This window comes from Natator depressus, chromosome 1 (genome assembly GCF_965152275.1).
Source record: "Natator depressus isolate rNatDep1 chromosome 1, rNatDep2.hap1, whole genome shotgun sequence".
In the NCBI taxonomy this organism is placed as follows: domain Eukaryota; kingdom Metazoa; phylum Chordata; order Testudines; family Cheloniidae; genus Natator; species Natator depressus.
In genome coordinates this window covers 10,991,993-11,136,171 of record NC_134234.1, presented here as the reverse complement: position 1 = coordinate 11,136,171, position 144,179 = coordinate 10,991,993, and the positions used below count along the sequence as shown (strand labels likewise).

The 144,179-nt window shown below is 45.0% G+C and overlaps 1 protein-coding gene across 1 annotated transcript; it reads right to left on the bottom strand.

The window, feature by feature from the left end:
* Nucleotides 1-41,416: 41,416 nt before the first annotated feature.
* SLCO2B1 (solute carrier organic anion transporter family member 2B1) lies at nucleotides 41,417-143,539 on the bottom strand. Its single transcript, XM_074942887.1, has 15 exons — nucleotides 143,467-143,539; nucleotides 123,855-123,958; nucleotides 103,363-103,500; nucleotides 103,068-103,230; nucleotides 100,564-100,785; nucleotides 96,251-96,349; nucleotides 87,951-88,081; nucleotides 81,695-81,803; nucleotides 70,532-70,696; nucleotides 67,188-67,380; nucleotides 66,203-66,362; nucleotides 50,039-50,208; nucleotides 47,466-47,530; nucleotides 43,739-43,859; nucleotides 41,417-41,929 (listed from the first exon to the last, which is right to left on the bottom strand). The coding sequence occupies exons 2-15, from the start codon at nucleotides 123,933-123,935 to the stop codon at nucleotides 41,755-41,757; spliced, it is 1,992 nt and encodes a 663-aa protein (XP_074798988.1). The 5' UTR covers nucleotides 123,936-123,958; nucleotides 143,467-143,539; the 3' UTR covers nucleotides 41,417-41,754.
* Between the last annotated feature and the right edge of the window lie 640 nt (nucleotides 143,540-144,179).

Sequence of the window (144,179 nt, the reverse complement as noted above, 5' to 3'; positions counted from 1 at the left end):
AAGAAAGGCAAGCGCTGGGGAGCTGAGAGCCAAGAGGGGGAACCGTTGCTGAACCACTGAGGGGAAATACAGGTGCAATTGCCCTGAACTGTGACTCTGCTGATGCTGCCAAGAAAGAAAACCCCACTCTGCTTATGAGAAGAGGGGTGAGGAGAGTGGGGAGACGGTAATAAAAATGTCATCCCCAGTATAGCGAGTGGGGAAATATGGAGTGTTAAGTTTAGTGGTAAAACCCACCTCAGGATAACGCTCCCCTCATTTACCAGCAGGTCAAGGCATTGAGGTGTTACTGTGTGTAGGTCTTCTTCACTATTTGTATTGGTTCTGTTGTTGTAGGCGCTGGACACATGCACAATAAGAAACAGCCCCCACCATGAAGATGGTGTCAAAATGGACAAAGGCTGGGATGGGAGACAACGACACAGGCAGATGAAACGTCCCTGTTAGCCCACATGTTATACCTTCAATCACAAGACAGGGTCCGAAGGATAACTGTTCATTCTGACCTTTCTTGGTTGCTTCCTGCAGGCTGAGCCCTCCCCAGCCCCACCCATTGCTGACCACCCGACACAGGAACACACACTGCTTGGGGGGCCCATGTTTTATCCCCCACTCTTTTTTTAAAAGGTCAGTTCCCATTTCTGTCATAACATAATTTATATATATAATAACAAATACAACCAATAAAATAAACAAAAATCTAATGTATTACTACAGATAAATGATACTGTTACCCCTTTTGACTCAAGTGGGTAGCCAATACTTGCAGGGTGTTTCCCTGAGGAGGAGAAATTAATGATGTTGTCAGGTATTTCTTTGGTGCAATCCTATTTACAAAGAACGTACAAAGTTTTGTTTCCCTGAACACAATAGGAATCAAACAAGAGATAGTTTCCTTGCTCAATATTCCAAGCCTCCTTTTCCCAGCCAGCACTCTGCCCAAAAAGCTCTGTCTGTTAGCTTCCTCTGAGGGTCACACTACAAGGGCTTCTCTGGCTGGCCTTGGTTTTCTGCTGCTGTCTCCATGTCCTTCTGTGGTGTTTCTGGCTGCTTCTTTCTCTCTTTCTCTCTCACTCACACACATATGTCCACCAAAACATTAACCAGCCCTCTATGTTTACATTCAGCCCCCAGTGAGAACCTTCCACTCACATAGCTTTTTGTGACCTGCCCTGCATGTGGTCTGTGTTTTCGGTGGTGGTTCCTATTGTTTCAGCTCTCTTTTCCATAAAGGAGCTTGATTGCTTCCCACATTTACACTGAACCCATTTCTAAATGGGTGCATGGTCCTCATATATGCTAAGTGTTTTGTTTTCCAATTCATAGTGGCAACACACTCACATTAATATTTTTCATCCTATGCACACTAAAAAATTGTAATAGTTGCTGGTATCTTATATTAGGAACCTTAGAGATATGTCAGGATGAGTGTAGTGAGGTTGCTAATGCCATTTTACATTGGTTCTTTGGAGATTGTGAGCAAAAAGCATTGTGCCTAGTTAGCAGTGAAAAAAATCCCTGGCATTTTTTTCTCTACCCACTCTTGGGTTATTGACCTTAATGATGCCAACAGAAATGGGGAACACACTGTTCAGCCGTTACAGCGTTATATAATGCAGTGAGCACATCCTGACCAGTATGTAGTCAAACTATTCGCATCACTAGTGCATCACAATACTGCATGTGCACCACAGCCCTCTACTGAATTAGAACTGCTCACCTGTGTGTCATAGGCTCTATACTGCCAACAGCGATTCTCCTTTAGCTCGGGTAATTGGGGCCTGTGCTTTTAGGGCAAGATGAACCAACTTCTGCTGCCATGAAGTTGCACATGATGAGCTGCATAGTGATAGCCATGAAGGTGGATTTCTCGCACCCGTACACATTAGGTACTGCTTTTAGCAAAAGCAGGTAAACCTCAGTGGCACAAGGGGTTCATGCTTACACACCAACAACACAGCTCCATCGACTGCAGTGCAGCTACACTGACTTCACATCTGCTGAGAACGTGGCTCTCAGAGTGTTGTTCTGGGGGGTATAAACCCAGACAGTATGAAACTGAAAGTCTAAGTGTGGGATTCAATGTGCCGGAGTCTCCCCTGTGTAGTTATTCACACCCACTTTGCCCAGGTAGAAATGAGGACAGAAGCTGCCAGGCTGAGGCAGATCACGCCCACGGCACCTAGAATACTACAGACAGTTCTGTGCAGCCCTGGGATTATGGGGTTCCCCTAACAGTGAGAACATTACACTGTGGAACAGTCAAGGGAAGTGGTGGCAGCCGAGCTATCGGGGCTATTTGGACTTAGACTGAACGGAGTGCTCAAGGGGACATACTCTAGCGACACTCCTGCTTCAGCGGGATGGATAAATGGGCCTATTCCATCTCTGACCCACCCCCCCACCCTCACCTCCCAGTTTGTCAGTAAATTACAGCCATAGGGGGCACGATCAGTGCCTGGAACTCTATACCAAGCAATAAACAATTGCAAAAGTGACTTTGAAAGTGATGAAAAAATTTAAAAAGGGTTTAATAAATCTTCCTTCTAACAACATCCTTCTCATTGCCCTTAGCACAAGCCTGACCGACAGCGTGCCAGGGACACTCCCACTGCGCAAGTCTGGGCCCCGGCTTCCTTTCTGTGAAAAGCGGGAAGAAGGCATTTCTTGGAAACAAGGGAATAATTCAAAATACAGTATATGCACGAGTGCTCTGCTGTTGCATCTTAGGCCTGACCTGCACTCCCTGCTATTCCTGTGCAAATAGCAACCTAGGACCTCTGCTTCTTAAGCTAGATCCTCAGCATGGCTCCATGGAGGTCAATGCAGCTCCATCAATGTAAACCAGCTGAGGATCTGGTCCGCTCCGCTAAACTTTGTTCATTTTACTGTTAGCGTCTACTCAGAACCCCTCCTCACATGCCCTTGTCATCCTATGAGATACCAAAGTTGAAATTTCCAGAGCAGTCTAGGGGATTTAGAAACATCTTCCATTAAAATTAACTCCCTTAGCCCATTTAGGAAAGCCATTCCTAGATTTTAAACTAGTTGAGGCAGGGAACACATCTTTGGTTGTACAGTACTAACCAAGCACAATGGACACCGATCCTCAATAAGGTCTTTACGTGATACAATATTAGACATTGTAATTAATAGGATCTCTCCCTGTCCCACACCCCAGACCGCCCCCCACACCTACACAGCTCTGCCAATGCACCTCAATCCTGACCTGAAATTGATGAAGCTGTCCCAGTCCTGCCAATGCCTGCCATTCCTAACCTTCTGTCATAAATATAAAGGGAAGGGTAAACACCTTTAAAATCCCTCCTGGTCAGAGGAAAAACCCTTTCACCTGTAAAGGGTTAAGAAGCGAGGATAACCTCGCTGGCACCTGACCAAAATGACCAATGAGGAGACAAGATACTTTCAAAAGCTGGGGGGAGGGAGAAACAAAGCCTCTCTTTCTGTCTGTGTGATGCTTTTGCCGCGGACAGAACAGGAATGGAGTCTTAGAACTTAGTAAGTAATCTAGCTAGATATGCGTTAGATTCTGTTTGTTTAAATGGCTAATAAAATAAGCTGTGCTGAATGGAATGTAGATTCCTGTTTTTGTGTCTTTTTGTAATTTAAGGTTTTGCCTAGAGGGATTCTCTATGTTTTGAATCTGATTACCCTGTAAGGTATTTACCATTCTGATTTTACAGAGGTGATTCTTTTACTTTTTCTTCAATTAAAATTCTTCTTTTAAGAACCTGATTGCTTTTTCATTGTTCTTAAGATCCAAGGGTTTGGGTCTGTGTTCACCTATGCAAATTGGTGAGGATTTTTATCAAGCCTTCCCCAGGAAAGGGGGTGTAGGGTTTGGGGAGGATTTTGGGGGGAAAGACATTTCCAACTGGGCTCTTTCCCAGTTATATATCTGTTAGACGCTTGGTGGTGGAAGCAATAAAGTCCAAGGGAAAAAGGAAAATAGTTTGTACCTTGGGGAAGTTTTAACCTAAGCTGGTAAAAATAAGTTTAGGAGGTTTTCATGCAGGTCCCCACATCTGTACCCTAGAGTTCAGAGTGGGGAAGGAACCTTGACACCTGCCATGTCCACCTGCTCTTCTAGCCCCTTGAAACCAGTGTAGAATGTGTCTTTGACGCTTGCCCTGTGGAAAATTCCCCACACGTGCCAGAGGTCAGTGTCCTTTCATGTAATTAAATCTTACCTCTTTTCCTTGTACCTCCTGACGCAGCCACGCACTGCAGTGGCTCTGTTAATATCGATTAATTACCGCAGGGCCTGAAAATGTGTCACTGTGCGAAATGGAGCGTTAAGGCGGGTGGTTAACGGGCTGCGGAGAGTGATTTATTGGGGGATGTTTGAAAGTGTTATTGTAAAGTGTGGGTGAGTGATGATAAAGGCAGATGTGATCATGACCTATGGGTATTTGAAGGGTATAAATACCACCAAGGTGTCAGGCTTGTTAAGGCAGGGGGCACAGCCCAGGGAATTGGGCCCAGAACTCTGAGTCAGGAGCCCTGTGTTCTGGTTCTGCTGTTTGGCCTTGGCAAGTCCCTTCCCCTCTCTAAGAGTACCTTGTTTTAAGTAGCACCCAAAGGCTCCAGGTGAGATCAGGGACCTGCTGGGCACGTTCCTCGAGGGACCATGATTTGGTTACAGCATGAGTCTTGCTGGGGTGCAGAGTGGAGGAGGAATAGCCGAGTGGTGGTTCCCGCTTTATTCTTTGAAGAGTAGAGTGAAGACCGAGTGCTCCTTCCTGTCTACTCAGAGCCATCGTACAAGAGCAGATGGGACAGTGACGGTCAATGACATTCTTGGTAGGTGCATTCAGAACAAGCAAAGGGGATCACTCTTTGACATGGTGCCGAGTCACCCCTGTACAAGGCCAGGGGGCTGTGTTTTAAGATCAACTGTAACTGTATAGCCCAAATAGTTAGGCTAAGTAAAAATAAGAGTGATTGACTCGTATGCTTTAGGGGGCATGAGGTGATCACTGAAGAGGGTCAGGAAGGCACACCTCACTTCCCCCCAGACAACACTGCATAGCTGGGGCTCAATCCAGAAAGGTGCTCAGTGCTGTCAACATCTGCATTTGACAGGTAGAGTTGTCAAATTCTTATGGCAAGATTCTGCTCTCAGTAACACTGTTTAAAACTGGAATAAGCCCATGTGCTTCAAAGGAGTAACCCTGGAATTCCACCCTGTAACCAGGAGCAGAATATGGCTGTAATTTAGATGCATCACAGGTGCTGACTTCTGCTCCCGCCTGTGGGTGCTTGACCCCCCTCTGCCACTGGCCCTGCCCCAACGCCACCCCTTCCATGAGGCCCTGCCCCTGACCCGCCCCCATTCCAACCCCCTTCCCCAAATCCCCGCCCCAGCCCCACCTCTTCCCTGCCTCCTCCTTTGAGCGTGCCATGTTCCCACTCCTCCACACCCACCCCCCACCCCGGAGCGGCCAAACAGATGTTTGGCAGCAGCCAGGCGGGAAGTGCTGGGAGGTAGGTGGAGGAACGGGGTCGCGGCACTCTCAGGGGAGGCGGCGGAGGCGGAGGAGGAGGTGGGGCGGGGGGAGGGGGTCTAAATTAGCTGTTGCCACTCAAGAAAGAGATCTTGGACTTATCTTGAGTAATTCTCTGAAAATATCTGCTCAGTGTGCAGCAGCAGTCAAAAATGCAAGCAGAAAGGAACCATTAGGAAAGGGATCAATAATAAGACAAAAAATATCATAATACCACTCTAGAAATCCATCGTGCATTCACACCTTGAATACCGCATGTAGTTCTGGTCGCCTCATCTCATAAAAGTTATATTAGAATTGGAAAAGGTGCAGAGAAGGGCAACAAAAATGAATAGGGGTAGGGAACAGCGTCCGTATGAGGAGAGATTGAAAAGACTGGGACGGGACTGTCCAGCTTGGAAAAGAGATGACTAAAAGGGGATATGATCGGGGTCTGTAAAATCATGACTGGTGTGGAGAAAGTGAATAGGAAAGTGTTATTTCCCCCTTCACATAACAGGGTCACCCAATGAAATTAATAGGTAGCAGGTTAAAAAAACCAAAAGGAAGTACTTCTTCACACAACACACAGTCAGCCTGTGGAACTCCTTGCCAGGGGATGCTGTGAAGGCCAAAAGTATAACTGGGTTCAAAAAGAACTAGATAAGTTCCTGGAGGATAGGTCCATTGATGGCTATTAGCCAAGATAGTCAAGGATGCAACATATTCTGGATGTCGCGAAGCTTCTGACTGCCAGAATCTGGGACTGGATGACAAGGGATGGATCACTCGATAATTGCCCTGTTCTGTTCATTGCCTCTGAAGCTCCTGGCACCAGCCACTGTCAGAAGACAGGATAATGGGCTAGATGGATTGTTGGTCTGACCTAGTGTGGCCATTCTTATATTCTGAAATCCTATGGTTCCCATGGGTGATTGTATGTAGTGGTTATATTATGGCTACTATACCATGGTAATGGGCCTGTTAGAAATTTCCAGGTTATACAGACAGGAGAATGCATTTTGCATAGGCCCTTTGAGTTAACAGACATGATCCATCCAAAGAAACTTTGGTTTGGGTGGTTTCTTTTTTTTTTTTTTTTTTTTGTATTTACTGGAAGTGCTCTCTGCTATTTACTGTCTTCCTCAGCTGTGTTCATGCCATTATGTTTAGAACATTGTTGAATTTTTATGCACTGCCCAGGTCACAGTTCACTTGTAGCCCAAGTAACGAGTTTCTTGGTGTCGACTGATCAAATTGAAGGGTCACTGCTGGAGCATTCTGCAATCCATACAATTAAACATAATGGCAATTTAATCCTTTGCTCTTCTCCCCTATTTGTCTGACCTGGCTCTTGGATTGAACTCCTGCATTATCCAAAGCTTTCTGAAGAGAAAGAAAAAGGTGTTTTGGTTAGTTCAGATTATAATAGTTTTTCTTCAAAAAGTTTGGAAACTTTGCTAATTATCCTAGTCATATGGACAACTTGTTATCAACAGAGCCCATCGGAACTCCACATACCAAGGTCATAGGTATAAATGGGCCCTGATCCACAAGAACCAGTTTCATTCTGGGAGCCACCTTGACAGTTCTGAAATTACTGGGGACATTACTGGCATGAAAAGGAAGACTGGGAATGTATGACAATGGGAAGACAATTAAGACACTCTTAAGCTTTCCAAAAATGTGACAGCTAATTCATCAGTGCCAACCGCCCTCTCGTTTATCAAAGCCTAAAGAGAATCAGATATAATGGACGGGAAAGAGAAAACCAGCAGCGTGGGAGCAATTGATGGACGTACAGAAGGAACAAGTCACCTGAGGCTCTCTGCTCACAAAAAGAAGCATTTAAAAGCCATCAAAGGAGAGAGGTGTGAGTTTAGCAGGTAATGATGCAGGGAGCTTATAAGACTGGGGATCTTAGGAGAAATGGGTCAAGGTGCTGGACCAAAGTGATGCAACGTATTATTAGTGATGATCATTCTATCATTTGTATAGAATCACAGGGTTAGAAGGGACCACAAGGGTCAACTAGTCTAACCCCTTGCCAAGATGCAGGATTTGTGGTTGGAATGCAAAAAGCGATATTCAAAGTACAGGCCAAATTCTGAAGTCTTAACTCAGTTCTTACTCCTGTGGAAGTCAATAGTAGTTCTGCCTGAGGAAGGACTGAGCTGAGCCTAATGACCTTTTGGAGCTGATTTGCTGTATATCCCATCACCACCTTCGATCTGCAGCCTGCTCCGAGTGGAGGGGGGCTGTAGAGAGCTGTGTAACTTCTCACTCTATGCACCTTTACATTTTTTAAGCCTCTCTCTGTAGGGCAGCTGCCATTTTGTTAGACAGTTGGTGCAGCAGGGTACAGAGGAGACATGCACAACCCACTGGTGAATGCCTGTTATGGGTCCTGCTCTGTGCTGATCCACAAAAGATATGACATTCTTACAGCCCTAGGTAGAGAGCTTTAGCTCAAATGGTAGCAGGTTGTGTTTTTAGCTGTGAAGATCCCAAGTAGGCAGCTCTCTTACACACCCCCACTCACTGTGCTCTCTCTCATGGAAATTTTCCTTAGTGCCTTCTTTTGTGTTGTTTCCCTTAATGTAAAATACAAATATCTGGTTTGAAAGTATAGACTTACTCTGTGTCTATTGCAGACACGATGGAGGACAGCAGCCAGGAAGACACTGGAGGAAGGAGAAATTTTGACCAATGATGCAAGGGGAAAATCTTTATCCTTAAAAAAGCATCGTTGGACCTTTAACACTTACGCAGAAAAGACTAGATGGTTTTTAAGATAAGAACCTACAGAAGTAACTTAGGTCATCCACCCTCAGCAGGATGGAGTCAGCCATGTCAGGTTGTGACCTTGTGGATTCAGAGACACTTATCCCACTAAGGCATCCCCTCCAGCCCAGAGAGCATGTTTAGACAACAACGCTTTAGATAACATTGCCAGCCATGGACCAATTCCTCTTATGTTTTCCCTCCCAAAAGGAGGAAACCTGTGTTGCTAGTCAGAATGATTTATTTTAAAGTAAGGAAAACAACAAGGAAGCACACAAGTAAAGTCTCCATGAGAGAGCTCAGTGTATCTATATCCCCTGTAATAATCTGCGGCAATTCCGAGATCAAAATGGCAGCTGCTTCTGCATCCAGCAAGAGGCCTTACTCATTTAAAGGTGTAGTACACACAAAACAAGACTGAGTTTCATAGCTACTGTACATACACCACAATGCCTCTCTATAGGAGATCACAGTATATATATATAGAGAGAGAGATAGGTATTTCTATTCCTCTTACCACCAATGAAACAAACTCCCCTAGGCAAGGGGATTTCCTGCACATAACTGATTGGCCAGTATAGTCACCTGATAAATTACATCTCCCAGAACAATGAGCTACATACGTGAAGACCTTCTTTCCAGCGGTAGCCGAGCAGCCTGTTTTTTCAGATCCATACACAGCTTGTGCCGGGTACCAGATTACAAACCTTTGAAGTAGAAAGGCCTTGTTTACCCACAGGACAGGTTCAGCACAGGAAGTGGCGGTGTAAGCTTCTCCCCGCCCCCCCCGCTAGTGGTCGCTGCCAGCGTGCCTCACCAGGTCATGGAGGCACAATTCCATGGTATGAGAGGGCAGTTCAGTCTCCAAGCCTGTGCAGTCCTCGGCCTCTCCTTTGAGGCTGCCAGTGGTGGTGGTTCTTAGTGAAGTGGTCAGCTGTTCACAATGAAATTAGCTAAGATCACCGTTCATTTTGCACAGGCCTTGGGTAGTAATGTCCTACGCACTACCAGAGCTCACAACTAAGCCAGGTCAACATTTGGTAAATGATCCCCAAGAGAAACCAAAGACGCTCTACCGAGGCATGCTGATAACATGTAAGAAGGCGGGTTTCCCTCTGAGTCAGTAATGACCGTGCTCGCAAGCAATGTGCTCAGGAAGGTGCCATCTTTTGCATGAGACACAAAACTAAAGTTCTGACCACTTGTACACATCAAGGAGTCCATGGCATTTCCAACCCTGGGAATTCAGATGCTGCCTACTGAAATTCTTTTGGTAGTTTCTATTAGGTATGGTATATTTCTTCACTTCCTGTCTTCATCTGTGGTGCAGGGTTGCTTCACACTGATGTTATGTTCACAGCAAACACACAGAAACATCAGCTAAAAACATTGCTGGAAGGTTGCAGCGTAACACTACTTTATTTTGAAGAATTCAGAACAATAAACACATAAGAACCCCAAAACAGAGGAAGACAAAGCAGGCTGCTCCCAATTCCCCTCACTTTACTGTAGGCTGGGGGGCCTGTAAACTGACTGCTGCTAGGCCCAGCTCATACACTTTCCTACAGAGCCTCCTAATTTGCAAGAAGGACCAGGAAAAAAACCCTTGAAATTTTATGACAACCTACAATTGTAACGCAGTTTTAATATGCCACAGATGAAAGTCTCTGTACACCAGTCTGTGAAGGGCATGACATAGACATGAGTTAGTGTAATTTATTCTTCTGTTCCTGTTTTATCTTCTTAACTCTTTCTCCTCCTCCTCCTTCGATCTCTTCTTTTTGTTCCTCTTGGTCTTTTTTCATCCCTGTGTTCCTGCAGCTACTACATTCTATGTGCAAAACCAGCGGTGCTCTTTCATCAAACAAAACAATTTAAAAACACTTCATTGTAAGGATTTCCAGTTTCGTGCCTCATTTCTGATTTCAGGTTCTACAGTCACTTATTGTTTCAGGGCAGGATCAAGTCTAGGAAAAGCTGTGGGGGGCACAGAGCTTAAGCGAAGGGATCTCACCAACCTGCGTGTCTGGGCAACAAAGTGGCAGATGAAATTCCATGTTGATAAATGGAAAGTAATGCACATTGGAAAACAGAATCCCCACTCTACATACGAAATGCTGGGGTCTAAATTAGCTGTTACCATTCCAGAAAGAGATCTTGGAGTCACTGAGGAAAGTTCTCTGAAAACATCCACTCAATGCGCAGCGGCCGTCAAAAAAGCGAACAGAATGTTGGGAATCATTAAGAAAGGGATCGATAATAAGACACAAAATATCATGTTGCCTCTATATAAATCCATGGTATGCCCACATCTTGAATACTGTGTGCAAATGTGGTCACCCCATCTCAAAAAAGATATATCAGAATTGGAAAAGGTTCAGAAAAGGGCAACCAAAATGATTGGGGTATGGAACGGCTTCCATATGAGGAGAGATTAATAAGACTGGGAGTTTTCAGTTTGGAAAAGAGATGACTAAGGGGTGACATGATAGAGGTGTATAAAATCATGACTGGTGTGGAGAAAGTAGATAAGGAAGTGTTATTTACTCCTTCTCATAACACAAAAACTAGGGGTCACCAAATGAAATGAATAGGCAGCAGGTTTAAAACAAACAAAAGGAAGTATTTTTCCACTCAACGCTTCGTCCGTCTCTGGAACTCCTTGCCAGAGGATGTTGTGAAGGCCAAGACTATAACAGGGTTCAAAAAAGAACTAGATAAATTCATGGAGGATAGGTCCATCAATGGCTATTAGCCAGGATGGGCAGGGATGGTGTCCCGAGCCTCTGTTTGCCAGAAGCTGGGAATGGGCGACAGGGGATGGATCACTTGATGATTCCCCGTTCTGTTCATTCCCTCTGGGGCACCTGGCACTGGCCACTGTCAGAAGACAGGATACTGGGCTAGATGGACTTTCGGTCTGACCCAGTCTGGCCGTTCTTAAGTTGGGAGTCTGAGGGTACGTCTACACTGCCAAAATAGACCCGTGGCAGCTAGTCTCAGAGTCTGGGTCAACTGACTTGGGCTTGTGGGGCTCACATTATGGGGCTAAAATAGCAGTGTAGGCATTCAAGCTCAGGTTGGAACCTGGGCTCTGAAACCCAGCAAGTGCAGCGAGTCTCCAGCCTGAGCAAGAACATCTCCACTGTAATTGTAGCCCTGCAGCGCGAGCCCCACAAGCCCAAGTCAGTTGATCCAGGCTCTGAGACTTGCTGCCGCAGCTCTCTTTTTGCAGTGTTGATGTACCCTAAGTGACTTACCCAGATTCCCCAAAAGAAAAAGGACCAAGGGGCCAGATCCCCAGCCAATGTAAATCAATGCAACTTCAGTGAAGCTATTCCCAGTGACACAAGCTGAAGATGCTGCCCAGATATTTGAGACATCTGGTTTGGGTTAAACACCAGCCAGCTGTCAAGTGCTCTCCATCCCACACCCAGAAAATGAAACAAAGCTGCTTTAATCAGAGAGCAGGAGGACTTTCTGGGGGTTTCCGCACCACTTTTATTACCTGGGAGCACAATGATTATAGGCGTCATAAAAAGAACAGCTTGCTTAGAACAGCTTGCTTAATCTTAGGGCTGGAAACCATCTCACCCCATCATGCCAAGAGGAGCTGCCAAATCCCAAACTGCTGCCTTGGCAGAAAGATTCTCTCTCTCTCTGACGTTCTCCATGCACTCTGTGCCCCTCCTTGTACTCTTCGTCTCACCAGCCTGCAATTATGAGATATAAATATATGCATCGAGCCCTTTCTTGTCTGGCTTCTTGCACAGATGAGAGGTGCTGTGCCAGAACACCACGCGGCTGGACAGGGAGTCAGCACGCACTCCCCGCAAACCAGCTCCTTGAGGACAACATACCTTACGCACCCTACCGTGGAGATCCTATGGTTCCGCAGCTCCTTTAAAGGGGCTGCCCACGAATCCGTGTGCAGCTGCTGATTTCATTTTGACCAACAGACCAAACTTCAGTTGATGTGGCTCTGGGTGTGGCTCTCAGTTATTTTGGGTCCAGCAGATCCCTGGGAAAGCTGCTGCTGCTCCATTCTAAAAGACAGATATATTGCTCTCAGTCCACAAGCTGCTGGGCAGGCATTAACTAATCAGTATTCAGAACACCACAGTGAAATGGATCGCAATCACCCCCCCATCACAGAGATGGGGAAACTGAGGCACAGAGAGGTTATGTGGCTTGCCCGATTGCAAAGAGATAGTCAGTGTCAGCTCCTGGATTCCAGTCCTGTGTTCACACATCATCATGTTCAGAGTAGAGTTGGGACTAACGTGTCCACCCCAACACAAGGAAAACTGCAGGTAGTTAACAGTAACGTAACAGCTTGTGTCACTGACGCCCCAAGCTGCTGGAAGAGACCCTGCCTCCTTAACAGGCGGGACAGCACATATGTGACCGAAAGCACTTGCTGTGGTGCTGGGAGCTGTATTACACCCTGTGGCAGCTAGATAATAAGCAGTGTCCCTGGAGAGGAACAATGGCCATGTAGTTGAGGCCCAGGGCTGGGATGTACATGGGTTAGGTTACATTTCCGGCACCGCCTTAGACTTGCAGTGTGACCTTGGTCAAGTCACTTTATCTCTCTGGGCCTCGATTCCCGATCTGTGAAATGTGGTGAATGCTCCTTCCTTTGTTTCTTGTCCGTTGTGACTGTAAGCTCCTTGTGGCAGGGACTGTCCCTTACTGTGTGTTTGTACAGCACCTAGCACCGTGGGGGTCTGATCTCCACTAAAGCCTCCAGGGGCCACTGCAATACAACTAAGAGTGGAAAGGGGAAGTGTAGGAAGCATCACAAAGCAGCTGGGACATTTGCTAATGGCTGAGAATGCCTTCTTTTACTGAGGGAATAAAGCAAAACATATTCTGTGGATATTGATTCAGTTCTAAGTCTGCATTTACCTTGGCCCTGTTCACCGCCTTTTTCTATTTGCTTCCAACACCAATGTAGCAGAGTTTTCCTAGCCCGAATGCTCAGATACTCATTATGCAAAACAAATCCTGGATTCGCTCGGCAAACATTTGTGCCAGAAACCCGCTCCTAAGAGCTACGCTCAGCCAGACGGGGAGGGCAGCACCACATAACCAATCACAGCTCCGCAGCTTGGCTGACAATTCAGATAGTGGCCAGTCTCACTGAATAATGGAGGCTCCTCTGTGCACCACGCCCCTCCCTGCACAGGGGAGCCGGGCTGGTCCTGCTGCGACAGGACCTCTGATCTGAGCCAGAGGATTTGACCCTTAATCAGGAGGTGGGGTGTCTCCCCGGTGCCCATCTTTAACACGGACATTTCTTGTCTCTAGCACTCTGACGCCTTCCCCCTTTCCTGGCTTTTCCATATTTAGAGCAGTCAGGTGGGCGTGGTGAACATGGCTCGCCTGGTCTGCGTTTGAACTCTGCCAAGTTTCTGAGGCACACACAGAGCCTGAGTGGTATGTGAGACACCAGACCCAGGGGTCCCCAGCTGTGCTAGGTGGTGTACATATGCATACTGAGAGGCAGGCCTCCTGCTATAACTCAAGGGCTGTGTTGAAATCATGATTGGTAAGAACAGAAGATGCAGAACCGGAAATTAATGAACCAAAATTGGTGTGTCTGATATTAGGCCTAATTGGTGGACAGGGAAGGAGGGGATGGGCTATTTCACCCATTATTCCCCGTTTGGGTACTTAAAAGAAAGAGCCTTTGGGGAAAAAGAAGAAAAACAAATAAAGGCCACTCGAGTGAGCTTCACCCTCATGGCTGTGTCTCCCAACATCTCCTGGGAACCTGGGCTGCCTTCGTCCTGATCCTGAGTGATGTCCTGGCCAGACTGGGCCAGAGAGAGGATCCAGATGACATTGCCACCGCTACCAGCTCCAGCTAAATCCCAGTACCACCCGAGATGAAACAGAGTCAGACTTTAGCAATAGCAGCAGCAATGACAGCTCCCACCCACCTCAGCTAACTTCTTCTCTTTCACCCAAGAGGATAGTTATTACCATCTTTGATAGCATCTGAGGGACTGCCAAACAAGGGGGTTTTTCCTTCTAAATACTCTCTCCAGATAAAGGGAAAGGGAACAAGGGATGTTGTTAAAATGAAAAGCTCACTTAAAGCATTTGAAATATAAAGTATTAACTGATTTTCCTTCTTTTTTATCTTTAATAAAAGGTTAAAAGGGTTTTTAATGGTGTGTTTGCCATGATACGAAACAGGCTGAGGTCTCTCAATACCAAACCACGGCCCTTGTTCAGCACTGTTTAATGTGAGACAGTGATGGAGTTATGTTGACACTGTTAGCCCATTTAGTCCATCTAAATTAATACAACACGACCTACCCAAACTGACCACTTCTGCCCTGGAGCTGGCCATGGCCAGAGAGAGATGTCTGCAGATGTCCCCAGTACATTCACTGTGTTAGGTGTAGCTGTATTGCATGGTGGAGAAGCTGGGATCAGGATATGAGTAGATGTGGGGAGCAGTTTAAGGAGCGTCACTGAGCTGTGAATGTGATGTGAGGAGCTCTGGATCTGAGTACCTCCTATGTGGTACTAAGGAAAGGAAAGAGCGCACGTGGCCCTTGAGGGTTCAGTCTGCAGCATCTCAGTACAGAATTGGGTAGGCTGTGCCAGGAGCAGGGCACTGGGGTCTTCTTGCCATGGGTACTGTCAGTAGTGAGGAGGGATGTGAGAGCAGTCTGTGGATGTAATGATTGGCAGGGGAAAGTATAAGTTTAGATAGTATCCTGTGCTCAAGTGTGAATGGCTTTAAAAGGGTAGGCAGTGGCTACTAAATTGCGTTGGAGGAGCAGGCTCAGTATTTGAGCGCAGGGCAAATGTAGGTAGCAACTGCCCATGACAGTGAAAAGGCCGAGTGGGGATGTCCGTGTTATGAGGATCTTGGGGTATTTATAAAGAAGGGCAGAGTTAAGGTTGTGTGAGCATTTGCCTTAACTCTGTATTTTCTGGTGTTCAGACGTTTGAGTTTTGCTGAGTTGGCAAAGGAAAGGCACGAGCCATTACCAGGCAACCTTAACTCTGCATTAGCAAAGTTTTTTGCCACTCAATTTCCTAGTTTTTTTAAACAGAGGAATGTTTGTTGGTAGGAGTTAGTGGTCATTTAGGAAGTTGTAGGTCACACCTATGTTTTCAGTTGATATGTTACTGTGGCTAGATAATAATCAAAAGACCTAGCTTGTGTACAGTGCTTTTTATCAGTAGATCATAAAGATCTTTAATCATTGTCCCCATTTTACAGCTGTGAAACTGAGGCATAGAGGTGAAATGACTTGTCCAAATTCACCCAGCAGGCCAGAGGCAGAACTAGGAATAATCCCAGCCTCCAGGGGGTTTTCCACTAGGCCACATGGCTGCCATGTGATTCCTTAGTGCTCCTGCCCCCTGAACAATTTGTTGTAGTGGATTAGGGATAATGATCGTGCTTTGCAATGTCTGCAATGTGTAGCTGCTAGCAGGGCTGGTGAGAGAAATCTCATTCATGGTCTGTGTCCGAAAAACTTGACAACTTTATTATATGTTTTTTACAGTAACTTTAGGTGTGTGACAGATGACTGGTGTCTCTCTCTCCTTCTCCACTCCCTAATTCCCTTCAGCATGTACCCCCTCCACACACCATTGCCAGCTCCCCCTCCCCTTCCCATTAAGCCGTTAGTAGACACTGTAAAAGCCACTAATGTGTACGCCCTTGCTCCTCGCTGTGTCCTGCTCTCTGCTCCACACACACATCACCTACTGCAGCTTACCAGAAAGCTGCACGCTGCCTTTGTTCTGTAGCTCTAGCTTCGACCCAGCAGGTCCCCCCCATCACTGTCCCACCCGCTCTTTTCAGGTCTGTTTCTGGGCCAGTTCACCTTCCTTCTTAGCCTACCAGCAGCCTGGAGTTTTATAGACGCCAGGCATCTATCTCTATCAGACCCTGTGGGAAGACAGCTAATTAGTGACAGGTGAACTGGACCCATTCGATCTTAAACGGGCCGATCACCCTGTGCGTTACCCATTATGTTTAATGGGAGGAAAGACCGTGCGAATTGGAGGAAAATAGACTGCAATTGTCCTTGTTCCCTTCTCCCCCTGCCCCATCATTAATGAATATTTAAAATAAATACATCTTGCTTACTATGGATGCAAACACTTCTCCATTGAAGTTATTGGGGAAGTTTAAATTAGGCAGACTGAAGGTGCTCAGATTTGGTGGTTGGTGTGACCACTAGCTGTGGGGCAAGGGGGCAGAACATCTGGGCCTGTGCACCTGCTCTTGTGGAAAAGGCCATCAGATCTTGTAGGGTCTGATTTGCACACACTTGGCACCCACAACTGGGTCTAGCTTTTCAAAAGTGCCCGGCACCCAGCATGCTAAACTCTTCCAAAAATTGGACTGTTAACAGCCATAGTTGCTCAGGAACTTGGGTCTCCAGCCTTTCTGAAAACGTATTCCCTTTAGCACCATACTAAAGCAATAGCACTGTCTCAGAAGGAAGGTGTCTGAGCAGTTACCTTCTCAGGGGGTGGTGGGGGCATAGTTTTACTTCTGGGCTAATGCCATGCCAGCCGCCTGCAGCAGCCAAATCAAATAATGAAGACTCATCACTAGGGATTAGGGACTGCAACCCATGATGCTGGAATGTGGTATCCTAAATAAAGGTTGCCCCCATGGAGACACACATGGGTGAATCTAGCCCAGAAAGTTATCGCCATGTGAGGGCCGTGTGGTAACAGAGGAGTAATGAGCTGGTGATCTCAGTTTGGTTTCCGGCAGGGAAATATCCCCATCACACAAACTTCCACCCACGATTAGCATGAGCTGGCATGCCTGCTAGCAGTCTCAGCAAAGAGGTCACAGCCCAGGGGGGTGGAATGGAACTGAGGTACATTGGTGGAGCCAAGTTGGAAAGCTCGTCCAACTGCTACCCAGTGTGAATTTCGTGTGAGAACACCAGACTTTTGGTCTCCAAAACTGTCAGTCGAGACCTTTCACCATTATTTCACAACAATGTGCATATTTAACATGCTTGAAAGTGTGTACCACATCCCCCCCTAGTGGCTGGCTAGTGTAGAGGACAACAGCCTATTACTTTTGCCTCTTAATGGGGTTATTCCTTTAGCACCGGTTGTAGAAAGCTGAGCTGTAGTGCTGAAAGTTCCACGTTCGAGCACTGCAGATGAACGCTGGCGAGGGTCAGCACGTGCACATCCCTTAGCTCAGCTACCTCCTCACCCACCATCTGTGACTCCCTCTTCAAATTGCATCCCCTCTCTGCGGTCTAAATTACTTTAGGAGGATAGCAACCTTTGATGCTGTCTTGGGACGATATGAGTTTACATTTTCCTGTGTTCTGGTTCTCAATAAATTGTTTGCTTTCGCGACCTCCAGGCACCTCTGCGTTTCATTTATCTCCCCTGCCCTGAAAAAAGTAGCTCTTTGGCACATGGCATCTGTATTGTTTTCCTTATCTAATCTTTTCTTATTTACTTCTGGGATTTCCCAGATGGCTCCTATTTCTCCTTGGTTTGATTTGTATGGCTGCATTAGATAAATGGTGTCTGTCCCCTCTATCCTTGTTATGACAGCTCTATAGTATGTACAAGTGCATTCATTCTTCACCCCAGTGACCTTGCCAGGCTTTGCCAGAGAGTGTTCAAGTTAAAATCAAACAGGGAGAACTTCAATTTTATCTCTAAGGTGGCCATTGAATGACCAAGCGGGTGGGTTTATGAGTGTAATTAACAAACTCGCACTGTTGATTTGTAAATAAATCTATCTCCGGTATATTTGACAAGGGTATACTCACAACAGCTGCTTCAAACCCTACATGTCTATGAGTCTACAAACACCTTTCTTAAGGGACTGTAAAAGGATCAGGCCTATTTTATAGCACCCTCCTCCTACAGCCCCAGCTTTGTTCCTGCTGGGTCAGCTCACTCCCTGGGGTTAATTCCATGTGGGCTTTCTCAAGGAATCCAGAGAATCTGTGTCAGCAGAGGGTAGCTGCTTTATTTAAGTCTTGTAGAGTCTTCTCTCAAAGCCTGGGCAAGCAGGGTAGTCCCTTCCCCATGTCTGTCTCTCGCACTGATAACAAGATGTCCTGGCTCTTACCCCTGAGCCTCAGCAATAAAGGCCTGCAAACAGTCTCCCCTCCCATCTGTTTGGTTTTTCTAGAGCAGGAACACTCTGCAGTAGTGCCAGTAGCTGTTCATTGGGAGCAGGGCCCCCAGCTCCTAAGCTTTCTGGTTTCCATTTCCTGCTGCCCTCTGTTATAAGGGCCAGCTAACTAAGTTCCAGCTCTTTCTCAGGTGCAGCAGGCAGGGCTAATCAGCCAGCCAGATCCAGATCTTTGATCCCAATTCCTTAATGCCACCCTCCATATTCATCGATTGGAGTTTTGTCTGCAGTAGGTTCTGTTTTGGAATCATGGGAAGCGAGCGGGACATACTTGTCTATGAGAGTTTGTTTATCCCGCTTTGAATCTAGCATCTGTGTATCAGTGGCGACTGTTTCCTGGCACATAATTTATTTAATAATTATGACATCATGTGTAGAGATTCCTCCCCCGCTCTCACCAAAATTTTATTTACAAAATTACAGAACTTGACACAGAATTGACCCTCACTCACTCCAAATGCAGCGTCATGTATTTTCATGGCCCTCCTCCCCCACTTAATGTGACTTTGAGGTTACGCTACAAAAACATTCTGTAGTTACACAATAAATGTTGGATTTTGAAAGCATAGAATCATAGGACTGGAATGGACCTCAAGTTTTATTATGTTAAAGTTACATATTAAAAATATCCTTTTTCTAGGAGCGGCAAAGTAGTTCAGGGTACTGGACTTGGTGGCAGGACACCTGGTTTTTAATCCCAGTCCTGCACCAATCCGCAGTATGACTGTGAGAAAGTTATTTCCCTCTGTGTCCCCTCCCATCCAATCAAGGCCTTTAGTAGAATACTACTAACAATAATGAAGATTCAAACTCTCCATAAAGAACAGACATGCTCTCTGATCCCAGGATAAAAGCAGTCTGCAGGTGTGTTAGGACAGTGGACCAGAAGACAAGGCAGGACCCTTCAAACCCTTGCTCCCATCCCACACATTGCCCTGACTCAGGGGAGTAGTCCCCCTGGAATGACTCACATGAGGGTTTGCAGAATCTGACCCTCTCATAAATATAAAAGGAAGGGTAGCCACCTTTCTATATACAATGCTATAAAATCTCTCCTGGCCTTTTACCTGTAAAGGGTTAAGAAGCTCAGGTAACCTGGCTGGCACCTGACCCAAAATGACCAATGAGGGAACAAGATACTTTCAAATCTGGAGTGGGGGAAAAAGCTTTTGTCTGTCTGTGTGATACCTTTGCCGGGAACAGATCAAGGATGCAAGCCCTCCAACTCCTGTAAAGTTAATAAGTAATCTAGCTAGAAAATGCATTAGGTTTTCTTTGTTTTGGCTTGTGAAATTCGCTGTGCTGGAGGAAATGTATATTCCTGTTTTTGTGTCTTTTTGTAACTTAAGGTTTCGCCTAGAGAGATTCTCCATGTTTTGAATCTGACTGCCTGTAAGATTATCTTCCATTCTGATCTTACAGAGTTGTTCTCTTATCTTTTTTTGTTCTTCCAATAAAGTTCTGTTTTTTAAAGAATCTGATTGGGTTTTTTGGGTCTTAAAAATCCAGGGCTGGTTTGTGCTCATCTTGTTTATTCTCAAGCCTCCCCAGGAAAGGGGGTGTAAGGGCTTGGGGGGATATTTTGGGGAAATGGGAACTCCAAGTGATCCTTTCCCTGTTCTTTGTCTAAATCACTTGGGTGGTGGCAGCATACTGTTCAAGGACAAGGCAAAATTTGTGCCTTGGGAAAGTTTTTAACCTAAGCTGGTAAAAATAAGCGTAGGGGGTCTTTCATGCAGTTACCCACATCTGTACCCTAGAATTCAGAGTGGGGAAGGAACCCTGACAGACCCCAAATCAGGACTGTGGCATTTGTGTCTGAGCCAAAGCAGTGGTCATGAGCCACCATTTGAAATAAAGAAGAATGTGTCCAAACCCTTTTCCTCTGGAGCTGCCGTCCTGGGTTCCTCCCCTTCACTGACTTTCTGTCTCATTTCTGATCCCATCTGTTTTTATCTCTCCAGCCCTTGCTGCTTGTTAATTTTTCTTTTCCTCCCTATCTATTATTAACATGTAGAGACGTAGCATTTAAGGCCAGAAGGGAATACCAGAGCATCTAGTCTGACCTCCTGTGTATCACAGGCCAGCAACCCCACCCAGCACCTGCACACTAAGCCCAGCAACCAGAATGAGACCAAAATATTCCAACCCACAGGAAACCAGACTGTTCTGTGCCACAGACCAAGAATAGGAGGGACCAATGTAGGCACCAGTGCCCGAGGCCCCTGCAATGGCAGGGAATTGATTAAGTGAGATATACCCAGATAATCCTGGCAAGTGACCAACACTCCATGCTGCAGTGGAAGGTGAAAAAAACCAGGTTCATTGCCAATCTGACTTGGGGGAAAATTCCTTCCTGACCCCTCATATGGTGATCAGTTAGACCCTGAACATGTGAGCAAGAACTGTCAGCTAAGCAGCTGAGGGAGAAAGGGTTCAGTGCCAAGTGAGCTCTGGCCTGCCCCGTCCAGTATCCCATCTCCAGCCTTGGCCATCTTTGATGCTTGGGAGGAAGGAGATAAAAAGAAACAAACAAAATACAGAATACATTGGGGGGAGTGGTTGGATCCCTTCCTGACCCCCACAAATGACCAGCAGAAGCCCAGAAGCATGAGCTTTAGGAACATAAGACATAAACCAGAAGGAACTTCCCAGGGCTGCAGAGCCCTGCTCCCCACCATCACAAGTAACCCCAGCATATAATCCCACTTGTAAACATGGCCAGCTCTCTCTTGCCCCCACAAATCCTTTTGGGAGGCTGATCACTCCTCTGATGGTAGAAGCTGTCTTTTAATTTCCAGCCTGAATTTGTTCATGGCCAGTTCACGGCCATTTGTTCTTGTGCCAGTGTAACCCACACACCTCCTGGGTGTGGTGTTCTGTCCCATCTAGTGGCACCGAGACCCCCTAGAGAGAGAGAAAATGAGTCTGCTCTACAGCCTTAGCTAAGAGCCGATTGGCTTTTAGCTCATGCAATAGAGGCTCATGCACGAAGCTCCAGAGACCCCAGGTTCGATCCCGCCCACTGACGACCGGGGTCTGTCAGTGTTACACCAGCACTGTCTGTTACCTTAAAGAGCTCTCTCCCTCCCTGATATTTGCCCTCTGATGTATTTATAGAGAGCAAACAGATCCCCTCTCAGCCTTCATTTTGCTAGGCTAAAGAAGCCACACTCTTCCAGACTGCTCTCATAAAGTAGGCCCTCCATTCCTCTGATCATAGAATCATAGAATATCAGGGTTGGAAGGGACCTCAGGAGGTCATCTAGTCCAACCCCCTGCTCAAAGCAGGACTAATCCCCAATTTTTTTTTTTTTGCCCCAGAACCCTAAATGGCCCCCTCAAGGATTGAACTCACAACTCTGGGTTTAGCAGGCCAATGCTCAAACCACTGAGCTATCCCTCCCCCCAAAATGATTAGAGGTTTGGAACGGGTCCCAGATGAGGAGAGATTTAATATGGAGCTATACCTATCTCATAGAGCTGGAAGTGACCTTCAGAGGTCATCAAGTCCAGTTCCCTGCCTTCATAGCAGGGCCAAGTACCATCCCTTATTTTTGCCCCAGATCCCTAAATGGCCCTCTCAAGAATCAAACTCACAACCCTGGGTCTAGCAAGCCAATGCTTAAACCACTGAGCTATCCCTGATCATCCTGGGAGCTCTTCTCTGCACCTGTTCCAGTTTGAATTCATCCTTCTTGAACATAGGTGAGGTATGTTTGCTGTTTAATGTCTCTCTTCCTAGTTTTTTTTTTTCACTCAAGCTGTGTTTATCAAGTGATGGAAGCCACCTGGGGATCATGTGGAGGAAAGATGCTGGAAAAGGAAAGTTGCATTTGGTTCCCCTTTGCGCAGGATATACACGAGATTAGGGCCGGATCTAAGGACTGTCCTTGCCTTCCAGGGCTTTGGATCAGGCCCTTGGTGCGGTTATCTGCAGCCAGATTTTTCAAATGTTCTCAGCATGCTGGGAGCGGAGCTTTGTTGAAAATCTACCCAGGGGCTTCCCAGTGGGAGTTGCTGGCTGCTGCATATTTCTGAATATCTGGCCCCTGTGCCAAGTATTGCTGTTCCATTTGGGAGGTTTTTGCACAAGCTGGAGGGCTGGGATTCTTTTTTAAATGGAAGCTTAAAGCAGTGGAAATACCCCAGATCTACAGGTTTCAGACTAACAGCCGTGTTAGTCTGTATTTGCAAAAAGAAAAGGAGTACTTGTGGCACCTTAGAGACTAACCAATTTATTTGAGCATAAGCTTTTGTGAGCTCCGATCCGGTGAAGTGAGCTGTAGCTCACAAAAGCTTATGCTCAAATAAATTGGTTAGTCTCTAAGGTGCCACAAGTCCTCCTTTTCTTTTTCCCAAATCTACAGAAGGTCCCTCAATCCATGCTACAGTGCAGGCCAGCTCAGATGCACATTTCCAACCTTGCTTGCCAGAACGCTGTTTGCTATAAGAAAATACCATCTGATGTAAGGTTTGCGTGCTGGGGAAAGGGATTGTACAGCTGTCATGATGGCTGGCTTCTGATTGCATAGAGGCATAAGACATACTCAGACCTTTAAGGGTAAGTTTTCTGGTTCCCCTTCCCGCCCTCCCATCTGCGGGATCAGAAAGATATCAGGAAGCAGCCTCTGACACAGCATTTCCACTTTTCCTTCCAGACAAAACCAGCAACCACCCGAGGATGTGGAGCGATTTCTCTTTAAATGGCTGAAGGTCTCTTCCCCAGAACTTCAACACAAGTTTAACCCTTTTCTTTCCTGACTTAAAATATCAGGGCCTGAACTACACATCCCCCCTGGCCCTTGCTTTTGGGCTGGAGCTGCCAGCGTGGGGAGTTCGCTTCTGGGCTGGTAGGCAGCTGAGATGGAGCTGCAGTGATGCAGCAGCTCGAGGCTCTGCCTGGCTGCTGCTGGTAATGTGTGTGTGTGTGTGTGTGTTGCCTTCAAAGGAGCCCACACTGCCCTGCCCTTCTCCACCTGTGTTGAAGGGAGGCCCAGGCCCAGGCTGGAGATGCACTGGCGAGGCAGCTCCTGGCCATGGCTGCTGTTCCATAATGTAAGGAGAGCACTCTTAAATAGGCTGCAGCTGCCACAGAGCTGATGCAGCTTCCAGGCGGTACAGGGGGAGCGGGGTGGCTGTGCCAGAGGAACCCCTATGCAATGGGCACCCCAGGCAGCTAATGCCAAATGCCAGCCTCATAACATAATAGCAACTCAGAGGAATCAGTGCTAGCCAGGGGGGTGTTGGTGATGTGTGCCCTGCAGGGGGAGATTTCATAGCTGGGAGGAGAACAGAACGGAGTGGTGGGCAGGCAGGGGAGTGCTGAGTGCCGGGAGCAATCGGTTCAGTCAGGAACAGGGAACCACAGCTTTGCGGTTTTTACGGCTTGGCCAATGAAAGTCAGAGGAGTTTCATTTCACTTCCGTTGATAGTCACTTCCACTTCCCAGGTCCCAAAGGCTGGGCCACAAACATTGCTCGGGGACTCAGGAGTTGCGGGGTTCATTCTTAGTTCTGCCCCAGGAGACTGGGAGTGAGTCCCTCAGGGTGTATCGATGTTGCATCGTGTACCTGGGCTCTGAGGCGTTTGAATCCCACCCTGTCCACACACAAAGCCCTCTCACATGTGCCTGCAGCCCCTCAGGGCACAATCTCTCTGTGCTTCAGTTTCCCATCTGAACAATGGGGATAATAACGTCCCTACCACATGGGGGACTGTGAGGATACATTCATTAGTGTGTGTGAAATGCTCAGTTACCATAGAGGTGGGGACTAGAGAAGTAGTTAGCCATTTATGGGGGTGGTTATTGCTTTGCTTAAATTATCCATTTTAGACCGTCTTTCACATTCTACTGTGTACAGTTTATACTCATATTGTCTTAGCTTAAATGTCACAAACACGGTTTCACTCCTGCTCGGGCATGCAGGAGTGAAATCAGGAAGGCCAAATCACACCTGGAGTTGCAGCTAGCAAGAGATGTTAAGATTAACAAGAAGGTTTCTACAGGTATATTAGCAACAAGAAGAAGGTCAGGGAAAGTGTGGGCCCCTTACTGAATGGGGGAGGCAACCTAGTGACAGAGGATGTGGAAAAAGCTAATGTACTCAATGCTTTTTTTGCCTCTGTCTTCACGAACAAGGTCAGCTCCCAGACTACTGCACTGGGTAGCATAGCATGGGGAGGAGGTGACCAGCCCTCTGTGGAGAAAGAAGTGGTTCAGGACTATTTAGAAAAGCTGGACGAGCACAAGTCCACGGGGCCAGATGTGCTGCATCCGAGAGTGCTAAAGGAGTTGGCGGACGTGATTGCAGAGCCATTGGCCATTATCTTTGAAAACTCATGGCAATCGGGGGAGGTCCTGAACGACTGGAAAAAGGCTAATGTAGTGCCCATTTTTAAAAAAGGGAAGAAGGAGGATCCAGGGAACTACAGGCCAGTCAGCCTCACCTCAGTCCCTGGAAAAATCATGGAGCAGGTCCTCAAGGAATCCATTTTGAAGCACTTAGAGGAGAGGAAAGTGATCAGGAACAGTCAGCATGGATTCATCAAGGGCAAGCCATGTTTGACTAACCTAATTGCCTTCTATGACAAGATAACTGGCTCTGTGGATGAGGGGAAAGCAGTGGACATTTTATTCCTTGACTTTAGCAAAGCTTTTGACACGGTCTCCCACAGTATTCTTGCTAGCAAGTTAAAGAAGTATGGGCTGGATGAATGGACTATAAGGTGGATAGAAAGCTGGCTAGATTGTCTGGCTCAACGGGTAGTGATCAATGGCTCCATGTCTAGCTGGCAGCCGGTATCAAGTGGAGTGCCGCAAGGGTCGGTTCTGGGGCCGGTTTTGTTCAATATCTTCATCAATGATCTGGAGGATGGTGTGGATTGCACCATCAGCAAGTTTGCAGATGACACTAAACTGGGAGGAGAGGTAGATATGCTGGAGGGTAGGGATAGGATACAGAGGGACCTAGACAAATTAGAGGATTAGGCCAAAAGAAATCTGATGAGGTTCAAGAAGGACAAGTGCAGAGTCCTGCACTTAGGATGGAAGAATCCCATGCACCACTACAGACTAGGGACCAAATGGCTCGGCAGCCGTTCTGCAGAAAAGGACCTAGGGGTTACAGGGGACAAGAAGCTAGATATGAGTCAACAGTGTGCCTTTGTTGCCAAGAAGGCCAATGGCATATTGGGATGTATAAGTAGGGGCATTGCCAGCAGATCGAGGGACATGATCGTCCCCCTCTATTCGACATTGGTGAGGCCTCATCTGGAGTACTGTGTCCAGTTTTGGGCCTCACACTACAAGGATGTGGAAAAATTGGAAAGAGTCCAGCAGAGGGCAACAAAAATGATTAGGGAGCTGGAACACATGACTTCTGAGGAGAGGCTGAGGGAACTGGGATTGTTTAGTCTGCGGAAGAGAAGAATGAGGGGGGATTTGATAGCTGCTTTCAACTACCTGAAAGGGGGTTCCAAAGAGGATGGATCTAGACTGTTTTCAGTGGTAGCAGATGACAGAACAAGGAGTAATGGTCTGAAGTTGCAGTGGGGGAGGTTTAGGTTGGATATTAGGAAAAACTTTTTCACTAGGAGGGTGGTGAAACACTGGAAATCGTTACCTAGGGAGGTGGTGGAATCTCCTTCCTTAGAAGTTTTTAAGGTCAGGCTTGACAAAGCCCTGGCTGGGATGGTTTGATTGGGGATTGGTCCTGCTTTGAGCAGGGGGTTGGACTAGATGACCTCCTGAGGTCCCTTCCAACCCTGATGTTCTATGATTCCATGATTAAACTGTGCTATCAAACACACCCAAGATTGCTACAGCCGCTGAAGGCAGTTTGCTGGTGAGCAATATCTTCGCTGGAATTAACAAGCAAACCCAAAATTGAATCTTATTGTTGTTACATTGTTTTTTGGAAACAGCTGACTGGGGAGGATTTATGATTACTAAACCCGCTTGTCAGCTTCATTAGCTGGAATCTGGTCTGGAAAGCCCACGTTCTCTAGAACTCCCAAACAGGAAAGAAAGAATTTTGTTTTCTGAGAAACTGATTATTGTATTGTGAAAAGTGAGGAAGCAGAGGCGTAACACAGCATGTCACAAAAATGTCAGTATTGAAGTTCTTCTGTTTGTCGGTGACTTTATATGGATGAGCCTGAATCAAAAATCCAGTTCCAAACTGGGGGAACATTTGGCTCCTGATGAGGACTTTGCTGTCTTGTGGGGCAGCTGAGCCAGAGAACTGCACGAGGAAGGGAGATACAGAGACAGCAGGAACAGCTGAAAGGTGCAGGGAAGGGCCACTGCTTTCTGGTCATTGGGGGTGGGTGGGCATGACTTGAGCTGTGCCGGGGTTGTGCCCCCGGCTACCTCTTTCTCTATTGCATCAAACGTAAGCTGCTTGTCTTCACATTTAAGGCCTTCACAATTATTATTTGTATTATTATAGCTTCTAGGAGCCGCAGCCATGGACCAGAACCCCATTGTGTTAGGTGCTTGTTGTTGGGTAGGTATACCCCATCCCCCTTTGGGGAGAGAGAAAGGGCATTATAGCTCTGTGGCTGAATCCAAATAACCACCTCAAGGCAGTATGGCCTAATGGCCAGAGTCAATAAGATGGCTCTTCCATTCAGGGCGGTGTGGCCTAGTGGCCAGAGTCAATATTGCTGCCCCCCTGTTCAGGGATGCATGGCCTAATGGCTGGAATCAATATGGTTGCCCTCCTATTCAGGGCTTCATGACTTAGTGACCAGAGTCTATATGGCTGCCCTCCTATTCAGGGCTGCAAGGCCCCATGGCCAGAATCAATAGGGCTACGCTCCTATGCAGGGCTGTGGGACCTAGTGGACAGGGGGGAAGTGGTCCTCCACCCAGGGGTGGGTGACGGCCAGGGTAGGGGGACCCGGGCCCTCCCTACTCCACCAGGTCTCAGCCCAGGACCCTGTCAACGACAACTGTATTCAACACTAGCTCGGCGGGGATCCGTCTGAAACATGCTGACTTCACCCCAATTCTACAACTGGAACAATGGCTAGTTCCCCTTGGCTACTTCCTACCCTGTTTTCCCATGGTGTTCTCCACTGGTCCTCTAGGTCTCTGGTGTCATCAGCTGGCAAAGCTCCCAATTACTTCGTCCCCTTGTGGGCTTCTGGGTAACTCCCTGGGTCTTGGCATGCCTGGCCTCCGTGGTCTGGGGCTCCATCAGCTCCTGGGAGGGAGCCTGCAATATGTGTCCTCTCTCCTTAGCGATCAGCCCAGACTAAACTGGGCTGCTCCCTTTTATACTGAGGGTCCAGTTGCGGCATGCCCAGCAGTGGCGAGGGTGTGTAGCTTCCTCAGCCCATAGCATGGGGTTAACTCCTTCTTGTCCAGTGCGGGGCAGGTATGCCCCATCACAGTGCTGTACAGACTCAGAACAAAAAGACAGTCCATGCCCCAAAGACCTTACAACCTAAGCATAAGACAAAAGACAACAGATGGATACAAACAGATGGGTAAGTGCAAGGAAACTGTGATACTGGCAAACCAGGTGCCAGCTGATGCCAAGGTCCCCGTGTTTCAACTGAACCCTGACAGATATATAGCTGGAATCTGTCTGGCTCACTTGGGGGTTAATATTGTTAGAACAGGTATTAGAATGATAAGAAAGCGTTTAGTGGTTGGACTCTATTGAATGCTTGTGAGTTGCTGCCTGCATGTGTCTTACTTGTAATATCTCTGTTCCATACTGTAAGGTAATATTTGAGTGTGATCCTCTCACTGTACCAATCACCCTGCAGGAGAGGGACATTAATTAGTGCAAAGAGCTGCTCTTCTACAGAAATCGTGATGCTCTTCCCCAAAAAGGAAACCCACTGATACCAGACAGGCTATGGCTGGAGCTCACAACTGGAAACTCCAGACATCCGGATTGAGGAATCATCAACAAAAGAACTAAAGACTCTTATAGTTGTTCTGCTCTCCTCCCTGTGGAGATGAGTCATGAAAGTAGACTCCTCCCATCTGCTGTGTCAGCGGCTGAGCGCACATGGAAGGAGGGGGATTAAAAACCCCAAACCAAAGGGAACTAAGGATTTCTATGTTGCTGGGACTCTGGGGAGTGGGTGGGGGAGTTTTCTAGGCATAAGCTTAGAGTGGGTTAGCCCTAAAGGATAAATAGAGCTTGCTAATTATGGCAGTCTAAACTACCTTTTAACACCTAAGATGGTAACTCAATCATGTGTCTATCTTCACTTGCTTTAACTTTGTAAATAATTCTCTAGTTTCCTTTTCCTATTTAATAAATCTTCATGTAGTTTATTATAGGACTGGCTACAAGCATTGTCCTTGGGGTGAGATCTAAAACCCAGTTGACCTGGGATAAGTGACCGGGACTTTGGGACTGGGAGTAACCTGTATATTGCTGTGATTCTTTGTGTAAGGTACCATCTATCAGAAAGGTCGGCACAACTAGGTGGTCAGACAAAAAAACCCAAGGGAAATGTCTGTGACTGTGTTCATGTATCTGCGGAGTTTGCCTTTGGTGCAGCTGGCTGGTGAAATCTAAATTTAGAACTCACGACCAGTCTAGGAACAGTCTGCCCTGAGGGTGGTACTTACACTTTTGGGCCACCGTTGGGAGTGTCCCATGAGACGATCTTGGTCAGTGTGCTAGATTGTGGGCTCCACACAGCAGCAGCCTAACCATTGTCAAGTTGCATGTAGGCATCACAGTAGGGAAGAGTTTTAAGGATGATTTTGAAGGAGGTCAGTGAGTTCGTTTTGTGGATGTTCCCTGGGAGCTGCTGCCAAGCATGGGGGGGCAGGATGGGAGAAAGCCCAAAGGTGCGTGTTTGAAAATATAACCAATGGGCGATGGAGACTGGCGTCATGGATCAGCTGACAGAGGGAGCTGACCTTTCGTTACTGAATGAGAGATAATCGGCATGGTGCGGATCAGCTGTGAAGGACATTGAATGTGAAGAAAAATAGCTTATCTGCTACTGTAGAGAAGAGGGAGCCAGTAAAGGGATGCAAAATGCTTTAATAGTCTGAGAGGGTTATTATACTAGAAACAGCTGAGCCCAGAAGTTTGGTTGTGCCTCTGAATTCCGAGCATGAAGGTGTCTGGATACATCCTATTTCTGATAGATTTCAGAGTAGCAGCTGTCTTAGTCTGTATCTGCAAAAAGAAAAGGAGGACTTGTGGCACCATGGAGACTAACAGATTTATTTGAGCATAAGCTTTCGTGAGCTACAGCTCACTTCATCGGATGCATTCAGTGTTTGGGATCATTGCATTGCAGGGGACTGTTAACCTATTTCTGATGTGTAATTAGGTCACCCAAACGGAATCGTAACTTCAGCACAAGAAGCGGCAGAAGGGAAATCTGGGCTGAGAAAAGCAGAGACAACAAAAGGATTTCTGCAAAAAGAGGCCAGCCAAGGAAATTGCCTGCCATAGGAATGTGCTGTTCTCTGAAGCTGACTCTGAATTGTATGTTCCCACTTTAAGGGTTATAATAACTGTGCACAACTTGGAACCATCTAAGGGACCAGACTCCTTAGCAAAAGTCATTTGAACTAGAAAAGCCAGGAGATAGGGATTAATATGTTACAACAGTCTTTATCAGCAGTGTTCGAAAGCACTTTCTGTCCTTCAGTGCCCAGAATGCAACAGATTAGGATGAAACAGGGAATGCTAACTAAGATACAATCACCTCTTTTCAGATCCTGAAGATAAAGGATCCTGTTCCTTCACCACTGTAATTGCAGGACCTTCAAAACAAGCTCCTCTCCCAAACTCATTATAAGTACATTAAGCCTGCGAGATGAATTTCATATTTGATGAGTGATCATTACTCAACTTCTCTCTAAACACAAGAAAGTGAGCCTGATTTATGCCGCTCTGCTTGTGTTGGTCCTTCAAGAAGGCACGGCTTGGAAAAAAAGAAATTAATAGGTGAATTGTATAAATCATCAGTAGACAAAGATATATTCCCAAACATGAGGGATTTGTGTGCACATGGTCTTGTGTTCTTCAGCTAAAATATCAAGTGAATTTTGTTAAATGTTAGTTTAATTTAAAGGGATGCGGAGAACATAAAACTCTGATATTATAAAGACCCAGCAGCTTGGCCAAATTCCAGTCTGCGAAATACAGTACATTCTGTCTGCCTAATTTCTCCTTTGTATTTCAGTAGACTATATTTTTCACTTCCTGTCATAAACTGACGCTTAGAGTTTCTGTGTGTGGTGTTAAACATCTTCTGTGTTTCACTCCAGAGGTGGCTGCATTTCATTGCTGGGGGCAGTCATTGGGCCGGTCCTGGGGCCGGTTTTGTTCAATATCTTCATAAATGATCTGGAGGATGGTGTGGATTGCACTCTCAGCAAATTTGCAGATGATACTAAACTGGGAGGAGTGGTAGATACGCTGGAGGGGAGGGATAGGATACAGAAGGACCTAGACAAATTGGAGGATTGGGCCAAAAGAAATCTGATGAGGTTCAATAAGGATAAGTGCAGGGTCCTGCACTTAGGATGGAAGAATCCAATGCACCGCTACAGACTAGGGACCGAATGGCTAGGCAGCAGTTCTGCGGAAAAGGACCTAGGGGTGACAGTGGATGAGAAGCTGGATATGAGTCAACAGTGTGCCCTTGTTGCCAAGAAGGCCAATGGCATTTTGGGATGTATAAGTAGGGGCATAGCGAGCAGATCGAGGGATGTGATCGTTCCCCTCTATTCGACACTGGTGAGGCCTCATCTGGAGTACTGTGTCCAGTTTTGGGCCCCACACTACAAGAAGGATGTGGATAAATTGGAGAGAGTCCAGCGAAGGGCAACAAAAATGATTAGGGGTCTAGAGCACATGACTTATGAAGAGAGGCTGAGGGAGCTGGGATTGTTTAGTCTGCAGAAGAGAAGAATGAGGGGGGATTTGATAGCTGCTTTCAACTACCTGAAAGGGGGTTCCAAAGAGGATGGCTCTAGACTGTTCTCAATGGTAGCAGATGACAGAACGAGGAGTAATGGTCTCAAGTTGCAATGGGGGAGGTTTCGATTGGATTTTAGGAAAAACTTTTTCACTAAGAGGGTGGTGAAACACTGGAATGCGTTACCTAGGGAGGTGGTAGAATCTCCTTCCTTAGAGGTTTTTAAGGTCAGGCTTGACAAAGCCCTGGCTGGGATGATTTAACTGGGAATTGGTCCTGCTTCGAGCAGGGGGTTGGACTAGATGACCTTCTGGGGTCCCTTCCAACCCTGATATTCTATGATTCTATGATTCTATGATTCATTCTTATATGCACCATATAGTTTTTTTCATGTGTGTTTTGATGAAAGACAGTATGTTAATGTAAGATTATCAGCTCTGTTTGGGATCATTGCATTGCAGGGGACTGTTAGCCCAGGTATATTCCGCAGAAATACAAGTACTTCTTTGAAAGGGCAGTGAAACACCACACAGTACTTCAGTGAAGAAAATGAAGAATATTATTGGGAGTCACGGGCTGGTGATATTACAGATCGTCTTACAAGTTCTGTTTAACTGAACGAATAGGCAGTTAGAGCTGGGGAAAATGCTTGTTGTTGCTTGTGGTGCAGTCTTCTTTGAAGCTGAAAATATCAGCAGAAAGTTGGTTCTCTCTGTCCTGATCTATCAGAGCAGAGTCATTTCTTATGGGCAAAGTTACTTTCTACAGGTTATACATGGCACCTGAAATATTACACGGTAGAAACTGCAGAATGATTTGGAATGTAATTACAGGAAATGAAATTTGTCCAGGACACTAAGATTAACACCATGTCCCTTGTAACAAGTGTGATGAGATTTTAAGCGATGCAGAATGTTTAGGACTTTGTTTTCCTTTCATGTTATCTGAAAAACAGCCACATAAAAGCAGAGTGAGCGTGTGTATACCCCCTCACCCCAGCATCATGGCAGAGCACTGCTGAGACAGAAGAATGAATGCCAACTACTAAACCACAAACACCAGTGCCTGTGGGCACTTCTTGGTTGGTTCCATGTATTATTACTGGCCTAACCCTGCTTAGCTTGTGAGCTCCCACAAGATCACAGACTACAACGCAATGGCTGCAGGCCATAAAGTATGAAGTCTAACATTGTTTGAGAGGGCTTTACACCTAAGCGACTACATAGAAGGTAAATGTTTTGGGGGAATCTCCATTATAAAGGCCTTGACACATTATAGCTTTTTGATTGGCTGGTGTAATGTACCACATCTGCCACTCAACCTTTTCCACACTGGATGAATGGACTGATCTTCCCCTAGTGCTAGGGTGGTCCTGAGGAGTTCCCAATCAATACTTCTTTAACTTGCTGGCAAGAATACTGTGGGAGACCGTATCAAAAGTTTTGCTGAAGTCAAGATATATCACAAGATATATCACAGAGCCAGTTATCTCATCATAGAAGGCAAGCAGGTTGGTCAGGAATGACTTGCCCTTGGTGAATCCATGTTGACTGTTCATGATCACCTCCCTTTCCTCCAAGTGCTTCAAAATGGATTCCTTGAGGACCTGCTCCATGATTTTTCCTGGGACTTAAGTTAAGCTCACTGGTCTGTAGTTCCCCTGGTTCTCTTTCTTCCCTCTTTAAAATATGGGCACTATATTTGCCTTTTTCCAAATGTCCAATACCTCCCCAGATCACCATGAATTTGCAAAGATAATGGCCAATGGCTCTGCAATCACATCAGCCAACTCCCTCAGCATCCTTGGGTGCATTAGATCTGGACCCATGGACTTGTGCATGTCCAGCTTTTCTAAATAGTCCTTAACCTGTTATTTCACCACTGAGGGCTACTCACCTCCTCCCCATACTGTGTTGCCCAGTCCAGCAGTCTGGGAGCTGACCATGTCTGTGAAGACCGAGGCAAAAAAAGCATTGAGTACTTCAGCTTTTGCCACATCATAGAATCATAGAATATCAGGGTTGGAAGGGACCTCAGGAGGTCATCTAGTCCAATCCCCTGCTCAAAGCAGGACCAATCCCCAATCAAACCATCCCAGCCAGGGCTATGTCAAGCCTGACCTTAAAAACCTCTAAGGAAGGAGATTCCACCACCGCCCTAGGTAACCCATTCCAGTGCTTCACCACTCTCCTAGTAAAAAAGTTTTCCCTAATATCCAACCTAAGCCACCCCCACTGCAACTTGAGACCATTATTCCTTGTTCTGTCATCAGCTACCACTGAGAACAGTCTAGATCCGTCCTCTTTGGAACCCCCTTTCAGGTAGTTGAAAGCAACTATCAAATCCCCCCTCATTCTTCTCTTCTGCAGATAGTTCCCTCAGTTCTCCTCATAAATAATGTGCTCCAGACCCCTAATAATTTTTGTTGCCCTCTGCTGGACTCTTTCCAGTTTTTCTACATCCTTCTTGAAGTGTGGGGCCCAAAACTGAACACAGTACTCCAGATGAGGCCTCACCAATGCCGAATAGAGGGGAATGATCACATCCCTCGATCTGCTGGCAATGCTCCTACTTATATAGCCCAAAATGCTGTTAGCCTTCTTGGCAACAAGGGCACACTGTTGACTCATATCCAGCTTCTTGTCCACTGTAACCCCTAGGCCCTTTTCTGCAGAACTGCTGCCTAGCCACTCAGTCCCCAATCCGTAGTATGGGAGTCTTCCTTTGTAAGTGCAGGACTCTGCACTTGTCCTTGTTGAACCTCATCAGATTTCTTTTGGCCCAATCTTCTAATTTGTCTAGGTTCCTCCGTATCCTATCCCTACCCTCCAATGTAATCACTGCTCCTCCCAGTTTAGTGTTATCTGTAAACTTGTTGAGGGTGCAATCCACACCATTCTCCAGATCATTAATGAAGATATTGAACAAAACCGGCCCCAGAACCGACCCTTGGATACCTTGATATCCACTTGATACCGGCTGCCAACTAGACATGGAGCCACTGATCACTACCCGTTGAGCCCAACGATCTAGCCAGCTTTCTATCCACCTTATAGTCCATTCATCCAGCCCATACTTCTTTAACTTGCTGGCAAGAATACTGTGGGAGACCGTATCAAAAGCTTTGCTAAAGTCAAGGAATAACACATCCACTGCTTTCCCTTAATCCACAGAGCCAGTTATCTCATCGTAGAAGGCAATTAGGTTAGTCAGGCATGATTTGCTCTTGATGAATCCATGTTGACTGTTCCTGATCACTTTCCTCTCCTCGAACTGCTTCAGAATGGATTCCTTGAGGACCTGTTCCATGATTTTTCCGGGGACTGAGGTGAGGCTGACTGGCCTGTAGTTCCCTGGATCCTCCTCCTTCCCTTTTTAAAAAATTGGCACTACATTAGCCTTTTTCCAGTCATCTGGGACCTCCCCCGATTGCCATGAGTTTTCAAAGATAACGGCCAATGGCTCTGCAATCACATCCGCCAACTCCTTTAGCCCCCTCAGATGCAACGCATCCAGCCCCATGGAATTATGCTCATCCAGCTTTTCTAAATAGTCCTGAACCACTTCTTTCTCCACAGAGGGCTGGTTACCTCCTCCCCATGCTGTGCTGCCCAGTGCAGTAGTCTGGGAGCTGACCTTGTTTGTGAAGACAGAGGCAAAAAAAGCATTGAGTACATTAGCTTTTTCCACATCCTCTGTCACTAGGTTGCCTCCCCCATTCAGTAAGGGGCCCACACTTTCCCTGACCTTCTTCTTGTTGCTAATATACCTGTAGAAACCCTTCTTGTTACTCCTAACATCTCTTGCTAGCTGCAACTCCAATTGTGATTTGGCCTTCCTGATTTCACTCCTGAATCCCTGACCAACATTTTTATACTCCTCCCTGGTCATTTGTCCAAGCTTCCACTTCTTGTAAGCTTCTTTTTTGTGTTTAAGATCAGCAAGGATTTCACTGTTAAACCAAGCAGGTTGCCTGCCATATTTGCTGTTCTTTCTGCACATCGGGATGATTTAGTCCTGCGCCCTCAATACGGCTTCTTTAAAATACAGCCAGCTCTCCTGGACTCCTTTCCCCCTCATATTAGCCTCCCAAGGGATCCTGCCCATCAGTTCCCTAAGGGAGTCTAAGTCTGCTTTTCTGAAGTCCAGGTTCCGTATTTTGCTACTCTACTTTCTTCCTTTTGTCAGGATCCTGACCTCAACCATCTCATGGTCACTGTTGCCTAGGTTGCCACCCACTTCTACTTCCCCTACCAATTCTTCCCTGTTTGTGAGCAGCGGGTCAAGAGGAGCATGTTCCCTAGTTGGTTCCTCCAGTACTTCCATTTCCTTCCCTTTTAACCAGGAAGTAGTTTCCCTTCCTGTTGTGTTTCTCCTTTCTCATCTCTGAGGAGCTGGCACATCCTCACAGGCCCCATCACCACAGGCTGTCTTTGCAAGCAGCCAGCAGGGCTCCTGCAGAGTGCTGCACAGAAAACACAGTCTGCAGGAAGCGCTATGCCAAGCACATTTTCGCTACATTATCCCTACTCTCATTGTTCTCCTTTAGCCTGCCTAGAATACAAAGAGGGCCAGGCTTATGGAAGTCAGTGGAGTTACCCCAGCAATGGGCTTGGTTCATATCATCTCTCCCTTTGCAATTCACGATTGTTGCCTACACGGTGTTCTCAAATGGTTTCTAAAAGCTATTTTTAAATAACTCTGGGGATGGAGCTTCTGCAGCCATAGCCTTCAGCACTAGGAAGTTTTCCTTGCTGTTATATTTTCCTTTGTTTCCTTTCATCCCATTCCTCCCATGTGCATCCCCCTGTACCACATTAAACAAACCCTCTCTTCCCTTGACAGGGCCATCCTTAGGGGGGGTGTGGGGCCCAGGACAAATCAGCATAGGCACGAGAACTACGGGTGCAGGGGGTACTGCGGCACCCCCAGGGTCCCGGCTGCCGGTTTTGCTGCTGGCCTCCAGCTGGGGGTGTGTGTGGACAGGGAAAATGGGGCTGGCTTTCACTATTAAAAATGTTCCAGCACCACCGTAAATCAGCTGCTGCTGGCTTGGGGGCCCCACTCTGCATCGGCAGCTGGGCCGGCAGGACAGATCCGGCCTGGTGCTGGGCAGCCTGCTGCTGCTGGCAGCTGCCGGCGCCTACCGCGGGGTTATTGTTGGCCATAGCGCCATGGCAGCTCAGGGCTCTGGCCAGGGCAGGGGACTCGTTGCACCAGGTCTCCAGGACCGACCATGCCAGCCAATCGCACCAGCCCGCAGAACCCCCCAAAACGTGGGACCGGGAGTGGTCGCCCCGATTCGCCCTACCCAAGGAACGTCTCTGTCCCTTGGTGTCTACACCCTTCACATATCTGCATCTTGTTATCTGTCTCCTCCCTGTTAGCTAGTTGGTGATGCTACCAGTTCCATACTTAATTTTCTTAATCTCTCCTCACAAGTCAATCCCCCTGTAGTTTTCTTTTGGAGTGTGGGGGGAGAGGATGGTTTTATTTATGTTTATAGCAACTGCAGTTCCAGACCTTGGATATTACCACAGCAAAAATATGATAATGGCTGTTTACATTGACCACAGAGCTGAGCCCAGCTGTTGGCAATTGTCGCTGACTCCTTACCAGCAGGAAGCTTTCATCTAATGCAGAGGTAATGAGGGAGGGAAAAGCTCATGCTGCACCAGTTTGTGCCATGGCTGGGGAAAAAATCTCTGTATGATCCAACAAGAGCTTTCAAAGTGGGAAAATAGCTACACATCCCTTGAGCCAGCAGTGGGAAGAAGCCAAGGCTTGAATGTTATAAAAGAGTCAGACCATGCCTGTGGTTTGCATTCAGCGCATTCACAAGCCCAGCAAGATTTGCCATTGTTCCCGCTGAATGGCGGGGGGGTTGTTCAATCCATTCGTTGTCAGAAATAGAACAGCAGATTCTAGGGAGTGCAAATGGGCTCACTCTTTATTAGTGCATGTGCAATTTGTAATGAACATCACAAGATAAATGGCTGTGTGCGTTGTGGTTCCCCCCCCACCCCACAAACAGCGCAACGGGCTCATTTTCAGCAACTGTTTGGTAATCAGAAGGATTAAAGAACAGCTGCCTCAATCAGGAGAACTTTCAGAAATAAATACTTTGCATTTAAGCCGCCAAGGACCTCACAGTGTTTTATAATGGAGGAGACGTTTGGAAGTGCCCTACTGCCTCTGAGTTCTAGCCCGGCTGTCATTGTGAAGGTTTGCATGTCTATTGTGCGCAGTGTAATGATGCAGCTATATGTGGCTCTGGTTGGTTTTTTCATATTGTCCTAAGCCCCATTTTCAAAAAGGAGAAACTGAAGCACAGAGATGTCAAGTGATTTGCTAAAGGGCCCTGAGGAAGTCAGTGTCAGAATTGGGAGCAGATCTTCTGACTCCTGCTCTACCTCACTGACATCCATCCCTCATGGAACTGTCATGTATGTTTCTGGAGTGCCTTGCACTTTCCCTGCTGTGTATCCAGTTATTTCATAGAATCAGAGAAGATTAGGGTTGGAAGAGACCTCAGGAGGTCATCTAGTCCAACCCCCTGTTCAAAGCAGGACCAATCCACAACTAAATCATCCCAGCCAGGGCTTTGTCAAGCCTGACCTAAAAAACCTCTAAGGATGGAGATTCTACCACCTCCCTAGGTAACCCATTCCAGTGCTTCACCACCCTCCTAGTGAAATAGCTTTTCCTAATATTCAACCCAGACCCCCCCCCCCCACTGCAACTTGAGACCATTGCTCCTCGTTCTGTCATCTGCCACCATTGAGAACAGCCGAGCTCCATCCTGTTTGGAAACCCACTTCAGGGAGTTGAAGGCTGCTGTTAAATCTCCCCTCACTCTTCTCGTCTGCTGACTAAGTAAACCCAGTTCCCTCAAAAAGAAAAGGAGGACTTGTGGCACCTTAGAGAATAACCAATTTATTTGAGCATAAGCTTTTGTGAGCTACAGCTCACTTCATCGGATGCATTCCTCATAAGTCATGTGCCCCAGCCTCCTACTCATTTTTGTTGCCCTCCGCTGGACTCTCTCCAATTTGTCCACATCCTTTCTGTAGTGGGGGTCCCAAAACTGGAGGCAATACTCCAGATGTGACCTGACCAGTGACGAATGGAGGGGAATAATCACTTCCCTTGAGATGCTTGCAATGCTTCTACTAATGCAGCCCAGTATGCCGTTAGCCTTCTTGGCAACAAGGGCACACTATTGACTTATATCCAGCTATTTGTTTAAAAACACAATCTTTCTTATTTCTACTTGGTTTCCTTATTTTTCTCAACCTGTAGGATTTCTTCAGTGATGGCAAAATCATCATCGCTGTGGTGATTTATTATTTTTTGAGCACTGGCCAGGTGCAGAATATAGAGTCAACAAGGTCTCTGCCCAGAGTCCTAGTGTGACGTCCAAATTCATCATCATAAAGTAACTGTGAGAATGTATGTTTAAGCAACATTTTTGGTAACCTCTTAAGTGGAGGCAGGCCAGCAGTTAGAAGAGCAGCTGGGGCACCAAGACCCTTGAGGTTAGTTCTTGACTCTGATACTGACTCATTTGTGTTACTTGGAACTGTCTGTTAATCTCCCAGGGCTTCAATTATTCCATGTTTAAATAAGGCAGAAATACTTCCTGGGAGAGGTGTTGCAAGCCATATTTAATTAACTTCCAAAAAGCGCCTTGAGATCCTCTTGTAAAGAGTCTCATAGGAGTGGAAATATCAGTATTAATAAATATTATTAATAGATATCATTTATTATTATTACTATTTATTAATAAGAAGCTTGATATTGCAAACCTTGGCTCACATGAGCAGTCCTGATTCATTCCTTCCTGCATTTGAAGCCATTCAGACTACTGAGGTATGGAAGAGTTTGCAGGAGCAGGCCTTCCATCTTTAATCTCTGAACCAGTACCTCACTAATCTCATTCGGGATTCCAAGCATAGTGATATTCCAGGCAGTTCATCTCTCTACAGTCCATGATTATAAAGTGTTTCCTGCAAGTAAGAACAATTTGAGTTCTTATTAGTCTGCTAAGGTTTTTATCGTGCTGCTGAATGTTTTCAGGCAAAACTGTGCTGATTGGAAGGCAAGGAATTGCTTGTACAGCGGAGAACCCTTCATAGCACTCATCAAGGAGCGTGACCTTCTTCTTCTCAAAAGGAGGTGGTGAGGGTGCAACCAAACTTAATTAAGTCATAGATTTTAAGACCAGACAGGCCCACTATGTTCATTTAGTCTGACCTCCTGCATAACACAGGTTGGAGAATCTCAATCAATAATTTCTGCATCAAGCCCATAACTTTTGTTTGAGCTATAGCACCTCTTGACAGGAAGACTGCAAATAATGGAGAATCCACTACAACTCTTGACAAGTTGTTCCAAAGGTTAATTACCCTCAGTTTAATAAAATCCATGCCTTAACTGTAGAATGAATTTGTCTAGCTTTTGCTTCCTGCCATTGGTTTTTGTTATGCCTCTTTATGGTAGGTTAAAGAACTGTCAGAAATCTCTTCTCCATGTAGGTACTTGCAGACCATGATCAAGTCAGGTCTTAACCTTCTCTTCAGTAAACCAAATAGATTGAGCTTTTTTAGTCTCTCACCATAAGATGTTTTCCAGACTTCTCATAATGGCTAAGCAGACAATTTGGAGGCCCGTCCAAGTCTGCAGCACCATGCCCCAGCACTGTGGGCCTTAGCTGTACATTCCAGGGAAATACTGAATGGCATGCTGCACTATGGTCTAGGGGCCCACCTGGAGGGTGTGGAGGGGACGAGATGGAAGGCACAATTGGCTGTTTCCCAGTAGTTGCTCCAGAAATACCCATGTGCCAATGATGGGCAGAGGGTCTGCTGAGGTGGAAAGAATGCAGACTGCTGTGGAGATGTGAATTAAAATAAAACAGATTTGACCCTTACCCAAAATTACAGCTAAATCTGATCCTTTAATCTCTCTACCCCACTGAAGAGGCACAACAGGGACAGCTTGGCACTGTGGCCTAGTGGGTTAGCTTCAGGCTACATCTAGAACTTGATAGAGCTGGGTTCTACTCCTGTTTAGGGCACTGGCTGGCTTTGTGAGCTTGGGCATATTCCTCGACTCCACTCTGCCTCAGCTGTAAAATGGGGACAGTAATACTCATGTGCCTCTGTTAAGTGCTTTGATGGCTAACGATGTAACAGTGCAAATCATTATTGCAGACGGATGCAACACTCCCAGCATGCTGCAGCCCATCTACTCAGAGCCTGTTTGCCTGGGACAGTTCTGCAGTTCCTTTGAGGGTCCATGTAGCAGAGTTGCCATTTGCCTCAGTGTCCCAAACGCAAGATTCATCACAGTAACCCCATAGTTCATGCTCCTCTCCTCGACAGAGACCTTATTCTGCTCAACGGAAGCCCAGCCTTCTGGCTCAGTCTCCCTTGCTCTGTCCATGCGCACCCTATTCTGAGAGGGAAGGACGCTTATATACTAGTCTGCCCTTGCCTGTACTACAGGGCTCTTGATCCTGTGCCCTTAATGACAGCATTCTGGGATCTTCCCACCCCACCTCTAACTCCCCGGGACTACTTCCTCTTGTCTGGCTTCAGCATGTTTCTGAGCCTGTGCTCACAACCACCTCCCCAGAATGCAGCCTTCTGGACCCCTTAGGCTTAAAGGGCCAGTACATCCCATTACAGTCCAACCTTGCTATCCTCTCACTCCCAGTACCACTTCTTCTCCCTCCCAACCGGCTGGTGTTACCCCATGCACATGTAGCCTCTCTTTCAACCAACACAAGAGCTTCAGTATGTCAGCCAGCCTTACAACCATACATCTAGCACAGCATAACTCCTAACTCCTCAGTGCGAATAGGACCAGGCTTTCAGAGGTCCTGAGGCCATCTAATAATGTAACAAGAAGAGAAGGTACCCTAGTGCTGTGATAATTGGTGTTTATGGGCAAGTACAGAATACTGTACAAGGATACATAGAGACATTTGTGTACTGTACAAAAACCTTTATAAAAACAATTCAGCTGTACGTATTAGTGCTTAGAGTGCTGAGTGCTGGCATCATCCAGACTGCCAGCCGAATGAATGCTTAGGAAGATATAACTCTATAAGGCTGCAATGTCCAAAGGGATTAACCCAATCAAACAAGTGCATGAGGCACCACTCAAGCATGGGTAGATGTAAACTAGCAGATAAAAAAAGAAGAAAGAACAGAAGCTGTAGCTGCCAAAGATAAAGACAGGAAATAAATAAGCTTATCTCCTGTTCAGTCTAATCCCAAGCATCCATTCTTCACAGTAACAGTAAAAGGCAATCTGTGTGCTTCCCTGGGTAGCAGATATGGAATGTGATTCACGTTCTCTGAGTCAGACTTTGGAGCCTAGGTTTTTGCTTGACTTTTCTGCCAGCTTCTCCTTCTCTGGGATTGTCTTTGGCTCTGTGGCATTCGTGGTTTCCCTCTCTTGTCGTCTGAGAATGATGAACACAGCCACGAAACACAGAAAAGCTCCCACTTCAAAGAAAAACTGGAGCCCAAGGAACCTAAGGTACAGAAACACAAAAGGACAAGGTAATAAGGTAAGGTGCAAAGTTTCAGGGAACAGCATCTATCAACCACCAAGCCTCAGGACATGCATCAAATGAGCGTGTAGTTTATGTCAAGAGCTTTTTCAGTCAGTCAATTAACAGGGAAAGTGGGTATCACCCATCAATGGGTAGGAAATCTGCACGTGTCAGGGCCAAAAGAAAATGTTGGCTGAATATTGATCTCAGTAATAGCTTTACTGGTGCAAAGGTTTGGAAAATAAAATGGAACGTGCCGCCGCACCCAGGCTGAATAACACTTGCTCATGCCAATAGCAAATCCTACTCAATGTAAGCAACCAGGTAGAAGTGCCTTCCAACCTCCTCATGATTCTCCTCAACCGAGCAGTGCCACTGCAGTCACTGGTCGAGAGGTCCGGGATGATTTCCCTGCATCTGGTGGAGTCATTCCATATCTGGATGCTGTTATATTATCCCTGACAGAGAGGAGGGATCTCCAGGGGCTCATACACATTCTACTGAGGAACTTGTTTTTTACCAGAGGATTGCACCATGTGTGAGGTAATTTCAATAAACTGTCCTGTGGAGAATACCCCTGAACCCCATGAAAACCCTTTGCTCCACTTCAAGCTGAGCATGGTGCTCCACACTTACAGCGTTTTTCAGGTAGTAAGTACAAAGCTTTGCAGCAAGCACAGCTGACTAGAAATCTATCTGCTGGACAGTGCTACCTCCTGGCATTTGGAGAAAGTGTCTTTATTTAAATGGGGAAACAAATTACCAATGTCCTAGCCCTTTACCCCATATCTCTGCCGGTACATGTGCCTCACTGAACACAGCGTTATGGCAGGAAAAGTGGGGATGTTTCTATGAGAGCTCTTTAATAAGATATTAACTGCACATCACTGTAACAGAGTAGGAAGTCTGCCTAGCAAATCTCATGATGCCACTTTCCAGTCTATCCATCCATCCATCCCATGTTCATCACCTTGTTTTCCAAGCAGATTCCTCCATTTTCTTTTAAAGATGCCACCAGTGTACGATAAGAAGTGTGGCCTGGGCTACACTTAAAAGCTTCAAAAACAATGAGGAGTCCGGTGGCACCTTAAAGACTAACAGATTTATTTGGACATATGTGGGTAAAAAACCCCCACTTCTTCCGATGCATGGACTGAAAATTACAGATACAGGCATAAATATATATTGGCACATGAAGAGAAGGGAGTTACCTTACAAGTGGAGAACCAATGTAGAAGGCCAATTTGGTCAGGGTGGATGTGGTCCACTCCCAATAATTGATGAGGAGGTGTCAGGTTGACATAGCAACGGTGTTCAGGGGTGTGTGAAAAATGCATACGCCTGAGCGCCATAGCTACCTAGGGAGGTGGTGGAATCTCCTTCCTTAGAAGTTTTTAAGGTCAGGCTTGACAAAGCCCTGGCTGGGATGATTTAATTGGGGATCGGTCCTGCTTTAAGGAGGGGGTTGGACTAGATGACCTCCTGAGGTCCCTTCCAACCCTGATATTCTATGATTCTATGATTCTATGATTCTATACACCGACCTAAACCCCCAGTGTAGATATGGGTAGATCAATGGAAGAATGCGTCTGTTGCCTAGTTACCACCGCTTGGGAAGGTGGAGTTACTACTGTGATGAGAAAAACCCTTCCGTTGCTGTAGTGTGTACCTACGCTTCAGGATTACAGTGGCATAGCTGTGGTGCTGTAGCTATGCCCCTGTAGCCCCTGTAATGTAGACAACCCCTCAGGACAGGCAGTATCTGATGGAGCCTCACAGGGGCCATACCTTTGTCTGAAGAGATCATTGTCATAGTATCTGCAAGCTGCGTTCTTCTTGCACTTCTTTTCCCACAGGATGCAGGTTGTGTCAATGGCACTGCCATAAAGCACCGGTCCTGGCATCCAGGCTGGAAAACAAGCACAGGGCACTTGGTTTGTCAAATGAGACGCATTGCTTTCTGTGAGGGCAGACCCCATCCTACCATTTTTCAAAACCACATTAAACTGATTTCAGAATGGCTGGTGGCCTGGCTGGTGTCTTCTTGGCATAGGCAAAACATAGGGGGGCATGCGGGTCAAGTGTCCCCCCCCCCCGATTTCCGCTTGGCTTGCCTGGGATGTTGCCCCCTGGCATGTTACGCCCCTGTCCCTGGCAGCTGGGCCCGGGTGGGGAGTGGAAGGGGTGAATGGAGCTGCTTCTCATGCCGGCTGAGGGTAGCCACTCCAGGTCGCTGCTCTGTGCAGCACTGTGGCTGCCTGTGAGAACCCTGCTGGGGGACGGGGGGTGTCCAGCCCCCTCTGCTCCCTGCCCAGGCTCCACTGCTGGGGACAGGGACCGAGTGAACTGGAGCTCCCCCCCCCCCCCCCGGCAAGTTTCTGGCTCGCTTGCCCCCTGACCCCGGCAATTGGGCCTGGGCAGGGAGCAGCTGGGATCTCCCTCAGGCAGCTGCCGTGCTGCACAGTCAGAGATGTGGAGCAGCTGGCATGAGAAGTGGCATGAGAAGTGGCTCTGTCCCACCCCCTCCATCTCCTGCCCAGGCCTGGCTGCCAGGGAGAGTGGGTGAGCGAGCTGGAAATGTGCTGCGGGAAGGCACAATGGGAGAAGGACAGAGCCCTGCCCCCATCACTCCTGGCAGGTAACTCTGGTGAAGTGGGGAGAGCGCGGCTGTCCTGGGCTGGGCGCAAGGCAGGTGATCACTGGAGAAGGCGCCGGGAGCAGATTCCCTGGCCTCTGCTCAGCCAGAGGTAGGGGCATTGCCTATGCCTCCCCTGCTGAGGTGTTCACAAGCTCCAGGGAGACACTGGTGCTGTGAGTCTCCCTGGGCCCCCAGCCAGGCTCAGAGGCATGTGGTACCCACTCCTGTGGCCCTAGCCACCCAGGAGCTGTTGGGATTGGCTGCCTTGGCCCAGGGAGGTGGGGCTGGAAGTTCCTCCCAGAGGCAACATGTGGGGCGGTCACGTGTCCACCCCCCTTTACATTGTGCCCTCCCAGTATCACGAGCCACAAGTTGTCTGTGGGCCAGACACTAGAAAAGGCCTTAACCAGTTAGAAGAAACATCCTCCAGCACCTTGGAGTGGCTGTTCACATACTTTCTGTCTAAAAGTTACTATAGCTGAGAATGGAATGAGACATCAAGGTCCCAAACCTGCATTTCTACCAGGCTAGACTTAATTCCGTCTGGTCTGTCATTGCAGAATGGCCACGGTTTGCAACATAGCTACAACCACGATATTATAGGCAGCTACAGGCTTGTTAAATACTGCTTTAAGGAACAATCCTGCATTGGCTGGGGTTGAGCCAGATATGATGGGCTTTTTATGTCATTTTTATATAAGGGACATTCACACAATCCAGGTATTATTGCAATTGCAGGCTCACTTCTTCCTGTCCATGCTGTATTGTGTGAAAATGTGCATTGTTAGGACTTCTGGGACATATACCAGTGTTCTCCAGGTGAAAATTCATTACCGCAATAAGAAAAACAATTATTTGAATTGAATGCCCTGGGAGGCTAATATGAGGGGGCAAGAAGTCCAGGATAGCTAGCTATATTTTAAATACGCCTTATTGAGGGTGCAGGAACAAACCATCCCGCTGTGCAGAAAGAACAGCAAATATTGCAGGAGACCAGCTTGGCTTAACAGTGAAATCTTCGGTGAGCTTAAACTCAAAAAGGAAGCTTACAAGAAGTGGAAATTTGGACAGATGACTAGGGAGGAGTATAACAATATTGCTAGAGCATGCAGGGGTGTAATCAGGAAGGCCAAGGCACAACTGGAGTTGCAGCTAGCAAGGGTTGTAAAGGGTAACAAGAAGGGTTTCTACAGATATGTTAGCAACAATAAGAAGATCAGGGAAAGTGTGAGACCCTTACTGAATGGGGGAGGCAACCTAGAGACAGATGATGTGGAAGAAGCTGAAGTACTCAATGCTTTTTTTGCCTTGGTCTTCACAGACAAGGTCGGCTCCCAGACTGCTGCACTGGGCAAACAGTATGGGGAGGAGGTGAGCAGCCCTCAGTGGTGAAAGGACTATTTTGAAAAGCTGGACATGCACAAGTCCATGGGTCCAGATCTAATGCATCCAAGGGTGCTGAGGGAGTTGGCTGATGTGATTGCAGAGCCATTGGCCATTATCTTTGAAAACTTGTGGTGGCTGGGGGAGGTCCCGGACGATTGGAAATAGGCAAATATAGTGCCCATCTTTAAAAAAGGGAAGAAAGATAACCCGGGGAACTATAGACCGGTCAGCCTCACTTCCGTCCTTGGCAAAATCATGGAGCAGGTCCTCAAGGAATCCATTTTGAAGCACTTGGAGGAGAGGAAGGTGATCATGAACAGTCAACATGGATTCACCAAGGGCAAGTCATGCCTGACCAACCTGATTGCCTTCTATGATGAGATAACTGGCTCTGTGGATATGAGGAAAGTGGATGTGACTTTAGCAAAGCTTTTAATACGGTCTCCCACAGTATTCTTGCCAGCAAGTTAAAGAAGTATGGATTGGAAAAATGGACTATAAGGTGGATAGAAAGCTGGCTAGATCGTTGGACTCAACAGGTAGTGATCAACAGCTCGATATCTAGTTGGCAGCCAGTATCAAGCGGAGTGCCCCAGGGGTCAGTCCTGGGGCCGGTTTTGTTCAACATCTTCGTAAACGATTTGGATGATGGGATGGATTTTCAGCAAGTTTTCAGATGACAGTAAGACGGGGGGAGAGGTAGATATGCTGGAGGGTAGGTATAGGGTCCAGAGTGAACCAGACAAATTGGAGGATTGGGCCAAAAGAAATTTGATGAGGCTCAACAAGGACAAGTGCAGAGTCCTGCACTTAGGATGGAAGAATCCCATGCACCGCTACAGTCTGGGGACCGAATGGCTAGGCAGCAGTTCTGCAAAAAAGGACCTGGGGATTACAGTGGATGAGAAGCTGGATATGAGTCAGCAGTGTGCCCTTGTTGCCAAGATGGCTAACTGCATATTGGGCTGCATTAGTAGGAGCATTTCCAGCAGATTGAGGCAAGTGATTATTCCCCTCTATTCAGCACTGGTAAGGCCAAATCTGGAGTATTGCGTCCAGTTTTGGGCCCCCCACTACAGAAAGGATGTGGACAAATTGGAGAGAGTCCAGCAGAGGGCAACGAAAATGATTACTGGGCTGGGGCATATGTCTTATGAGGAGAGGCTGAGGTAACTCAGTTTATTTAGTCTGCAGAAGAGAAGAGTGAGGGGAGTTTTGATAGCAGTCTTCAACTACCTGAAGGGGAATTCCAGAGAGGATGGAGCTCGGCTGTTCTCAGTGGTAGCAGATGAGAGATCAAGGAGCAATGGACTCAAGTTGCAGTGGGGGAGGTTTAGGTTGCCTTACCTGAGAAAAATGTGACACCAACTGAATCAACAATACCCTTCTTTTGTAGCACCTGAGTGTTTCTATTGATGTCCCATCTGATGCAGGTGAATACAAAATATCTTATGACTTTTCAATGCTACATAACAACAAATTTTAATTTACCGAAAACTCTCAGCAGCAGGAACTGTATCCCAATAGCAAATGACTTATCTTCAGGCTGAACGCTCCTGAAAAGCAAAAACAAAAGAGGAATTAGTACATCCCCCTACACAGAAATAGGAACAAATATGGCCCTTTGTTACATCCATGCAAATCTTGTATGTGCGTAACTGAGGGCAGACTGCGCCATCAGATATATCACAGCCATGATGTTTTGGTTAGTTCTTATAATCTCTCCATTCTTTTATATTATTTACTGTAACATGTTTTCAAAGGTTAATGTTATTTCCTTGTATTCATTTGTTTAACATATTCTGTAATAGCAGAGGACAAGGCTAGGATTTTGGGCATCTCCTGACGTATCAGTTGGCCAAATATTTAGATGTTCATTTTGGCACCTAGCACGTATTTGGTGCTCAAATGTAATGACAATAAAAAAATCCATTCCCAGAGAGTTGGTTCACAGTCAAGCTGGAAGGACATAACAAGTGGGGTACCACCTGGATCAGTTCTGGGTCTGATTCTGTTCAATAACTTCATCAATGATTTAGATGGTGGCATAGAGTTTGCGGATGATACCAAGCTGGGAGGGGTTGCAACTGTTTTGGAGAATAAGGTTAAAATAATCTGGACAAACTGGAGAAATGGTCTGAAGTAAACAGGATGAAATTTAATATGGACAAATGCAAAGTACTCCACTTAGGAAGGAACGATCAGTTGCACACATACAAAATGGGAAATAACTGCCTAGAAAGTAGTACTGTGGAAAGGGATCTGGGGGTTATACTGGATCACAAGCTAAATATGAGTTAACAGTGTAACACTGTTGCAAAAACAGACCTGTGAGGAAAGACTGAAATAACAAGATTTGTTTAGTCTGGAGAAGAGAAGGGACATGATAACAGTTTTCAAGTACATAAAAGATTGTTACAAGAAGGAAGGTGAAAAACTGTTCTCCTTAACCTCTGAGGATAGGACAAGAAGCAAGGGGCTTAATTTGCAGCAAGGGAGGTTTAGCTTGGACATAAGGAAAAGCTTCCTAACTGTCAGGGTGGTTAGGCACTGGAATAGATTTCCTGTGGAGGTTGTGGAATCTCCGTCATTGGAGGGTTTTAGGAATTCCTTTGAGGAATGAGACTGTATAAACTGAAATGATGGATGTGTCCAATTGTTTTTTATTGTAAAATCTATAGGAGAGTAAGGTACAGGCCTCTGGCTCACAAGTTGTCGGTGTAGCCCCTGGTGTCACAAATTCTGAGCAGCGCAACTTCCATGGGCTTTGACCGACAGAGTAACCATTTCACTGAACCAGCCAAGAATGTCCCAGTCCCTGGGAGGTTAATGATGTTGAAATGTTGACAGCTGCACAGCACTGTAAGGTGCCACCACAATACACATCACATTGGCTAGTGTTGATGACTTGTTCTTTAACTCTGCAAGGGATTTAGCTGCTCCGGTTAAAGAGATGGGAAGAGCCTGTATAGTCAAAGAGCACCTGAAACCTGCTGTGAGAGGTGCTCCGCCAGATCTCCTAATACAAGGCACAGCCTGTTGTAAAGGTCTGTGTGAGGCAAACATCAGTCCCAATGATTTCTCCTGCTCTGACGCTTCAGTGTAAAGCACTTCTTTGGTTCTAGCACTATTTGACATTCAGACACATGACAGAGCTTCCCATACCTGCTAGCAAACTGAGCTACTAGGTCAAGTGCTGAAGGGGGAAGAACATGGCGTGCTTACCTGCCCTTCTGTCTTGGTGATTTGTTATAGTGTAAAGATGGAGACACTTTAAGAAAGACAGAGAGAAACAAGGAGAAAGACAGAAGCAGATTTAGATGAGGATAGCTACAGATGATGGATGGCGAGACACAGACCGGGATGGCATCAGCAATAACTCCAGGGAAGTCAGTGGGCCTTATCCTCCACTGCCTTCACTAACACCTGGGCACAGTGCATGTAGGAAATGCTGTCATGCTGATCTGGTAGCACTTTACACCCACTTTTACCCTTACTTTGCACTGGGGTAAATCAGGTGCAAGGCAGTGGGGAGTGAGCCCCAGTGCAGTAACACTGCTGTAAAATCAATTGGGGATCAGAATCAGGCCCATATGCAAATGAACCCATCTTCACTGTTACCTTATCACCCCCCCCACCCCGATCCCTGTTTGTCTACTTATCCACCTGCAGTGTCTTGTCATAACCCTAGACTGTGAGCCCTCTGGGGCTCCATTTCCTCATTTGTACAGGGCCTAGCATGCTGTGGCCATGACCCCTGACTGGGATCTCTAGGCATGGCCACACTATAAATAATAATATCTATGGTTAAATGTGGATAAATACAATAGAGATGTATAAATACAATAGAGATGCCAAGATGGACGCTCTGAATTTAACCCTTATGCCTGCCACTCCCTGAATGTTTGTGGTTTGGATAAAATAGCTCCCAGATCTGAGCCCCCGACGGTTTGGGGTTTTTAAAACTCAGCCTCCTCATCCCAGCTCCAGAGTGTTCTACAGAGAAGGGAAGATGCCAGATAGAGCCCGTGGTGTGAGAGTGGTGACGATCCCGCCTACATTACCTCAGGATGAGCATGAAGGATGGTGTGTGTGAAGTGCTTGCCAGGATTCCAGCCAGGCAGGAAAGTACAACAAAGGGTAAGAGGAGGTAGAAGCAATTTGTGCCACAGGTCCCAGGAGAGGCGGATCCTTCAGCCCCATTTGCAGAGATGCACCTGCAGTTTGTATAGTTCTGAAAAGAGAGCAAAGAAGATGCTGAGATGGGGGAAGCCATCGGAAATACAAGGCACTGCAGCCAGCTGTAATTGGAGGCACAGATGTAGATAACCTAGGATTTGCCCTGCTAAATCACACCATGGGTCTATTTAGTCACATATTCAGCCTCCAGCAGTAACTAGCATCTGAGGCTTCTGATGAAGGCAAAGAATTCAATACTATTATAGCGGGCCAGTGGCAGACTGCGGTAAGGAAGGGAACATGCCCCCGGCACCAACTTTGTCATTTCCCAGGGGGTGCTTGACTCCCACTCTGCCCCAGGCCCTGCCCCCACTCCACTCTTTTCCCCAAACCCCACCCCCATCCCGCCTCTTCCCACCCTGCCCCTTCCCGCCTTGTTCTGCTCCCTTCCCTGAGCGGGCCCCGCCCTCACTCCACCCCCTGCTCCCCCAGCTCCTCCTGAACAGCTGATAATGGAGGGCGGGAGGCGCTGGGAGGGAGGGGGAGAAGCTGATCGGTGGGGCCACCAGTGGGTGCTGAGAACCCACTATTTTTTCCCGTGGGTGCTCCAGCCCTGGAGCACCCATGGAGTTGTCGCCTATGGAACACACCTTCTTGACCCCTGCTTCTGTCCTGAAGCATGAAATTTGCTTCCTTTTTTTTTTGTTAGGCCCCAAGTCCACAAAGGAGTCTGGCCTGCACAGATCCTTTCACCCACAGGGAGGCCCTCTGTAGACATCAGGGCTCCACGAGGGTGACTCTGGGCTCCTCACTTTTAGAAACCATCTCGTAATATTCCTTTTCCAGAGACATTTCTATTATCAGTCATGCCAGCCCCTGTGTAGGGCTCCTCCCCACCCGTTCTTGTAGTGATTCCTCAGGGTTTGTGCTTTCAGTCCAATGTTTCACGTCTATTGTGTGTTTGAGATGTTTATGCACTAATTTATTGTAATGACATCATTTGTCCCTGCAGCTGAATGCCTTGGCACCAGAAACAAACTCTGATTCTTGGGATAGTTTCATCTGTTATGAAAGATCTCATCAATAGCTTGTTAAAAAATCAAATCAAACTTGTCCATTTGCCTGCATTAAACCTTCCTGCAGAAACAGCTGTTGGAGCAGATCTGGGGAGAACACTGAGGGAGGATTGCATGGAGAATTTCCCTTAGATTGCTCCATCGAGGAAGGGGCAAGTTTTGCTTCCCCCACCTCAATGGGATGATCAATGATTAAGCTCCCAGAACCAACTGAATTCTTGGTATCCACAGGAGACCAGTCTCTCTTCAGTGATAGACACTGGTTTCCCACTTCCCCTCCCATTCTCTGATATCACAGCTCCATAAGAAATGTTCTATTATTTACAATCTGGCCAAATCCTACAGTCCTTACTAATGCAAAACTCTGGAAACATGGACCAGTTAAAGAACAGATGTGGTCCTTACAGGTTCTTTTGAATTACATAGTTAGTAAAATACCTACAAATAGTCAATAAAATTATCTATCCAATCTGCTACATGAAACATACGAAACAGAGAGTGGCTCAGACGAAAAGGCTGTGCTTAAATATTTAATCATTGTAAGTGAGGTAATTGCGTCCTATCTTTCACTTTCAACAGCATGTGCAAGATCCTATCTCATTGCTAATGACAGTTAGTGTCTCCAGCATGCAGTGTTATGGACAACATTTCAAGTTCAACGTGCTTTCATTACACCACAGATGGAACTCCAGGTGGTTACGAGTTTAGTTATAAAAACCTATGTAGAACGGAATAGTTAATTATGTCCTATAAAAGTTGGAACCTTATTGGTGAAGAGGTGGAAATCAATACTGGAGGCTACTTTCAATATACCAACGCATTCTTGAATGAGAACATTTCTCTGTCCAGAAAGGAGGTTTTCTCTCGTTCTGAGTGGAATAGAAACTGAAGAGAAATGAGAGTTTTGCTGTGGACTGCAATGGTAATAGGACTGGCCAATAGGATTCTGTATCCTGAAGAATTTGCTCTCAGAGCTTGAGAAAAGAACCAGTGTCTTTAGCAGCATGCTGTAACTGAGTCAGGAAGTCAAAAACAGACTCCAAGAAGAGACTGCTGAATTGGAATTAATTTGCAAACTGGATACAATTAACTTAGGCTTGAATAAAGACTGGGAGTGGATGGGTCATTACACAAAGTAAAACTATTTCCCCATGTTTATTCCCCCCATCACCACCCCACTGTTCCTCAGACATTCTTGTCAACTGCTGGAAATGGCCCACCTTGATTATCACTACAAAAGGCTTTTTTTCTCTCCTGCTGGTAATAGCTCACCTTAAGTGATCACTCTCGTTACAGTGTGTATGGTAACACCCATTGTTTCATGTTCTCTGTGTATATAAATCTCCCCACTGTATTTTCCACTGAATGCATCCGATGAAGTGAGCTGTAGCTCACGAAAGCTTATGCTCCAATAAATTTGTTAGTCTCTAAGGTGCCATAAGTACTCCTTTTCTTTTTGAGGAAGCACTAAAGTTATACGGATGGCTTGGTGTTAATGATACCCCTGTGTTGCCTGTGTAAGCTTTAACTTTTACCTAATCTGGTTAACCTATGTCTCTGATCTATTTTGTGGCCTCACTTTAGTTCTGTGCTTTACAAAACTATATCAATCTGTCTGAAAGGTCTATACAAAGACCCATCCATGGGCCAATGAAGCTGTGAAGTTGATGGCCCTCAGAACCTTAAATTCATTTGTGACCTGATTCCTTAAGTTGGTAGATCCCAGCACAGTTTGCAAATGAACTTCTTCACACACAAGAATAAGATATCCATTCTGATTTTATTAGATCTGTCAACTGCCTTAGACACCATTGACCATGAGGTGTTCCTAGCACATCTGCAATCCCTGGCTTGGAATGCTTTTGTTCCTTTTTTTCAGAGAGGGCCCAGCAGGCTGTGATGAGTGACTGTCAATCAGAATGGAGGGATCTCTTATCCCAGAGCCGGAGGGAATTTCTACTAATAGAGCATGGGGGTTGGCGATTTATTTACTTTGGATGGAATGCAAAATCTTTTGTTATACAGCATAATGGCATGAATTTGATCCTATTAATTTCCATCTCTGTTCCCAGACCATGGACGCGGGCAGCTCTTGGTTAGAGTGTCATCTTATGTCTGAACCAAAAGAATGCAAGATAAATACATCACAAAAGCACCAGATGCAGCACAGCTGTCAGTCAGTGCTTAGGCCTGGGGTGTGAACAAGACTCCTGCAGGTCAGGGCTGAAGGCCGCTGTCAGGGTTGGAGTGGGTAACTTTGAGAGGCTTGTCTGCATGTTCCCACTGTGCCTAGTTCTAGCCATGGCCATTAATCGCTTGCTTTCACTAAACCCAAACTGAATGAAATATTAAATTAGAAAGCGCTGCTTGGGCTGGGGGATGGGGGAGAATGCAAAGCCTCACCTTTGAGAGAGGGACAAAAATAACCAACATATTGTTAGTGAAGAGAACAGATTGTGGGCATGGGATATAGATTTTTCCAGTTTCTCTATTTTTAGTCTTTACTGACTTTGATGTTACAAGGAGCTCATTCTTTAAAATAGACCTTTAAACAAACAGAGAGTGAAGGGAGAGCTTGTGAAAGGGACTGGATTTACAGCCTGTGGCTGAGATGTGTATTCACAAAACAGGTACAGCACAGACAGCTGCTCTGCAGCCTCCCCTCACAGAACCATCCATATATCAATTACTTCAGCTAAAGGAACAACTCCGTCAGTTGTTAGCATGTAGCAAGCTGTGATCTTGACTGGGGACAGCCTCTAGAAGGAGTCTTGACTGGAGACTGTAAATCACTGTGTGACAGGGCCTACCTCTGTGGTGCCCCTTGTGGCCCAATGGGATACTAGTAACCCTGTTGTGGGGTCTCCGATAGTCAGCTGTCACCTCTCAAGGGTCCAGGGCAGTGATGCTTTAGCCTTCCAGCTCAGGCACACTTGAGTCCCATCCTTCTGGGGTACTGAAGTCCAAAAATAAAGGAATTCTATGGACTCAAAACCAGGGTTGTCTGAGACGTCTTCAGCAGGACCCCACCTTTCTACTCAGGGCTTGTCTTCATGCAGCCAGTCTGTTTAGCCTGTCTTCCTGGGCCCAGTCCTCCCATCCATTAGGAGGCTCTTCTTGGCAGTAAGCTGTCACAGACACTTGGCTGAAAGCAGGCTTCTCTCACGAAGGGAGAAGCAGAGCTCTGCTCCCCTTCCTGGTCAGCCCCAAACTTAGCTGGTCTCCTCTTTTTACCTCTCCTCTCCACTCCTGACATCTGCTACATGTGTAGCAGGGTGGGCCAGCTGGATCCATAAGCCCTCATTAACCTCCTGGAGCCTCACCATTGTGAGGCCTGGATGCCCCATCCCACATGGCATCTCTAAGTCAAGTTTGTCCTGAGTCCTTAGGTCCACAGGAGATCGAGTCCCAGTCACGAGTGAGTGCCAGGCTGTTAGTTGCAAAGGGTTACCAGTAGAGGGAGTTTTGCTCACGTGCACTAAACCAGGGTTTGACCAATCACGGTGATACTGGCACAAAGGGCAGTTACAGAGCAAGCTCCCAGAACTCTCGCCCTGATCTGCCTCATAGTCCGTAGAATTAATGATGTTTGTGAAGTGATTTGGATCCCACGTAGAAGGCAGGCCCTATATAAATGCAGGATCATTCTTGTTATTGTACAGAGCAGGGGTCATAATGATTGATACTCCAGGTTTTAACAGAGCATTCAACTAAAAATGGATCTAGCTCCACTGTGGGATAGTGAGATTTTTATCTGCTGCTTCCTGATGTCGACAGCATAGCTGTGAAACCAAATGTACGTGGCACCCATAAGTCAGAGCCAAGGTGTACTGTACATTCACTCCTCTCTCTGCCCACAAGGGGAGGATGTTGAACAAGAGGTGACATGTTCACTGCATCCACTGCTATAGAAGCATGTTTAAGAAAGCTGTTGGCACTCGTTGGAGCTTGTTAAAGACATTTCACATGCGCCAGAAAGAAATGTGACAAACCTATTGTGATCCCCAGAGCACCCCAATGCCAGAAGACAAAGGGCTCCCTGGTATTTAGCAGTGAGTCTCAGCTGGCCTGACCAGCTCAGTATACCCCAACTCACCACTGTTATAATCTGCATCTAAAAGGTGTCATGCAAGGTATGATATACAAACTGGTAACACACTGCTGATTAACACTACTGAGTGGTATATGTACAGATGCTATACAGAAAACTATATCTATGGACTGGAAATATGTCCTTAAAATTTGTTTGGCAGGTAGGGCTTAAGTCATCCTGCCCTAGACAAAGGGATGTGGTCCTGCCTGCTTGAATGTGTCTCCAGCGTAAACTGAGCAAAGAGACAGGGGAAGTACATTTACATAAAAGGTAAACAAAGCTCACAACCTAGCGAGTGGGGGAGACAGCCACTTAACTCTCACAGTGGGGGAGAGGAGACTGCAAAAGTTAACATGGCGTCAGCTCCCTGGTGGACACAGCAAGCTGAGCCCTTGAAAACAAAGATAAACTTTGAGGATATGAGCAGAGAGAGAAAGCCATTTGGCATCCGTCACTTGAAGAGACAAAGAAACCAAGTGCTTTGAGCTCTGTGTTCGATCCTGGCTAAGACCTGGCCAGCCATGCTGGAAGAACAACTGTGGGGAGAAAACGACTTTGACCAAACGACTCGAGGTTGTTCAGTGAGGTTTTAGTCTCGGCAGTCTATTTTTTATGCTTTGTTTGTAACCATTTCTATCTCAATTCTGTCCGTTTTGGTATCACCTAGATGTCTGTTCTGCGTTCATAAGCGTAATCCTGTTTTATGACAAAACCAACTCAGGGCTGTGTTTCAAACTGAGGAGTAAAATCCTTGGCCAAACTAATAAGATCATGCTGTGAACTCTCTTAAAAGAAGCAACAAACTTCATAAGGTTTTGTGCGTGCTACAGTGAAAGGGGCTGAGCACTTCAAAGGAGACGGTTCTGGGGAGACTTGGGTCTGGAGGGGCTGTTGATGTCACCCTGCAAGGAGTAACCAGGCTGGTGGAAACCAGGCTGAGGTCAGCGTGCTGGGAGCAGGCTGCCCGGGCTCTGAACCAAAGATACACAGCACAGAAGCATCCAGGGTCAAAGGGCGGGTGGTGACACAACCGCTATTGGTCTGGGTGAATGCCCAAAGTGTCACACCCATACTGGCAAAAGGGCAACAAACAATGTGTGAACGTCACCCTCTGCACTTACCCGACGTTCTCCACGAGAACAAGAGGCGTTTCCATCTGGGCCAACTGCTTTTGTTTAGAAAAAAAAGCAGATGTTCTGAGGCACGGTGTAGAACAGTGTTAAAATGCTTTAGATTACATTTATCGATTGTAGATTGTCACTAAGGCCTGGTCTACACTAAGGGGGGGAATTGATCTAAGTTACGCAACTTCAGCTACATGACTAATGTAGCTGAAGTTGACGTACTTAGATCTACTTACCGCAGTATGTTCATTGTGGTAAGTCGACAACTGACGCTCTCCTGTTGACTCCACCTGCGCCTCTTGCCCTAGTGGAGTACCGGAGTCAACGGGAGAGCATTCAGCGGTCAATTTATCACATCTAGACTAGACACGATAAATTGACCCCCGCTGGATTGATCACTGCCCGTTGATCCAGCGGGTAATGTAGACAAGCCTTAACAAGAAAGACTTGCACCTCTGGCGTTTTGGTTGTGTGCTGTTTATCTTGTCTAGTTAGATTGTAAACTCTTTGGGACACCAGTCTTTCCACCTGTGCTAACTTAGCACAACAGGAAATCTTACTATGTCAATAGCCAGCTAAGGAAGTGCTCCTTTAACTCAACTGGAAGTGGCCTCCCCAAGTGTGTGTGTGATTTATTGGGTAAATATATTTGTGGTCTGTAGCACATGAATGTGTGATGTCAGCACCAGGTTTGAAATGTCTTGGCTCCCTGGGGCCATATGTATTAATCTGAGCCCTGCAGTCTTTTCAGTTTGAGTTCAACAGACAGTTGAGTGTGTGATTTTCTTTTAGAAGATAACACTCTGCACTTCTACAAACAGTAATTAGTTAAGGTTAATTAAAGCCACCTTGAGTGAGGTATTACTGTGTCTGTTTTATAAGGAAGCTGGGTCATAAAGAGTTTAGATGACTTGCCCAAAGTCATGGCAGAGTCAGGAATACAACCCTAAGACACCTGTCTCCCATGCACATGCTCCAAACAAGACCATGTACCTTTCCTTCCATTCGGCTGTGACTTCACGGCAGTGGGTGACCACAGATTCATTTCAAAGCCTCTAACTACTAAAGGGCAATACAGCCACAGATATCTGAGCAGATCTGAATCCTTCCAACAGAGAGTAGCTGTGAAATACGTACGCTACCCAATTTGTACACATAGGTGTTTTAACACAGCACAGAGCTGCCTTTGGGAGCCTTTTCAGGTTACATAAACCCTGGTTTAGAAAATCCTGCTACCATAACGTGTGTTTCACAGTCATGACTCGAAAAAGAATTTCACCAAACCTCTGAAACCTGCTCTGCGGGTTGTGGGAGTGAGTAGCAACCAGGCTCCTGCTCTGGCGGGCAGCCAACCGCAAATCCTTTCATCTCTGGATGTCAAATAATATTACTCAGTGGTAATATCTGGCTATTGAGTTCTCAAATGAGAAAATAGGTCACATCAACCTGTGCATGTTGTGTGTTCCTCCTTTTGCTAGCTGGGACTTGCTGGTATTCAACGTTTTGTTGCTTTTTCTCTCAGAGGAGGAAACACATCTTTCTTGCCCCTGTCAGGTTCAGGTTGTTTATATCGTATGTGAATGTGGGGGTACAGTGGGAGTTGGCACACGAACCTCTCAGCTCTTGGGACATACATTAAGTTACATGTGGACAGTATTGGGAGGTCTCTCATACAGGTCCTTATTGGCACTAGTACACACCACCAAACCACTACTCAAGGGGTTAGAGCCCCATCTTCCCTTCCATCCCCATACATCACACAGAAGGGCCAGAATGACATAAGGTGCCCTAAAAGTCCCACATTGAGCTGGAGGAGAATTCCTTCAGTGCAGGACTGACTGCAGAAGACAGCCATAAGGCTACCTTCTGAGGACCCCCTCACAAGCTCTGATGTAGAAGGCATGCTCAGAGCAGGGCTGGGGGCAGGAGATGGATGTTTGAACAGGGAGACTCCAGGCAGTGCTGCACCCTATAGGGCAGCTCCAGGAGGCTACTCTAACTTCAGCTGGCCCCCAGGGCTGCCAAAGTTCTGCTGAGGGCCTCCACAGGCCCTGGGGCAGCTCATGATTGGGAGAGTGCAAAGATGGCTTAACGCCACTCTAACACCCCCAGGCTCCTGGGCAGTGAATTCTATGCTGTGCCTCAGAGTCCTGCATGGAAGTGTTTCCATACACCCGACACCAGCTCCAGCACAGGGAGTCCTTTAGATACCAAGTAGTATCAGTGCTACCATTATCATCACCCGTTCCCAGGCACACACCACACTGGTTTCTTCAGACTAACTCTGGTCTCTGTAACTCTCTTAATAGTTCACCCTACTGTTACTGGGCATGGTTATATACTTATGTTATAAATAGCCAACAATACACCATCCATAGGTGATGCTGGGAAGGTCGGGCCGGTATTTCCTGCAGCCCGCACCCCTGTGTGAAAAATAAGAATGTAATCTGCTCCATGTGAGGAGAATGGGTTATGGTCCTCAGGCTCTTGGCAATAGGTCAGTGCAGCCTTCACTTTGGGTAAAGTTTGAGTAGCCCTGATGCAAGTTGAGTTTGCTTTCATACACAAGTGGCAAAACATATGCTTTCAGCCTGCGAAAGCTTTTATCTTACAGTAGGAAAAAAAGCAGAATGAAGGAAATACAGTCCCCAGAAGAGAGTACTGTGTATCTGGCTCCTCTGAACCGGGCAGTAGCACCACTGAGAACAAAATGGCTGCCTGCCCTGCCCACAGGAGAAGTTCTTAGAAATGTAATGGTGCAGGAGACAGGAAATAAAAGGCATCACAGTGCCTTAGTTATATACACTGCAGAGTTGGCAATGGAAACAGTAACAAAAACATAATTACACCCATGAAAGCTTGTGCTTGGGGAATACCATAAAATGTAATAACCGTGTTTATTTTTCCTGCAGCATTTTAGCCATTTCTCTGAGCAGAGAATTTGGTACCAATAACTACGCTATACTGCTGGGATGTGGGAAGAGTAAAGTTTGGCTTTATCTGAGCTTTTATCTAGATGACTTTGTGTCTTGGGTGGCTGCAGTGCAACAAACTCTGTTATCTAGGTTAACGAGCAGCAAGACCATGTGCGGTGTGACAGATGGGAGTTAGTTTTAATCTTCAGGAAACAGGAGATTCTGGCAGGGACTATGGTGAATCCAAACCAAAAAGAGACTGAAGTTGTTCTGTGGAAGGCTGGGTGAGTAACTCTTTAATAGGCACGTAAGGAGCATAGTTCAGTTTTAGTAGCCATGGCATTGTCTGCACTCATCTCATTGTCATGGTTACTTATAATGCCCATTTTACTATGTGCTGGTATAGTGCTGGGCACTAGACAAACACACAGTAAGAGACAATCCATGCCCTGAAGTGCTTAAGATCTCCCAAGCTAAACTGGGTCAAGATATGTCCATGGTTGGATGGAGCCGTAACTCTCCCTCCCCCCTCCCCAAGTGCTGCAGGAAGTGCTGTTGCTGGTTTTAATAACTGGTGTTTGCTCATGTGTTTGTACAGCACCAGTAAAATGGGGCCCTGATGGTGTTTGGGGCATCTGGATTCTACTGTAATACAAATAATACATGGGTGCATCTTATGAGCACCAACCCAGAACGTAAAAGTATTTGAAGGCTTTCGGGGGGGAGGAAGCTTGGGGCAGGACACAGTGTTCCTGCAAAGCACAAACCTAAAACCAACCATATTCAGGAGTATGCTCTGGCAGGACATTTATTTGTTGAGAGGAACACCTTCAAAAAGGGTGTAAATTCAGTCCCTATCCTCTGTGTGTGTACACTGTGGTAGGAGGAGGGGGAATGCTACTTCTTTAAAATGGACTCGTAATGTTTTACATTATGTATGTATTTGGTTTGATTTATAATGATTATGATAGTTTATTTGTATTACGGTCACATCCAGAAGTCCCAGCTCAGATCAGTGCCTCATTGTGCTAGGCACTGTACACAGACATAGTAAAAGAGAGTCTCTGTCCTTGAGAGATTGTAGTCTAATTAGCCAGACAGATAAAAGACAGAAGGAGAAACAAAAGCACAGCAAAGTGAAATGACTTGCCCAAAGTCAGAATGGATTAGTGATAGAGCCAAGAACAGAACCCATTGTTTCTGGCTCCCAGTCCAGTGCCCCGTCTACTAACCAGTGATGCCTCACAGGTATCTAGCTTGACAATAGGCATCCGAGAGGATAAAAATTGCAACCAAAATATGGCAATACATTCTACTGTATGTTTGCAGGTATGGAGGTGGGTGAGTTGCTGGTCTGGTGAAGTCCCCTCAAAAATGCCAATCTAAGGACTAAACAATGCCTTGCACAGATTTTCTGAATGTCAGTTCATAACCATTCTTCTGCCATTGCCACACCACTGTGGTTACTAGTGAGCTACCCTGTGGGAGATGTTCTAATCCCATTAGCATCTCGCTGTAGCTATTGTGAGGCCACCATATTCAGTGCTAGTAAGAACAGAGTGAACGTTAGACTAAGTCTTTCTACTATGATACTGTAGGGAAGTGCCACATGGCCCCCTCTCAGCTATTTGGTGTGCCACGGTGCTTGGCCAGTTTCTGTCATCCCATGGTCATAAACACACCCAGGCTCTTTTCCTTTCACCCTGTGTTCCTTTTATCCCACAGTTCTTTTGCAGACAGAACACGACACATGCATATTGCAGCAGGGGCTTCTCAGACAGCTTTTCTTCTTCATACAGTTCACCTTCTGAGCTCCTCCCCCTGCTTCCTGTTCCTCCCAATTACTGCCACTTGTATCAGTAGTCTTGTAATTATCACCCAGGTGCTCATCATCCCCCAATAGAAAAGTGGTTAACTGCTTCCAGCTAAGCCTGCAGCCTCTTCTGTGCTGCAGCAACATGAGTGATCAGGGTGCTGCGGCTAGCACTGTGACAGAGACAATAATAATGTTAAATGTTGGCACCGTATGTATTTGAGTAATAGATATATTTCGAGTTAGTTTCCAGTTAAGGAATTATATTGTGACGGCAGGAGACCCCAGCTGGCACTGCTACATATAGTTTACAAGCTCTTTCTCTTCGTGTTTTAACGCTGTTCAGTCTTTGAAGAAATGCTGCACCGCAGTTAGTTTGGTAATGTAGTTTCTTTTGGGTGAAGCTATTGCAAAGAGCAGGAGAATTTTCACTCTGTCTTAACCGCTTGCAGCCGAGTTGCTTCCTGGGGGCTGGAAATTGATGGTTTGGCTGAGATTTCTGAAAGAGGGATTTGCTTATGTGTCGGTTATGACCAGACCTGTTCAAAAACTGGTATACACAGTGTAAATAAAACAAGTTACACTAAGAAAATACCCAGACTCCATGACACTGATTTCTCCTCTAATGGGAAACTGACTGGTAAGACCCCAACATCTACTATGGCTCTGCAGAAGGGTGACAGTATTGTTGGTAGAGTTTTCCACTGGCTGTTAAATGCCATGGATTACAGTTATCTTGGTCATCTTGGGCTAGAGAAAGGAGGAAGTTACTGTGAGCAGATTATGTGAGAAAATTTTATATTTTGTAATTTTTATAAACTGAAACCTGTAATTTTCTGGTCAGTGCAGTCCACTCCAGTCAATAAGTCACTGATTTCAGGCTTTGAACAGTGAATAGGGTAATCCTGACTATCAAAGAACTAATGGGTGAGAATCAGGTTCTGCAGCTGGCAAAGGTCACTGAGAGAAAGCCTGTTTAACTATTATTTTGGCTTGTTGGCTCAGTTCGTCATCACTCTAAAAAACCCAAACCACTCACCACCTTGCTATCCCATGGATGTTTTGTATGTTTCTAGATTTTTACCAATGGTCATATCATTGTAGTGCTAAACAACACTTTCCACTGCTGCTCCAAAAACATGCCAGTAAAAAAACCTTGGTGCGAATTAAGAATGAAGTGAATCTAGGATCTTAACCAGCTCCCAGTGAGCCCTCTGAGAATTGGATCAAGCCGTTAGTGCTGGAGAAAATTGCTAGACTGAATTCCTCTAGTTATCCATAGACGGGTATGGTACAGGCGGCAGCAACGCAGGCCTCCTCAGCCAGACTGCCTTTGTCTTGGCCTGGCGAGCTCAGTTGCCATCCCATTGAATCTCTGGCTTCTTTGCTGAGACAGCCACGAGACGCACCAGCCATTATGTAATAGTGTCCAATTTCTCCACTTAAGAACTGGATTGTTACCACCAACACAATGGGGTCCCAATCCACGACTGGAACTCCTAGGTGCTACCATTATACAAATAAATAGTTAGAATCATAGGACTGGAAGGGACCTAGAGGTCATCTAGTCCAGTCCCCTGCACTCATGGCAAGACTAAGTATTATCTAGACAATCCCTGACAGGTGTTTGTCTAACCTGCTCTTAAAAATCTCCAGTGATGAAGATTCCACAATCTCCCGAAGCAATTTATGCCAGTGCTTAACCACTCTGACCGTTAGGAAGTTTTTCCTAATGTCCAATATAAACTGCCCTTGCTGCAATTTAAGCCCATTGCTTCTTGTCCTGTCCTCAGAGGTTAGGAAGAACAATTCTCCCTCTTCCTTGTAACAACCTTTTATTTACTTGAAAACTGTTATCATGTCCCCTCTTCTTTTTTCCATACTAACCAAACCCAACTTTTTCAATCTTCCCTCATATGTCATTATTTCTAGACCTTTAATAATTTTTCTTGCTCTTCTTTGGACTTTCTCCAATTTCCCCACATCTTTCCTGAAATGTGGCACTCAGAACTGGAGTAGAGCGGAAGAATTACTTCTCGTGTCTTGCTCACAACATTCCTACTAATACATCCCAGAATGATGTTTGCTTTTTTTTGCAACAGTGTTACACTGTTGACTCATATTTATCTTGTGGTCCACTCTGACCCCTAGATCTCTTTCCACAGTACTCCTTCCTAGGCAGTAATTTCCCATTTTGTATGTGTGCAACTGATTGTTCCTTCCTAAGTGGAGTACTTTGCATTTGTCCTTATTGAATTTCATCCTATTTACTTCAGACCATTTCTCCAGTTTGTCCAGATCATTTTGAATTATAATCCTATCCTCCCAAGCACTTGCAATCCCTCTCAGCTTGGTATCATCCACAAACTTTATAAGTGTACTCTCTATGCCATTATCTAAATAATTGGTGAAGATATTGAATAGAACCGGACCCAGAACTGATCCCTGTGGGACCCCACTCATTATGCCCTTCCAGCATGATTGTGAATCACTGATAACTACTGTCTGGGAACGGTTTTCCTACCAGTTATGCATCCACCTTATAGTAGCTCCATCTAGGTTGCATTTCCCTAGTTTGTTTTTGAGAAGGTCATGCAAGACAGTATCAAAAGCTTTACTGAAGTCAAGATATACCATGTCTACCGCTTCCCCCCATCCACAAGGCTTGTTACCCTGTCAAAGAAAGATATCAGGTTGGTTTGACATGATTTGTTCTTGGCAAATCCATGCTGACTGTTACTTATCACCGTATTATCTTATAGATATTTGCAAATTGATTACTTAATTACTTGCTCCATTATCTTTCCAGGTACAGAAATTAAGCTGACTGGTCTGTAATTCCCCGGGTTGTTCTTATTTCCCTTTTTATACATTGGCACTGTATTTGCCCTTTTCCAGTCCTCTGGAATCTCTCCCATCTTCCATGACTTTTCAAAGATAATCGCTAATGACTCAGACATCTCCTCAGTCATCTCCTTGAGTATTCTAGGATGCATTTCATCAGGCCCTGGTGACATGAAGACATCTAACTTGTCTATGTAATTTTTAACTTGTTCTTTCCCTATTTTAGCCTCTGATCCTACCTCATTTTCACTGGCATTCACTATGTTAGATGTCCAATCACCACCAACCTTCTTGGTGAAAACCGAAAAAAAGAAGTCATTAAGCACCTCTGCCATTTCCACATTTTCTGTTATTATTTCCCCCCCACCCTCCATTGAGTAACGGTCCTATCCTGTCTTTGGTCTTCCTCTTGCTTCTAATGTATTTGTAAAATGTTTTCTTGCTACCCTTTATGTCTCTAGCTTGCTTGATCTCATTTTGTGCCTTGGCCCTTCTAATTTTGTCCCTACATACTTGCGTTATTTGTTTACATTCATCTTTTGTAATTTGACTTAGTTTTCACTTTTTGTAGGACTCTTTTTTGATTTTTAGATCATTGAAGATCTCCTGGTTAAGCCAGGGTGGTCTCTTGCCATAATTCCTATCTTTCCAATGCAGTGGGATAGTTTGCTCTTGTGACCTTAATAATGTCTCTTTGAAAAACTGTCTTCAATTGTTTTTGACTTGCTTCCCATGGGGTCTTACCTACCATCTCCCTGAGTTTGCTAAAGTTTGCCTTCTTGAAATCCATTGTCTTTATTTGCTGTTCTCCCTCCTACATTCCTTAGAATCATGAAATCTACCATTTCATGATCACTTTCACCCAAGCTGCCTTCCACTTTCAAATTCTCAACCAGCTCCTCCCTCTTTGTCAAAATCAAATCTAGAACAAAATCCAACCTAGAACAGCCTCTCCCCTTGTAGCTTTCTCCAGCTTCTGAAATAAAAACTTGTCTCCAATACATTCCAAGAACTTGTTGGATAATCTGTGCCCTGCTGTGTTATTTTCCCAACAGATGTCTGAGTAGTTGAAGTCCCCCATCACCACCAAGTCCTGTGCTTTGGATGATTTTGTTAGTTGACTGGAACTCCTATGTGCTACCATTATACAAATACATAATAAGAATAACAACTCATTTCTCATGAGCCACTGCTCAGCCACCAGATGGTAACAACTTTCAGCCACTGCTGACACCATTACCAAACCTATCCACCTCTGGGCACTAACACCATTATGATATGAGTGCATCACTAGCTCGTACACCATGGTCCCCACTGCATTATCAAAGCTCTCTATATCTATTTATGGCCATCCCATAGTGTAGTTACACTACAAGAAAACACAACTATGAAAAGGGCCCTTTTAAGGGACGACTTGTGAGGTGAGCACAGCAAACCCTGGCACTGTCACTGCCAAAAACCAGTGGGTGCCTTTGAAAAGCATAGAATATATTAAAGATTAAATAAAGGCCGCAATAGCAAAACCTGAGCTGATTAAAAGCAATAGAAGTGGGAAACATACTTTGCTTGCCTGATCTTTCTGAAAACTCATTGTTCACTGTCATTTTGAATGCTATACTTGCAGAAGTATTGCCCCGAACAAGGCACTGAACTACAAATTTCAGCAAAACACTGGAGAGTGCTTAAGAGGATACATCTCTGCCAAGAGTTTCCTGGGACTTTCCATTTGTCCTCTGTCAGCACTACGTTCAGCAGTGATGCAAAGCGATGGCATCTAAGAGGCATGGGAGAGTCCAATTCACAGTAAAGATGGAGGCTATGTCAGCACTTAAATCACTATAACAACACAACTGCACCACTGACGCTGCACCTCTGTAGACACTCACTACAGTGACGGGAAAGGGCTGGTAGCTCCCTGAGAGGTGGTAGCTGGGTAATAAAAGATTTTTTCCATCCACTTAGCACTGCCTACACCAGGAGTTGGGTCACCTTAACTATGCTGCTCAGGGAGAGCTGGGTTGACCTAACTTCTTAGCGTAGATCTGGCCAAAGATTTTCTTGCTACACAGATGATCTAAACAGTATTACTGAATTATCAGCACTGATCTTTGCATTGGACTCTGACTCATTACCAATGCGAAGTCAGGGCTTTAGTGCTGAGCGAAGAAAAAAAACGTTACTCACCAGAACTTTATTTTCAACCACATCAGAGTTTACAACTTCACAGCCAGCAAAACATGGAGAGATGTATTCAATCCCATCAGCCCCACATATAGGGTTATAGGCCTTATCGAGGCAGTTGCATTTACTGTTACATTCAAAAGAGTGTTGTCCAACACCAGAGCTACAGTAGAAGGAAAGATATGACTATATTAATATAGGTTTCAGAGTATATTAATATATACATTGTGGGGTTATGTAGTATACCATATATAGGTAGATATTAGAGAACAAGAGCTTGCTTGCTTAACACTGCAAGTGTGAATTTGTGGACTCTGTCAAACCCACAGAAAATATAATTTCCATAGATTAATTCCTGTACCTCTAAAAAAAAAAACTCTCAAAAGTTTGAAAGTCTGGCCATGAACAAAGCATGCAGCCACTTATATTTGTGCCATATATTTCTCCTACTACTACCATCCCATGCAAGTGGAGCTTAGCAGCTCATGAGAACTAATGGTACCACATCAGGAATATGTAAAAGTAAAAAATTCCCAATTCAGAATTAATATTTTCTTCTTTAGTATCACTGTGTGTGAGCAGGTTCCTTCTGCTCTAAACTACAGTCCACACACTGAGTAGTCCAAACTCGCCTCCTACCAGGGGTCTCTTTTTCTTAATAGAGGGTAAGGGTCTGCTTGCATTTCAGCATGTAGAGAGGTGGCCATTATTTCAAAAATATTCTCTCCATGTTAACATCTTCGTAAATTATCAACCAGTGAATGATGAGTCAAGCATTTTCCAGTATGAATTTTTGATACTGAATTATTTGTGATAAAATTAATTAAACTTGTGGGGGTTTGTGACCTTTTCATGGATTTTTTTTTGGTTTAATTCCTGTGTAAACTTTGTGCAGTGCACGTGGAAAGGGACAGTTTATAAATCAATCAGTCAGCCAAAGAAAATGTGTTCGAGGGCCAACCTTACAGTCTATATTTACGAGTGGTACCTTCGTCTGTAGTTAAGGCCAGCAACTTTCTGTGTAGGGCAGCCCAGGAAGAGGAGGGGAAAGGCAAAGATCACACAGAGGAGCATGCCAATGACACACATGCTGCCACACTGTTTCAGAGTCATTTGGAACTTCTTCATGATGGCTCCACCTGCCACTATTCCAACCATTGCCCCAGGGATGTTCACAGAACCTTGGGAACAGAAACAAGAGCAAGAGAGTTAAGATCCAAATATGCGTGATAATATTTCAACACCTTCCAGTCAACACAGAACATAGTAAATGGATTAAATGGTAACTGTTAGATCTCAAAATGTAATTGTAAAAAATAATTCCCTGTTTTTTCATGTTATCTTTCATCAGTAGATCTCAAAGCACTTTACAAAGGAAGTAAGCATCATGTCTCCATTTTACAGAGGGAGAATCTAAGTGAAGTCACTTGCCCAAGGTTACCCCACAGACCAATGGCAGAGCCAAGAATAGAACCCATGTCTCCTGTGGCCCAACCCAGGGCTCTCCCCATGAGGCCCACTATCTCCTGTAGGAGGGAATGGGAAATCATCATCCAGTGGGGGGAATTTCTACCAGCAGGCTCTGTTCTTGGTTCTGTGCTATTTGATATGTTTATCAATGATCTGGAAGAGACCATACAATCATAGCTGGGAAAGTTTGCAGATGACACCCAAATTGGCGGAGTGATAAATAATGAAAAGGACATGTCAGTTTTACAAAGCCATTTGGATCACATGATAATTTGGGCTCACCTGAACAACATCCATTTTAGTACAACTAAATTAAGATCATACATCAAAGTGGGAGACTGTACTTTGGAAAGCAGTGGCTGAGAAAAGGACTTAGCAGTCATGGTGGATAACCAATTGAATATAAGCTCTCAGAGTGAAGCAGTGGCTGAGAGAGCAAACATGATCCTTGGATGTATCAGCAGGGGATAATTGCATAAAAGTAGGGATCTGGTCTGACCTCTGTATATAGCATGATTGAGATCCTTACCAGATTACCATTTCAGTTCTGGTGTTTACTCTTTAAAATATCTAACTCTGTACTCCAGACCCATCTCCTTCTGTCCAAACTAAAATTTCCCTTGTCTCTCTGACATCTCCTCGTGGGTGACTAGCCATCAGCTCAAGGTCAGCATGACTGGGAACGGTTTTCCAACCAGTTATGTATCCACCTTATAGTAGCTCCATCTAGGTTGCATTTCCCTAGTTTTGTTTTTGAGAAGGTCATGCAAGACAGTATCAAAAGCTTTACTAAAGTCAAGATATACCATGTCTACCGCTTCCCCCCTACCCACAAGGCTTGTTACCCTGTCAAAGAAAGATATCAGGATGGTGTGACATGATTTGTTCTTGGCAAATCCATGCTGACTGTTACTTATCACCGTATTATCTTATAGATATTTGCAAATTGATTACTTAATTACTTGCTCCATTATCTTTCCAGGTACAGAAATTAAGCTGACTGGTCTGTAATTCCCCTGGTTGTTCTTATTTCCCTTTTTATAGATTGGCACTATATTTGCCCTTTTCCAGTCCTCTGGAATCTCTCCTGTCTTCCATGACTTTTCAAAGATAATTGCTAATGACTGAGATATCTTCTCTGTCAGCTCCTTGAGAATTCTAGGATGCATTTCATCAGGCCCTGGTGACATGAAGACATCTCAGAGCTCTTAAAATATTTTAGTTACTTCTCAGTCACACTTCCTTCCTGGGGAACTAGGCCCTTGATATTTAACACTCTTCCTTGACATCTGTGCTCAAACACCATCCACAGTTGAGTTCCTTTTATCACATCTTAAGTCAAAGATAATCAGGCCTTTGCTGGGTGGACCATAGGGTGTGGAATACACTTCTGATTTCTTTCACTACCCTCCAGGAACTAAAAACACTGGAGAGCGATTAAGCAAATTCACTCAGGTTGTAATACCTCCCAAGAGGTACCATCCCCTGGAGAGGCTCGCATATACTGGTTCAAACTGGATTTTCTAGAGAACCAATTGACAAAGAAAGGACTTTTGGATAAAGAGCCTGAGTCTAAAATGAGTCAGGGCCTTCCTTCTGATCCAGCAAATGGACAGCACCTTCTGTCTAAAGGAAGGGCCCCAATCCTTAGGGAAGGGTTGGAAGGACTGACACCAACCAGAGCCTTTGTGGAGATAATGGTGGTGATCTCTGATAAGCTTATTAGAATGAGTGTAGGTTCTTTATTGTTTGTAATATGTTTTCTCTGTAATGCTTTCACCTTAAGAATAAATGTGCTTGCTTAGAAAGGGCTGTGTAGTAACTTAAAACCATGTGAAATTATGCTGTTTATAGCTTCTGAGGAGAAAAGCAAAGGAGGCCTGCTCAGGCGGTCTGACTTGCTGGGGAATTCACAGTGTAAGCAAAGAACTGTACAGCCTGGAAATACGCTAGTTAGGAGGGAGTGAGATGTGTGTCTCTGCACAAAAGAGGCCATGGCTGGGGAGCTGAAAGCCTGAGAGCGGGTGCCCTTGCTGAACCACGGAGTGGGAATACAGTTGCAGTTGCCCTGAACTCTGATATCATCTTACTTTGATTTCTCCACACACGAAGAGCAAACAGATGGGACCACCTTTTTGTTCTGTGTTTGGACAGCACGTAACACAATGGGGTGCTGGTCCTTGACTGGCACTCCTAGGCACTATCATCATACAAATAAATAATATAATAATAACTTTTAGTCCTAATGATTTTTATTTTAATTTAAGAGGACACAGAATATCCATCCCTCCCCCCAGCCAATGTTTGCATCTGAGAATATATCTGAGAGAGGGAGATTGCATTGGCCTGAGTCCACATGAGAGAGTTAAAGGTGCAGTAAACAGAAAGAGAGTTATAGCATTTAAATAGATAGGTGCACCATATATCTATTTATCAAAGGGGACACTGAGGCACAAACACCTTATGTGGCTTGCCCAGAGTCACATAACTAGCTCAATGGAAAAGAAAGGAGCAGAATTCAAGAGTCCAATTCCTGTGAGATAACTACTAGAAAAACTCCCTCTGCAAAACTGTATGCTCTTCAGTCAGTTTCAGGGAATGCTGAATATACTTTTGTAGACCTGTTCCTGAGCTACTTTGTAAATGAGCCCCACCCATCTCCAGCCTTACCTCGCTTCTGAGCAGATCAGACCATATGTATCTGGTTGCTGTCATGTAAACTGGGTTTTGTTTGAGTTTTGCTGTCTCCTATGTAAAATTCCATTGAGTTTGGGGTAGCCTATCAGGAAACAAGGGCTTCAGTGTTCCCTAGCATGTTCAGTAAGAGCTGGAATGTCTCCAGCAGTAACAGGTAGTACTTACCTATGATCATATTGGCAAATGATGCAGTGAGGGAGAACTGCCTCTCCAGGAATTTGCCCATGAATGTTGCTAAACCGGCAACCATGGCGGACAGATTGACTTGGGCCAAAACCACCAGCAGGTAGACTGGATGCCGGAGATTTCTCAACAAAATCAGAGGAAAGACTGAAATGAAAAGGAGAATTTAGTAACAAAAACATATTTATATACAGAGCTGGCTGCAAAAGGGAAGTTCCATCTCATGGCAGGTTAGCATGCATCCCACTACCATTATAATACTTAGAATTATATAATACAGTGATAAGAGTAGTAATAATATAAGAGACAGGTTTCAGAGTAACAGCCGTGTTAGTCTGTATTCGCAAAAAGAAAAGGAGTACTTGTGGCACCTTAGAGACTAACTAATTTATTTGAGCATAAGCTTTCGTGAGCTACAGCTCACTTCATCGGAGACAACTAGCGAGGAGGTGTGTGAAACAGATACTGGAAATTAGCTAAGTGACACAGCATTGGTTCCAGGTCAGCCAGCACACATACACAAAACTATTGAGCCAACTACCGTGCTAATAAATCTTTAACAGCTATGGCGGAAATTGGAAAAGGGGGGCAGCAAGGAGCATCTCCATATCTATTGAATAGACTTGATTAACTGATGATAACACCCTTTCATATTTATCAGCTGCTGAAACACACACACATTAAGACCTTCAAATGGTATTTACTACAGTTCTAAACATGCACACACACATCAACTATAAAAGACCTGAGTTAATGCAACATCAAGTTTTTAAATGCGTGAGTCAGGACATTCAGAGTTAAGGTTCTTAAAGCACCCCTACTGTGTCTCCTTATATGCGTGGATTGCAATAGGGTCTTTCATTATGTGAACACACTGGATGTAATGCACTTTTGTAACCGTGTTCACCCCAGGATCTCCAAGTGCATTACAAAAGGTGGTTAAGTATCATTTTCCTCTCTGTGTGGCTGGAGAAACTGGCACAGCGAGGTTAAGGGCAAGACTGTGCCATTTCCATGCAACACTACATTGTGGTGCAGCCCCCTCCCTGAGCTTCCTGCTTTACAGGTGGGTGTGTATATTTGGAGGTGGAACCATCTTCTAGGGTGATGTAGCCTCCACCTTGCCATGATGTGCATGGCCTGCTCCATGGAGCGGGAAGGCACAAGCCTGATCTTCCCCCTTTTTGAGTGTATTGTGCCCTTAGGAAGGCAGATGTGGGGAGTAGTATGGAGTGCAGGGACTGTGAATACATCAGGCTCTTGTGCTGGGTACAGGGAAGGGAACCCATGCAGCTGCCAGTCACAATCTTGTCTGTGGTTTGCCCAGGGTCACCTGGTAAGACAGTGAGAGAGTCAGGAGAAGCACCTAGGAGTCTGGGCTCCTAGGGCCCTGTTCTCACCACTAGCTCATATGTATGGATTGTTATTTGTTACTTATATAGCACATTAGATTTTCCTGGTGCCTAATGAATCAAAGGAATGACCAAAGGCCAGTTCATGATCTCAGCTGAACCACTGCAAATGCAGAGCTCCAGTGGCTTCAGTGGATTTACTGTGAACTTGCTGTGAGTGAGATCAGAATGGGAACCGGAGTCTCTTTCCTTTAAAATCTAGGGGCCAAAGTCTGAGGTTCTTATTTCATTTGTATTGAGTTCTTACTTGGGTGAGCTCACTCTGCAGTGAATGGGAGTTCTCATAGAGAAGAAATGAGTAGAAAGAGAGAAAATGCCTCAGGATATGGTCCCTTGTATAGTATGTATCTCACACAGCCCAGTGTTGTTTTGTCATTTGCCTGTGCATTTCCTTTCCTTGGGCTTCCTGCAAGGCCTCTGTTATAAGGAACTCAGAAAGCAGCTGTGAAGTTGTAAAAGGTTTATTTCCTTGTTCACTGCTGCTGCAATTCCAGCATCCTTTTCTTTTGATCATAAGAAAATACATTTTTGATTACAGACAAGAAAAACTAAGAAGAACACCCTAGGGGCTGCACTCCTTCCTTGCTCTGCAATGCAGAGGAGAAACCAGTTTCACCTGCACAGCCCAGGCACCAGAACAAACAATCCCCTCGAACGAGGAATCAGAAAAAATGGATAACACCCACCATGGGGGACAGTGCAATTTCCAATTCTGTTCCCGTTCTGTTCAGTCCAGCAGTGTGAAAGTCGTCTTTCCTACTCAGTAGGAACCTCTTGTCCCAGTCATGCCTCTACCATCCTATAAATAGTAAAGTTCCTTGCAACGCTCTGTATATCTTTGTGTCAACTAAATAAAACACAGCTGAAGATCCCTTCCAGACCAACACTAAATTGTTTTCCCAGATGTGGAATTTAGTGTGTGAGAATAATGCCAAGGGTCGCAACAAATGTGTGCCATGAATTCAGGAAGTCTGAGCAACTCACAAATGATGGGAAAATGCCTAGCACCTTTTCCAAAATGAGGGCAATCTGTGGTCTAACATCCTGAGTCGGCGTGTGTCTGGGATCTAAAGCCATTTGGCTAGACACATTCTACCACCATAATATCACAGAATCCAAAATGTTATGCATAACAGACTTTTTACCTTACGCTATAATCTTAACTCTGACCCCTGGAGCTGGCACTAGCCACTAGAAATAAATTTTAAATGTGGGTCAGTGTGGGCGGCCCCTCAATAAGCAGAGACAATGACTATGCCACGTTCTGTGTTGTGACCCATCATTTGCCAGCATTTTTCTTCACCACTGGCAATTCTTTTAAATCAAGATTGGAATTTTTCTCCTAAAAGCTATGCTCTAGTTCAAATAGGAATTAATTCAGGAAAGTTTTGTGGCCTGTGTTATACAGGAAATCAGACTAGATGACCACAGTGGTCCCTTCTGGCCTTAAAAAAGCGATGACTCTGCAGGCACTAAAACTGCCCTTCGCGGTGTTAGGAGTAGCTGTGTTAAATGGTACTGGGACTAAATCGCAACAGATTGCCAGAGCTGACCCTGTCAGATGCGGTGAGGTGCATCTGCCTTCTAGGGATCAAGGATCCCTCATTTCTGCACTGAGTTATGTAAGTCATCCAAGCAGAGGACCACAGTGGTTTATCCTTGCCGTGAGGATTTGTACTAGTAACATCTCACAACTCTGGGATGCAGAGAAGGCACAGTGGTCAGTTGTAGGCCAGGTGTAGCTAACTCCTGGTCACTATGGGTATGTCTACACCGCAGTTAGACACGTGACAGCTGACTAGAGCTCTTGGGGGGTCAGGCTACAGGCCTGTTTAATTGCAGTGTAGATGTTCAGACTCTGGCTGCAGCCTGAGCTCTGGGACCCTCCCACCTCTCAGGGTCCTAGAATCTGGGCTTCAGCCCAAGCCCGAACGTCTACACTGCAGTTAAACAGCCCCTTAGCCCAAACTCCGTGAGTCCGAGTCAGCTGGCACAGGCCAGCCATGTTTTTTTTATTGCAGCGTAGACATATCCTAAGCCTGACGAAATGAAATGTTCGCCTTAATGAAGACAAGGTGTAATAGTTTCTCCTATAGCACTCATGTATGCTGTCCCTGCTTTGTTCAGTATTATATGGGAGGTTAGAGTGCTGCAATATTTGTCAGGGGCAGGTTGGGGTGTCACTCAAAGAGGTCAGAGTTAAGGTTGTGGGGTGGTAGTGTTGTGTACTTTCCCCCTATTTCCTGGTTTTCAGAGGTTTCAGTGTGAGTGAACTCAACATTCTGGAAGGGCACAAGTTAGGGGCTTGCGGGCTTATCTCTGCCTTATCGAGAAAGTGGTGAGGTGGGCATCATTAAGGAGCGCTTGTGGGTGGCTACAAAGGTACTTTCTGGGCACACCTCTTCACCCAGCTACCAGCTCCTACCTTCTCCTGGCCACTCTAAAACCCTGGCAGATTTGGAGGGGCCTTTGGAAGGATGATAGAGCTGCGAGGAGTGCGTGTACCAGCCGTAGGCAGAGAAAGAGATGAGAGTTGAGCTCCAGAGTCCCTACCTAACAACTGGGCCTAGTGCATGGGACAAGGATTCTGCACACCCATTGGCAGCAGGCAAGGTGGGTATGAAGTGACCCATTCATCTCAGTGGGGTGGTCCCAACTGAATGAGAACATCCCCTGGTGAGGAATGAAGCCTGAATTATATGTCTGAGAGGTGTGAAATGCTTCATTCATTGTAATGGATGGTCTCCCCTCCCCTCCTTTGGTCTCAGTGCCCAGGTGCCTTTGCTATGCACTGAGTGTGTCTGTTCTCAGCTCCCTTCCCCCTGTCTCAGCACTGTCTGCCTGGTGCATGCACTAAGTGCACAGTGGCAGGCACAGATATAGCTAGTGCTGCCCCACAGGAGTTTAATGAGCCTCTCCTGTCAGAGAACTGCTTCCTCCTGGCTGGGACTCTCAGGCTGGCCGCTCTGTCATTTTCAATGTGGCAGCTAATACCTCCCATATCTGCTCATATCTGTACCCCATACCACCCTTCATCTCCTGGGCACAATACTGCCCACCGAACTGTCCCAGGGACAGATGCTGAACATCCCTCAATAGAACCATAGACAGTAGAGATGGAAATGACCTATTGGAAGCTAAATCTGAGTCATACATGTAGTTCCAGTCACTGTAATGGGAGTACGAATGTGAAAGGATGTAGCCCAATGTCATCCAGACCATCTGCGCAGGAGCCAAGGCTGCTCCCTGTAGTATTCTGGCTTTTCTAATTTGGAGTAATTCTGGTGCTGGAGCTTTGCTAACTTCCCTTGGGTAACTGACCTCATTGTCTGAAAACATCCCCAGTGCCTTGCCTGAATTTTTCCCCATACACCATTTCATCCTCTTATTGTTAGTTATGATTCATGTAACTGTTTTAGACACCATTCTTCCCACCCTTGAAATTCACTCCTCAGATATTTGTAAACGGTTATCTTCTCCCATTGGGCCTGAGCTGGAAGAGTCACAGCACCTACAACTCCCAGTGACTTCCAGAGGAGTTGAGATAGCTCAGCACTGTGCAGGATTGGGTTCTGGAGAAGGAGTCCAGACTGGGGGAGTAAGAGCCCAATTCTGGTCTCACTGAAGTCAAAGAAAAAAATCCCATTGACTTCAGTGGTACAAGATCAGACATGTAGGGCCAAATTCTGCTCTCACGTACACCCATGTAACCTCACTGAAGTCAACAGGGCTGAACGGGTGTAGGTGATAGCACAATTTGTTCTTTAATGGTCATTTTCATTTTGTAGCTTTTAAATCAATGGAAAAGCTCATCTGGGTATTTCCTTCTGCTCCAGCTGAACTGAGCAATTTAAGGCCCAACTCAGCAAAGCATGGAAGAAGCACTTTAAGCACTTAATTGTTTTGCTGATTAGCAAATGGCCTTAAACATATACTCAAATTCTTTGCTGAATTGCAACATAAACTTGTGGGCAACATGGAATTGTCCCAAAGCTTGGCTCAGCTCCAAGTAGGGTTTTTTTAAGCTATCAGTTTTAAAAGAAAGCTCTTCCCATTCTGTTCAGGCCAGCAGTGTGAAAGCTAACCGACAGCAGAACACTTTCCACTGGGAATACACTGTGAAATATATCTTCCATTCCAAAAGAAACATTTCTAATTATAATTGGCATCTGCGAGCTCAGTCCGGGAAATGGCCACCTCTCAGCCCTGTCACTGTGGGAGCCCAGTGCAAAAGCCTGTAAGCCTATTTTGAAAGTGCTTTAATATTAATAATGAACCAAATCCAGAGCGAACTCACTGAAGCCAATGGGTGTTTGCCTGAGTAAAGGCTCAGTAAACACTGGGTCAGGACGGCCTTGAGATCTGGCCCATAAATAATACATAGCACTTACACCTAGAACATTGGATCTTCAAATGTTTATAGAGTGTAGATTTATTAATATTTATATTTACAGAGTGTAAACACTAAGGAGGGAAAGGAATTATTTAGTGTGGGAACCTGGGGATCTAACTACAAGCGATATGATTAAATTAAAAAGGGGAAATTTGGGATGACTATCAGGAAAATCTTCTTGTGTTAAATCCCCATTCAGGTACTGATGCTGCTACCCCTACCCACACTGAGCAGCACCGACACTTAGATTGGTGACCTTCCTGTGTAAATGCTAGTCAGGCACTGGGGCCTTTTTGTGCTGTGTGAAAACAACAACAATGCACTAGCTAATTCAATACAGGGAACAATCTTGTAGCGGCTCCAGGAAGATGGACTAAAAGGGATAATAGGTCTTTTCCATCTCTAATTCCTATGATTCTCCAAGTTCCAGGTTCCTAGCCCTGTATTCAGATTATTTGTCCACACCCCGCCCCCCCCATTCATATTGGTTTTAAAGAGAGAAGGCATAATGTGGTATTCAATATTGAATGAGCAAACACTTTATTTAAAGAGTCTCATTTTTTAATTATAGTTAAACCATGGGGAACTGATTTAATGTCTTCTCTTCCACAAGGATGTCACACTCCCGGTGTCATGCATGATACCCCACTTCTGCAAGATGGCCACCTGCAGCATTAATGCTCAGGAATGCGGGTTGTAATTAAAAACACTAAAGAGCTACACTTCAGAGTTTCGACAGGGCAGTAAGCACTCCTCACCCTATGAACTTTTAGACAGTTAAGATTAGCAAAATAGGGCAACTTTCTTCTAAGAAACTACTGATCCTTCTATATATGGCCGTCCAACATGTTGACAGATGAAAGGAAATGTGACAAAGTTGATCCATCAGTGGTGCTTAGCAATGGTATGGGAAAAGAGCCTGATGCGTGAGTGGCAACCTTCCTACAAAAAGAAAAGGAGGACTTGTGGCACCTTAGAGACTAACAAATTTATTTGATCATAAGCTTTTGTGAGCCATACTCATGAAAGCTTATAATCAAAAAATGTGTTAGTCTCTAAGGTGCCACAAGTCCTCCTTTTCTTTTTGCAAATACAGACTAACACGGCTGCTACTCTGAAACCTTCCTACAGTGGCTACAGGTCCACTTGCCAAATGGAAGCTGAAGCACACTCTGCTTCCTGGTTCACCTCTGGGCTCTCCGCAGTCTCTCTGCAGTGACTGCACCAGTCTTAAACTGGGTTCTCCAAACTGAGCAATTGTGGGCAGGATTTTCCCAGTTGTCAGTGGGAAAGCTGAATTTCTTGAGGCCTTGCTTGACTTTGTCGCTGTACGAGAGCTTCGGCCTTCCACTGCATTGTGGGCAGTTCTTAAATTGGCCATAGAGCGCAGCCTTCAGAAGATGATCTTGAGGCATACACTCCATGTGTCCCAGCCGGCAAAGTCTGCGAACATCCAGCGTAGTCTGCATAGTCTGTAGGTTGGTTCTCTCAAGGATCTCGCATTGGTGATCTGTTGGTCCCAAGTAACTCCAAAGATTTTTCTAAGACAGTGGAGGTGGAAACTGCTCAATCTCTGCTCCTGCTTGGGGTACATAACCCAGCTTTCACAACTGTAAAGGAGGGCACTAAGGACACAAGTCTGATAAATAGACACCTTTGCATTCAGGGTTAGCAACTTGTTGTTCCAAACACATCAGGTAAGTTTGCCAAAGGTAACAGAAGCTTTGCCGATTCTAGCCTCAAGTTCCCCATCAAGGTTAAGTGAGCTGGTAAGAAATGAGCCGAGAGAGCAGAAATGATCCACAGTGTCCAGAGCTTCATTATTGACATAGATTTTAGTGAAATGTCGGTACCTTGTGCCATGACAACTGTTTCCTTGATACTGATTACCATGCCAAACTTCTATATTACTGCATTAAAATGTCAAAACAGCAATGTGGAGTAAAAATTGGATTTTCCCCCCTTTATTTCTCCATCAAATAAATTTCACTCTGCCTCTGTTTCAGCAACAGGAAGTATAAAAATTTATTGATTATTCAGACTGGAGACTCTGCAGCTATTGTGTTTTTATAAGCTGCTGTGCACACAAGACTATTAAAGCAAATAAAACAATAAAGTTTAGCATCAGAAAGAATGAACAAAATAAATAAGGCAAATCATAGAAACTGGGGGCAAAATTCTAATCTCAGTTAAACTGGGGATGAGCCATGACTTCGCTGGAGTTACTCCAGGTTTAATCCAAATTCTGGTTCCATTGAAGTTAATTGGTCACTCATATAATGTGACTGACCAATGTAAAGTGGTACTGGATATCAACATTTTATCTCTCTTTCTACTGTACACACACACCCCTTAACACCCAGGTCTGCCTACTTATAGTCTGCCTGCATAGTATCCTATTGGACACCGAGCCCAGAGCTGCTAGTTATTCTGTACTGGAACAAAAGAACAATACTGTCTGAAGAGCAGCAGGCAAACAATGCAGATATCCACTGAACCCAGACAAAAGGGCATAAGGCTCTTATTTAGCCATGATCTAGGAATATCAGATAGTTTACATACTGGGGCAGAAGTTTTGCAACTGAATGCTGCTGCAATTGTTGCTTTTAGAAATCAGTGTTAAATGGTAACAATGAGCTATTTGTGTCTCTAGAGTACTATACCAATAATGCAATCCAGTACTGATTGTCAGCATCAGAGCTCTGTAATGCCACTTCCAGTGCAGTCTTTAGTAAGTGTTATTACTTCTTAGTTATGTAGCACTAGCCACTTTACAGTCAGGTCTCTACCTGGAAGATCTTAGAATATAGAATCGTAGGACTGGAAGGGACCTTGAGAGGTCATCTAGTCCAGTCCCCTGCGCTCATGGCAGGACTAAGTATATAATATAAGATATACTAAGTATATCTTAAGAGTCTCAGCTCATGCCATAGAGAATGTGGAGGGTTAACAGAGAACTGGAAACAAACAGAAACTGGAAGATGTGAAATTTCAGTAGAAATACCCAGGGGATGAAAAACATTACAGAAAAGGCAAGTATCTTTGAAAAAGAACTGAAAATAGTCTACTGTCTAGTTGTGCACGTAGGCAGTCTTATTACAATTTCCCTCATCCTCCTTTCCCTTTCCTCCTGTTGTTCATTACATTCATGGATTTTAGCTGTTCGTATATTAGGGCCTAATTCTGCAAAGTCTCACCTCATTGTTACCTGGCACTTCCCCTGGCTGTTTGTGGTCCCCACCTTTTAGCTCACATCTTATACTTAGATTGTAAACTCTTTGGTGCAGAGACCATCTTGTTGTTATGTATATATACAGTGCCCAGCATGGTGGGCCCCAGATCTCTGATTGGAGCCCGTTGGTGCTACCACAATGCAAACACTAACACAGTGTGTGTAACTTTTGATTGTAAGATCTTTGGGGCAGGGACAATGTCCCTCAGTATATTTGTTCAGTGCCCCCTTGCACAATGGGGCCCCAATCCTGAGTGAGGATTTTGGATACTATTAAAAATAAATAACAATGCTGATAAATTAATGCTGAATAGTTCCACAATCTTCACTTATTCATGTGCATAAGAATTTGCAGGATTGGGTCTTTAGATTGTAAGTTCTTTTGAGGCAGGGAATGTGGCTTCCTATGTATTTGTACGGGATCCAGCACCCTGGGGCCCTGAGCTTGATTGATGCCAGTGGTCACGGCTGCAGCAATGATAGTAAATAACCCTGACTCCCATGTCCTGTGTCTGCTGCTCTCACAACTCCAGGTGAAGAAAAGGTAAATCTGTTCCCACCTTTAGCAAACAGAGGAAATTATTTTTACATTTAAAGTCTGTTTGCAGCCAAACAGAAAAGTGAGCCTGTGTGCTGTGAATTCATTCCCTGGCAATGGTTCCATAGCAAATTTTCTTAGTGTACCAGCTGCAACAAGATATTCCTAAATGATAATGGAACAAGGGCAACAGGTGATATAAAAAAAAACCCAGTTTGCTTGTTTAATTTAGAATAGAAGTAGCAAGTGAATGGTGTAACTAGCCAAAGAGACTCCAGCTCGCTCTCCCATGGCTGGTCAGCTCCGTATTGGGGGTAATAAAAATCAGGGTTTCCAGAAGACTATAGTGATCAGAGTTAGGAAGCCCAGAAGAAGCAGACATGATGCCAATATCAGAAAGTCACTTTTCATAAGAGAGAGCCACAGTTGGGATTATTTCCTTCAAACCCCCCCTTGGAATACACTCCAAGAATGAAACCCACTGACCTACCCCAGCACAGACAGACCTTAGCTGTACTTATAAGAGCTCCATAGTACATTAGACAAGTCTGACTCCTAGACAAGCTAGCTGTGATAGATGAAGATAATCTGGCACAGACATTTTACACAGCAGAATTTTTACCACTAGAAATTCTATTTCCAAGCAGAGCCCATTTTACTTATTGCACTGGGAGAGGCCGACTGTTCCCAGCCTATGTGCGCTCATGGTCCTTCAGACATAGTTCCCTTTAAGAAGGAAGGAAGGTAACCACTTTGGTGGCATGACTTTAGACAAGTGGAGAAAGTTGAGTACTTTTGAGCAACCGCAGCAATGTGGCGAGAGTCAACTCCTATGCCAGGAATGAGCTTCTGGGAGCTGCTCCTGCTCCTCTGGGCCCTGTGCCAGGACACAGCTCCTGCAGAGTCCTCCAGGCCCTGCACTGGGACGGGGTTCCAGCAGGCTCCTCCCATGCCCTGTGGGCCCTGTGCTGGGATGGGGTTCCAGCAGGCTCCTCCCATGCCCTGTGGGCCCTGTGCTGGGATGGGGTTCCAGCAGTCGCTGGGATGGGGTTCCAGCAGGCTCCTCCCTCTCCCTGTGGGCCCTGTGCCAGGCCAAAACTCCCACAGGCTCCTCCCGCTCCCGCTGGACCCTGCTTCAGGATGGGGTGGCTAGATTTGAGGTGTGGGCCCCCATTTCCTGGTTTGCATGAGGTCCTGCTGGCCACCAGTACAGTGAGAGGTTGAGAGCCCGCTGTTACAAAGTGCTGAACTAACAGCAGAAATGGGGCATTCAGGTTAATACGGGGAGGTGTGAGGTACTTTGTTTGATACACTAGTAAACTTTCTGCATTATCAGATCAATAAGAGCTCTACAGAGTAAATGTTAGCACACCGTATCCTGCCTATGCGCTAAAGCTGCATCTGCGAGTCAGGCTGTATACATGGAGCAAGTTGTAGTCCCATCTCAGATTTTTATCACTGGTGGTGCATATAAGCAGCAAGCTCCTCATTGCCAGGAGGGCGATATATGCTTGGGTGAGCAGAGGAGTTACTTCAGAGACTTTCCAAGGAGGGGAAAACACCAACTTACTTTTTATGAACTGGGTTAAGGATAGGCTTTGCATGATTTCTGATTTGGATTTAAGCTGGTTCAGTAGGTCTTTGCTTCTCTTAACTTCACTCTTGCTCCCTTTCACCACCTGAGAAAAGATGAAGAGACTGTCAGTTTTGGACACGCTGACAGCTGTTCTACTGAGCTCGCTTGCTCCTTCACAGCTGCATCACAGCTGTGTTATTTAAAGAAACGAAAACACAGTCATGCTGATTTATGGCCCAGCATTCCATCCACAGAGGGATAAAGAGAATGCCCTGTGTTGCACTCGAGAAGGCTCTCAAACAGTTTACAAGTTAAATAAGAATCTTTTTACCCACTATGGCGAGGCAGCCACTTACGGGATGGGATGTGGCAGCTGTTTAACAGCAATATATACAGTACTTATGGGCAAGAAGTGAAGAATACTATATCCAAAACTGCAAGAGGAATTTAGGAAGGCAAAATGTAATTCTCTCTGTTTGAACTTGACCAGAATACCAAGAAAAAGCCCCTACCCAAGTGAAAAATATCAGGAGGTACTAAATGACCACAAAGGCTCAGGACACCTTGGTTTTACACCTCACAACTCCTCAACAACCATAACACTGTGCTTGGGGGGGCCCTGGTTCATTCCTGGCTTAGCAGGAAGAGTGCCAAATACCAAATCACTAACACCCTTCCTGCTTAGGTTAGGATTGCTCAGAAGATCACAGGCTCAGATGCCATAGCTGCAGGCCACCATGTGCTCAGAGGGGTTAATCAGAGGTTTTCAGCAAAGGGATAATAACCGGATTTTCCTTCCCCACTTTCATTTGTCAAACTGTAATGAATAGCACCTCATAAATAACAAATTGGGCCATTATCTATGTACAGTAAAGTATGTGCCAGGCTTCTATTAATATAGAAATCCAGGAAAATTAGTTTTAGAGGTGACCAACAGGAAATGGGGCTTATTCACCAGGGGCTGTATTGCACCTATGGATGCCGGTGAGGCTGGGAGTGGGGCTGAAGTCAAGGGGAGCTGCGTACCTAAACCCAGGGCACAATTCAAGCCCCAAGCAAACTAACAGTATCTCTCATCATCCCTTTGACAAATTCCTCCCAAGGCTGGAAGTACAATGGATGTCTAATATTTCTCTGTGTGTACAGTAATGTACTGTCATGTTAATGTATTCACTGCAGTAAAAGACAAGGGCCAGAGAAGGGCAATGACAATGATTAAAAGCATTACAGGGAGGCAGTCCATGAAAGGAGAGATTTTCATAGCCAAGGCCAAACTTTTCAAAACCGAATGAGGAAGGCTCTGAGTTACTACAGAGAATTCTTTCCCAGGTATCTACCTGATTTCCCGGTTTAGCCCACATGCTCATGGTCTAACTGATCACCATATTTGGGGTTGGGAAGGACTTTTCCCCCATGTCAGACTGGCAGAGACTCCTGGGATTTTTTTATTTTTTTTGCCACCCTCTGCAGCATGGGGCACAGGTCACTTGCAGGTTTAAAAAAGTGTAAATGGTTAATTCTCTGTAAGTTGAAGTCTTTAAATCATGATTTGAGGATGTTAGTAACTCAACCGAGGTTAGGGGTCTGTTACAGGAGTGGGTGGGTGAGGTTCTGAGGCCAGTAGTGTGCAGGAGGTCAAACTAGATGATCACAATGGTCCCTTCTGATCTTAAAGTCTATCCGTCTAAAACTTGGGTGCCTAAAGTTAGGTTCCTAAAGCCATACTTAGGGCCTGATCCTGCAGCTGGATCTGTGCAGGCTAACCCTGTACCCCAGTAGCAGCAGCAGCAGATTCTCATGGCTATGAGATAGCCGTGGTGGTGTGTTGAATGGACTTCCTTCTTGAACATTCCATTGCAAATCTTCCTTCAACAAGAGTCAATATGAGGATTTAAGCTTCTTAAATCCCTCAGTACTGCATCTTCCAACCTTATGTGTTTTGACTTTTGCTCAACTTCCTTCAACCTCAGCCCTATAAACCTGTAGAAGCATACCTTCTTCTGCAGGTTGGACATGACCCCGCTATTGCACTCATCTTGTTCCCAACCACTGCAAGACTGCAACCTACTGGGCTCGTCTAAGTATCTCCCTATTTGTGACAAAATCAAACCAATAGATGTTAAGAATACACCACAACTTTTGAAGCTGAAAACTGTTTTGTTTCCTCTTCTCTGCTGTTTTTAGTGGCCATTTTTCTTCTCCATATTACAGGACTGTCATCATTACTAAGTTGAACACTTGTATCTTAGTTCTCACACAGACATCCTGCTGCCCAGAGGCCTTTGAAGACAGTGAAATGCTATTGACACAAGACCAATCTGTTGTGTGACTTCTTTGGTTATAGAACCTCCTGTTGTCAGCTGACTCCCAATATATAATAAAGCCATTCACTCATTCAGTGTCATTGTCATCTACATGCAGCATTGGCAGGTTGTTCATTTCAATTTCATAGGAGGCATGCATAGCTTCAGTTTTATCACCATTGATCTTAAGTCCAATAGATTCTGCAGTTTTTCACAGCTCTTCTAGCATTCGTTGTAGTTGGTCAGTAGTCTCTCCAAGTAAGACAATATCATCTGCATACTCGAGTTCTTCTAAAGATGTAACTTTAAATTTCACACTTCTTACTTTGGTCTCAATCAGCTTTGTCATCAGGTAGTCTATTAGAATGTTAAATAATGTATTCCTAGCACAATCCTGATTCTACCAAAAACCAGCCTGTAATAAACTGTTGATCCTCATACAACTAAAAAAGAAAAGGAGGACTTGTGGCACCTTAGAGACTAACCAATTTATTTGAGCATAAGCTTTCGTGAGCTACAGCTCACTTCATCGGATGCATACTGTGGAAACTGCAGAAGACATTATATACACAGAGACCATGAAACAATACCTCCTCCCACCCCACTCTCCTGCTGGTAATAGCTTATCTAAAGTGATCATCAAGTTGGGCCATTTCCAGCACAAATCCAGGTTTTCTCACCCTCCGCCCCCCCCCCCCCAAACTCACTCTCCTGCTGGTAATAGCCCATCCAAAGTGACCACTCTCTTCACAATGTGTATGATAATCAAGGTGGGCCATTTCCAGCACAAATACAGGTTCTCTCACCCCCCCCCTTCCCAAAAAACACACACACACACAAACTCACTCTCCTGCTGGTAATAGCTTATCCAAAGTGACCACTCTCCCTACAATGTGCATGATAATCAAGGTGGGCCATTTCCAGCACAAATCCAGGTTTTCTCACCCTCCGCCCCCCCCCCCCCAAACTCACTCTCCTGCTGGTAATAGCCCATCCAAAGTGACCACTCTCTTCACAATGTGTATGATAATCAAGGTGGGCCATTTCCAGCACAAATACAGGTTCTCTCACCCCCCCCCCCTTCCCAAAAAACACACACACACACAAACTCACTCTCCTGCTGGTAATAGCTTATCCAAAGTGACCACTCTCCCTACAATGTGCATGATAATCAAGGTGGGCCATTTCCAGCACAAATCCAGGTTTTCTCACCCCCCCCCACACAAACTCACTCTCCTGCTGGCAATAGCTCATCCAAACTGACCACTATTTCCCCTTGTTTTTTCCTACTCCCCCCCCCCCCACCTCAGACGTTCTGGTTAAACTTGGATTTATGCTGGAAATGGCCCACCTTGATTATCATGCACATTGTAGGGAGAAAAGAAAAGGAGGACTTGTGGCACCTTAGAGACTAACCAATTTATTTGAGCATGAGCTTTCGTGAGCTACAGCTCACTTAGTGGTCACTTTGGATGGGCTATTACCAGCAGGAGAGTGAGTTTGTGTGGGGGGGTCGGAGGGTGAGAAAACCTGGATTTGTGCTGGAAATGGCCCAACTTGATGATCACTTTAGATAAGCTATTACCAGCAGGAGAGTGGGGTGGGAGGAGCTATTGTTTCATGGTCTCTGTGTATATAATGTCTTCTGCAGTTTCCACAGTATGCATCCGATGAAGTGAGCTGTAGCTGTATGTGGGAATAATCATAATAATTAATAGTAGCTCCCACTGACCTCATCTGAAGCTGGGAGCGCTGCTAGAAATCAGGCTTTAAAGCATTAGGGCAAGTTTCTCTCCTTTAATCCATACTACAGAGCTTTGCTACATATTCCATCTAATCTACCAATTTAGTGCCCAGTCACTTGTATTACTTCTATTGGTGTTATCCCCACTGTGGCACTGACAGGGAGCCTCACTGTGACGTTTCTAATGCAGGCTTGTACGTTGTAACAGAGATTAAATTCCCCACGAGGAGTCAGGGCACCTCACACCGGAAGCGTGAGGCTGATGGAATGCTGCATGCAGAGCCAGGGGGCTGTGAAATGCCAGCAATACGAAGGGACGTCGCTGGGCACTGCTGATGGAATGCTGCGTGGCAAGAGAGGAAATGTCACAACCCTGAGCCAAGAGAGGCAAAGATACCTCCTCAAAGGGTGACGTTCTTTACGTGTGCTCGATTTTGGTGACAAAAAGTGTGTGTGTGTGGAAGGGGCATTTTCTGTGTGAATTTAGTGCTGAAGAAAGTTTCAGGATTGACATCTCTGGCAATTCTAGGTGGCAGAACTGGAACAGACCCAGAGTTGCCTGTCTCTCAATCCATTGCCCCCCATTCACTGGCTCATACCGCCCCTGACAGTGTTACTGAAACACTGGGCAGAATGGAAGGTGCCTATTGTTCCATGAAGCTATTATGCTGCACAGCACGCAAGTGGTTATATGTATTTTGGTTTGGGAGCATTAAAAAGGGGAGGAACAGGAAAAGGGAGTAATCTGAAATCTCTCACTCCTCTGGGCTAGCAGGCAATTCACTTATAAATGGTGATAGATGAGACTGGCCTCTGATGCAGCTGCTGATTTGTCCCTGAACCCAAAGGAAAGTCAAAGGTTTAAAGGGAGTAACATGGTGGGAACAAGAGGGACATTACTATACCAAAAGGAGTACTTGTGGCACCTTAGAGACTAACAAATTTATTAGAGCACGAGCTTTTGTGAGCTACAGCTCACTCGCTCACGAAAGCTTATGCTCTAATAAATTTGTTAGTCTCTAAGGTGCCACAAGTACTCCTGTTCTTTTTATGGATACAGACTAACACGGCTGCTACTCTGAAACCTGTCATTACTATACCAGTCTCAGTCTGGTTGAAGAAGGTTGAGGAGAGAGATCTTGGGGAAAGAACAGTACAAGTGAGAAGCTGACTCATCAGCAGAAGTGCCCTTGAAAGACATTTTCAAACACCATGAGGATAATATCTTACATTTAGACCACATCCCTTTAGTTAGAAGGGTCCCACCGTGCTATTCAGACTACATATTATGAACATAAGTATAATATGCCCACCACTGACGTGCAGTCACCTGTGAGATAGAGGAATGGTTGCTCATGGAAGTATCCCTGTGAACTTCAAAAGAGCTACTTAAATGAGTAAAGGTTGCAAGATTCTCCCCTTCAACAGGAAATGAAAAATCACTTCACCAGTTGAAATAAAATGCGTAGTGTTATGTAGCAAAATATACTAATCCACAGTAGAATTTGGGGAAGTATTTGTGAAAAGTACCATGGGTCACATGGTCAGGGAGAGATGTGTAGTCATTTTGCTTAATACACTACTGGAAGGCACTCAGATACTACAGGGATGAGCATGGTATAAGAACCTATGCAGAGTAGAATAGAATAGGGATTCCATACCATTGTTTTTTGCACCTCTGGAGAGGGAAGAATGCCACCTACTAAACTGTCAGCAGCACTCTGGGTTTTTCTTGGTAGCCTCATACCGAAGTCCTGGCCAGGCTGGACTCTGCTTAGCTTATCCGATCTGAGCTAGTAAGGGCTACAGACACTAGAGAAGAGTTCAAATCAGAACATCCGTCAGAAGCCCTTTGTACTTTTGAGAAGTTTGAATCTGGATACAAACTTCACAGCACACGGCCATCTCTAGAAGGCACACGGCCCACAAGGGAAGCAAAGAGAGGAGAGAGAGAGAGGTGGCATGTGTACAACAGCACATTTATAACATATTCCTCACAGCATATTGATATTCTACACCTTGTCTGACTTCAGCATCACCCCGCTGCCCAACCAGCTTCAGGAAATTCTCACTGAGACCATCATCCCCTCACATCCCAATCTAGAGTAAACTCACCTGCCATGGGAGCTAAGATAACTTAATTGTTTAAATCAGCTGAATGATTTGTGCAATGGACCTTGCCTGTCTCCATTCCAGTTCTTACCTCTTTAGGCATTTCTTTTGGGAAGAAGAAATAAGGGATGGCAGATAAGGCCACGAGAGTGGCTGCGACCAGGAAGCCGAGCCACCAGGCTCCAACCCATCGAGGATCTTTGTTAGTGAGCTGAATTTCCTCTGAAATACAAGCAAATAAACACAAATTAGAAACACAGATGATGGGAAGAAGTGAGGGCCACCACTGTCTTCACCCCTACCCCTCTGACTGCAGGAAATGGGCTATATTGGATGTGTCCATCTGTCCCTAACAAATTAATTTTGCTCAGTGCTCCAGATCAGTGGCTCCCATGCTGGGGGCTGTGGATCCCTGGAGGTCCGCAGAACATTTGCTGGTGGACCATGGAGAGCTGACTTATCACATAATGCTGAATCTCTTCCTTGCTTCCACCTGCTAAATCATAGAATCATAGAATATCAGGGTTGGAAGGGAGCTCAGGAGGTCATCTAGTCCAACCCCCTGCTCAAAGCAGGACCAATCCACAACTAAATCATCTCAGCCAGGGCTTTGTCAAGCCTGACCTTAAAAATATCTAAGGAAGGAGATTCCACCACCTACCTAGGTAACGCATTCCAGTGTTTCACCACCCTCCTAGTGAAAAAGTTTTTCGTAATATCCAACCTAAACCTCCCCCACTGCAACTTCAGACCATTACTCCTTGTTCTGTCATCAGCTACCACTGAGAACAGTCTAGATCCATCCTGTTTGGAACCCCCTTTCAGGTACTTGAAAGCAGCTATCAAATCCCCCCTCATTCTTCTCTTCCGCAGACTAAACAATCCCAGTTCCCTCAGCCTCTCCTCAGAAGTCATGTGTTCCAGTCCCCTAATCATTTTTGTTGCCCTCCGCTGGACTCTTTCCAATTTTTCCACATCCTTCTTGTAGTGTGGGGCCCAAAACTGGACACAGTACTCCAGATGAGGCCTCACCAATGTCAAATAGAGGGGAACGATCACGTCTCTCGATCTGCTGGCAATGCCCCTACGTATAAATCCCAAAATGCCATTGGCCTTCTTGGCAACAAGGGCATACTGTTGACTCATATCCAGCTTCTCGTCCACTGTAACCCCTAGGTCCTTTTCTGCAGAACTGCTGCCGAACCATTCGGTCCCTAGTCTGTAGCGGTGCATGGGATTCTTCCGTCCTAAGTGCAGACTCTGCATTTGTCCTTGTTGAACCTCATCAGATTTCTTTTGGCCCAATCCTCTAATTTGTCGAGGTCCCTCTGTATCCTATCACTACCCTCCAGTGTATCTACCTCTCCTCCCAGTTTAGTGTCATCTGCAAACTTGCTGAGGGTGCAGTCCACACCATCCTCCAGATCATTTATGAAGATATTGAACAAAACCAGCCGCAGGACCGACCCTTGGGGCACTCCACTCGATACCGGCTGCCCACTAGACATGGAGCCATTGATCACTACTCGTTGAGCCCGACAATCTAGCCAACTTTCTATCCACCTTATAGTCCATTCATCCAGCCCATACTTCTTTAACTTGCTGGCAATAATACTGTGGGAGACCGTGTCAAAAGCTTTGCTAAAGTCAAGGAACAACACGTCCACCGCTTTCCCCTCATCCACAGAGCCAGTTATCTCATCATAGAAGGCAATTAGATTAATCAGTCATGACTTGCCCTTGGTGAATCCATGCTGACTGTTCCTGATCACTTTCCTCTCGTCTAAGTGCTTCAGAATTGATTCCTTGAGGACCTGCTCCATGACTTTTCCAGGGACTGAGGTGAGGCTGACTGACCTGTAGTTCCCAGGATCCTCCTTCTTCCCTTTTTTAAAGATGGGCACTACATTAGCCTTTTTCCAGTCATCCGGGACCTCCCCCGATTGCCATGAGTTTTCAAAGATAATGGCCAATGGCTCTGCAATCACATCCGCCAATTCCTTTAGCACTCTCGGATGCAGCACATCTGGCCCCATGGACTTGTGCTCGTCTAGCTTTTCTAAATAGTCCTGAACCACTTCTTTCTCCACAGAGGGCTGGTCACCTCCTCCCCATGCTGTGCTGCCCAGTGCAGTAGTCTGGGAGCTGACCTTGTTCGTGAAGACAGAGGCAAAAAAAAGCATTGAGTACATTAGCTTTTTCCACATCCTCTGTCACGAGGTTGCCTCCCTCATTCAGTAAGGGGCCCACACTTTCCTTGACTTTCTTCTTGTTACTAACATACCTGAAGAAACCCTTCTTGTTACTTTTAACATCTCTTGCTAGCTGCAACTCCAGGTGTGATTTGGCCTTCCTGATTTCACTCCTGCATCCCCGAGCAATATTTTTATACTCTTCCCTGGTCATTTGTCCAATCTTCCAGTTCTTGTAAGCTTCTTTTTTGTGTTCAAGATCAGCAAGGATTTCACTGTTAAGCCAAGCCGGTCGCCTGCCATATTTACTATTCTTTCTACACATCGGGATGGTTTGTCCCTGTAACCTCAATAAGGATTTTTTAAAATACAGCCAGCTCTAAATAGCATTAAAGAAATAGCATTTAATAGCATTAAATAGCTCTAAATATTAAATAGCATTAAATAGATCTAAATAGCATTAAAGAAATGCTCTAAATAGCATTAAAGAAATCCACTAAATACTAAATGTTAATTTAAGCATCTAAATTTAGGCACCCAAGTTTGAATATTTTGGCTTTAATAACTTGCCTACTCTCAGCAGCCAAGCCAGGAGTAGGACCCGGGAAACCAGACTCCCACTCTGCTAGTCTCATGGTTAGACAACACTCCCTTTTAAGGCATCTCCAACATACAGCCCAAATTGACCAATTATACAAAATCCTTTGGTAACTTCCATCTCTTCCTCCCCCTTCTGCTTTTTCCTCCAGTTCGAATGACCATTGTCCCCCCTGGTTGCATGACCAGACAGAACATCTGGAATGTTTTTTCCCTTTCTCACAAAATAAGAGCAGCTTCCTGCTAAAGATGACACACACTGTGGGGAGGGTACTGGGTCTAAATAAAACATGACTTCAGAAGTCAGGATGCAATTTCTCAATATAATCAGTTTTAACCAAGGAGTATTTCTACAGATCATGGAATTCCTGCAGTTAGATATCAATTTTAAGCCTAGTTCTAGGAAACTAGTCCTAAAGGATAAGTGAACAGCATCTCTTACACAACTGTTAGGATGTAACGTGCCAGCTGGTTATTGCCATATGGGGTCTGATTAGAAATTTAGGATTTGCCATATCAGATAAGCCAGATGGACCATCTGGTCCACTTGTCTCTGGAAGTGGTTGGTAACATGATTCAGAGGAAGGTAATAACCTCCTACCTCCACAATGCACATAGCCAGTTGTGTAGTGCTGTATGTGGGGGTTAAAATTCCTTCTGGAATTGCACAGGGACAAGGTTTAGCCAAGAATCATGAGACTGGGTTAGCCTTATTTTTGCATGACTAGCTACCACTGCCACCACTTTCTGCGCTTCCTTCTTTCCCTCTCACTCAATAGCCAATTACTTTCCTCTCTGAAGACAGCAGAGGTAGAGGGAGCTCTCCAGTTACTCAGACATATTCCTCACTTAGCTTTAGTCTGAGGGGATGTCTTAGAAGATCTAAGCATCAGGTTTGCAGAGCCCCTGGGACCACAAACCCTGCCATGGTCAATCCATCCCTTCAACAGTGTGAGACAGGTAAGTTGAGTGCCAAGCCACTTACCACTTCAGGGCCTTTTGCTGCAGACTTTAAAACTGGGGCTTTGTTTGTTCTGCACAGATATTAACAATCCCATGGCAGTTTTCTTAAGAATAAGAGTTTGTCCCGTGTCCTTGATCCAGATTTCCCTTTGCCCCATGTGTGTAGCCTGCTGCATGTCAGTTGGCTGCTACCCTCCTGCCAGAGATAGTTGTTTCTGTGATATTAGGTATCTGTGGATTGTGCAGAGTTTGAGGGTCCATCAGAGCAAAAGCTGTTATATAAATTGGAGAGACGATCTGGGTGAGGTAATCTCTTTTATTGGACCAACTTCTGTTGGTGAGAGGGACAAGCTTTCAAGCTACACAGAGCTCTTCTTCAGGTCTGGGAAACGTACTCAGAGTGTCACAGCTAAATACAAGGTGGAACAGATTGTTTAGCATAAGCAGTTAACACATAAGAAACCCATGGATCACCACACTTCCCTTCACAGATCCAGTAGCCACCCCAAGCTCACCAAGAAATCTTTTATCGACAATCAGGTGCTACTGGGCCACTTCATCTTGAATGGTCCCTTGAAATATATGTTAAATACTTATGCTAAAAAACTGTTCCACCCTGTATTTAGCTATGACACTCTGAGTACATTTCCCAGACTTGAAGAAGAGCTTGCCTCTCTCACCAACAAAAGTTGGTCCAATAAAAGAGATTATCTCACCCACCTTGCCTCTCCAATATCCTGGGACCAACATGGCTACAGCAATGCTGCATAATTATAAATCAAAAGCATTTTAATATAGGGCCAGTCTTTCAGAGAGAATAGTTTCCCTCTGGTTTTTGAGTCAAGGAAAATGGAACCAAGAAAAAGGGACTGTGCTTGAAAAGAACTATTGATTCTGTTCCGTCAGAATTTACTTTTTGAAGTCTTTCTAAGGGACACTAGGAGGCAGGATCCAGCCAAAGCTGACAAGGGCAGAGGGAGGGTCACAGGGCTACATTATGTGCAGCCACTTACTGCTTCTAGAACAAAGCAAGCCTACAATATGCAAAACTCCAAAGTTCTGGAATTTGCAGCTCCATCCCCACATAACACCACCTGGATTATGGGCTAGGAAGAGCTGTGCTCTAGCAGTTTAAGCGTGGATTGAGTAAGCAGACAATGTTGCTCTGGTACAGTGGCCTTGGGCAAATCATGTCGTGCCTATGCTTATAATACCTTATACAGGAACTGTGAGACATATTTATGTTTGTGAATGGACGAAGTATATTTATTTCCAACTAGGGCTGCTGATTAATCACAGGTAACTCACGCAATTAACTCAAAAAATTAATCGTGATTAATCACACTGTTAAACAATAGAATACCAATTGAAATTTATTAAATATTTTGGATATTCCTACATTTTCATATATATTGTATTCTGTGTTGTAACTGAAATTAAAGAGTATATTATTTTTTATTACAAATACTTGCACTGTAAAAATGATAAACAAAAGAAATAGTATTTTTCAATTCACCTCATACAAGTACTGTAGTGCCATCTCTTTGTCGTGAAAGTGCAACTTACAAATGTAGATTTGTTTTTGTTACATAGCTGCACTCAAAACCAAAATTAATGTCAAACTTCAGAGCCTACAAATCCACTCAGTCCTACTTCTTGTTCAGCCAATCACTAGGACAAACAAGCTTGTTTACATTTACAGGAGATAATGCTGCCCTCTTCTTATTTACAATGTCACCAGAAAGGGAGAACAGGCATTTGTATGGCATTTTGGTAGCTGGCATAGCAAGGTATTTACTTGCCAGATATGTTAAACATTCATATGCCCCTTCATGCTTCGGCCACCATTCCAGAGGACATGTTTCCATGCTGATGACGCTCATTAAAAATAAAAAAGTGTTAATTACATTTGTGACTGAACTCCTTGGGGGAGAATTCTATGTCCCCAGCTCTGTTTTACCCGCATTCTGCCATGTATTTCATGTTATAGCAGTCTCAGACAATGACCCAGCACATGTTGTTCGTTTTAAGAACACTTTCTTTTCAGATTTCACAAAACGCAAAGAAGGTACCAATGTGAGATTTCTAAAGATAGCTACAGCGCTATATCCAAGATTTAAGAATCTGAAGTGCCTTCCAAAATCTGAGAGGGACGAGGTGTGGAGCATGCTTTCAGAAGTCTTAAAAGAGCAACACTCCGATGCAGAAACTACAGAACCCAAACCACCAAAAAAGAAAATCAACCTTCTGCTGGTGGCATCTGACTAGATAATGAAAATGAACATGCATCAGTCTGCACTGCTTTGGATTGTTATCGAGCAGAACCCGTCATCAGCATGGACACATATCCCAGTGGTGGTTGAAGCATGAAGGCACATATGAATCTTTAGCGCATCTGGCATGCTGGCTACAACAGTGCCATGAGAACGCTTGTTCTCAATTTCAGGTGATGTTGCAAACAAGAAGCGGGCAAGCATTATCTCCTGCAAATGTAAACAAACTTGTTTGTCTGAGTGATTGGCTGAGAAGTAAGACCGAGTGGATTTGCAGGTTCTAAAATTTTATAAAAATGATTAGGGGCATGGAACGGCTTCCATATGAGAAGAGATTAATAAGCCTGGGACTTTTCAGCTTGAAAAAGAGATGACTAAGGGGGGATATGATAGAGGTCGATAAAATCATGACTGGTGTTGAGAAAGTAAATAAGGAAGTTTAATTTACTCCTTCTCATAACACAAGAACTAGGGGTCACCAAATGAAATTAATAGAAAGCAGGATTAAGACAAACCAAAGGAAATATTTCTTCATACAAGGCACAGTCAACCTGTGGAACTCTTTGCCAGAGGATGTTGTGAAAGCCAAGACTATAACAGGGTTCAAAAAAGAACTAGATAAATTCATGGAGGATAGGTCCATCAATGGCTATTAGCCAGGATGGGCAGGGATGGTGTCCCTAGCCTCTGTTTGCCAGAAGCTGGGAATGGGAGACAGGGAATGGATCACTTGATGATTACCTGTTCTGTTCATTCTCTCTGGGGCACCTGGCATTGGCCGCTGTCAGAAGACAGGATACTGGGCTATATGGACCTTTGGTCTGGACCAGTATGGCCATTCTTATGTATATAATTCTACATTTATAAGTTCAACTTTCATGATAAAGAGATTGCACTACAGTACTTGTGTTAGGTGAACTGAAAAATATAATTTCTTTTTTTTTTACAGTGCAAATACTTATCAAAAATAAATATAAAGTGAACACTGTACACTTTGTATTCTGTGTTGTAATTGAAATCAATATATTTGAAAATGTAGAAAACATCCAAAATATTTTAATAAATGGTATTCTATTATTAACAGTGTGATTAATCGCGATTAATTTTTTTCTGGCAAACAGAGGCTAGAGACACCATCCCTGCCCATCCTGCCATCCTTTTTAGAATGACAACCAGCTGTTCAGCCCCTCCTCAGGGCTGCTGCCCCCCCTGGTGCCTGAGCCAGCTCTTCTTGAGACAGCAGCATCAGTTTTGTTCTTAGGCTTTTCCACAGTGCTCATCCCTGTTACGACTCTGTGCTGACTGGGTAGATCTTCATTGCCCCTCCCTACCTTCTGTGGTAGTCTCTAGTTTTGCCTTTGCTGACAGGCTGACGTTACGAGAGCGTTAGAGATCTTTCCCATGCCCAGCGAATCCCACAAATGGTCTCCTAACATTGTGCAGTACAAATGAAACTGGAAAGGCTTCAAGGACTTTAAGGGCAATTACTGTCCTTTTCTCTCCCTGATCTTTGTCTCTTCTCCTTGTTTTTGGTCTCCTTTCCCCCTGCCTCTCTCCCCTCCTCAGTTACCCTCTCTTTTTGCACATTCCATGTCTCTTTTCTTTCTCTCTTCCACTCCTTTTTTGTGTGTTTCTTTCCTCCCCTTTCGTTTTCGCTCTCCTCCTCCTACACACCCACCCTGAGAGCTGGTGGTGGGCGGAACATGCATACCTGTTCAGCTCCCATGCACCACTGGCTAGTCAGAAGCAATCGAGAGAAGCATATTGAATAAGGCGTAATCCTTGTGGGCACCCAGCTAATACAGTGGTGAGCACGGTAAAGACAGGTAAATCGGCTTCATTCTACTCGTGCTGGCAATGTTGGAAATGAGCTGCAGCACAGGTCTGAGTGATCCCCATGATTGAGGAAGGAGAAAGCATGAGGAAAACATGAAGTTTCTGCAGCAGCCATGCTTGATCTAACCCTCTAACGTTTGTGTGTGACCCTGAGTTAGAAGGGAAGCACCCACTTGCCATATCTGATTATTCGAAGAGTTCCATCACAGCACTTTCTGTACTTGGTTTACCACCCCCGGAACCATGCAAGCCGCTAGCAGAATGATTACAGGAAGCTCAGTTAATGCACTCAGGCATATACAAATGTGTCAGCAGAGTTAAAGGAAGCCAGGCTTTGCTTCACTTGATGGCAGATGAACAGCAGCGTCGCTGCACACTTCAGATCTTTTTAACTTCTTTGGCATCATGATGCTAGCTCTCAGATCTAAAATAACATTGCCTATGATAACAGGAAAGTTTCCCCCCACACACACGCTCCCACGCACTGCATTAAGAATGGATAATGGCCCTCAGAACCTACATGAACTCACCTGGGGGAACTTTGTCAATGTCCACATAAAAGCGCAAAATGGCAGATCCTAACATGAATGCCACGCCAGGTCCGATGATAGTTAGAGCAAACAGGATTCCTGCAAAAAGAAAGCATTTTCCACTCAGCAGGAAGGTTCTGCTTTTGAGAGGAGTGCATGCAGGGGACATGAGATGCAAAACCACAGGATAATAGGAACTACAAAATGAGGTCAGACCCAAAGTCCATCCAGCCCAGTATCCTGTATCTGACTGGGGCCAGCACCAGAGGAAGGTGTAAGGAACTTGCAGGAGCAGGTGTGGGTTAATCTACCCCCACATTAGGTCTCATCCTGATATCTAATAAAACCTGAAGCATGAGTTCTAATATTCCTTCCAAAAATGTTGTTACCATTAATTATACCTCTATATTCTTTCACAGTAACAGCCGTGTTAGTCTGTATTCGCAAAAAGAAAAGGAGGACTTGTGGCACCTTAGAGACTAACCAATTTATTTGAGCATGAGCTTTCGTGAGCTACAGCTCACTTCATCGGATGCATACTGTGGAAATTGCAGAAGACATTATATACACAGACACCATGAAACAATACCTCCTCCCACCCCACTCTCCTGCTGGTAATAGCTTATCTAAAGTGATCATCAAGTTGGGCCATTTCCAGCACAAATCCAGGTTTTCTCACCCTCCGCCCCCCCACAGACAAACTCACTCTCTTGCTGGTAATAGCCCATCAAGAGTGACCACTGTCTTCACAATGTGTATGATAATCAAGGTGGGCCATTTCCTGCAGAAATCCAGGTTCTCTCACCCCCTCACCCCCCTCCAAAAACCACACACACAAACTCACTCTCCTGCTGGTAATAGCCTATCCAAAGTGACCACTCTCCTTACAACCTGCATGAAAATCAAAGTGGGCCATTTCCAGCACAAATCCAGGTTTTCTCACTCCCCCACCCCCATACACACACAAACTCACTCTCCTGCTGGTAATAGCTCATCCGAAGTGACCACTCCCCCTACAATGTGCATGATAATCAAGGTGGGCCATTTCCAGCACAAATCTAGGTTTTCTCACCCCCCCCCACACACAAACTCACTCTCCTGCTGGCAATAGCTCATCCAAACTGACCACTCTCCCCACACTGTGCATGACAATCAAGGTGGGCCACTTCCAGCATAAATCCAAGTTTAACCAGAACGTCTGGGGGGGGGGCGGGGAAACAAGGGGAAATAGGCTACCTTGCATAATGACTTAGCCACTCCCAGTCTCTATTTAAGCCTAAATTAATAGTATCCAATTTGCAAATGAATTCCAATTCAGCAGTTTCTCGCTGGACTCTGGATTTGAAGTTTTTTTGTTGTAAGATAGCGACCTTCATGTCTCTGATTGCATGACCAGAGAGATTGAAGTGTTCTCCGACTGGTTTATGAATGTTATAATTCTTGACATCTGATTTGTGTCCATTTATTCTTTTATGTAGAGACTGTCCAGTTTGACCAATGTACATGGCAGAGGGGCATTGCTGGCACATGATGGCATATATCACATTGGTGGATGTGCAGGTGAACGAGCCTCTGATAGTGTGACTGATGTTATTAGGCCCTGTGATGGTGTCCCCTGAATAGATATGTGGGCACAGTTGGCAACGGGCTTTGTTGCAAGGATAGGTTCCTGGGTTAGTGGTTCTGTTGTGTGGTATGTGGTTGTTGGTGAGTATTCGCTTCAGGTTGGGGGGTTGTCTGTAGGCAAGGACTGGCCTGTCTCCCAAGATCTGTGAGAGTGATGGGTCATCCTTCAGGATAGGTTGTAGATCCTTGATAATGCGTTGGAGAGGTTTTAGTTGGAGGCTGAAGGTGATGGCTACTGGCGTTCTGTTATTTTCTTTGTTGGGCCTGTCCTGTGGTAGGTGACTTCTGGGTACTCTTCTGGCTCTGTCAATCTGTTTCTTCACTTCAGCAGGTGGGTATTGTAGTTGTAAGAATGCTTGATAGAGATCTTGTAGGTGTTTGTCTCTGTCTGAGGGATTGGAGCAAATGCGGTTGTATTGCAGAGCTTGGCTGTAGACGATGGATCGTGTGGTGTGGTCAGGGTGAAAGCTGGAGGCATGTAGGTAGGAATAGCGGTCAGTAGGTTTCCGGTATAGGGTGGTGTTTATGTGACCATTGTTTATTAGCACTGTAGTGTCCAGGAAGTGGATCTCTTGTGTGGACTGGACCAGGCTGAGGTTGATGGTGGGATGGAAATTGTTGAAATCATGGTGGAATTCCTCAAGGGCTTCTTTTCCATGGGTCCAGATGATGAAGATGTCATCAATATAGCGCAAGTAGAGTAGGGGCGTTAGGGGACGAGAGCTGAGGAAGCGTTGTTCTAAATCAGCCATAAAAATGTTGGCATACTGTGGGGCCATGCGGGTACCCATAGCAGTGCCGCTGATCTGAAGGTATACATTGTCCCCAAATGTAAAATAGTTATGGGTAAGGACAAAGTCACAAAGTTCAGCCACCAGGTTAGCCGTGACATTTTCGGGGATAGTGTTCTTGATGGCTTGTAGTCCATCTTTGTGTGGAATGTTGGTGTAGAGGGCTTCTACATCCATTGTGGCCAGGATGGTGTTATCAGGAAGATCACCGATGGATTGTAGTTTCCTCAGGAAGTCAGTGGTATCTCGAAGGTAGCTGGGAGTGCTGGTAGCGTAGGGCCTGAGGAGGGAGTCTACATAGCCAGACAATCCTGCTGTCAGGGTGCCAATGCCTGAGATGATGGGGCGCCCAGGATTTCCAGGTTTATGGATCTTGGGTAGTAGATAGAATATCCCAGGTCGGGGTTCCAGGGGTGTGTCTGTGCGGATTTGATCTTGTGCTTTTTCAGGAAGTTTCTTGAGCAAATGCTGTAGTTGCTTTTGGTAACTCTCAGTGGGATCATAGGGTAATGGCTTGTAGAAAGTGGTGTTGGAGAGCTGCCGAGCAGCCTCTTGTTCATATTCCGACCTATTCATGATGACAACAGCACCTCCTTTGTCAGCCTTTTTGATTATGATGTCAGAGTTTTTTCTGAGGCTGTGGATGGCATTGTGTTCCGCACGGCTGAGGTTATGGGGCAAGTGATGCTGCTTTTCCACAATTTCAGCCCGTGCACGTCGGCGGAGGGGGGTGAGGGGGTGAGAGAACCTGGATTTCTGCAGGAAATGGCCCACCTTGATTATCATACACATTGTGAAGACAGTGGTCACTTTTGATGGGCTATTACCAGCAAGAGAGTGAGTTTGTCTGTGGGGGGGCGGAGGGTGAGAAAACCTGGATTTGTGCTGGAAATGGCCCAACTTGATGATCACTTTAGATAAGCTATTACCAGCAGGAGAGTGGGGTGGGAGGAGGTATTGTTTCATGGTGTCTGTGTATATAATGTCTTCTGCAATTTCCACAGTATGCATCCGATGAAGTGAGCTGTAGCTCATGAAAGCTCATGCTCAAATAAATTGGTTAGTCTCTAAGGTGCCACAAGTCCTCCTGCTCTATATTCTTGTTATTCATATAAATGTTCAATCTGTCTTTCAATCTTGCTTAAATTCTTGGCCTCGTGGACTTCATGTGGCAATGAGTTCCACAGTCTAATTACATGTTGTATGCAAAAGTATTTCCTTTTATCAGTTTTGAATTTCCCACCTTTTGATTTAATTTAATATCCCCTTGTTGTTGTTTTAAGCAAAAAAGAGAAGCAAAATCCTTTATCTACCTCTTCTATACCGTAATTATTGTATATTCTTTTACCAATTCTCCTTTCTAGGTAACGATCCCAATCTTTTCAATCTCTCTCCATAGGAGAGTTTTTCTATGCCCTCAGTCATTCTTGTCACTCTTCTCTGAACCCCTTGTGACTTCCGCAGTACATCAGGGGCCAAACTCTGACTTCAGTTACTCCTCGTGTAAAACCTCCATTACATTCAGAAAGGTACTCAAGATATATGCTGGCACTGTTCAGATTAAAAACTGTGCCATGCTCTTTGAAATGTTTTTTTGCTACCTCAATTTATCTATGTCAGCTTTTACATGGAAGCCCTCTTACGACAACCACTGATGAAAAGCATGAACATACATAAGACTCAATTCTTCGTTACCCTGAATCCTTGTGAAATATGTTTCAGGAGTTTATTTATACTCTGGAGCAGCCAAAATTAAAAACACTTGAAGTTTCTTGTAGTCTAAGGGTCTGTTCCTGAGAGCTGAGCAGTCACACCCTGTCATGGAACTGGTCCCTCCAGCCCAGCATAAGTGCTGCTTTTCTTTCTTACCGTGGTGGGACTCAGTTCTAGTCTTACCTAAATAGAGAGGTGAGTTTCTCTCACTGGCAAAATCGTCAATGTAAGAGATCCCAAAGGGCTGGATGGGGACCCCTCCAATCCCTAGCAAAGCCTGGCCAATAAACAGGATCAGCAGGACCTCGCGGTTTTCTTTCACTGCATGTGGGGTGCAGTCCGTGTCACTGAGGTTTCTGATGGATATAGCAGGTTGGCAGAGATCAGTAGAATTGCTGAACACACCTGCGGAGGCAAATGCAACAACCCTAAGAGCTCAAAGCCGAAGTTGGTGGGCACCTAACCTTAGACGTGAAACATCCTCTGTAAAATAGCATCAGATACAGAGCTGCTGTTTGTCTCTCTGAGGGTTAGGTTGCGGCCCTTAGCTACAGTCCCGACTGTGCAGTCACACAGCCCCGTGGGGATCTCAGTCACTGACTGTGCCTCCAGAGGACTAATTCCTCCCCATGCTCTCCAGAACACAAGCAGTGATTGCAGTCTGGCACACAACTTGCTTTTTTGGTGCCCCAGCCCAGCTCCTCCGCACAGTGCTTTCATCCTGCCACCTGGCATACAACACAGAGCATGCAGTCCCTACACTTCTCCAAAGCAGGAGCTGAGATAGTCCTTGACCTCTGGCTTTTCCTCAACCCCGTGCCAGCTGCTGGGGCCAGGGGAAATCCGGCTCTGAGTGATTTCTATAGCCATGTATGGTTTACAAATTAAACAAATGATGGGCTAAATTCTACTTTCAGTTACCCCCTTCTGCCTCAGTGGACTAATGAAATTGCACAAGTGTTACACAGGGCAGAATTTGGTACAATATTTGTTTCTTTTTAAAAATCTCTTAATCTAGTCAATAATAACCTACCTAACAACAATGGCAAATACATCTAGATATACATCAAATAAACAGGAGGCCTGAATTTAACATCCACATTGGAGACACTGTGCAAGACAATCAGAAACAAATAAAATGTATTTGTTGAGCTGTGAAAGATAATTATGATAAAAGAACAAATGCACTAACCAAAAGTTACTCCATAGCTAAGTACAGTAACTGTCACATTTAAAAATGTAGATGGATACAAAAAGGATAAAAATCAAGTCCAATTAAAGAAGCAGTCTGATCTCATCTACTCTGACTTTGGTGGAGTTACTCTGGATTGATACCAGTGTAATGGAGATGGAGACATGAGATAAAAAAAATTGGGTATCATAAATAATTGTGAAATAATAGATAACGGATTTATCTTGAAAGTAATTATCTAAATAATTAAGGAATATTGAAAAGTGTAGCATAACAGCTGCTTTTGAAAGTTCTGGAATTTTTGTTTAGTCCCCCAAACAACACAGAATTCTGGATTTTTCCTCTGTGTTTGACAGATCAGTCATCTGACCCAGGAAACATCTGCACTAGCCAAGGGCCTGTCATGAAGTGTAGGTTGGACTTGTTTCTATACTTTCGTTAGCCCTTGTTCCCTGGATAAAGCTGTGAATTAGGCACTTCGTAAATCTTCCTTTGGTGGCTGTAACTGAGGAAATATTAATGGGAAAGTACAATGCAGACCGAGTCTGTGACCCCAGCTGTGTTCTGGCTGGTCTGTACCTGTGCAGTGATCCAGGGAAACAGGGAAAAGGCCTCTTAGAGAAGTTTCTAAAGGATTTTGTGGAGTCTGATAGTAGGATTTCTATTATTACTGTGATTGGGGATTATAACCTTGAGGTCAAGGAGCGGGATGACTAACCTCCACCAGCATATTCTCCTTCCATTCTCATCTCCTCACTTCTTCCATGAAGCCCCCGATGCCTATAAATCCCCTCCCTGACCTGGTCCTCCATATCCTACCATCTCCTCCTTCACATCCCTTCCTAAAAGTGACTTCTTCAATGAGGCCCGCGAACACTAGTCCTTGCCCACAAGGAAGCATCAATGAAATCACAAATAAAGCAAGAAAGATTTAAAATCCAGGCACTTGTGCCTATGGTCACTGCTCTACCACTGCTGTTGACTGCATCCAATCCTCTTCCTTCACCTCCAGTTTAAAGCCCCATCCTACAAACCCTTGCTCACATAAGTAGTCTCCTTGATTTGGACTGAACTCAGTGGGACTACTTATGTAAGGACAACTTGTGTGAGTAATGATTTGCAGGAATAGACCCTTGATTGTAATCTCTTTGGGGTAGGGACCCAGGGTACATTTGGTGCCCTAAATAATGATAATGAAAGGGGAAGCAGGAAGTGGAAGCAGCAGTATATCTAAGAATGTAAATGCTTTAGATCTCATTTTCCTTTGCTTTGACTCCAGCCTAGGAGCTATTTTCTTGTTATTCCTCTCTTGGCTTCACCTCAGTCAATATTTACCTCTTGGGGCCAGTACATTTTAATTTCTGAAAACAAAAGTTCAATATCTGCTTCTTTGGTGTCATATTCCACATTTTTATGCTTTGCAGTTAATGAAACCTCAAGAAAAGGTCTCCCCCTTTACCTGTTCCCAAAAAGTATATACATTTAGAGTACCTACTGGCAATGGACTGGTCATATTCATAGAGCCCCGTTATAAAGTGAGGAAGAGACATGAGAAACCCAGCTATGGATACAAGAATAGCGCCGCAGCCAATGAATCGGGGCCTGTTCACTCTGCTTCCAAAGTAACTTACGAAGACGATCAGCAATGTGTTCCCAACCTGCAGTAGGAGACAGAGATTAAAAAGCTTCTGAAACACTTTGCAAATGACCTCCTTAGGACAGAGAAGAGTACAGGAGAGTTGTGTGGGTGGGAGATTAAAAGAGAGAATTTTGAATACAGCAGAGATTACCTCATTGAAGGAAGCGAGCAATCCAGATGTCTGACTGGACAAGCCAAACCGCTTCTCAATCGTTGAAATTGAGCTTTTCAGATAGCCAGATAGCAAGAGCTGGGAGAGCTGGAGAAACCCATGGCAGAACACAAAAAACTGCAGAGACAAAAAAATAATCCACTCAGTACAGTTATTGCTATTGAAAGTTGTAACCTAAAAACAAACTCTTTTCCCAAACTTTCTTATATTTAAATAAAACAATCCCTTAAAAATAAGAAGTGTGGTGGACATTGAACATGTGGGAGAAACTTTAAAGTATCGCTACCTGCACATCCACCGATGTGATCTATGCCATCATGTGACAGCAATGCCCCTCTGCCATGTACATTGGCCAAACCGGACAGTCTCTACGCAAAAGAATAAATGGACACAAACCTGACATCAGGAATTATAACACTCAAAAACCAGTAGAAGAACACTTCAACTTCCCTGGACACTCAATAACTTAAAGACTCAAGACTTAAAAGTGGCAATTCTTCAACAACAAAAACCTTCAAAAACAGACTCCAATGAGAAACTGCAGAACTGGAATTAATTTGCAAACTGGATACTATCAAATTAGGCCTGAATAAAGACTGGGAGTGGATGGGTTATTACAAAATCTAATTTCCCCATACTAATTGCCCCTTACTGTTACTCACACCTTCTTGTCAGCTGTTTGAAATGGGCCACCCTCATTACCACTACAAAAGTGATTTTTCCTCCTTTGGTATTCTACTGTTAATTGAATTGTCTCGTTAGCAGTGACCCCCCAACTTGGGAAGGCAACTCCCATCTTTTCATGTACTGTGTATATATACCTGCTATTGTATTTTCCACTCCATGCATCTGATGAAGTGGGTTTTAGCCCACGAAAGCTTACGCCCAAATAAATTTGTTAGTCTATAAGGTGCCACAAGGACTCCTCATTGTTACTGCTGTTACTGAGTATGGACATTGCTGGTGAGAGACTCCAGAGACTGGAGTTATTTATCCCCAGAGCAGGTACACACTTCTCTCACGCCCTCCAGATACTGGACCTTGATCCTAACCGGGCGGCACTATCCCTGGGGCTAGAGAGTAGTTCAATCACCAGCTCCCTTAAATCCTTCTCTGCTGAAACTGCCAACAAGAGTGCCAGTTGCTGCCAGCTGCGCTAGGGACATCTGTCCACTAGAAACTGGGCTTAGACAATCAAACTCATTTTATATGGGGCACTACCAGCCTGCACTGGCTTTGAAGTGGTGGTCAAGAAATGGACAGCTCCATAGCCATTTCTACTTTCCATGACTCAGAACCATCCAGTTGCCTGAGATATTAATAAAAACCTGACATGCTGTTATAGCACTGCAGCAACAAACATGCATCTAAAATTAACAAATACCTTGTTTCTAGGCTCAGCGGGGAAAAACCTTATATAATTCTATTTCTTCCCTCCCCCTGATTTCTGTTGATACAGGCACTGGGTTGCAAAGGATGCATTTAGTCAAATATCTTAGGAAGAAGCTATGGATCTTTCCCAGCTCTCAAAGTTCTTGTTAAAGACTAGTAGCCTCATAGCTACTCCCCTCACCACACAACCAGCCTCTCCATATCTTAAGTTGCTACAGGGGCATGATTTCTGGCCACGGGAATATCATTCAGGTGGAATCTGAGTACTTTTGATAACTGACTGACTAAGCCTAGGGCTCAGCAGAATGGACAGAGCCACTTCTGGCTATCTGTTACCTGTATTAATTTCAGAACATTATGGGAGCAATTTGAAAAACCTCCACTATCAGTGTGGATTTGTGTATCCATCCAGTCCAAATTCAGGATTTATCACATCCTCAACTGTCTGTAACAGACCACACTACTGCTATTTCTATTTTCATGTATGTGTTTACCTTTACTCCCTTTTGAGCAACTTCCCAGTGATACTTGGTATTTCCATAAACCTTTTCATCCCAGGTTATCAAATACTGGCACATATTATTCTCCCTATTTTACAGATCAGGGAATTCATGTACAGAGATATTCAATGATATAGTTGGGAATAGAACCCAGCTCCTTTGAGTCCCGTCCTCTAGCCCTCAGACCATACCAGTGAAAGAGGAAAAAGAGATGTTGACTTTAGGACAGTTTAGGAGATCACAGGCCCCTATTTGTCTTTTGTTGCACCATTTTCTACTGCATTTCACCATGCAGTGTGATAGAGGTTTTATATTAATTTATATTAATTATTGGATCATGACATCAGGTTCTTTGGCTTGTATGTTCTAGAAAGAAGCTCTTCACCTTTGGAAAGACAAAGAACTATTTACAACAATATTAACCCAGTAATAAGGGGGGGTGGAGAGAGAGGAAACATCTTTAAATTTGGAAATGCGTAGGGTCATCTGTGCTTGGAAAACTGATTGATTCTCCAGCTACCTATTGCAGATATCTAAGGTGTCTCCAAAATGGCAGAGATTATGTACACACACTCTCTCTCTCTCTTTCTTCATTAATTGGCCCGCCAGATCATACTCACTGATTCCCTAGAGGTTTCCTCAAGAACAATAACATGGATAGTGGCGTTCCCTCTACCAACCTGCAGAGACTGTTCCTTATGGTGCCCCCAGAAAGTTGCTTCCATGAGGTCAAGGGAAGGGAAGAACAAGGCTTTAGATGTGGCATCCTCCCTCCTGTATCTCCTCATCTAGTTCCATCAGACTGATCCTCCTTTCCAATGGAATGGAGGGGACAGTCTGCCGCCTGCTCTTTATGTCAGTGCATATCTATGATAGTCTTGAATTTTGTAAAAACATAGAATATCAGGGTTGGAAGGGACCTTAGGAGGTCATCTAGTCCAACCCCCTGCTCAAAGCAGGACCAATCCCCAATTTTTTCCCAGGATCCCTAAATAGCCCCCTCAAGGATTGAACTCACAACCCTGGGTTTAGCAGGCCAATGCTGTGGATGGATCTGAAAGTGAAACACATGAAACAAATCCTGGTTCCTACCATTGAGGTTACTTTAATGAGTTGCTGTGCAGCAGAAGAGCTCTCAAATCTCCATGCATCAGGCCTGCTCTTTGTACTGCAGCATAGACTGCTCACTTCAGCAGCTTCCGTGTTAGGTCATGCTGGACAAGCTGAAGTTTCAGACAACACTCTGTCTGATTCAGAGGTCATTTTCCTGCACGAGAGTTTGTGATAGAGAAGATGCTGCACATATGGAGATACAAGGAAGGGCAGATAGCCATAGCTGGAGCCAGGCATAACGCCAGCTGGCAATATAGAGATCTCCTGTACACATGGCTTGCAGTGCCTCTACAATTTCTGAACCAATGTGTTGAAATGTCCCACGCTACATCCGTCCCCTCTAGGACAGGGATGATCAAATAAGGATGTATCATATGGTGATGCCAACTAAGGCTAAAAATAATAACACCAAACTTGGCTGACCTGTGATCTAAGCCAGAATTTGAAAAACTAAACTTTCCCTTCCATAGCACATCTCCTCCAACAGTCTCAAAGCATTTCTGAAACACTGATAAGCTTCACAGCACCAGAATGTAAGTATATTGTACCAGTTTTACTGGCTGGGCAATGAGTCAGTGGTGAGAAGAGACTCTAGAAGTCCAACTACCCAGATCCCATTGTTCTCACCATGAAGTAACTCCCCTTCCATTTATAGAGAGAAAAGGTTAGCACATTTGGCCACTATACCTCCAAATCTCTCTCTCTCTCTCTCTTTCACACTCTCTCTCTCAGTGTCAAGCCAGAAATTATTGCATTGAAATATCTTCCTGTTCTCTTTCATTTGTAATACCTTCGTAGAAGATTGACAGCGAGAGAAATTGTATTGTCAATCTCATCCCTACCTATTTGTCAGACATGGATCACAGTGCTCTGGTATCCTTGGAGTTTGAAATTAACAAAGCATTTCCACTTGCCATCTCTTGGGTTTCTTCTCTTATCACTGGGTAACCTATCAGCATATATTGTAGGCTCTACCAAAGCAAAAGCTTTTTTGTTTGTATGTTTGTTTTAAAATTTCTAAGTGACACAGCAATAGATTTTGAAGGTGCTACTAGTTTTTTTGATTATGTTTCCTATGGGATTACAACAGTTTTCAGGAAATGTTAGAAATGTGGGGCATATGGCACTCGAAGCCATCAAAAAATATGTTTGCTTTTAGTTCAGTAAATTGTGATTTACTAATTTGCATTAATCCAGAGGAAACACCTGAATCAGAACATGGATCTCATTGTTTCTATGTGTCTCAGAGCTCAACATCTGTTTATATACTTTCTATTCAGGTTCTTATACAGCTCTCATCACCACGTTAGCTGAGTGCCTTCCAGAAGCGCATTAAGCAATGTGACTAGCAGCTGTTATTTATGGTTCTTTGTTCTCTTTTCCTCTCTCCAGCAGGAAATTATGTATTGTCTTATTTGTATAATGTGGTGTGTGTTTCTTCTAGTAAGACATAACAGCGCTGAGCAGGAAGATGATAGTTCCTCTCTACGAGCAACACATTGAGTCACAGCCAACTTAAAACCAGAAATAGGTCAACAAACAAAAGGAAATCAGAGAAAAAAACAACAAAAATGAACAATGATCTGAAGGGATTTACTGGAAGAACAATTCCAAGATCCAAAGGCATTGGGCCCCAGTCCATTGCAATGGCCTTTGCAGGCAGGAATCCTGGCAGCAGAAAGTTCATTGGAGGATTACAGCAACACAAGAAAGCCACAATCTTCCTTAAATTAGGGACCCCAAGCAGGCCAGTGCAGTTCCCAGTATGGCAGTGCTTATGAGGGAGGGGCACAGTCAGGGGATATGATGATTTAATGCTCCTATGACACCCTATGGAAATTAAAGCTGCCCACCCCCAGTGGAAATAGCTGCCTGCCCTCCATTACATGATGGATTCTACCATTCCCTGGAACACACTAGATCAGGCTGGCACAGGGAGGTGCAATGTGCCCGCAGGGAGCTGGACCAGGATCTCTTTCTGAGAAGGAAGAAAAAGACATTTTTAAATTCTTAGATTCTGTGATAGGGGCCCTGGGACAAGGAAACAGACAAGATGGCCTTAGGGCTTTTCCATCTCATGTGTAGATATTTTAAAAAACCCTAACAAAGCAGAACACTGTACATATGATTCTCACCTAGGGACTGGTTGAGAGAGAGAGAGAATTAACCACCCAGGACAGATGTTAGTCAGTCACATCACTTAGTGCACACTGGTGGAAGATTCTCAAGTACTACGGTGAACTGAGTGGTATTCCAGTCTGGTAGTTTATTGTTGCAGCCACAGGCGGAGAGTGCTCACGATCCAGGACAAATGGGAAAATTCTTTCTACCTGCTCATTCCCTGGGAATAAACAGCTGGCAAACATTTTTCACTCATTACAGCACCATGGAGACGTATCCGGGTCTAGAGCTGCTTACCTGAGCAATATGGATGGCATGCCCTATTACTGCACTTTGCATCAAAGGATCTCCAAGCCCCGTACAAACATTAAGAAATTTAGCTTCATATCGCCCCTATGAGATAGGGAAGCATTATTATCCTCTTTTGGAAGTCAAGGAGACCCAGAGAGATATGTGACTTGCCCAAAGCCAAACAGAAAGACAGTGCTGGAGCTGGGAATAGAACCTACATCTCCTGATTTACCCAACGTGACAAAATTAGATGATATTAGAATCACAGAATATTAGGGTTGGAAGAGACCTCAGGAGGTCATCTAGTCCAATCCCCTCCTCAAAGCAGGACCAACACCAACTAAATCATCCCAGCCAGGGCTTTATCAAGCCAGGCCTTAAAAACCTCTAAGGATGGAAATTCCACCACCTCCCTAGGTAACCCATTCCAGTGCTTCGCCACCCTCCTAGTGAAATAGTGTTTCCTAATATCCAACCTAGACCTCCCCCACTGCAACTTGAGACCATTGTTTCTTGTTCTGTCATCTGCCACCACTGAGAACAGCCGAGCTCCATCCCTCTCTGGAACCCCGCTTCAGGTAGTTGAAGGCTGCTATCAAATCCCCCCTTACTCTTCTCTTCTGCAGACTAAATAAGCCCAGTTACCTCAGCCTTTCCTCATAAGTCATGTGCCTCAACCTCCTAATCATTTTCGTTGCCCTCCGCTGGACACTCTCCAAATTAGCCACATCCCTTCTGTAGTGGGGGGACCAAAACTGGACACAGTACTCCAGATGTGGCCTCACCAGTGCCGAATAGAGGGGAATAATCACTTCCCTTGATCTGCTGGCAATGCTCCTACTAATACAGCCCAATATGTCGTTGGCCTTCTTGGCAACAAGGGCACACTGCTGACGCATATCCAGCTTCTCGTTCACTGTAATCCCCAGGTCCTTTTCTGCAGAACTGCTGCTTAGCCAGTCGGTCCCCAGCCTCTAGTGGTGCATGGAATTCTTCCTTTCTAAGTGCAGGACTCTGCACTTGTCCTTGTTGAACCTCATCAGATTTCTTTTGGCCCAATCCTCCAGTTCGTCTGGGTCACTCTGGACCCTATCCCTACCCTCCAGGATATCTACCTCTCCCCACAGCTCAGTGTCATCTGCGAACTTGCTGAGGGTGCAATTAATCCCATCATCCAGATCATTAATAAAGATGTTGAACAAAATTGGCCCCAGGACCGACCCCTGGGGAACTCCGCTTGATACCAACTGCCAACTAGACATCGTGCTGTTGATCACTACCTGTTGAGCCCAACAATCTAACCAGCTTTCTATCCACCTTATAGTCCATTCATCCAGTCCATACTTCTTTAACTTGCTGGCAAGAATACTGCGGGAAACAGTATCAAAAGTTTTGCTAAAGTCAAGATATACCAAATCCACCACTTTCCCCATATCCACAGAGCCAGTTATCTCATCATAGAAGGCAATTAGATTAGTCAGGCATGACTTGTCCTTGGTGAATCCATGTTGACTGTTCCTGATCACCTTCCTCTCTTCCAAGTGCTTCAAAATGGATTAGTTGAGGACCTGCTCCATGATTTTGCCGGGGACTGAAGTGAGGCTGACCGGTCTGTAGTTCCCCAGCTTCTCTTTCTAACCTTTTAAAAATATGGGCACTATATATGCCTTTTTCCAATCATCTGGGACCTCCCCCGATCACCATGAATTTTCAAAGATAATGGCCAATGGCTCTGCAATCACATCAGCCAACTCCCTCAGCACCCTTGGATGCATTAGGTCTGGACCCATGGACTTGTGCAAGTCCAGCTTTTCTAAATAGTCCTTAACCTGTTCTTTCATCACTGAGGGCTACTCACCTGCTCCCCATACTGCATTGCCCAGTGCAGCAGTCTGGGAACTGACCTTGTCTTTGAAGACCGAGGCAAAAAAAGCATTGAGTACTTCAGCTTTTTCGACATCATCTGTCATTATGTTGCCTCCCCCATTCAGTAAGGGTCCCACACTTTCCCTGATCGACTTCTTGTTGCTAACATAGCTGTAGAAACCCTTCTTGTTACCCTTCACATCCCTTGCTAGCTGCAACTCCAAATGTGCCTTGGCCTTCCTGATTACACCCCTGCATGCTCTAGCAATATTTTTATACTCCTCCCTAGTTATCTGTCCCAATTTTCACTTCTTGGAAGCTTCCTTTTTGAGTTTAAGCTCACCGAAGATTTCACTGTTAAGCCAAGCTGGTCGCCTGCCATATTTTCTATTCTTTCTGCACATGAGGGTGGTTTGTTCCTGCGCCCTCAATAAGGCTTCTTTAAAATATAGCCAGCTCTCCTGGACTCCTTCCCCCCTCATATTAGCCTCCCAGGGGATCCTGCCCATCAGTTCCCTAAGGGAGTCTAAGGCTGCTTTTCTGAAATCCAGGGTCCGTATTTTGCTACTCTCCTTTCTTCCTTTTGTCAGGATCCTGAACTCAACCATCTCATGGTCACTGCTGCCTTGGTTGCCACCCACTTCTACTTCCCCTACCAATTCTTCCCTGTTTGTAAGCAGCAGGTCAAGAGGGGCACGGCCCTCAGTTGGTTCCTCCAGCACTTGTACCAGGAAGTTCTGTTCCTGGATTGTCTGTGTATTGCTGCGTTATGATATTCTGGGTTATGATTGTTTCCAGTGTAAACTAAGGCTTCCAGTGAGCATGCTTAATTGCAGCTTCTCTCAATGACCATCTCAGTATATTATTCTGCAGAGTGCCACTTCTTTTGTATCTAATATAGAGGACAAGGCAAGGAAAGCTTCAATTTGGATCAAGATGTGTTCACCTTCAGTATGGAGAACAAGCCAGAGAGACAAGTCCAGCCACTTGCTTCCATAATCCCCTTCCTGATGCTAAAAGTGACCATAGGTTCTGCCTTATATAAATTTTTGCTCTCAGACATGTGATGTGCCACATATGTATGTGAAGTACCAGTGGCTTTTCCTGTGCTTTGGCTGATGAAGCCAAATCAAATCTTTCACTTGACTCTCCTGTCAAGTTTTCTCAATTGCCCAAGATCAATACTCAAATGCCTCTAAAAAATTAAAAGTTTTATCAAGAATAGTGTCTTGTCTCCAGAAGATTGAAAGAAATCGGTAGAAAAAATTTCCAGCCTTTTGTGAGCTAAGGATTCCTTGCCACTGCAATAAACATAGAATCATAGAATTCTAGGACTGGAAGGGACCTCGAGAGGTCATCTAGTCCAGTCCCCTGCACTCATGGCAGGGCTAAGTATTATCTAGACCATTCCTGACACGTGTTTGTGTAACCTGCTCTTAAAAATCCCCAATGATGGAGGATTTATTCCAGTGCTTAACCACCCTGACAGTTAGGAAGTTTTTCCTAATGTCCAACCTAACCTGCCCTTGCTGCAATGCAAGCCCACTGATTCTTGTCCTGTCCTCAAAGGTTAAGAAGAAAAATGTTTCTCCCTCCTGCTTGTAACAACCTTTAATTTACTTGAAAACTGTTATCATGTCTTCTCTCAGTCTTCTCTTCTCCAGACTAAACAAATCCAATTTCTTCAATCTTCCCTCCTAGGTCATGTTCCTGCTTGACTGTGACCACTGATAACTACTCTCTGGGAACGGTTTTCCAGCCCCAGTTATGTACCCACCTAATAGTAGCTCCATCTAGGTCAGGGGTGGGCAAACTACAGCCTGTGGGCTGGATCCGGCCACCAGCTGTTTTACGCCGGCCCTCGATCTCCCGCTAGGGAACAGGGTCTGGGGCTTGGCTTGCTCTGGCGCTCCAGCCAGGGAGCAGGATCGGGGGCTGCTCCACATGGCTACTGGAAGCTGCGGCATGGCCCCCCTCTGGCTCTTACTCACTCCAATTGCCCTGCTCCAGTGGCCAATTCCGGCACTCCAATGGAGCTGCAGGGGCGCTGCCTGCAGACAGGACAGCGTGCAGAGCCGCCTGGCTGCGCCTCTGTGTAGGAGCCAGAGAAGGGACATGCTGCTTCTTCCGAGAGCCGCTTGAGGTAAGCACCGCCCAGAGTCTGCACCCCTGAGCCTCTCTCCATGCCTCAACCCCCTGCCCCAGCCCTGATCTCCCTCCAACCCTCCAAATCCCTCGATCCCAGCCTGGAGCACCCTCCTGAACCCCAAACCCCTCATCTCCAGCCCCACCCCACAGCCTGCACCCCAACTCCCTGCCACAGCCCTGATCCCCCTCCTGCCCTCTGAACCCAGCCCAGATCACCCAGCCCAGAGCACCCTCCTACATCCCAAACTCCTCATCTCCAGCCCCATCCCACAGCCCACACCCCCCTGCCCCGCAACCCACTTCCCCAGCCCAGAGCCCCCTCCCACACCCTGAAGTCCTCATTTCTGGCCCCACCCCAGAGCCCATACCCCCAACCAGAGCCCTCACCCTCTCTTGCACCCCAACCCCAATTCTGTGAGCATTCATGGCCCGCCATATAATTTCTACTCCCAGATGTGGCCCTCAAGCCAAAAGGTTTGCCCACGCCTGATCTAGGTTGTAGTATATTATACTTTCTTCCATTTCCCTGGGGAAGAGGATATGTGGGACTCTTACCAGCATTGCCAACATGGTTAGAAAACCAGGTCCCTATTTGACCGGATAGTGCATGACTCTATCAGTGTAAAATAAATAAATCTGTTAGTCTTTAAGGTGCCACCGGACTCCTCGTTGTTTCTGTAAGTGTAGTTTTTCACAGAAGACTGAAAGGACCAAGGCTCACCAGTGCCTGCTTCTCTGCAATAGCTACAATTAGCTCGTGTATGTTACACCCATTTGATCATAACTGGTGATCCCTGCTCAGTGCAGGAAGGAGAATCTCTCCACCAGGTCTCTGTCAATATACCATTGACCAAAATAAATGATATTCCAGACCCACATTTAAGAACATAAGAATGGCCATACTGGGTCAGACCAAAGGTCCATCCAGCCCAGTATCCTGTCTACGGACAGTGGCCAATGCCAGGTGCCCCAGAGGGAGTGAATCTAACAGGTAATGATCTAGTGATCTCTCTCCTGCCATCCATCTCCACCCTCTGACAAACTGAGGCTAGGGACACCATTCCTTACCCATCCTGGCTAATAGCCATTAATGGACTTAACCACCATGAATTTCTCCAGTTCTCTTTTAAACCCTGTTATAGTCCTAGCCTTCACAACCTCCTCAGGCAAGGAGTTCCACAGGTTGACTGTGCACTGTGTGAAGAAGAACTTCCTGTTATTTGTTTTAAATCTGCTGCCCATTAATTTCATTTGGTGGCCCCTAGTTCTTATATTATGGGAACAAGTAAATAACTTTTCCTTATTCACTTTCTCCACACCACTCATGATTTTATATACCTCTATCATATCCCCCCTTGGTCTCCTCTTTTTCAAGCTGAAAAGTCCTAGCCTCTTGAATCTCTCCTCATATGGGACCTGTTCCAAACCCCTAATCATTTTAGTTGCCCTTTTCTGAACCTTTTCTAATGCCAGTATACCTTTTTTGAGATGAGGAGACCACATCTGTAAGCAATACCTTTTTTTGAGATCACATTTGTGATCTCAAAGTTGCAGTGGGGAGGTTTAGGTTGGATATTAGGAAAAACTTTTTCACTAGGAGGGTGGTGAAACACTGGAATGCGTTACCTAGGGAGGTGGTGGAATCTCCTTCCTTAGATATTTTTAAGGTCAGACTTGACAAAGCCCTGGCTGGGATGATTTAGTTGGGGATTGGTCCTGCTTTGAGCAGGGGGTGGGACTAGATGACCTCCTGAGGTCCCTTCCAACCCTGATATTCTATGATTCTCTGATTCTGTGACCTATGTAACCAAGCGCATGTGCGGGAGAATCACTGGTGCAGATGCATTTTATCCACATGATTCTTCACAACATTAACCATCTGAATGGCTGTCAAAATTCTGCATGGCACCTACATGAGACTGGGAATGTTATAATAATGTAATTATGTGTATTTATACAGAGCCTTACATCCAATGACCTCAGAGCCCTTTATAAACAAGAGATCCAGTAAGCCTGACGTCGCCTCAGAGAGGTAGGTATTACTATCCCCATTCTACACATGGGGGAAATGGAGACACAGAATAAGATGGAGCAACTTGCCCAAAGCCAGGCAGCCAGTAAGTTGTAGAGCTTGGAAAAGAACTCCTTACTATCAGGGAGTTGAAAAACTTCTTACTAGTTACACTATCCTAGCGTCCATTTTAATGGATGCTAGAAAAGACACATACCAGCCATTACACTTTGTGCCGTAGGAAAGTCGATCTCACACCGCTTCTTGTCTGTTCAGGAATATACTGCTGCTATTTTAACAACAGGCTCCCACAGATATTTTCTCCCCTAGCCGGTGATAAAAGCCTGTACTTTTAGGCATTTGCAGAAAGGAGGGGCTGAGAGTCTGAAGAATCATTTGTTTCCCCACTGAATCAAAACTGCTTGCTCATAACCATAACCAAAGCCAAACCACTGCACAAACAAACTTGTACTAAGGGCATTGTGCAAGGAGTGTCTGGCGCTTGTTCCTAAACAAATAGGCACAGCATGCTGCTAGCATAGCCTGGAAGCAGTTTGTGTAATCTGAACCGTCATGGGGGAGGGGAAGAGTGCTTGTAGAAGAGAGTCTCCTTCCCCAAGATATTTTTTTTGAAAATACATGGTGCAATCTGGTGCATAACAGAGGGAAAACTGTTACTTTTCAGAAGTATTGTTTTCTGAGCCTTAGGCATCACTCATCTCTGGGAGGGGGGTTCAGTGAATTCAGAGCTGGCCTGGCTCTGTCAGAGGCAGGGAAATCACCCCAACCAACTCTTCATTAGAATGGCAGAATATTTAGCAAGCGGCTACTAACAGACCCCTAGCGCCCTCTCCTGCCCATCCCCATACCAGTCTGGGTCTCACAGCACTTGCCAGCAGAACACAGGCAGGGCTGACCCTCCACTGTTGGGCCTTACAGCTCTCCTCAGCAGAATCCGGGCTGGGTTAGTGCTGTTTTCACAGGCTTTAGCTGTGGGGCATGCAATGGCTCCTCTCTTGATGGTCACAAGCACCCCATGTGACCTCAGGCCAGGCCTGCACATGAACATATTTCAGACTGCCAGCCAAATGGGCAACATGCACATATGTCTGCAGTAGGCAAGGGGATTCAAGGCAGGACAGAGCAAGCTATTTACAAGAAGGCCAAGACCTGACCCTTTAACCACAGTAATGTGCAGGTTAACGTTATGAGTAATTCAAATGGATGTGCAGCCTCTGGTCTGATTCCAGCTAGGGATGATGGCAGTAGGAAGTGACTGAAAACACACACACGCACCTCAAGTTATTTTTATACAGTAGCTGGCCAGTGCCCATACCATATAATTATATGTCTTTGCTGTCAAGCAGACTATATTACACTCATAACTTTGTTTTTACTCACAGGTGAATTGCTGCCATGACACACACAGTAACTGCTAATAACACTTCACCTGTCCACAGCACCTTTCTTCTGAGGATCTCAAAGCCCTTCACACACGTTAATTAATTCACCCTCACAACGGCCTGGATTTTGCAGGTGGGGAAAGTCAGGCCCAGGGAGGTACCCTGTGGCAGAGCCAAGTATAGAACCCCAATTTCTTTGCCAAGATTTTAAAAAAGTGACTAGTGATTTTGGGTGCCTACATTTTTGGCTGCCCAACTTGAGACACCTTAATGGAACCTAATTTTCAGAAAGTGCTGAGCTCCTGCTCTCTGAAAATCAGGACCATATAAAGTGACTCAGGTCAGGCACCCAAAATATGAAGTCACTTTTGAAAATATTGGCCCATTGTGCTCAGTCCTAGGCTTTAGCCCCAGCACCATCTTCCCATATTTCCTTCCTGGATTTGTCTCCTTATGTTCATTACAATATTCATGAAAAAAGCTAGAGAAAGAAAGCGAACCTAATCTTCAGCTTTGTCAGTGGTCTTTATGTATTTTGCTTGACGTGCTCTTCTATTACAAAGTCTAACGGCTAAATTCTCCTCTCATGAATACTGGTGCAACCCCATCTACTTCAGTGGAGTTCCTCTTGTGTAGCGTAGAAAAGAATTTGCCCCCTAATGTTCACTATATTAAGTCAAGGCTAGATCTTGCTGCCACAGAGCTCAATGGAGTCTTGACATGCACTTCACTGGAAGCTGCATCAAATCCTTATTTTGTCCATTTTGTAGTATTGAAGGAATTAGTGCAACATGTCACTAACTGTTTTAAGGTCCTTCTGGTCTGTACAGCATTCCCCGGGAGGACTGTTTGCATGAAGTTCTTAAGAGGCATTTTTGTGCCTTAGTTGTTTGAAAACCTACAGTGGCGTGTTTCCATTTGCGATTAACTGAGCTTGTTGTAAGCGTGCAAAGTGTGTTAAGCAATTCTTTGGTTTTCCTGTAAGGATCATTCAGATCCTGCTTCTAAAATTGTCTCCCAGAATGTGAGGAAGTCAGATATTGATTCTGAAACCTGAGTGACCTAACTTCATGAAAGCAACATAAAGCATGGGGAAAAGCTTCTCTGCACAGCATGCAACATGGATTAGGAGATGATCATAATGGTCCCTTCTGACCTTAATATCTATGAGTCTATGAGTCCATGAGGAGTGAATTCTTGTGTCTCGGTTCTCCTAGCACATGCACAAATCCACATGACAGCTCAGATCATCTATTTTTATAGTATTCAAACTCACAGTGAGCTGCAGCCCAAAACACTTCCACACACAAAGCCCATGATGCCTTTTCCTGGGCTTTAAATTTCGGGTGGGATTTCTGACACATTCATAGCTTTCTCTTCAACAAAGAAAAATCTCTAAGAAGTAGGTCAGGTGGCAAATGCCTTAAAAGCCTTGCCAAGTTCCTAGAAGCAAACTCTAGATTTCTTTGCAAGAGAGTTGTCTAAGGGTCCAGACTCTTGTGCAGGTAGTTTATACTGTAGACGGAGATGTGAAACAGAACGCCTCTCACTCATATTTTCTCTCAGACTTTTGGAAGTGAGCTTAGTGCTGGTAAAGTGCTGGGTTAGCAACTGCAGAACATGGACAGCGGGCAGTGCAAACTTTCCCCACATTGCCATGCCAATGCGCTTCAATTCTGACCTGGAACGTAACCAAAAAAATAACTATTTTCTATCACCAGCAAGGACTGGCTTCAGACCAGCGTCCCCGCAAAGAAAGGCTCAGAAACCAGTAATCAAATCCCTGAGCCTTCCAGTCCCGCACAACAACACAGTCCATTATCTCTGACCCACAACATTTGTGAGGAAGACTTATGTGTCTCTCTCATCTCAGGAAAGAACTCAGGAGTATAACTGCTGATCGGGCCAGAATAATGGCCGATTTCAGAGCTTCCTTGTGCCACACATCGTTAGCACTCTTATTGCAGCTTGTTTCTTTGAGTTTCAGTGCATGTCACTTCGTAGGCATCATCACAAAAAATATTAGCTTTGTTTTACTTGCACTTGGACATTCGTGAGAACAAAATAAAGTTGATGGGAACAATGGTTTTGTGGCTAACTCAATAGTGTGTCAGGTAATCTGGGTTACATTCTTGACTCTCCCACAAACTCCGTGTGTGACTGTGGGTACGTCACGAGCCTCAGCTTCTCCATCTGCAAAACAGGGACAATCATGCTCTCCTACCTCAGAGGGAGTTGTGAGGCAAAATTCATTAATATTTGTAAAACACTTTGAAAAGTCTTATTATTAGGCAGGGCTATACCTGTTTTACTCCAGTGCTTTAAAACAAAGCATTGGTCATGTAACTTTATAACTTAGTAAAATTATCTAATAAGAAAGTATCAGGTGATCAACTTCACACCATAAATATACAGTATTGTTTGTCCAAGAATCTCAAAGCACTTTGCAAATATTAATGAATCAAACCTCACAGCTCTGATCCTATCAGGTAATAAGTATTACTACAACTACTTTGTGACTGAATGCACCCCCTATATTCACACCCTACAACACTATTGTAATAAACTTTGTATAAAATATGAAGTCCCCTGTATATTTATGTCCGATTTGTGTCCATTTATTCTTTTACATAGGGACTGTCCAGTTTGGCCAATGTACATGGCAGAGGGGCATTGCTGGCACATGATGGCATAGATCACATTAGTAGACATGCAGGTTGGACATCAGGAACGGTAACACACAAAAGCCGGAGGGAGAACACTTCAATCTTCCTGGACATTCTATAACAGATTTGAAAGTAGCCGTACTTGAACAAAAAAACTTCAGAAACAGACTTCAAAGAGAAACAGCAGAACTAAAATTCATTTACAAATTTAACACCTTTAATTTGGGCTTGAATAGGGACTGGGAGTGGCTGGCTCATCACAGAAGCAGCTTTGCCTCTCCTGGAATTGACACCTCCTCATCTATTGTTGGGAGTGGACTACATCCACCCTGATCGAATTGGCCCTGTCAACACTGGTTCTCCACTTGTGAGCTCATTCCCTCACGAGCCAACTAGGGGGGGAGCTTTTCTTGACCTGCTGCTCACAAACAGGGTAGAATTAGTAGGGGAAGCAAAAGTGGACGGGAATCTGGGAGGCAGTGACCATGAGTTGGTTGAGTTCAGGATCCTGACGCAGGGAAGAAAGGTAAGCAGCAGGATACGGACCCTGGACTTCAGGAAAGCAGACTTCGACTCCCTCAGGGAGGGGATGGGTAGGATCCCCTGGGGGACTAACATGAAGGGGAAAGGAGTCCAGGAGAGCTGGCTGTATTTCAAGGAATCCCTGTTGAGGTTACAGGGACAAACCATCCCGATGAGTCGAAAGAATAGTAAATATGGCAGGCGACCAGCTTGGCTTAATGGTGAAATCCTAGCAGATCTTAAACATAAAAAAGAAGCTTACAAGAAGTGGAAGGTTGGACATATGACCAGGGAAGAGTATAAAAATATTGCTCGGGCATGTAGGAATGAAATCAGGAGGGCCAAATCGCACCTGGAGCTGCAGCTGGCAAGAGATGTCAAGAGTAACAAGAAGGGTTTCTTCAGGTATGTTGGCAACAAGAAGAAAGCCAAGGAAAGTGTGGGCCCCTTACTGAATGAGGGAGGCAACCTAGTGACAGAGGATGTGGAAAAAGCTAATGTACTCAATGCTTTTTTTGCCTCTGTCTTCACTAACAAGGACAGCTCCCAGACTGCTGCGCTGGGCATCACAACATGGGGAGTAGATGGCCAGCCCTCGGTGGAGAAAGAGTTGGTTAGGGACTATTTAGAAAAGCTGGACGTGCACAAGTCCATGGGGCCGGACGAGTTGCATCCGAGAGTGCTAAAGGAATTGGCGGATGTGATTGCAGAGCCATTGGCCATTATCTTTGAAAACTCGTGGCGAAAGGGGGAAGTCCCAGATGACTGGAAAAAGGCTAATGTAGTGCCAATCTTTAAAAAAGGGAAGAAGGAGGATCCTGGGAACTACAGGCCAGTCAGCCTCACCTCAGTCCCTGGAAAAATCATGGAGCAGGTCCTCAAGGAATCAATCCTGAAGCACTTACACGAGAGGAAAGTGATCAGGAACAGTCAGCATGGATTCACCAAGGGTAGGTCATGCCTGACTAATCTAATCGCCTTCTATGATGAGATTACTGGTTCTGTGGATGAAGGGAAAGCAGTGGATGTATTGTTTCTTGACTTTAGCAAAGCTTTTGACACGGTCTCCCACAGTATTCTTGTCAGCAAGTTAAAGAAGTATGGGCTGGATGAATGCACTATAAGGTGGGTAGAAAGTTGGCTAGATTGTCGGGCTCAACGGGTAGTGATCAATGGCTCCATGTCTAGTTGGCAGCTGGTATCAAGTGGAGTGCCCCAGGGGTCGGTCCTGGGGCCGGTTTTGTTCAATATCTTCATAAATGATCTGGAGGATGCTGTGGATTGCACTCTCAGCAAATTTGCGGATGATACTAAACTGGGAGGAGTGGTAGATACGCTGGAGGGCAGCGATAGGATACAGAGGGACCTAGACAAATTGGAGGATTGGGCCAAAAGAAATCTGATGAGGTTCAATAAGGATAAGTGCAGGGTCCTGCACTTAGGACGGAAGAACCCAATGCACTGCTACAGACTAGGGACTGAATGGCTAGGCAGCAGTTCTGCGGAAAAGGACCTAGGGGTGACAGTGGACGAGAAGCTGGATATGAGTCAGCAGTGTGCCCTTGTTGCCAAGAAGGCCAATGGCATTTTGGGATGTATAAGTAGGGGCATAGCGAGCAGATCGAGGGACGTGATCATTCCCCTCTATTCGACATTGGTGAGGCCTCATCTGGAGTACTGTGTCCAGTTTTGGGCCCCACACTACAAGAAGGATGTGGATAAATTGGAGAGAGTCCAGCGAAGGGCAACAAAAATGATTAGGGGTCTGGAACACATGACTTATGAGGAGAGGCTGAGGGAACTGGGATTGTTTAGTCTGCAGAAGAGAAGAATGAGGGGGGATTTGATAGCTGCTTTCAACTACCTGAGAGGTGGTTCCAAAGAGGATGGTTCTAGACTATTCTCAGTGGTAGAAGAGGACAGGACAAGGAATAATGGTCTCAAGTTGCAGTGGGGGAGGTTTAGGTTGGATATTAGGAAAAACTTTTTCACTAGGAGGGTGGTGAAACACTGGAATGCATTACCTAGGGAGGTGGTAGAATCTCCTTCCTTAGATGTTTTTAAGGTCAGGCTTGACAAAGCCCTGGCTGGGATGGTTTGATTGGGGATTGGTCCTGCTTTGAGCAGGGGGTTGGACTAGATGACCTCCTGAGGTCCCTTCTAACCCTGATATTCTATGATTCTATGATTCTCTTCATGTGTCAGGATGTAAGCAGAGTCAGGATGAGCTCCACCCTGACATCTGGTGGTGAGGTGTGACAAGTTGTGGAAAAGAACTTCAGGAGCTGATCTCATTTGCATAGGCACACCCACCCCACCTAGAATAAGGCCATAGCTGCCCAAATGGTCACTTTGGCTGCTGTGGGATCCCCAGTGTCTCTGTTATTGGGGCAGGAAGAATAAATTGTTATTACCCTGATTATGGGAATCAAGGACAGTGGAACTGTACTTGGCCTTTTGTTATGATGGAGGGACTCGCCATCAACTAAGTAGCACTTGCTAGGCAAGGGACATGGGTTCCAAAACTCTGTGAATTGAGAGAGGCTGGGGATAGGTATTAATACTTGGTGGCATGGGCCCCCTGGTGAGGGCCTTACATGCTAATTGCACTTCCTCCTCTCTCCACTGTGGAATATCAGAGCTAATTTTGGTTCCATTAGGAGTCTAGTTACAGGCTGATGAGCTGAATTCACTTTGGGCTAATGGTGCACTAGCACTGAGGCTCCCCTACTACAGGCTGAAATCACAAAAGAGCTGAAATCACTGAGTGTTGTGTTAAGTAGTGGGGGAGCCTGAAGATATATGGTGGAGTAGTTTGCAGGACGGTGAGCCGAGCGGCTGGTGGAGCAGAGCAGTTTGCGGGACGGTGAGCAGAGCAGCTCATGGGGTGGCTGGCAGAGTGGAGCCCCATAGAGAGGTGGAGCCATCAGCTTTGGACCATGTAAGGTGCCCCTTACTCCCCCCCCCATCTCCACCCAGGTTGGGAGGTAAAACTCTGCAGATAAACTTTCGAACTCTGGGGCTGCCCTGACCAGGGACAGAGACTTTTGAGTCGTTGGACTTTTGGGACTTTGGTTGATTTTGGGTTGCTGGACTCAAGAACCAAAGGGAAAGGGCATGCCCCAATTTGCTTGGGGTGGGTTTTTTGCTCATGGGTTGTGTTATGAATCCTGTTGGTGGTGTTTCCACAACATAATGCCACATTGTTTCTCTCTTGTTATTAAAAGGCTTTTTGCTACACTCAGACTATGTGCTTGCGAGAGGGGAAGTATTGCCTCTTGGAGGCGCCCGGGGGGGTGGTATATATTTGTCCCAGGTCACTGGGTCAGGGCTCGAGCCAGTTTTGCATTGTGTTATTGGAATGGAACCCCTACATACTGAACCCGGCCCTTGTTGCTGCTAACTCTGACGGGCAGAAGGGTTACAAGTATATTTGTGTATGCATCTGAAGAAGTGAGGTTTTTACCCACGAAAGCTTATGCTCAAATAAATCTGTTAGTCTTTCAGGTGCCACCGGACTCCTTGTTGTTTTTGTGGATACAGACTAACACGGCTACCCCCTGATACTTGATAGTTACACACAGACACTCAGGGTGCGACCTGCATGCTGTTTGGCTGTTTGTGAGCAGCCCATCTTGGGAGTTACATTAGCAAGTCTTTGTGAGGCACACAAGGTTGCAGGGCAGGGGTGACACAACCCCTCACTGGGCTGGATTGCACCCCAGAACTTGATACATATCATAGATGGATGAAGAGCCTCAAAAGCTCCAAGACACTGAGAAGGAAGACCCTGATCCTGCAGAGTTATGCCAATGCTTAATTTTAAGTGCATGAGTAGTTTCACTGGGTTCAGCAGTGCTACTTCATTGCTTTACAGTTGAGCACTCACATAAATCTCTGCAGGATTAGGGTCTAAATGACTTGCCCAAGCTTGCCCAGCGATTCCTCAGATGGCAGGAGAGAGAGCACTGAACCCAGAGTCCCTCCCCTCTTTTCTCAGCACTAGGCTATCCTTTTCCAATTCAAATGCCTTATAATACTTTGTGTATACTTGTTGTGACATGATAAGAAAAATGACCAGATTTTGGGAGCTGGGCACTTTTGAAAATCTGGCCCATAGGTAGGTGCCTAAAGGGGAGTGAAATTATTTTGAAAATCTGGCTCCAATAATGGGTGCAGAGAGTTTAACAGTGAAAGGTTAAATACTGCAAACATGGTAAGTAAAACTTGTAACATCCTTTTTGCAGGGTTTGCGTTTTAGATTAAAAGCACGTTTTGCCTCGTTGAATTTCTGCAAGTAGGGAAATCCATATCTGAGCTTTAAGAATCATGTAATAAAAAGAAATAAGGACAGATGACTTCTGCAGAAACCAAACACTTCCTTTTCTTTCCTTGCCCAGTGACCTTGCGGGGATCGTAGCGCGCTTGAGGTATCTACCTTGATATTGAGAAATGGGTTCCTGCAGAATATTCGTCTGGATTGATCCTCAGAGCTGCTCTCTGTAACGGTGGCTGCCATTCTGTCAGTTACACTTTATATGCCTGCCGGAAAAGAAATTATTCAACACATTGCTTAATGTGCAGATGGGTAAACTCTGCACAACACAGCAAAACCCAGTAGAGCTTTGTAAATAATGACACAGCTGGTACCTGGCCATAGTAAGTCAATACTAATTATTATTAACAATATTTATTAACTAAATAACATGTTACATCTGCAAAGCATGATACAAAACATTAATACACTAATCAGCAGGGTGAGAGAGAGGTTAAGAAATATTAGCCCCCTTTTAGAGTTGGGGAAACTGAAACTCAAATATGTTAAGTAACTTGCTCCAGGCCACACAGTGACTCAGTGGCAGAGCTAGAATCAATATTCTGGAGTTCCCAGCTCCCAACTATATGAATAATATAATAATTTCATAACTCTGCCCTCATTTCTCTTTACAGGCTCTACTGCTCTCACAAGTCTACCCAAGTTTCACTAGTCATTGCTCCCTTTTTTCAACCACTCAGGGCTTTCTGCTTTCTTCCATATACTACCACCCACCTGTCTGAAACAGCTTCCCAGTGCAGGCCAAACACTCCCTAAGACCTCACCCATTAAACGAAGTATTCCAGCTACAAGTATTGTTCTGTGCTTTTTTATGATACCTGGGGAAATCTGTGACTCAGTACATATCTGCTGCTAAGTTTTGTTGGAGGGTACTAGTCTATTTGCAGTTTCTTATCAGAGAGGACAGGATCCAAAAATCTGAGCTAAGACAAGCCAGAAAAAGGTGTACGTGGAAATGTGTTCCCATGGGGCAGGTAGTGGTGCATGTGGAGATCCCTTCCCATGGATCAAGTATTTCTCCTGAGCAGATTGTGGTGGATGCTTCCGCGTGGATTCCTTCCCTTGAGCAGACTGGGGTGCATGTGGAGAAGTCGTCCCCTAAACTAATTGGGAATGGATACAGAGCTACTTTCCTTTCAGTTGATGGGCTGGATGTGGAGAAGGAGATGGCTCCCCTCTAGCCACAGAGATGGCTGCAGATGCAGAGGAAGTGATGCCTGCACCTGAATTAACTGTGGGGTAAAGGGAAGCAAGCTCTTCTTTTCTTCACACAGTTTTATCAGTTCTGGTGCAAGAGCCTCATTCCCTCTCCACCTCATTTCCGTTTGTAGCATTTTCAAATCTCACCTGAAAGCATCTTTTCATACTTCACTTCTCTCTCCATCTGTGTTTGTTTTTTTTATTTTAAAGGTGAAAGTGAACTTAAATCTGTAAAGCTCTGTGTGGACAGGGGTATGAAAGATGCTTTGCAAAATGGAGTTGTATACTAATGTAAACAACTTATCTGAAGTGAACCCTTGGAGGGACTCCCATTGTACAACAGCCCTCCTCTGATGTGCTATGTTCCATTTTTCCTTTTGGCTAAATCTGTAAATTGCATGATGTGTAGAAAGACTGCTTTCTTTGTTCTGCTTTCAGTACCCAGACTTCCTGATTCGAAAGTTGTAGCGTTCAGAGACATATTAACCTCTTCTATGTCAAACTGTGGGGTCCTGCAGAGGGATCAGTTCTTGGCCCTACACTATATACATTTTTATCAAGACGTGGAAGGAGAAAATATCATCACTGATAAAGTTTGCAGATGACACAGAAATTGGGAGAGTGGTAAATAAGGAGGAGGACACGTCACTAATTCAGAGCAACCTAGATCACTTGTAAATTTGGTGCAAGCAAACATTGTGTTTTAATACAGCTAAATGTAAATGTATACATACAGGAACAAAGATAGTAGGCCATATTTACAGGATCGGGGACTCTATCCTGGGAAGCAGTGACTCTGAAAAAGATTTGGGGGGTCGTGGTGGATAATTAGCTGAGCATGAACTCATAGTGTGACACTGTGGCCAAAAGAGTTAATGCAATCCTGGGATGCATAAAAAGGGATATCTTGAATAGGAGTTAGAGCGGTTACTTTACCTCTGTATTTGGCACAAGTGAAACCACTGCTGGAATACTGTGTCCAGTTCTCATGTTCACAATTCAAGAAGGATGTTGTTAAATTGGAGGGGTTCAGAGAAGAGCCACAAGAATGATTACAGGATTAGAAAACCTGCTCTATAGTGACAAACTCAAGGAGCTCAATCTATTTAGCTGAACAAAGAGAAGATTACAGTCTTAATTACTTAATTACAGTCTATAGGTAATTACGTGGGGAACAAATATTTAATAATGGTCTCTAAAATCTAGCAGAGAAAGGTACAACACAATCCAATGTCTGGAAGTTGAAGCTAGGTAAATTCAGACCGGAAATAAGATGTATATTTTTAACAGTGAGAGTAATTAACCCTCAGAACAGTTTACCAAGAAGGGATTGTGGATTCTCCATCACTGACAATTTTTAAATCAAGATTGAATGTTTTTCTAAAAGATCTGCTCTAAGAACTAATTTGGGGAAGCAGGAGGTCAGACTAGATGATCACAGTGGTCCCTTCTGGCCTTAGAATCTCTGAATCTTACACATTTCTTCTCTCCATTTCCTTCTGATAAACCATTCCTTTTACGCATAATTCCTGGGCAACATTTAATATTTCGGAGGATTAGCTGCCATAAACTCTAGTGTAAATAGGGAAGGGGATGCTTTAAATAGTTTCATTTTCATATAATTCTATTTCCCCCCAGGACAGAAAATTGATCAGCTGATGCAATCTGCATCAACGAACAATTTTATTGTTTGCTGTAAAGCTTGACAATCTCAAGTGAACTCAAATATTGGTTTAACTGTGATGTTTATACAGCTCTTAAAGGTATTTCACAGCAGACATAAATCTAAAAACATGAACTACACAACAGGTATCTACAAGTTTCATACTGGCCTTGGTTGCTGCTCTCAGTCCTGTTCCAAGAGAACAGGTTATGCCATACTAAAACACGGTATGGGATTAAAAAGTAACTACAGTAATAAATTAAAGCATCCAAGAAAAGCCTATTTGGACCTCTGGAAGGTTAAATGATACAGTGGTATAAACACCTGATCTTGTGTGCACTACAGCATCCCATGTTGCTAGCCCTGTGGAGCTGGACTGGTGATGAATTACAACTACACACTTCTTCAGTGTGATATGGATTTAGAGATGGTCCCTTAGCTTAGGGGCAGGATGGGTGTCAAAATGTACGGGAGTAGGGAGTAATAAGTGTCCAGCACAAATATTTTTATGGTGCAGAATGCAGTGCTATGCATGTTTATGGGTAAAGTAACTGTTAAGTACTTTAGGGTCTCAGTGTAAAAATTCTCCCTAGTCCTCTGTGTGGTTTAGAATTTTCAATAGCTCTCAATACCATAGCAGGTAAGTGCTGTACTGCTAAATTAAACCTGCATAGTAATGTCTATAGGAGACTTTGAGGACTGTACTGCTCTTCACCGTCTACATGTTACAGGGAGTTCTTCCTTAGTAATTATTTCTTGTTGATCTTCTAGTATGTTCTGTGAAAGCAGTCAGACTCTGAGTTAGTCTAACCTCTTTTTTTAAAAAGTTTTACAAAACCAATCACTACTAGACATATTTTCATTACAGTATGAAAAACAGGTATAAAATGTTGTAAGAAATCCATGGGAGTCTTGGACTCCAGGGTTGTCCTTTTGTTGTTCACCATAGCCACATTCAATTTCATAGCATCACCAAGGATAGAGCTCAGATCCTCCTCCTCCAACAGAGTCCATTACCACTTGAGTTAAAGGAGAATCTACATTCGCTGTTAGCAGTATAGGGCATATAACACACAATTGAGCAGTTCTGAGTCCATCCAGTCAAGGGCACTGGTTCATGTACACTCTGGCGTGTTCATTACAATAGTCTTGTTTTGTTTTTTTAATTTGGATTATAAATTTCCTTGCAGTGCTTGAAAATCAATATTGTATCAATGAGCTAGTGCATGAGAATCAAAATACGAAAGTAGACAAACCACATAAATAGTGAAACATAAAGTAGACTTTCAGAATTCTGTCAGTTTAAATAATGTAAGGCACAATTCATAAAAAGTAAAGAAGTTAGTGGGTGGATGATAATAATTTTAACAAAGATGTGCTTGCAAGAATGAGGGGAATATCAGATGAAAGAATAGAAAAAATATTTTTATAAACCAGGCAAGACAAATAACCAACTTAAAGAAATAATTGGATAGATGAGGTTAGATAGATACACATACACATTTAAAAGGGAAAACAAGTTGTAAACAGGCAATGAAAACAACAGACAGAGTCTCATTAATTTTTCACTTCTTCAAAAATCAAACCAGGCTACCAGTTATTCACACCAGAGCTGTATATATAAGCCCGCAGTCAATGCTCCCCCAGTTTATCAAAACCCCTCCCGGGGGCTGGGCTTGCTGTACAAAAGCACTGTCCTCCATTTTGAAGCCTTTCTCTTTACAAATAGATCCCGATGTACAAAAGCATCCATTTAAATTAATGGGTTTTCCAGGTGAGGATTCCTCAATGAATCTGCACCTCTAAGGAACGAGAAGAAGAGGAAATTTATTCTTTCCTGAAATGGAGGCTGATTTTGAGTTTGCAGTTCATGCCAGTAGAGGAAAGAGATGGCAAATACTGGAACAGTGTGTCCAACCTGCCTTCTCCCTAATTAAAATAATGGAGAAGAGGGGAGGGAAAGAAAACCAGAGGGGGAAAAATCCTTTTCCCCTGCTTTGGATGGGACTACACGCCTGCTTAGCTGGGTCAGGGCTGGAGTGCTCAGCAAACTGCAGGTCCCACTATCCCAGAAGAGGCCTGCATTCCCAGGACTATGTTCCTGACCCCCTTATGCCCAGCAATGTGTTCCCATGCCACAAGGCTGTACTTTAACCTATTCATGCACCCACCTGCCACTAAGGGGGAGATGTAAAATACTGGAGTGGTTTTCTTTAACTTAATTTGAAAGCCAACAGAAGTAGGGCCTAATTCATTTCCACTGTGGCCCAGTGGATATAGCACTAGACTAGGAGCTCTAGGTTCTCTTTCTGGTTCTACCACTGGCCTGCTGGGTCATCTTGGCCAAGTCATGGCACTGCTCCATGCCTCAGTTTCCCCACTGTAAATTGAAGGTAATGGTACTCACCCTCTTTGTAAAATGCTTTGGGATCTACAGATGAAAAGCATTATATAAGAGCTAGGTGTTATTGCACAGGGATGGATTGGGCCCATTATTCCATATTCTTTCATTGTAAGAAACATTGGAACACTTAAAACAAAGGGAGTTGTTTATTGTTTCACTAAATGCCTGCATTCTAGAGTCAGCTCTGAACTATAGAGGCACTTTGTCATAAGCAATAACCAAAATACAGGGGGACATGGATCAGTGTTCACGTCGCACTCCCCGTCAGTACCCGGCCCAAGCCAGGGAAGTTAATGATCCACCCAGCGGACCAAGTTCGGTGATGAATCCTGGTCACATGCCACCTGAAGCACATTGCGCATACGCTAGGAAGACCAAAATAAGAGCTGCTGCAATATACAACCTGACCTGTCCAATCGCCTCTCTGATAACATTACAACGGAATGCTCACAATTCACCAAACAGGCCTCCACTTCATGGAAATTTGACTCTACTGTAAAACTTCATTTGAAAGAGCACAGCCATGAATTCTGCTTCATATATTGGACCAGGAGATGTTGTAGACAAGTACAGTTCTAACCAGGGCAGGGGAGCTGGAAACTATTTTGTGCCATCTCCAGGACCAGCAATTGTTTAAATACCACCCAGAGTTACACAAGCTGCAGTGTATTCCCACTACAATGCAGTTTTGCAAGGTCTTTTCCCAGGCAATAATACTGTGTTTACAGGATCCATTAGCTCACTGGACATAGCCCTAGCTGTTTAAGAAGAGGTTCTTACACACACTGTGTAAATACAATTCAGATTTACATTCAGGGTTCTGTGGGAGATCTCAAAGATCACTTTCCAAATAAGAATACTTTGCAGTTACAGTGGCACACAGCAGCCTCCTTGTGAGGCTCTCAGTGTGATTTACAAACACTCAGCAAATAAGCATTGCAACTCCGGAGGGAACAGTCCACCAGCTTTAATTAGCTGAACAGGAGTAATTAGATAATGTTTGTAGAACTGTACATGTTTGTATACTCTGTTTAATTAGCTTAACTAGTTAATGTAGAATCCTTCCCTAGAACATACCTGACACCTGGCACAATAGAAAGGCAAACTCTTTATAGTCTCTGGTAGGGATGATCGAGCAGTATTTTCCAGATGGGGTAGATGAGTTCTGTTAGAGACAGGGAAATTTCCCCAGCCCTCCCAAGAGTTTGATGGTAGTATTTTAACAATGGGCTCACAAGAGACCCCAACAGCCTTCTCCAGATTATCGCTGATCAAATGTTTCCTTCCCTTTTCTGCACTTTAGTCTATACCTGAGGCTCTTCATGGTGCAGATGGGCTTGTTTCTATGCAGTGTGTGCTATTTTTCAGGTGCCCACTAGTACTGCAATAGCTGGGGAAGACAGGAAAAAGCTCAGTCTGAGTGGGGTGCTTTCCTTTGCTCCTGCTGAGATGTTGACTATAATATTGCAGCAGTTTTCAAGCCCTGATTTTATAAACTGGATTATTGGTAGCCATCCCACTTTGGGCTAAGATCCCATCTCAGTGCACAAGCTAGGGGTTGAGCTAGGTCAGGACAATGATGGGAGACTTCTGAGGAATCCCCAGGTGCTGTAGCATGTGGTTTTCCCGATTCAGTAGGTGGCATTCTTACTTCTGAACAACTGTCTTCCTGTGGTATTAATGGGCACTGTGTTATCAGAGGTTCTGTCTTTCATAGGAGAAGTAAGGGCTTGTCTACACTACCCGTCAGATCGGTGAGCAGCGATCGATCCAGCAGGGGTCGATTTATCGTGTCTAGTATAGACGTGATAAATCAACTGCTGAGCGCTCTCCCTTTGACTCCGGTACTCCTCCAGAACGAGAAGCGCAAGCAGAGTCGACGGGAGAGCATCAGCTGTCGACTTACCGCAGTGAAGACACCGCGGTGAGTAGATCTAAGTACGTCGACTTCAGCTACACTATTTATGTAGCTGAAGTTGCGTATCTTAGATCGACCCCGCGCGGTAGTGTAGACAAGCCCTAACACTGAGGTCCTGACCACTCATCGTTATTAAAGATACCATGGCACTTTTTACAAAGTGGGGGTGGTTGGTGGAGTGTGTGCAGGGAGTTTGTAGGGAGGGGCTCAATTCTGCTCCCTATTACACCCTAACTTTATTGATTTCAAAAGCCAAGAGTGCATTAGTGCTGAAGTTGCGACCAAACTATAATGTTCTGCTTCACTAAATTCCTCCCTTCAATTTAACTTGAATATACAACAGAATTAGGCTATGTCTACACTATTACTTATGTGGGAGAAACTTATGTCTCTCAGGGGTGTGAATATTCCACGTCCCCGGGCAACATAAGTTTTGCCGGCATTAGCACTGGTGTACACAGCGCTATGTCGGTGGGAGAGCTTCTATTGCGGACATCGCTACCGCTGCTCGTTGGGGGTGGATTAATTATGTTGACGGGAGACATTGGCTTAAAGTGGCTACACAAGAGATTGTACAGCAGGACAGCTGCATTGGTACAGCTGCACTGCTGTAAGCTCTGTCGTGTAGACATGGCCTTAGCCTTCTCTTCCTGTCCTAAATTGTTGTATAGTGGAAACTTTTGCTGTTATCCAGCTCCTAGGGTCTACCCAAGGTGGTTGCATCCCTGCAATGGGTTAAATGAGCCCTATGTGCACCGCTGACATATCACATTAAGACTGCAAAGCACTTTGGACTGACAGGTGCTATATCAATGGACATTATTGTGATTATTCCCTAAAGGATTAACAACTGCATGAGCTTTCTTGGCTTATATTGGTGGATTTCAGATTTAATCTTTATACACATCACTCGTCCAGAGAGCTGTTATCTTATTCTAGCAGATATTTCCAGCATTTTGTTTATTACCCCCAGCTGTAATCTTGTAGCTTTCAAATATGCAGTCTCTTCCTCCTACTCTCTGCCCCTCCCCCCTCCGCCCCAAATAAGAGCAACCACGAATTCATTTCCCTGCTCATTTGCTCCGAAAATCAGAATCAGTGAAAAACGGCTGCGCTGGGCAGTATTTCAAGGGCAGCAGGCAAAGGTGGCAGATCGATCATTTTAAATAGTGTCACTGACCCTAGTACAAAGCTCTTTAAAAAGCAGCATTTCTCCTAGTGGAGCAGAAAACTGTTTACTTATTATATGCTTGAAAGTAAATTCTTAAGCTCTCAAAGAGAAAGTGCTGCTCCCATAAAACTTGCAGGGACTTTCCATGTTTCTGACAGGCGTTAACAGAGCACAGCCAGATGCAAGGGCAACCAGATTTCAGTTCACGCAGTGTAGGTCAAAGTTTCATGAACTGATATTTACACTGCAGGGGACTCGGACAAAGGTCCCTCTTGTTTGGCGTCTAAGATGAACAGATATAAAGCACTGAGATAAGCACCCATTTTGTATGCTTCATCTAACTCAGCCAAACCATGGAGAGCTGTGGGAATGATCCACCAGCCGCTAGTCGAGGTGCTGAAGGTTGGCTCACCTTCCTGTACCAACAATATTGAGAGGGAGTCAGCATATTATGCACATGGGCCTCTCTTAGTCATTTTAGGATTTTAGAGGTACTGGGGCAGACCTTCAGCTACTGTAAATTGTAACAGCTCCAATGGATGCCAGCAGACAATCTGCCTCATTAACTTTGGGGATGAGAACTTCTCCTAGATGCCATTTTCTCCTTTTTATTTCTGTGTTCTCAGAGGCCCTGAGCCTCAATAACCCCCTCCTCTGGCCTGGGAGAGCTGGATGTGGTTCCGTCCTAAGTCCATCAATGCAGATCCTTGAATCTATCATGCATGCGTTGCTTGGGAGCAGTACTCCAAACCTTTTGAGGTGGGGGCGGGGGCAAGGTACTGAGCCTAGAATTTGAACTAAGATCTCGAACAAGGCCAGCCTGCTATAGTTATTTTTAAATTACAAAATCTTACTAATGTAAAGTATGACTACCAGGGATTCTGATATTTTCCTTGCCTAAAGCTCTTATCATTGTACTCTGGATTGCTGCACTTGGGGGGAATGGGTGCAGCGAACCCTGAAGAAACACCCAGCAAAGGTACTGTAGGGAACAATTCTTTAGTGGTAGTGAGATAGATTACCTAGTCTAATATGTCTTTTCCATCTATAACTTCTAATATACTAGTCTTGATCCAAGTGCACCATTCTCATTTATTAATAACACTTTTATTAATAGCAGCACAGCTCTTATTAGCTGGGAACTCGAAAAAGGAAACACTCCTGTTAGTACTTGAGCTTAGTGGAGCTTGTGTAAATGGAGAAATAAACGCAGCAAATTAAAGCTCAGCAAGGGACACATACACAGCTTAGAAATATCGAGTTAGCTAGCTTCCTTTTACTAAATTTGCAGATCGTTTACAATTTACTAGCTATAAAACTGAAATACTTAAATTTGTGTGTATTAAGTGAAAATTTTCAGTGAAGAGGACAAGCTACCATACCAATAAATATAGATGACATACTATACATGACATCTTCTCCTTGGAATAAGAAAGAAAAGGGATTTAAACATGTATCCAAAGACTGGTACCCAAACAGTACCCAACAGACAGCAAGGGAGTGAACGTTAGCTAAGACTAACTTTATAACTCTTTATAATGGAAATTATTACAAGGATATTGGAGAAATCCCATAGAAATGAAAATAAAAATGAAAGAAACTATTTTTGGATTTTTTTAAGCCATCATGAGACATAAGAAGTTATTTAAAAGAAAGAGGAAAGCGTCCTCTGCTGTAAACTTGTGTTGTTAATAAATATGGACCGAAAATAATACTCTGGGTTCAGGAGATTTAACAAAGCCACATTTAACAATTGACCTCTATTGTTATAATGAGCCATCATATCCTGCAGCACCTTTTGATTTTCTTTGGCAGTCTCCTATCCAAATACTCCTGGACCTACAGTAGGTTAGCTAATGAGATTTAACTAGGTCACAGCCTAGTTATGAATGCACCAGAAACACCAATTTAAAATAATTTGGTTGCGGTTAAGACAATTATAGACTGAAAATATACACAAATCTTCCCCTGGTACCCTCTCACCTGCTGCCCACTCTGCCTATCAGTTCTGCCTGCCCTGCCAAACTTTTCCTTACATCTAATCCTAGCAGAAGAATAGCTGTGCAATTATTCCTCTACATTGTGTGCATGTTAAGGCACCACACAATGTGGTTCTTAACCCCAAGAAGATAAAGGTATGTAGGAAGAGTATGTGGCAAAAGCCATTGGCTGAGTATCACTGTCTTAGTTAGTTATAGATTTATGTACAAATCAATGTAAATCACTAGTTTACAGACACAATATTAACTTAGGGCATGTCTGCACTGCAAAATTAAGTCAACCTAACTTATGTTGGCATACAGCTGCTGCAGTAGTTACATCGCTTGTGCTTGGTCCTCACCAGAAGCACTTGCATCAATTGAACTGTCTGTGTGGGGCATTATGGGATGGCTTCTGAAAGCCAGCAACAGTCGACGTAAGCAATGCAGTGTCTCCACTGACACTGCGTCGACCTACCTACATCGACACTGACTCTATGTGTCTTGTGGAGGTGGAGTTATTAAGTAGGTGCAGCAGGTAAGTTATGTCAGTGGGAGCTAAATTTTAGAGTAGACACTTCCATAGTTTGATTGACATAAGCTGCCTTGCGTTGATCTAACTCTGTAGTGTAGACCAGGGCTTAATAAGCCACATTTCAGATAAAGGTGTCTGAGCCAGGTGAGTACTGGGAATGAGAAGTGAACAGGGGAGAGAGTGGATTGCATACTAGTCAGAGGAAAGAAGACTGAGGAAATTAGGACCAGCTCTAAGTTCATTGGTGCTTTAGGTAATGCCTCTGTACTGGGAGGCTGATTGTCAGGAGCAGGTGTGGAGTGATTGCAGGCCTGAGTTCCAGGTTGGTTCCTGAGGGAGTGTAGTGGCTGGTGTAGGGGGTACTGGATAGTGAGGGACTTTTGTACATCACATGGAATGTATTCAGAAAAGACGTGTGCACAAAATGAAAGGAGCTGAAGTGACTTTATGTTCAGGATCCTCATCTGCTCACCTTCCTGCTTTCCTACCTCTTGGTCTGTAACTGTGGCAGATGGTGCCATGCCAGGCATTAGAATGTGCGCTCTTCAGGACAGGGAGTGAGTCTGTGTTTGTAAGATGGATACAATGAATAAATAACAATAACAAAGTCTGTTCCTGTTTTCTTGATGTTTCCTGGGTTGTTCTTGATCCAGTTTTCCATCCCCTCCCCTCAGCATTTCTATCTATCCTTAAATCCCACTCTTTAGGGCAGGGTACTTATCTTCTGGCCATCTGGTCTCCTCCTGTTATTATTATTTATTATGTGTACTCTGGTTGTGCCTAGAGGCCAGGACCCCATTGTGCTAGGGACTGTACCTGTTCTGTTGTATTGTATATAGGGTTCTTATATCATGTTCATTGTTGTAGTATGTGAGCATTTTCCAGTAGTGTGTTAAGTGACGTGACATGTGGATTGTTCTTTCATCCTCTTCCCATGTGAAGAACTGTGTGTTCAATGGAGTGTTTAGTTTTAGTAGGGGTGGTTGTTGTTATGCAATGCACAGACAATCCAGGAAGTTTGTGGAGAGTGTTGGGGACAACTTCCTGGTACAAGTGCTGGAGGAACCAAGTAGGGGCCGTGCGCCTCTTGACCTGCTTCTTACAAACGGGAAGAATTGGTAGGGGAAGTAGAAGTGGGTGGCAACCTAGGCAACAGTGACCATGAGATGGTTGAGGTCAGGATCCTGACAAAAGGAAGAAAGAAGTGTAGCAAAATACGGATCCTGGACTTCAGAAAAGCAGCCTTAGACTCCCTTAGGGAACTGATGGGCAGGATCCCCTGGGAGGCTAATATGAGGGGGAAAGGAGTCCAGGAGAGCTGGCTATATTTTAAAGAAGCCTTATTGAGGGTGCAGGAACAAACCATCTCGATGTGCAGAAAAAACAGCAAATGTGGCAGGAGACCAGCTTGGCTTAACAGTGAAATCTTCGGTGAGATTAAACCCAGAAAGGAAGCTTACAAGACATGGAAATTTGTACAGATGACTAAGGAAGAAATTTCTTTGAAAATTCATGGTGATCAGGGGAGGTCCTGGACGATTGGAAAAAAGAAAATATAGTGCCCATATTGAAAAAAGGGAAGAAAGAGAACCCAAGGAACTGCAGACCGGTCAGCCTCACTTCCGTCCTTGGCAAAATCATGGAACAGGTCCTCCAGGAATCCATTTTGAAGCACTTGGAGGAAAGGAAGGTGACAGTCAACATGGATTCACCAAGGGCATGTCGTGCCTGACTAACAAAATTGCCTTCTATGATGAGATAACTGGCTCTGTGGATACGGGGAAAGCGGTGGATATGATATATCTTGACTTTAGCAAAGCTTTTGATTCGGTCTCCCACAGTATTCTTGCCAGCAAATTAAAGAAGTATGGATTGGATGAATGGACTATAAGGTGGATAGAAAGCTGGCTAAATTGTCGGGCTCAACGGGTAGTGATCAACGGCTCAGTATCTAGTTGGCAGCCAGTATCAAGCAGAGTGCCCCGGGGGTCAGTCCTGGGGCCGGTTTTGTTCAACATCTTTATTAATGATCTGGATGGTGGGATTAATTGCACCCTCAGCAAGTTCGCAGATGACACTGAGCTGTGGGGAGAAGTAAATATTCTGGAGGGTAGGGATAGGGTCCAGAGCGACCTAGACAAATTGGAGGATTGGGCCAAAAGAAATCTGATGAAGTTCAACAAGGACAAGTGTAGAGTCCTGCACTTAGGAAGGAAGAAACCCTTGCACCACTACAGGCTGGGGACCAACTGGCTAAGCAGCAGTTCTGCAGAAAAGGAACTGGGGATTACAGTGGACAAGAAGCCAGATACGAGTCAGAAGTGTGTCTTTGTTGCCAAGAAGGTCAACAGCATATTGGGCTGCATTAGTAGGAGCATTGCCAGCAGATTGAGGGAAGTGATTATTCCCCTCTATTTGGCACTGGTTAGGCCACACCTGGAGTATTGCGTCCAGTTTTGGTCCCCCCACTACAGAAGGGATGTGGACAAATTGGAGAGAGTCCAGCGGAGGGCAATGAAAATGATTAGGGGGCTGGGGCACATGACTTACGAGGACAGGCTGAGGGAACTGGGCTTAGTTAGTCTGAAGAAGAGAAGAGTGAGGGGGGATTTGATAGCAACCTTCAACTACCTGAAGGGGGGTTCCAAAGAGAATGGAACTAGGCTGTTCTTAGTGGTGGCAGATGACAGAAAAAGGAGCAATGGTCTCAAGTTGCAGTTGGGGAGGTCTAGGTTGGATATTAGTAAACACTATTTCACTAGGCGGGTGGTGAAGCACTGGAATGGGTTACCTAGGGAGGTGGTGGAATCTCCATCCTTAGAGGTTTTTAAGGCCTGGCTTGATAATGCCCTGGCTGGGATGTTTCAGTTGGTGTTGGTCCTGCTTTGAGCAGGGGGTTGGACTAGATGACCTCCTGAGGTCTCTTCCAACCCTGATCTGCTATGATTCTATGTACATGTTGCTATATGCTTGTACAAGAGAAGGCAGATCAAAAACTGTGCCTCGCACTTGGAGCGGAAGGTGGTGATATTTTTAATGGTCCTTAGTAACATGAGCTGTTCATTTCACAGTCTGGCACCAGCTGCCAAGAAAGCTCTGTCTCCTGCACAGATGATCTTTATGCATGTATTTTGCAAACATATAATATCGATCTAACTCTCTACATGGTGGTTTAATCTGCACTAGAGGAATGTAAATTCTAATGTGCACTAATGTGTTGCACACTAATATGCCCATGTGAACTCTGCTTTCAAACACTATTGCATTGAGAGGCACTTGGGAACTTTGAGTGTGCACCAGTAGGGGCCACCCTGGCCAGTTATAGAGCACAATAGGCTAGTGCAGACTAAAGCACCATGTAGACAAACTCAGAGAGACAGCCTCTGCCCCAAACAGCATTCTGGAGATAGGCTTCTGACCCATGACGTTCTTCCGGCCCATTGCCTGGTTCTGCAATAGAACTCGTACAGGAGCCATGGAACTCTCCTTGCAACATGGTATCCCATGTGGCCACTTACTCAACGCCTAAAGCTCACCTTGGAGGAAACAGATTAAGGAAAGAAGGAGGGGCTGGTTTTGTAACTGATAATTAGTATAGAGAATAGTCCTAAGCACTGGACACCTCAGGCAGTACTGATCTGAGCAACATAGCCACAGTAAATTGCACAGACAGTTCACATTCAAGGTAATTTGTGGTTGTCACTATACACCAAAGCCACTCACAACTTCATGGAGACTCCAGGGGATAAATCTCCTGCTGCTAACGCTCCTGTTATGTGGGCTCAGGGAGAATCACCTGTAGTTTATAGTAGTATAGGACTCTGACTCACAGCTGAGCACTTCTGATTCCATCTAGCAGAGGGCAGTGATACACATACATACCTAGGCAGCTCAACACACTACAGTTTTGTTTTGTGTCTTTCATACAAACTCAATCCCCAAAAGCTCATGGAGTTGAATCCACCAATCATGTCCAAAGATAAACAATTAAAAATAGCAGAGAGAAGGAAATGAGGAGGTTACACACAAGGCAGAAGAGAAATCCTTTTGCTGACACTTGAAATCTCAGAATGTTTCATAAATGGAGAAGATGGGTATTATGCAATATCAACCTGTTTGAATAATTTCTCAAGACAAAGCTTCCCCACTGTGTGGATTATTCTGTAGCAGATTTTACACTCCTGTCTTCATGCATCTGAAAAAGTGGGTTTTTTACCCACAAAAGCTTATGCCCAAATAAATCTGTTAGTCTTTAAGGTGCCACCGGACTCCTCATTGTTTTTGTGGCTACAGACTAACACGGCTACCCCTCTGATAGTCCTGTCTTCATGACCATGTTTACTTTACAAAATTTTCAAAGCAGTGTGTCTAAAGGTTGGCTCTAACAAAGGGATATGTAGAGTCAGTATTTTGACAAAGTCCAGAAGCAGCATGCCTTGTGCTGACACACAGCATTCCCATTACAGCCTCAGGACGTAATCAGGACTAGTGGTTTTTGCTAGCTGATGTTTGTTCTGAGGTTCAATCCACTTTGATGAGTGTTGATGAGTTAGTGGTTGTCTGGGTTTTGTTTTGTTTTTATGAGGGTCACATTGCATAACTAGTACTAGCTGAAGTCAGCCCCAGGACAGGCAGAAACCAGACAAACTGCCTATTTCAGTCCTAGGTTTCTCTCAAGTATAGTCTTTCCCTCAAGTCCAAATTCTGTGGTGTATTGGCATTTGCAGTGCTGACAGATGACAGACTGTATTCTAGGCTAAGGCTACTGTCATAGGGTGATTGGCCCCTTTAAGGGGAGAAGGGGCCACCCACACTGTGCCATATTTAATTAGCTGCTTCCCAGCCTGAGAAGACAGGACTACAGAAGATCACACGATAGCCTAATGGTCCCCTGTGTCTTATAAAAAAGACTGAGAGAGATCAGCCTGGGAGGATCCACAAGGAGTAGGAGGGCTCATGTAGAAGGCCCCGAGCCAGGGTCTGCAGGAGGCTGGGTACTCCAAGGGATCCCACCTGGGGAACAAGTGCTCTATACCAGATCAGGGGAAATACTCTCAAAGGTAGTACAGAAGGGACTAGGAACAGGGCCCAGAGGGCAGGCTGAAGAAAAGTCCTGAAGAACAAAGGACTATTTTTGTTTGGGACTTTTTTGTTGGACTTTTTTGCTACCTTGGAAAGGGTTAAGTTTATCACTTGGTTGTAAGGGCTGAGCCATATCTCCAACACAGACCAGTGTCTGGAAAGCTGAGGAGACCAACATCAAGGATGGAAACTGAGGAAGGGAGTGCCAGCTCCATCATACTGTGTTATAGGGCAGCCATACCCAATGACAGCTACCAAACAAATTATTTCAGTAGCAACCTTGAGACAGCATTTCGACCCAGGCCCCCAAATATGAGCAATTACTGCAGTAACTCTTTGTATCACTCCCTCATTGCTTTAATTCTGACTAATTCTTATGTTAGGTCTCTGTGAGAGTCCTCTTCCTGCCTTACTATATTTACCATCCTGCTCCAAAGATGCCCTGCTGTGCCTCACTATTGCCCTGCTCCAGTGCTCTGCTAAAGAAGGAGGCAAGAATCAGGTTTTAATTAATATCTGACCTGTTTGTGTTCCTGGGCTGAAGGAAGTCAATGGGGTTGCACAAGGTGTAAGTCAATGAATAGTTTGTGCCCTTGTTTCACACCCACCGCCTGGGTCAGTTTGGATTTTTGGATGCACATGCATTGTGGGCAGAACCGAGGATTTTTAGTTCCCCAGACCAAACTCTACTCCCGCTTTGGCTAAAGGAGAATCTTCTTTAGTTGCAGTAATATTAGGCTTTCTAGCCTCTCTAGTTTGCTGCCACTAGATAGCAACAGAGATACAAAACCTTTTAGCAATTCTGATGCTATCCAGCTGAGGGCAGTTGTGCATACGCCTACCTGCCCGCATATTGGGAGAGTGAGAGAAGCAAAACCTAGTTTTATAAAGATTTTTAAGAAGTACTTTCCTTCATTCACAGTCTAAAGGAAAGTCCAGGCTGTCACTCAGATGCTCTCCCTTGTAGACTGACACTGAATGGGTATTATCATGTTTGGGAGAGGTTACAAATAGAAGGGACTGGTTATGATTTTCTGCTCACTGTACAGTAGTTGTATATCAATAACAATCCTGAAGAGCTAGGAACTGCTGGAAGAGGGTTCTCTGTTAATACTTTTTATGGCTATGGCATCTTCTGTCTGAGGGGCTCAAACATTTACTCATTGAGTCTCACAGCTCCCGTGTGCGGTAGGCAATTTTACAGATGCAGGAATCTGAGGCACAGAAAAGTGACAGCTCAGATCCACAAAAAGATTTGTGCATTGCAATGCTCAGCATCACAACACCTAACTTTTAGGTGCCTAGAAAATCACAGGACTAACAGCACCAGCCACTGAGTTAGGCGCTTAAGCCCCCTATACAATGGATGGGGAGAGATAAGTGCTTAACTATACAATCCACAAAAGCCAGCATGCTAAGCATGGAGCTGCCTGAGCCATCCAATAGGAGATGCCAAGGAGAGGAGGCTGTCCTAAGCCACACCCATCTCATAGAGATAGGCACTTAAATCAAGACTATAGGGAGGCATCTATCGCTGCTTGCAATCCACAGCCAGGAACCCCTCCACTGAAGTGACACGGCTTAGGTGCCTAAGTTATTTCTTGTGAGAAGTAGTGAGGCAGGCACCTAAATCCCTGCAAACTTGTCAGATGAGGAGGTGGTGCCATCACCCACCATATAACATTTAACTCAGTGGTTAGAGAGCTCACCTGGGATGTGGAAGGTCAGATTCAATTCCTCACTCTGCCTGAGGGGGAGAGAATTTGAACAGGATCTCCCACACCTCTCGGAGTGCTCTCACTATGGGATGTTCTGATGGGGTGTGTCCCTCAATCTCTCCTGGTGAAGCTGTTCCACTGTGGATAAATACTTAGAGTAATTGACCAGAGTGAGACAATGTAGCCTGGTAGTTAGGGCATCCACTTAAGAGGCGGGAGATCCAGTCCCTCTCCTCCAAAGACTCTTTAATCATTTATACACAGTTGAGGCACCCACAGGATTAGGAGACATCTAAAAGGCTATTTTGTGGGTTGCAGTGATGCCTAAAACTGGGAATCAGGTGCCTAAGTACCGTTGTGGATCTTAAGCCTAAGTCACACAGGCAGTCTGCGGAAGACAGGGGATTAAACCTTCATCTCCCATTTCCAAAACACAAGGGTCACCCTTCGTCTCCCTTGATAATGCTAGGTGAAAATGGAACAGTGGCATCTGTAAAATGTTTTACGGTAGTGCTGTAGTTCAGAGCCTTTCCCCTAAAGCTCAACAGATCAAAGGCAGCCAAGTTTAGCAGTGACTGAAAGTCATTACCAACTGATGACTATTCAGTGTCCTTTGTGAAAAGAGTTGGATGACTCTTAGTCCAGTCCCTAGGGGACAGACGTCCCCCTCATAAAAACTACCATCACAACTGGTATCGTTGTCTCCCTGGCCCTGAAAGAAAATTTCAGCTGAAACATTTATATGGAGAAGAAGAATATCTAAAGTTCTAACAGTTAATGGTAGCAAAGGAAAATAGCACAGGAGATACAACGTCATGTTTCTGGGTTTAAATTATCTCGAATTATTAAGGATGGGGGAAAACCTTCATGGGAAGCAGTTTATCCCACATCTGGCTATTGTGAGGCTCTTATTTTCCCTTTGAAGCATCACATGCTGGCAACTGTCAGAGACAGGGTACTGGACTACATAGCTGGAGCTCTGGTCTGAACCAGCATGGCAATTCTATGTTTCTGTGACCAAGGACGGGACGAGTTGTGGAGAGCAAAGCACTCTCTCCGCCCTAGAGTTGAGCCAACTAAGTCAAGGCTGAGAAAGATTGCTGGGACAATGCAGGGGAACCTGCACTGAAACTGCTACACTGCTAAACTGCTTGTTCTGTGAATTGAAGACTCCGCTCTCCAAAGCTAATAATTCCACCCCATTCGCCGGCAGGCTATTCACATAATAAATAAACGTGCTGCAACATAGCATGATGTTCACTCTGTACACCTGCAATGCAGCCACTAGAACTGCTGGGATTACTGTCACCATACAGTCTGTGTAGAGCTGCAGCTCGGCTAGATTAATGCTTGATTTTTCTGTCACTCTAACACCTACCAGCTCCTTGTCACAGTCTTTGTCATCTGGCCAAGGAGATGAAGCAGCAACATGCTCCTTAATTTATTAGATGAGTCTCTGGTCAGGAATCCAGTCCAAGTCCCTCTCCTTGCAATACAGAGCACTATTTCCACGTCACCAACTTCAGGGGTTAAATATACTCAGACATAGGAAATGGCTTATGTCTCCCTAGAAATCCACCCTGCCCTAAAATAAATGCAAGACCCATCAGAAAAGTGAGTCTGGGTTAGTGAAATCTCCTACAGTGAAATGACTTTCTTGAACAACACTGGAACTTTCGTTCTATTTCACTAGATTATTTCACTCCAAGTGGGTTATGCCTAAGGCTGCAGTGTAAAAGTATGGTTGTTTTGTTAGAACAAGAGAATCAAAGAAATAAAACAAGAACAGAGAACTCCTCATGGAACAAACAGTACAGAACATTTGTGCCCACTCCCTCTTTTTGAGCTGCTAAGAAATCCAAGTCCTGCACAGTCTAAGAAGTTGTATAAAAGTAACCCACTGGGGAAAGCAGCTCAGGCAGCTACGTATTTATAGACACATGAGCTGTGCTGAGGTCTGAATCTGGAGGAAAAACCAAAACAAGTTAAGCAACAAGCAGCTCAATTACCTTCTTTCTTATAACAAAGTACTCGGGATACTCACAATTTCTAGACACCCCTTTTCATAGTCTCAGTGCTGCTGTAGCAAACACATTCCTCAGCCCATGTGTTTTCTAGCCATAGACTACTTTAGTTTTCAGCGTGGGGCGGGGTGTTTTTGTGGAGGGGAGGGACTTAGCGTATGCTTCTGATTTGAAATTGCCAAAAGTTTTTTTTCTAACTTCCAATTTTGCGATCTGTCTGTCTGCACTCGCATTTTCTGTGATTTGTGTTGGTTTTAAGCCTTTTATTTACACATTTTTGGAGCCAAAAATTTCAGAGGCTGTTTGTTTGTCTGAATTTTAGCCAATAACCTTGAAAATGTAATAGCTCTTGATTTAAAAAAAAATCCCAACAAAAACAGCAATCTTTGCTCTTATTCTATCCATATTGCAAAATTCCTGCTTCTCACCCCTTCCCCTCATATACTGCTAGGATCCACCTCACATTGGATTATCAACCCTCCAGGATTGCCCTGGAGTCTCCAGGAATTAAAAATTAATCTTTCATTAAAGATTACGTCATGTGATGAAACCTCCAGGAATATGTCTAACCAAAATTGGCAACCCTAATCTGATGTGCTTTGTTCATCATGTTTGACTTATTATTCTAATTTGTTACTTGTGGCTTTCTAAGATGCAGTGTTGGTTATGCATTTGTGATTTAGAGCATTTGTTTCTATAACTAATCACTATAACATTTTCATATAAGAACAAG

Bases quoted from the DNA above. Each gene is read 5' to 3' on its own strand.
- SLCO2B1 (XM_074942887.1), bottom strand. From the start codon at position 123,935: ATGGCAGCCACCGTTACAGAGAGCAGCTCTGAGGATCAATCCAGACGA. The intron at 47,531-50,038 runs GTAATGTAGGCG...TTTGCTTTTCAG, and splicing joins TCCTTCATGCTCATCCTGAG to GAGCGTTCAGCCTGAAGATA. The intron at 43,860-47,465 runs GTAAATTAAAAT...CTTGTTTTCCAG, and splicing joins CCTGCTGCTGAGAGTTTTCG to CCTGGATGCCAGGACCGGTG.